Source organism: Lactuca saligna, chromosome 6 (genome assembly GCF_052625555.1).
Source record: "Lactuca saligna cultivar CGN05327 chromosome 6, ASM5262555v1, whole genome shotgun sequence".
Classification (NCBI taxonomy): Eukaryota; Viridiplantae; Streptophyta; class Magnoliopsida; order Asterales; family Asteraceae; genus Lactuca; species Lactuca saligna.
The window spans coordinates 24,595,125-24,739,303 of record NC_136422.1 but is presented as its reverse complement, the minus strand read 5'-3'; positions in this window follow the sequence as shown (position 1 = coordinate 24,739,303).

The following is a 144,179-nucleotide window of genomic DNA, read 5'->3' as shown; positions in this document are numbered from 1 at the left end:
ATTTCAACACTCACGATGGGTTCCTTGATTCATTGTTAATGATTGTTTTGTATTGAACTCATCTTTTATATATATATATATATATATATATATATATATCATTTGTATAAATTTAAGATCAGCCTTTGTGGTTGTTTGTATTTTCGATGTAATAAACCATTACATAACTGAAAGTATCCTTTTTGGTAAAGCAAATTCCATAAAGATGATATTTATATTTATGGTTAATACATAAACAACTTACTTTGATATAACAAACAACTAACCTTACTAAGAACATAGGTCAAGCTACTAAAAATCACTAATCCATCCAAAAACCATTTATTTTTACCGTCTTAAAACCCCAACCGACAAACAGTTAATCTCTTTCTAATATAATTTATAATTTATTTAAACCAGTTTGGATACAAATATAATTCACAGTAAAATCATTTACAACGTATTTCATAGCAAAAGTCGGTACGTCATTCATTGAAAATGTCTTCCAACTAGTTAAAATTAATTCCAAACGCTAACACGAAAAACTTGATGTGAAATCTAAGGTATTGGGGCAACAAATGCATGATAAGCTATGAGTCGTTGAAGACATGAAAAGGTGGATAGTAGACATGGAAAAAGTTCGAGCATTTCTGGATAAAGAGAGTCGATCGTGACTACGAGATTATACATTATGACTTCTGACAACTTCGTGAGAAAAAATGTATAAAATAAAAACATATGTTGATAAAGAGAAAAACAAAATTCCTGTATAAGTATCCGATATTTAAGTTCATAAAAAAGATATCGCTTCGATTTGTTGGTTTGTAACAACTTCTTTGCAAAAACATATAATGCATTAGAAAATGGCCCCCTTTACACTAGCAGGAATATCGAGTCACCAACTAAAGCAAAACTGTCCGAAAAAAACCTCGCATGCAGGTTGGTGTTGTAGCTTACCAAGAATATCAATACCAGTAGCAGGTATGCATGACATGGTAAGAGAAGCCTCAAACAGATTTTCGTGTTGGCTATTGAACCATCCAAGTTAGTTAATTTAAAAAATAAAGGATGGCAAGGCCATCGTTTTGGAGTTTTTTCCAAACTGTTATCCACATTCCTGATTGGAATGTTCTTTGCATTTCAGACTACAAGTCATTCCAGAGTAGTTGAAAGTTCGGATGAAGGCAATGGTCAAGACCCTATACAAGTTTCTATGTTATCAAAGTCTCACTATTGAAGAATAAATGATCCCTCTAATTCATTCATTATATCCATCTAATTGATCCACCCACCTAGTTATCCATGTAACTCATCATCCATTTATTCATCTATCTGTACGCCCAACCATCTCATTGTTTGATCCATCTATTTGACTTATCAAATTAATATGAGTCATCTGTTTGTCCTACCAATTCATATGATTCGTCTAATCCATCCATCTTATATAATCAATTGGCATATTAGATCAGTTCCAATCATTGATTTATCCAACAAATATCAATCAATCTATCCATATGATCCAACTAATTTCCTCCTTTCCCTTTCCATTTTCCTATTGAATTCCTTCGCACCACTCCGTATTTACTCCACCATTCCATTTTGCATACCTATGTCTCTACTCCACCATTCCATAAATTGGTCTTGACTTCGTGTTTGCTATGTATGAATTTTGCGATACTACCATTGTAGAAGCAAGTATTTAATGGAACAAAGCTATATGTTTATCATTGTTGAGACATGACAATAAAGAAATTATATTGATACTCTGGTCAAGGTTAAGTTTCCCTTAACTTGAAAGCCCCAAAAAAGAAAGATTAGTGTCAACAAAACATTTATTACATATCATGTACATGGAACAATAATCAAAATCATAATGAAACTTCAAGGGACCAAAACTATAAGGTAATTCCCTAATGCAATAAAACCCAAAAGAAATCAACTAAGCTAACAAAAATGTAATTTAATCAAAGTTTTAACTGTTTTAACATAATTTATGTAAAGTTATTTAGCCAAGTAGCATTTTCTTTTCGCTACTACCTATTTCATTGAGTTTTTTTCCTCCAACAAAAAACAGGAAAAAGTAGCCTCCCATTTATTCTTTCTTCTATTATATTTTCTATCAATTAAAACATATGTTATTACAAATTTGCAAGCGGTGGTTTCTGGTTTGAATAGAATATCTATAGGCTATAGGAAAATCCATCAATCTCTCTACCTACCATGGCCTCTCGATATATGGCAATTGCTTCGTGCATTGCACCTACCTCAGATAACAATTTGCTTCTCTTTCCAAATGGATGGGTAGAAAGGTAATCTCGCAATGATGAATCACCTGAAACTAAACCCAACTTCTCAAATGCCATTGGTGCGACCCACGGGTCATACCCAACTGAAGCCATCAAGAACAACGCTATGTAATCAACCTCAATCTTCATCCTATATCCAACATACAAATATTCAATCAACAACACATAATAATACAAATGTCTACCTCTAGATAACAAATGATTTCGACATGACTAATGACCATTTTACCCTTACATTCCTAAAAAAATTCACAAGATTTATTAGTTTTAACAATATTCAAGTCAATCCATCAAGTCACTATGCCCACATTAGGTCAAAAAGAAACAATCGTTTATAGTTGTCCAGTTTAATTGTTTAACTCATTAAGCTAATTAAGTAAAGAAAAAACAACTTTGATCTCATAAATTTAAAACACGTTACTAAGAACATTGTCCTAATACCTAAACCCACCATACAATAAGTATCACAAAAAGCACACAACTTGACAAGACAATCTCCAACTTGACAACGTCATTCTCTAAATTCGTGCACGAAGGCTACAACATATTGAAATTTTTCAATAATTCATGTATGATGTCTTTGGACTTTACGTATATGGGAGGATCAACCTATCTGATAAACCAGAAATATAATTGTTGAGAAAGAGAAAGAGAGAAATATATATATATATATATATATATATATATATATATATATATATATATGTGTGTGTGTGTGTGTGTGTGTGTGTGTGTGTGTGTTTTGTTGAGATACCGAAAAAATAGAGATCTTGATATTCAACCTCAGTCACATACTTTCATTTACCGCTATATCGCTCCTACACACCGGTGTGGCGGGAGACTTACAGTCATAGATGATTATTCAGCATCGTTCGTTCCTTTTTTTTTGCCGCCACCACCACCTCTACCACCACAAGGTCTTCTACCACTAATCGCCATAATCATATATGATCACCCAATCTATGAATAGACATATATTTATAATAATTTATGATTAAGCATATATGTGTAAACATGTTTAATTGCATATGGTTATACATCTCTCACATATAATCATTTACAACTAGGAATACCACGCTGATGCCGGTATGCTGGAGCATTAAAGATGCAAAAGAAAAATATATGGCTGATATTGGATCTCAAGATCTCTATTTTTAAGAATCTCAAGTCTAACAATCCTTATATATTATTAGTTTTAAATTTATAAACCTAATTAACTTATCCACTAATGCGCTTATAGGTAGTATAACTAATCAATTTATAGTATAGTAAATTAAGTTGGGTGTCAAATACGGGGAACAAAATTTAGCTATAAAGTAACTATTAAAATAAATCTAAGAACAACAATTAAAAAGGGGTTATTATGTGATTTTGCAAGTTCAGATTAACTTGACTACTAAAAACTAGCAAACAACTTAAGTAAAAAGGATTGTTACAAACATTACGAAGACACTTCCGTTCAATTTTGAATCCCCCTTTTTCTTCTGATTAGTTTCTAAAATTGGATTAATTGAGTTGGTTACCATTATAAATATTATTAGAATTCTTGATCCTATCTCCTAATGTTTTCACTAATTCATGAACTACTATGTAATGATCATACATATGTAAACATATAATTGATTATTAAAGATAATTGGGCTATGTGACATATATCTAAGATAACTATCTATGATCAAGACAAATAACCAAATATAATTATGATCAAAATATGTTCTCCAACACAAATAAAGTTATTACCTTTATTACCTAGTCTAAGATTTATCCAATCCTAGCTCTAACAATTTAAGGATCATAAATTATTAGGTAATCAAGTTCATGCAATCAAAATGGTCATTCCATTACATTTAACTTGAATCAAAGCAATAAAGATTAGAAATTTAACATGCTAGGTAGTGATAAATCAAACACAAACTAAGCCAACTTCATAAAATCCATGCAATGCAAGAAACTAACACATAGTATTAGGGTTTATCTACAACAAATGAAAGCCTAATGATTTAGCTACTACACATAAACACATAAGAAAGTAAACTAGACATGATCAATTTATTACAAACCAAATGTGCGATGAGAATTCTTGCTACAATATTCAATTTTCTAAGTCTCAAATCGTCTTCTCATTCCAAGGGTTGTTTTTCGTTGTTTTGTATCCCAAAAATCAACTTAGAACTCCAGAATAACTCTCTAACACCCATAAAGTCGATATAACTATCAATATTTATAGTTTGCTAAAAGTGCCCCTCATGTCGTGAACAATAGGGTATCACGACGTGAGTTCAGTATATGATCTTATTCAACAAGGAAACTTGCTTCTGCGTGTACTAATCTTTTGGAACATGTTTCTCACGATGTGAAGAGTAATAGCACACGTTGTGATCTTCTATTTTTCTTATATCATCGCTGTAACATCCGGACATCCAGGTATATTATTGTTATTTATTTATCTCTTGAGCTACTCGATGAGTCAGTGCCCCAACTCATCGAGTAGAGCCGTGATGTGCCACGTGGGTTTAATGGCCAACTCGACGAATATGAGGAGCCGACTCGCCGAGTAGGTGCTGGGATGAGAAACCCTAAATGCTCAGGATCGGGGCCTATTTAAAGGCACTTATAGCCTCATTTGCGGCTACACTTCATTGAGAGAAAACCCTAGACGACCTTTGAGCTTAGAGGGAGAGTGCTTTGCTAATTGTGAGTGTTTGATGCATATTGTGAAGAGAAGAAAAGGATTCCAAGCCATGGGACAAGAGGGTGCTGGTAGATCGGAGGTTGTTTCACTTCAAAGCTTCTGGGAAAGGTATAAAGCTTGCACCTTTCTCGTTATTTTGTATAGATCTCATGATTTTGTGAATCTAGGATTTTTCCACCCTAATATGAGGACCTTGAGTGTTTTATGTTCATTAAGAGGGTTGAAATTCAGATCTGGACCTTGTGAGGTCCCTAGTGTCTATAGAGTCCCTGCTTTATCCAACCATAATAGTGATCTTGATTGACAAACCCTTTTTGGGGGTTGTTTTGGCATTTAAGCACAAAATGCCACGCATGAACGTAAAGCCTGTGACTTTATGTGATTGATGAGCCTTAGGAGTGTAGATCTAGAGTTTGGGAAGGTTCTCTGTCTTAAAAAGACTGAATGAGATTTGAGTCTGAATGGACACGCCAAGTCAAGGAGCCGACTCGACAAGACGGATGGGGTTGTCCCGATGGTTTTGATCGCTCATCAACTTGGCGAGTTGATGGGTCAACTCGACGAGTTGCGCCAGACTTTTTATTGATTCTGTGGATGGCGATCAGACTCGTCGAGTCCTATAAGTGCACTCGACGAGTAGGGTCAACATGGACTATTGACTTGAGTTTGACTTCTGTTGACTTAGGGTTTGGTCAACCTTGTCTTTGGGAAACCATGGAGGGGTAAATTTGTCTTTTTCCCACTTCAACAGAGTGAGAAAGATAAGTTAGTAAAATGTGTAATTTAAAGAGTTAATTAGACATAATTATATTTTGTGATTCGGAGGAGGCTAGATTTGGTGATTCGTGTGCGAGAGTATTCATTCACTTAGCTTACTTACAAGGTGAGTCTTCTCACTATACTTACCAAGAGTAGTATCTTTATGTGATTGAGTTGTTTTATATGTTTATCTTTGTATTGTAAAATTTTGCATTATGTCTTGTGATTATTGCAGAATTTTGTTGCTATGAGTTCACTGAGTTAGGACCGGAGGGTTCCACCGAGACACATTGATCGGAGGGTCTTATTGAGTTATGGCCTAGAGTGGCTAATGAGCTGTGTATGTTATTTTGAGGAATCAACTATGCTTTGTGCTTACCATGTTATGTGTTATGTGTTTTAGGTACTTCTCAGGATCACGGGAAGGCGCCGACTTGATTGTACACACACCGGAGATTGTTTTGTGATTTAGACGATCCAGGAGTTTTTATATATTGTTTTCTTTTGAACATGAGTTTTGGTGAACTGACATTGTGGTAGTTTACAGTTATTTATTTAAAATCAATGTTTTTTGAAATTTAAAAATTTGGTTAAAATTTTATGTTGTTACAAGTTGGTATTAGAGCCTTGGTTAGAGGGATTCAGATACACCTCCTGGTGTGATTGGACTCAAACTGGGGATTTGAGAAGAATTTTCAAAAGAAAAGAATTTTTCCAAAACGAGAACGAGTTTTAAGAGAAACAAGTAAAGCGGTGTGTACAATCTGCCAGAGCCTGAACGATGATTCCCCAAAATACCTTTATTTTTGTATTACATGATATTTATGAGATATTTTACTAAAATTTCATGCTAGAGTGTAATCTAGGTAGTTCATATTCTAGGGCTAGAGTTGCCTGATCTACGACGCCTTAGCCTAGGGGATGCTTTGATTAGTGTTATCTGTTATTTTTTAGTATGTGCTAAGTTCTGAGTCGGGAAATGGTCTAGGAAGAGATACTTAGATGAGCTTAAAGGGGGTCTTCTGAGAAGGTAGTCTATGATTCGTGAGGTATAGAGTATGTGTGAATTAGAATCCGAGGAGGAGGACTTGGGATGACTACAGGTGGGGTGTGGAAGGTAGTATTAGGACCGTACTACTGGAATCACCCGATCTGCAGGCAACCCAAGTAAGATTACTTAGGATGATAAAGAGCAAGTAGGGATGAGTAGTCGAGTGTGAGTATGCTCGAGTGAGTTTCTGATTATTTTTTGTTGTGTTTCAGAGACATCATGGTAGGTACGCGCCACACCCGAGGGAGCAGTGGAGTTAGCAATGATGAGATTCACCGGATGATTCACCACGAGGTGGTCGCAACCATCCGAGAGGCTATTCCAGAGATGTTTAGGTCTATAAAGACCACATTGATCGAGAAATTTGATGAGCGATATGATGTTGTTTCCGAGGCGGCTGCTGTTGTAGCCACCGCAGCTGTCGCTGCTTCCAGACCGTAGGGGGGTGACTCGTTGTTGTACCGAGAGTTCAGCAACATGAAGCCACCGGAGTTTGATGGGACTAGGGATCCGATTGCTCAGATGAGGTGGACCTCTGATGTTGAGGGATGTTTCTACACTTGCTCATGCCCAGAGCATTTGAGGTTACAGTTCATGCTGAACCAACTTTGCTTAAGAGCGAAGGATTGGTGGAAGTTTGTGACGACTAGTTTCACCCCTGCATCGCATGCTGCGGTGATTTGGGAGATATTTTTTGAGATGTTCTGAGATTAGTATGTTCCCCCTGTGTAAAGGGAATGGTTGGGAAATGAGTTTTTGTCTCTTAGACAGAACACAGAGTCGGTGACTTGATGATGTGGATGTTTCACGAGATAGCGTTGTTTTTCCCTGAGCATGTCGCGACTGAGCATGCTCGCATGAGTCGATACTTGAGAATTCCGAGGAGGGATATTCAGGAGTTCGTGGTGAACTTGTCTTACCATACATTTGCTGATCTCTAGGAAAATACCAAGAGGTGGGAGATCGAGCTGGAGACTCAGACAATGGAGGATGCGAAGTCTCAGGGGAGAGACTGGTGGCCGATGCAGTTGCAGCTGGCAATCAAGCGAGCTAAGCCCACTGATCCGAGACTAGGAGGCCAGAAGGGCCGCACTTGTGGAAAGTATGGAAAGAGTCATCAGGGATCTTGCCGACCAGGGATTTTCTACAAATATGTCAAGGAGGGGCTTATGGAAAACGATTGCCCAAAGGGTTTGCAGTCTGTTTCCACTACAACTAGACCGGCCATCGGAAGGCCGATTTCCCTCAGCTTGTTCAGGGATCAGCCCAGGGTTCCACTCCTGCTGCATTGCGCGTTACTGATGTTAGGCTGGTGAAGGCCGAGGTTCCAAAGGCTCGTGGGAGAGCTTTCCAGATGATAGTGGAGGAGGTCCGCGTAGCACCTGATGTCGTGGCTGGTATGCATTTCTCTATTTATTCATTTATTTATTATGTGCTTCTCTTTATGATTATATTATGCTATATTTAGGTACATTTATTGTAAGTCATGTACCTTCTTTAGTGTTATTTGACTCAGGTGCAAGTCGATCCTTCGTATCCATAGCTTTTAGTCATCACATTGGCAACCAGTGTGAGACGTTGAGTCGACCTCTGAGGGTTTCTATCGCAAATGAGCATGCGGTTTTTGCTACCGAGGTATTCTGAGGATGCGTGCTGGAGATTTTTGGCGTCGAGTTTCTGATTGACCAGGTATCGATCGCGATGGGTAATGTATGTGTCATCATGGGGATGGATTGGTTGAGTCATTATGGAGCAGTGATCGATTGCGAGTGCCAGTTGGTGACTATACGAGACCCTAGTGGGGGAGTGCTTATGGTGTATGACGAGGGTACCAGATATGGGTCAGCTTTTTTCTTTGCCGTCAGGGCAAGGTAGAGTTTACAACAGGTTTGTATGGTTATCCTGTCGTATGTGATGGTTTCGTGGACTGTGTCAGAGAGGCCGAGTTTTGTATCCGAGGTTCCGATAGTATGCGAGTTCTCTGATGTTTTCCCCAAGGAGTTACCGGGTGTGCCTCCCGAGAGGCAAGTGGAGTTTCAGATTGATTTGGTTCTGGGGGCGGCGCCTATCGCCAAGGCACCTTATTGCCTTGCACCACCAGAGATGCAGGAGTTCTCCTCGCAGCTTTAGGGGCTACCGGGGAAGGGATTTAGTCGACCAAGTAGTTCTCCATGGGGAGCACCGATCCTTTTTGTCAAGAAAAAGGATGGTTCACACCGGATGTGCATTGAGTACCGAGAGTTGAACAAGTTAACGGTCAAGAACCGTTACCCACTTCCGAGGATTGACGATCTATTCGTTCAGCTGCAGGGGGCATCCTGGTTCTCCAATAATGATTTGAGTTTCGGATATCACCAGATGAGAGTGTGCGAGGAGGATATTCACAAGACGCCCTTTAGAACTCGTTATGGGCATTACAATTTCGTGGTTTTCTCTAGGCTTTTGTTGTAATAGGTTATTTTTAGGTCTGTATGCAGTTTGGTTGTTAGTTTATGGACCTGTTGTGAGTTTATGGCCATAAGCTGTTTACGGCCGTAAACCCAGAGTCGACCCAAGTGCAATAGATATAGAGGTTATGTACGTCATTTGTGGTTGTTGATGCCACTAGAGTTCAGGTCACAGAGCAAGTTGTACCAGACGTCTTTATTCAATATAAGCATATGCAAAGGTTGTTTCAACTTTGTTTTCTACTCTGTTTCTCATTCCATTGATTGTGTGATTGCTTGATCATTGGTAAAGATTCATTTTGAGGACCTAGCAAGTGGTATCAGAGCTGAACCGGTGTCAAAGCGTCATTCAATCGAAAGTTTTCAACTGTTTGAACTCATATTCGTTAGTGTTAGAGATTAGGGTTTGGTGTTTTCATAGCAAAGGGAGTCATATCTGCATCAAGCTTCCGTTTACTGCGATTTTTGGGAGTTTACTGCCAAAGGATTACGACCGTAAACCCTGTTTACGGTCGTAAACTCAAGTACATTTAATAGGCGTAAAGTGTGTTCTTGAACCATAATCAGTGCTTCTTAAATAACCGTAAACTCCCTAATCATAAACACCCCAACCGTAAACACTCGACCGTAAACACAATTTACGACCATAAATACATTGACCGTAAACTCAAAATTTTGATAGTTTTTATTTTTTCTAATTTTAATGTTTTTTTTTTAAAATCATAATAAATGGATTCTCAAAATCAAACACGTCATCATGAACTGGATTCTATTCTGGGCACCACTATACGCAATCCAAGATTACTGTCTACTAATGGTTTTCTTGAATGGAAATACCGGATAGAGAAGTACATTACAGTGAAGGACTTCAAGATTTGGAGAAGCATCATTAAGAATCCCGTCAGAATAACCACCACTGTTGCAGGACAAGTTACTGATAAAGCTATTGAGAACAACACAGATGAAGATTTTGAGAAGGTTGAGGAGCAGGAACAGGCTTTGGCCACTCTAACCATGGCCCTGTCTCCAGATATAGCTCAAGGTTTTAGGGAGTATACTTCAGCAAAGGCTTTGTGGGAAGCCCTAATTGAGGTATATGAAGGGAATGAAGACATGAAGGAGAGCCGCCATGATATGCTACGACAAAGGTTTAATATGTTCAACTACATTCCTAGAGAAACTCTGGAGACATAGATGCAGCGATTCACAGCTCTCACCACTGAGATGAATGTAGCTGGGATCTTCTTCACAAAGTCTGAAATAAATAAAAACCTAATGAATGATCTCCCAAAGTCATGGGACATGAATGTGGTTGTTATCAACAAGACCAAATATCTAAGTCACCTTACTCTTTCTGAAATGATGGCGATCATCAAGGCATGTGATATTGATGATAAACAGCGGGGGATAAATCATGTGAATTCGTGTTCAGCTGCAAACCTTGGGATCTCATCTAACAATGCTCTTTCATCTATCAACTTTCCCTTTACAGGTCAGTCTTTTGTTGCTCAACAAGCTCGGGCTCAATCCTTTTCCACTCCATTAGCTACTTCACTTCCTGCTGCATCATCCATGCCTTTTTCTCAAAACTAATAGTTTGTTGCTACTCAACTTGCCTCTTCCTCTAATGTGGATTTTTCCTCAAACGCAAAGGAGTGTGATGAAAATCTTGCTCTCGCTACAGGACTTGTTAACTGCTATAGTTCTCTTGTAGCTGGAGATCTTCCGCCACAATTGTCATTTGCTGGTCTGGATAAGATTCATCCTGGAGACGTGGAAGAAAAGGATATTACATGGCAAATTGCCATGGCAGTTTTCAGGGAAAAGCAGTTTGCGAAGAAGACAAGGAAGAATAACTGGGGGATGAGTGCTGATGAAAAGGTAGGGTTCAACAAAGGAAAGTTGCGTTGTTTCAATTGTCACGAGCCAGGTCATTTTTCTCATGAGTGCCCGAAGCCGGATAGAAGATTAAACAATAACTTGACAATGGTTGTAGTGGAAAATAATCGGTGAGGTGCTCAGGTCAACAATGAGAAGGCTATGGTTGTTCGGTCATTTGACTGGGAGGACCTGATTCAGGCCCTGATTATATCAAGACCTGACAATGCTCATTTGGCTCAAGTGGGTGATGAAGCTTCCGCAGAGAGTGTTGCAGCTGAAGATAAAGTGATGGAGCTGCAGCTTGCGCTGATTGTAACACCGTAAATTTCAAGACAAAATTTTCATTTAAAATAATCGTTTTATTCTTAGAAACACTTGTTTAAAATCTCATTCATAGTCGATTTACAAAACATGACTCAATTTTCACTTGCATAGAAAACCAGGATCCTCCAAAATATGACTCTTTCTTCGGTGTGTACAATCAAGCCGGTGCCGTCCCGTGATACTGAAAGAAACCTGAAAAACATCACACAAAACACTGTAAGCATGAAGCTTAGTGAGTTCCCCAAAATACCACACATACACATATTAGCCACTCGAGGCTATAACTCTATGGGTCCGTGCACCCAAACTCTGTGAACCCTCAGGTTCTACCTCTGGGAACCTTCCGGTTCCAACTCTATAAACATGCACAACATAAATCACATAGAAATAATGCAGTACAACACATCACGTACATATAGCATACAAATACTCTGATCACATAACTCTGGTTACCTACTCAAGGTAAAGTACAGTAAGAAGACTCACCTGGCAAGCAGAAAGCAGATATCCCCACACTTGAATCTCGAACTCGCCACCGCCTAACACGTAAGACAAATACTCTCATGAATATAACTCTCGAGACTAGAATAAATCCTCTCATAACACCCTCTTATGGGTAAAAGACTATTTTACCTCCCTCTTAGCCCAAAGGCCACATCGCTGACGAATACCTAAAAGTCAACGGCCAACCCTTGGTCGAAATCAAAGTCCTCAGTCTAAGTCGACCCCTGACTGACCCTACTCACTGAATCAACCCTGTGAATCGTCGAGTTCCCATAATCAGAACTTCACTCAATCTGCGACCTAACTCGCCGAGTCACCCCGAGACTCGCCGAGTCCAACAACTCTGAGTCCACTCGCACACGACTCACCGAGTCATCCCTCGACTCACCGATTCTCGACTCAACCAGAGAATATTTGGGACTCTTCGACAAGACTCGCCGAGTCCAAATGTAACACCGTAAATTTCAAGACAAAATTTTCATTTAAAATAATCATTTTATTCTTAGAAACACTTGTTTAAAATCTCATTCATAGTCGATTTACAAAACATGACTCCATTTTCACTTGCATAGAAAACCAGGATCCTCCAAAATATGACTCTTTCTCTGGTGTGTACAATCAAGCCGGTGCCGTCCCGTGATACTGAAAGAAACCTAGAAAACATCACACAAAACACAGTAAGCACGAAGCTTAGTGAGTTCCCCAAAATACCACACATAACACATATTAGCCACTCGAGGCTATAACTCTATGGGTTCGTGCACCCAAACTCTGTGAACCCTCAGGTTCTAACTCTGGGAGCCTTCCGGTTCCAACTCTATAAACATGCACAGCATAAATCACATAGAAATAATGCAGTACAACACATCATGTACATATAGCATACAATACTCTGATCACATAACTCTAGTTACCTACTCAAGGTAAAGTATAGTGAGAAGAATCACCTGGCAAGCAGAAAGCAGATATCCCCACACTTAAATCTCGAACTCGCCACCGCCTAACACGTAAGGCAAATACTCTCATGAATATAACTCTCGAGACTAGAATAAATCCTCTCATAACACCCTCTTATGGGTAAAAGACTATTTTATCTCTCTCTTGGCCCAAAGGCCACATCGCTGACCAAACCCTAAAAGTCAACAGCCAACCCTTGGTCGAAATCAAAGTCCTCAGTCTAAGTCAACCCCTGACTGACCCTACTCGCCGAGTCAACCCTGTGACTCATCGAGTTCCCATAATCAGAACTTCACTCAATCTGCGACCTAACTCGCCGAGTCACCCCGAGACTCGTTGAGTCCAACAACTCTGAGTCCACTCGCACACGACTCACAGAGTCATCCCTCGACTCACCGATTCTCGACTCAACCAGAGAATATTTGGGACCCTTCGACAAGACTCGCCGAGTCCAAATGGACTCGTCGAGTCCATGGCTATCTTCAACCTACTCGCCGAGTTGTTCTTCCAACTCATCGAGTTCCAGGCCTTCTTCAAGCAACTCGTCGAGTCGCCCTATGTGACTCGTCGAGTACCACCTGTCTGAATCCATACAGAAGCATCTCAGGCCATGCAATTGATCCAAAACATAGATCTAGTCTCCTACCACTCATCCATCACGTAAAGTGGCAAACTTTACGCGAATCCAAAGAGATCTAAGCCGTTTGCACATTAGGGCTAGGGTTTGGGACATGTAAGCTTCACTAAACACTCCAACACATGGACTTTCATGCTCTCTGATTCTTCTCCCTTCCAGATCTGAGGTAGCAACCTCAGATCTAACCTCTAGACTTCCCATTTCATCCATAGACAATTTCTCACAAACCCAAAATGAAGCAACAATATAACAACAGGTCAATAACGAGATATTACCTCTAAGTGATGCCCCAACTGCAATGCAATTCGAATCCATGCAAAGCCCCTTGCTCCAAGCCTTCAATCTTCCCAAAATTCCTTCAACCATTACTTCTCCAAGCTCCAATCCACTCAATAATGGTGCTTCTCCGTGATTTAGGGTTTTCTGGGGCTCAAGGGGTGATAAAGAGGTTGGGAGGAAAACATAGTGATCTTTAAATAAGGCTCAACCCTAAGAATTAGGGTTTTCTCCACTCAGCGCCTACTCGCCGAGTCCATTACACTGACTCGCCGAGTCGGCCACTTAACACGCAACCAAGTCGCGACTCTACTCGCCTAGTCCGCACATGGGCTCGTTGAGTCACTCATTCCCAATTAACTCTTTTAGCCCTTCAACTCTACTCTTGATATTTTGGGATGTTACAATTCTCCCCCACTTAAATTAGGCTTCGCCCTCGAAGCCTACAGCAACTCAACTCCAAAGATACTCCCACAACGTGCCACCTGGCCTTAATCGGACCAGATCTCACAAGGCATACCCATCGAAACTCGAACACACTTTTCCTTTCCTTACGGTGTCCTGACCACTGTCTCGAACCGGGCACCGGATGTACCCTCTGATAATCACACTCAACGATCCGAGAATTACCCATGAAACATCACTGACCCAAATCTGAATAATCACTCGACCAGTAAGGGTTAGAAGCCATGAACCATCGGATCCCCGATCCGAATCCCATTCTATCCAATCCGTGACGACAGAAAGGCCCACTCTTCAATCCCAGAGCAACTCTCATGAGTCCTCTTCTTGCAATCAAGCACCCAAGCCGCACCAACCTTCGCACTCTCGAGGTAGGAGAACCCGTCGCACTGATGACATCTCTAGCATCCCTAGGAGACACCACCACTACGCACACGGCCCTTGATCAGAATCAACCTGGGAGTCCCAGACTCCATCCCTACATCCATCCTGAGACTCTTGGCTCTACACCCGCGGAATCCCTTCCGCATCCTCAGCAAACATCCCATCATAATGTCATTCCATGCCACTGTCACAGACACAATGTTCGACCATCATACTCCAAATCATCCATTCTCACTACAACTTCCACTTCCGCGAATCGACACTTTCCTCAGCAAATGAGGGTCCGACACTTCCTCCCATACAACAACACAAAGGGTGGCATACCAATGCACTAATGATGGCTGTTGAAATAGGATAAACTCAACCATGGATAAATACATGCCGCAACACCCTCCGAAATCTAATACACATGCCCGAAGCATGTCTTTGAGCGTCTGAATCGTTCACTCCCTCTGAGGTGTCCTCAGACATCATCATGATAGGCTCTAGCTCATCTCATATCCTTCTTCGAGACTGGTCACCAGGTCAGCTTTTGACTCCACAGCTGAGCCTCCAAAGGTCACCCAAATCATGATCCAAATATCCCACTAACTTCCTCCCCGTGACCACTATCCCGGCCCCGTGACACGCAAGTCACAGAATTCTCTTTTCCTTATGCAAGAAAGTACAATCCAACCGAGGATCGTCTCCATTCTGATCTCTGGTTTCTGCTGCGCATATCCCTTGCGCATCTCACCACATTCCCCGACAGAGACGGGGACCCGAGTCTCGCCCCTGGTCCAACATCCAGGCTCCAAAAACTCAATACTAAGGCTACTCAAGCCCAAAACTCTTCCACATCATACACTGATCGGAGAACATTCCATCATCACACTCTCTTGCCATCTAGTGAGCACTACGGCTCCCCGCGGTATCACAACACCCTCTGACTAGTGAGTACTACGACTCCCCACAGTATCACAACACCCTCTGACTAGTGAGTACTACGGCTCCCCGCAGTATCACAACACCCTTTGACTAGTGAGTACTACGGCTCCCCGCAGTATCACAACACCCTTTGACTAGTGAGTACTACGGCTCCCCGCAGTATCATAACACCCTCTGACTAGTGAGTACTACGGCTCCCCGCAGTATCACAACACCCTCTGACTAGTGAGTACTACGGCTCCCCGCAGTATCACAACACCCTCTGACTAGTGAGTACTACGGCTCCCCGCAGTATCACAACACCCTCTGACTCCACTAGTTCGTGCTCCACAGACTATCATAGGCGGCTACCCATACTCGTCTCGAATATTCATCACAGACTCTGGAGGCAATCATCATAACAGATGCCCACCCTTGTGAAGATCCACTCTCCCAAGTAATCTCCCTGGATGCCCATACTCGAAGGCTCTCACTAGATCCATAGACACCTGATATACCACAAGTCGTGTCAACTCAAGATTCACGAATAACTTTTGAAATAAAGATATCAATACCCGTATACCTCGGAACACCCCTACCGAACATCACAAGATCCTGCCACAACCACAGATCTCCTGCTCCAAGCACCATATAGATGCAATAGTACATTCCTTCTGAACCCCATAAATAGATCTTTATTTTTCCCAAGTTGCAACTTCGGTGTATTCAACTTCTCAATTGCAATACGAAGAAACGCTAACGCTACGAAATACGCTGATAATTCTCCGAAACCCTTTTTTTCCCGCCGTTCAAAATCCAAACAAGGATACGCATACCGACCCGGGAGTTGGCTGCCCAATCATTCTTTATCTACTTGACCCAACACTGACTAATACCAGATTCCTGACTAATAAACACCTGTCGTGGAGACATTCATCCTTCTCAAACAAGTACTTCCCGCATTAACTCACTCTGACCCCTTTCCTCGATCACCGACATCTCTGGTCTCATGATTTCTTACCGCATATCTCTATACTCCACTTATAACTGCTCTTGACAAATCTTTTCTTTCTTACATATGGCACTCGGTTCTCCCCCACTTAGGGTTCGAACCATCACCAAATAGCACGCAACTAACCCATAACTATATTCTTCAGCAAAATCGCACCTGCCCCCGGAAAGTGCTACACAACGCCCGATAATCCCCCCTTAAGGAAATGAATCGACTTCCAATACTCTGAACCTCTGGTGAACTCCTCAATAACTTCTCGTCACGTCTGCCTCTAGTCGTTCCATATCTCATACCAATTTAGTACCAAACAACTCAACTGCTCGATAACATCCCTGGCTCATAGACTGAACCATAAAATCATCGTACCCCTCACCTCAACTCATTAACCAACGCTCCAACACCGGGATCATCCCAAGAACAGGAACCCACTCCCAAATTCAACATCCCATGGATAGAAAACTCTCGGCACCGCTGAACTCGACTGAACTCCCCGCTGATACCACTACCGTACACCCGACTAAACTCAATTAGGTATAGCGTGGCCCTCGACTATCCCAGTCTCAACTGACTATCTGCTCATGATAGATCACTGCCTCGCGGCACACATGCTACCTGATACTCTGGTGGGAAATCATCATCAATGATGACCTGCAGGGTTTACCCCTAAACTCAAAACCAAAACATCATGCTTCTCATATTTTTCACACGAGCATAATCAGTACCTCCCAGATCATAGGAGGTGACATCTCCTTTATCGACTGATCGTCCAACTCAGATCGAAATTCTCCCTTCTCACCGACTCCTTACTAAAATACTCTGAGGGGCTCTCGATCTCCCTCTCAAGGGACGCCTCTTCGAACTTACTTGTGACCGAATAACCGGAGAACCACAAACATCATTCACTACGAACCATGGTACTCATTCCATGACATCTCTTCTCAATATGCCCCGGTGTATGGTACCCTAACCATAACATCACTCCCCAATCCGCTCCGATGTACGGTACCCGGACCATAACATCACTCCTCAATCTGCTCTGATGTATGGTACCCGAACCATAACATCACTCCTCAATCTGCCCTGATGTATGGTACCCGAACCATAACATCACTCCTCAATCTGCCCTGATGTATGGTACCCGAACCATAACATCACTCCTCGATCCGCTCCGATGTATGGTATTCAAACCATAACATCACTCCTCGATCCGCTCCGATGTATGGTACTCAAACCATAACATCACTCCTCAATCTGTTCTGATGTATGGTACCCGAACCATAACATCACTCCTCAATCTGCCCTGATGTATGGTACCCGAACCATAACATCACTCCTCAATCTGCCCTGATGTATGGTACCCGAACCATAACATCACTCCTCGATCCGCTCTGATGTATGGTACTCAAACCATAACATCACTCCTCAATCTGCTCCTTAGAACCTTCAGAATACTCCCTGTATCAAGTATGGGTCCTCTGCTTTCAGTAGTACGGACCCATACTACCTGCCACATCTACCCATACTTTCCACACGGACCATCCCGGAGCTTCTAAATAGCTGCTCGACGTGCTCTTTCACCAATCCCATCGCACGTGCTCGCTCCCCAACGAAATTCTCTATTCTACAAGCGCACTCATCTGGATATGGTTACTCCCTAGGCTCTTCTGTTGTCCTCCCACGTCTTTGCTATCAGCTGCTGAAGAGCTCCTAATGATGCCAGCCATCTACCTCCTGAATATCGTCATATTCACTTGGTAGCTGACTCCCATCATCGAGAGTTCCACAAAGCACAAAGCAAGCAGCATTCGAGCATCGAAGAATACATAGGACTCCCTCTCTGTGATAACTCCACCTTCTCGGCTCATCCTTGAAAGTACCACCAAACTCTGTAACTCTACCCCTCATGGGTTCTAACTGGATACTCTCACTCATCACATACACAAAAGCATAACACCTATAACAACGAGTCCTAGGCTAAGGCATCACAAATCAGGCCACTCTAGTCCTAACATATGAAATACCTAGCCTGCCTCTAGCATGGAATAAGATCTCATAAAGTGCATCATACATATCTCATAACACAAAAAAAAAAAAATAAGGGTATTTTGGGAAATCACCGTTCGGGCTCTGGCTGATTGTACACACTGCTCCTTCTTTCTTTCTCTTTGAACTTTTATTCATTTTAAGAAAATTATTTCCTTAAAACTTTTCTTACTTCCTCAGTTTGAGTCCAGATTTACCCGAAGGCACATCCGAATCCCTCAAACCAAGGCTCTGATACCAACTTGTAACACCGTAAATTTCAAGACAAAATTTTCATTTAAAATAATCATTTTATTCTTAGAAACACTTGTTTAAAATCTCATTCATAGTCGATTAACAAAACATGACTCCATTTTCACTTGCATAGAAAACTAGGATCCTCCAAAATATGACTCTTTCTCTGGTGTGTACAATCAAGCCAGTGCCGTCCCGTGATACTAAAAGAAACCTGAAAAACAACACACAAAACACTGTAAGCACGAAGCTTAGTGAGTTCCCCAAAATACCACACATAACACATATTAGCCACTCGAGACTATAACTCTATGGGTCCGTGCACCCAAACTCTATGAACCCTCAGTTTCTAACTCTGGGAACCTTCCGGTTCCAACTCTATAAACATGCACACCATAAATCACATAGAAATAATGCAGTACAACACATCACGTACATATAGCATACAATACTCTGATCACATAACTCTGGTTACCTACTCAAGGTAAAGTATAGTGAGAAGACTCACCTGGCAAGTAGAAAGCAAATATCCCCACACTTGAATCTCGAACTCGCCACCGCCTAACACGTAAGGCAAATACTCTCATGAATATAACTCTCGAGACTAGAATAAATCCTCTCATAACACCCTCTTATGGGTAAAAGACTATTTTATCTCTCTCTTGGCCCAAAGGCCACATCGCTGACCAAACCCTAAAAGTCAACGGCCAACCCTTGGTCGAAATCAAAGTGCTCAGTCTAAGTCAACCCCTGACTGACCCTACTCGCCGAGTCAACCCTGTGACTCGTCGAGTTCCCATAATCAGAACTTCACTCAATCTGCGACGTAACTCGCCGAGTCACCCCGAGACTCGCCGAGTCCAACAACTCTGAGTCCACTCGCACACGACTCACCGAGTCATCCCTCGACTCACCAATTCTCGACTCAACCAGAGAATATTTAGGACCCTTCGACAAGACTCGTCGAGTCCAAATGGACTCGTCGAGTCCAAGGCTATCTTCAACCTACTCGCCGAGTTGTTCTTCCAACTCATCGAGTTCCAGGCCATCTTCAAGCAACTCGTCGAGTACCACCGGTCTGAATCCATACAGAAGCATCTCAGGCCATGCAATTGATCCAAAACATAGATCTAGTCTCCTACCACTCATCCATCACGTAAAGTGGCAAACTTTACGTGAATCCAAAGAGATCTAAGCCGTTTGCACATTGGGGCTAGGGTTTGGGACATGTAAGCTTCACTAAACACTCCAACACAGGGACTTTCATGCTCTCTGATTCTTCTCCCTTCTAGATCTGAGGTAGCAACCACACATGGACTCGCCGAGTCACTCTTTCCCAATTTACTCTTTTATCCCTTCAACTCTACTCTTGATATTTCGGGATGTTACACTGATGGTCTCTTCTGTTTCTGAACCGAAGAAAAATGAGGTAAGTCTGCCTTCCTGCTCTCAGGCTTGTGTTTATTATGTTAAGATTCTTCGTGATGAAACAGATTTTTTAAATAGAGAAGTAGAGGACCTTAAATATGAGGGCTATCAACTTAGAAAAGGACAAAAAACCTTAAAAGCCCAATTAAATACAAAAATAAAAGATTTTAGGAAGCTATAGGAGGACTACAGTAATAAATGAGAAAACTATGACTATATTAGGAGACAAAATGTTGAGTTACTTACTGAGCTCGATACATTAAAATCCAAGTTTGAAACTGTTGATTTTGATTTTAAGAAATTTGATGTGTCAAGCGAAGTAGTTGTAAACATGATAGATCATTGTTTACAATTCAAAAATAACTAGCAAAAAGGTCTAGGATATGATAAACTGCCCCTCCTTTTAATCATACATATCAGTATCAACCTTTGTCCAAGGAGGAGACTGCTAATGAACCATTCATGGTTTATGGCAAGCCTTCTGGTTTTGTTTCAGGAGGATTTATTAATGTTGAAAGTACTAACATTTCTACTTCCCCTGCAGATCAATCCCTAGATCAGTCAAAGCACGAAGTTGAAGGATCTATTTCTGATAACAAACTTGAGTCTGAATCTGAAGTTTTAGTTTCCAATAAAGATTTTTTTTTGTTTCTGATGTTCAAAAAGACAATGTTTTTCATGATACTTTTGCATTTGTTTCTTTTGATTTAAATTCTTTTGAAGTGTTTGATGAGTTGGTTGATGATTCTATTGTTTGTGATGTTTCTAATAAAAATATACCAACTCCACAAGTTATTTTATCTGTTGCACCCTCACTTATCTCACAACCTGCTTCTTGTTCATGTTCATGTGGGAAAAGTAAGGGTGTCAATAAAGAAAATAAAACTGAACAAAATTGTACAAATTCATATAATAACAAACATACTTGTTTTAATTGTGGTGTCGGTGGTCACATAGCTAGAAATTGTCCAAATAGGATCTTTGTACATTATATGTCACCAAGAGGAGAGAATGATTCTAGAGGAAGGTCTTTAATTAGAAAGTCCTCAAAAACTCGTTCTCAGAATGATGATTGGAAGGCTAATCGAAGTAGAAAAAGGGCAGGTTTTCAAAAGAATAAAAGGATTTTTCATGACAGAGTCACCAACTATTTGCCAAAATCGAACAAGGCTCCGCCAAGAACGGTTTTGTCAAAGAGTAGTCCTGGGTCTTCAACCGCTTCTGATAGAAAGCCCAGGTGCTCAATTCAAACAGATAAGAAACACATTTGAAAATCTACAGTGACTGTTAAGAAACCAAATAATCAATGGATGCCCAAAATAACTTTCTATTAATCATCAGTATCCTCGGAAAAGACTTCAAATATTGATAAATCTGAGAAAATGAAGGGTAAAGTAATGACCTGGGTTCCCAAAACTAATTAAACCCACTCATCTTACAGGGATAGTTGTAGAGGAATATCGTCAGACCTTGGTTCATCGACAGCGGATGCTCCCGGCATATGACAAGAGATATCTCTCAATTGAACAACATTCAATCTTTTAATGGGGGTATGTTTCCTTTGCAGGTGGAGAAGGTGGCAAGATCACTCAGAGAGGAACCGTTACAAATTGAGTGTAAAGTTTCCAGAATGTCAAATTTGCTCCCGAGTTAAAGCATAGTTTGTTGAGTGTGTCTCAAATATGTGACAAAGGCTATTCTAGACAGTTCACTGACAAGGAATGTATGATTCTCAAGCCAGACATTGTCATCCCGGAAGAATGGATTCTTGTCAAATCTAAGAGGGATGGAAATGGTCTCAGAACAAAATGCAATGCTGTGGCACCGAAGACTCGGTCATGCTAACGCCAAAAACATAAATTGTCTTGCGAAGAATGAGATGGTCTGTGGTTTGCCTGTCAAAGACTTTATAACTTTTGAAAAGTGTGTGTCATGTGCACAAGGAAAACATCATAGAAAACCACACCTGCCAAAACATGTTAACTCAATCAGTCAGGTACTCTAATTGATGCATATGGTTCTATTTGGACAAGTCAACATTCTCAACATTAACAGAAATTTGTACTGTTTGGTTATGATTGATGACTTCTCTTGTTTTACGTGGGTTTTGTTTCTATCCAACAAAGGTGGGGTTGCTGATCTAATAAAGATATTCATTGTGTTGATTGAGAACCAAACCAACAATCGGGTGAAGGCATTTCGTACAGACAACGGAACAGAGTTCAAGGATTCTATTCTATATCATTTTTGCGCAGAAAAGGGGATTATGCGTGAATACAACTCCGCTCACACACCTCAACAAAATGGTGTTCCTGAATGGAGAAATAGAACTTTAAAAGATGATGCAAGAACAATGCTGTGTGACTCCCAGTTACCATATTTCTTTTGGGCTGAGGCGATTAACTATGCTTGCTACGTTCAGAATCGTGTGTTGATCAACAAATCTCAGATGAAGACTCCGTATGAGATTCTATATGGTCACAAGCAATCATTCAGTCATTTATGTGTATTTGGCTGCCCTTGCACCCTTCTTCACCTAGAGACCAACCCAAACTTTAATGCCAAAGCCGATGATTGTTACTTCGTAAGGTATGCTTCACGCACCGCATATTGGGTCTACAATAAGAAGATGAAGCAGATTATGGAATATTATGATGTACACTGGTCGGAGGAGAATGAAACAGATGCTCGAGTGGGTCCAGATTGGTTATTTGATTACACATCACTTTTCAAGTCCATAAATGCGTCTTCGGATAGCTCATCTGGGTCTTTCTCTGGTTTGAAGAATGTTTTGAAGATGAAGTCAAAGAAGTTGTCTACAGGCCCCAAACGGTATCATCTTCACCATCTGAGGGGGAGCCCTCTACCTCACCTAAGGGGGAGTCATTTGTACCACCTGATAGTCCAAAATCTCCAGTTAAGAATGATTCTCTTGATGCTGAGGCTACACCGCTCACTCTTGTAGAAAGAGAGTTCATGTCTAGAGATGCTTCCACTATCACATCAACCTTTATGGAACTACTCTTTCCTAAAGACATTTCTAATGAGTTTGTAGCAGAGTCATCTGGTGTGGAACAATCAGCAAATGAAGGAGGTGTTAATATTCACAATCTTCCTGTCTCACTTAATGATATCAGTCATGAGATACCCTTAAGAATTTAATGTGATCATCTGATCGAGAAAATCATTGGTCAGCTGGGCGATGGGGTTAAAACCAGAAGTCAGAGTGGAGATGTCAATACATGTCTCTACTCTTGCTTTATCTCCCAGACAGAGCCTAAAAATGTTGAAATGGCTCTGAATGAGCCCAACTAGGTAGATGCTATGCATGAAGAGTTAAATTAGTTTGAAAAACTCGGGGTTTGGAAATTGGTTGAGTTACCAAAGGGCAAAAAGTCTCTTGACACACGTTGGGTCTATTGAAACAAGCAAGATGATTCAGGGGTTATAGTGCGAAATAAAGCTAGATTAGTGGTTCGCGGGTTTCGACAAGTTGAGGGTCTTGATTACACTGAGGTTTATGCTCTAGTAGCACGCTTGGGGGCTATTCGTATCTTCCTTGCATATGTCTCCTACATGAATTTCACATTTTATTAAATAGACGTCATGACAACTTTCTTGTATGACAAGGTGTATGAAGAAATCTACATTGATCAGCCCCTTGGGTTCATTGACTCGAAGTTTCTGAATCATGTCTACAAGTTGGACAAGGCATTGTATGGGTTACATCAAGCTCCTCGAGCGTGGTATGCGACTATTACAAAGCATTTGCTCGAGTATGGATACTCTGGTGGCACTATCGATCAAACTTTGTTTATCAAGCATGTTGGTAATGATCAGATTCTGGTTCAAATCTTCATTGAGGACATTATTTTCGGGTCGACCAGTTCGCAACTTTGCAAGGAGTTTGAAGGCGTCATGAAAAAGTGGTTTAAGATGAGTTTGTTGGTAGAAAACATCATGTTTCTGGGGCTTCAGGATAAACAAAATTCAACCGGAATCCTGCTCCATCAAGCTAAGTATGTGGAGGATATTCTTAAGAAGTTTGGGTTTCAAGACGCAAAACCTGCTTCAACACCGATGGTCGAAAGACCCCTGCTGACTCTAGATACAGAGGGCAAATCCGTAGATCAGACTCATTACAGATCAATGATCGGATCGTTGATGTATCTTAATACAAGGCATCCAGAAATCATGTTTGCAGTTTGTCAATGCGCACGTTATCAGACAAATCCTAAACTTTCACATCTTATTACTGTCAAAAGAATTTTTCGGTATATCAAAGGAAGTCCGAAATTGGGACTTTGGTATCCAAAGAATTCCGAATTTGATTTATATGCTTTTACTGACAACAATTATGGAGGCTGTGAGCTTGACAGGAAATCTACTTCAGGAGGGTGTTAATATCTTGGTGATAGGCTAGTGTCATGGCATTGCAAGAATCAACACACTGTCTCAACCTCAACAGCGGAAGCAGAATATGTTGTTGCATCTGCTTGTTGCTCCCAAGTTATCTGGATCCAACATCAGCTTTTCGATTACGGTTTGAATTATTTAGATACCCTTATTTATTGTAATAATGAGGCCGCGATTCAAATTGCTAAAAATCATGTCCAACATTCCAAAACGAAGCACATTGATATTGAAATTCATTTTATCAGAGATTGTTATGAGCGTTCACTCATCCGGCAGGAATAGGTTCCCACAGCTAATAACGTGGCGGATCTATTCACCAAGCCTTTTAACAAAGCTCGATTCGATGTGCTTGAGAGGTTTTTGAAAATGATTCGTTTGTGGATTAAGTTTTTTTTTTTACTTATTTTAAGTTTTTCATTTCATTTTCTTAATTTTTATTTTCTAGTTGGTTTTTGGCTAGGTCAGTTTAAATTTGTGCATTTGTATTTCATTTTTGTTTCATTCTCACCCATGCACAAACTTATGGGGAGAAATAATCAAAAATCCAAAAACATCCAAAAACAATAAAAAGTCCAGAAAATAAAAAAAAACAATATATGTTGCTAATAGTCTTGTTTGTAGGTGTTGTGAAGGGAAGTGATATTACCAAGAGATAAAGGGAAATCTAAATCTGTGTAACGTACCAGAGCTGAAGTGTCTACGGTATGGGTTCGATGCGATGGTAGGCGTGAAAATTTTAAATGGACTTGACTAGGTATATTTGAACTTAAGGAGATTTGATAAAATCAACCTAGTTTGATCCGTTTAGCCTGACAATACGACGCTCAGATAGGTTGAGCAGGGAGATATACATGAGAATCTACTGGTCACATTAAAAGAACCCGTATCTAGAAATGTGGATTAACTTTTCCTTGATGTGCGGATTTTATCCTTAATTCCGGTATTGATGGGGTGGCTGGGGAATGCTGATAAATTAGGTCAGTAGAAGATTATTTTCTTTCTCTCTGTCTGTTAGTCATATATCGCCTCCTCTGTGTGATCGAGAGATCCGACCTGGACTGTAACATATGCAACTCTATCTCTCTGTATCTTCTATCTATGCAATTCTTTCTATCTGTTAGCCATATACTGTCTCCTTTGCGTGACTTACAATCCGACCTAGTACACAGTATATGCATCATTCTACTTCTCAATCCCTCTAAAACTTCAGTTAGTCATATGTTTCATCCTCTACATGATTGGAAGAAATCCGACCTGGGTGTATAGCATATGCATTCTAAATCCATCTTCTCTCTTAATAATTGTCTGCTCACTCGGTGTAAGGAGTATTCTGGAAGTCCTTGATTGTTGGAGCATATAAGGAAGCGAGAAACATGTTCTAGTACAATTAAAATTGAACACATACAGATTGTCTGTAGATCTCGTTGCTCAATTTAGGTGGACAACAATATTCCTAGTTGTAATCAACTAAATGGCCCCTAGGAGATTTATTTAAGAATAAGGGCTAAAAATATCATGTCACTCTTAGATTGTCCAAATTTGTCACAAATGTTTCGTGTTTAAGTGGACCACAATACCGGCAATCGCTCAGACAAAGACATGAAAATAAAGGTACTGACAAGTGGATTAGGGTTGTCCAACAACTTTGATCCCATTGTCAAAAAATTATTTTCAGTAATTAGTGAAAATTTTAGGTTGCTTATTTTATTTTGTTTTTATTTTTTATTGTATTTTATTTTATTTATTTTTAATTGTCAAAATTTAATTGTTAATTTTAATTTTGGAAATTATTTTTTTACTTTTTTTTAATTTTTTTTTTAATTTTAATCCTCAAATATTATTTTTGAAAATTATTTGGGAGTTGGATTGTGCCTTATACTGTGTGGAAGACAGGTAAAAGTGTGGAGGTATAAAAACGCGAGTTTACCGCCGAAAAGGCACTTCTCTTCATTTTCTCTATTTCCGGCTGTCAACTCCCTTGTTTCTCTCTCATCCTTGAAATTTTTTCGTTGATTTTGTGAAATTGATCCGTTCATATCATAGGTAAGAGGATTCTGACCAAGGATATGCAGTCGCATCATGAAATCGATGAATTTTGTGGCAAAAATCGACGAAAAACGATCTGTCAGAGTTTACGGCCCAAGCTTACGGCCAAGAAGTTTGACCGTAAACTCTATGTTGACCGTAAACTTGACTTTGGTCAAAATAATTTATTCTTTTGGGCTAAATTTAAAATTGATTTAGTAAAATTAAAACATTAATTACTCAGATATCATTGCTTTCTTAATTGGCTTGTTTTACTGCAGATGAAATGGCAACTTTAAAATTTGCAGATATGCATAACTTGGCGATTGTCGTGGCAGATCCTCCTGCGGTACACAGAGAGTTCAGATCAATGATTTACAGGCTAAGGGAGTGCTGCTTAGCATCTACTATTACTGTCAATCCAGTGATTTATCAAAATATCCTTTGGCAGACCGCTAAATTGAGAAGTGATGACGATGGAGATATCATTGTCGATGCGGTAGTTAAGGGATGTAAGATTGTGATCAATGAACAGTTTGTTAGAGAATCATTGTTGATCGATGACCAGCCCAGCTATCCAACAAAAATTGGAATTGAGGACGCTTAGAAAGTGCTTGGAAAGATGGAATACGAAGGCACATTTCCTCCCACCGTGAAAAAGCTGCCGCCACCACACTGGAGGTTCTGGATCATGTATTTGTGAGCTGCATTTCTGGAAGAAGATCCAAGGCTGATGAGATCTCTTTAAGAAACAACGGAGCCATTGCTTCTCTTGCAGCTGGGATAAAATTCAATTTTTCAATATTCATTCTGGATGAGTTTGTGGTAAACATAAATGCTATAACCAGGGATACTTTCTTGATGCATCCCAGGTTCGTTTAGTTTTTCATCAATATTCAATTTCCAAACATGGTTAAAGAGGGAGATACATTAGACATGAAATCCTTGGGTCCTCATACCGTCAGGCTCATCAAGCAAAACCTCAAAGGCAAGGTTATCTTTCAAGCACTGCATCTGTAACGCCCGGGTTTTCAGGGCTAAGCATTTTTGTCAATGTAATAGTCTAGGTCAACTATGGTAACTCTTTTTGAAGTAATAAATATGAAATATTTCAGTATTATGTGAATTATGTGTGTTTATGTGTTTATTATTTAATTATAAATGTATAATTAATAAAAAATAAAAATGAGCATCAAAATTAAAGTGTGAGATAATCCCGATATCTCTACATAAAGTTGTAGAATATGTCTCAAGGTTTTCGTACATATAAAGAATGCCGAAATCCGAGCTATAACGAAGAAGTTATGGCCCGCCGAAGTTTTACGGCAAAACCCGCACGACACCGGGAGACGTAAATAGTGAATTTACGATAGAAGACTTTTTAGCCTTAGCAATCTAAACAAAAGTCGTAGAATATGTTAAACTAAGAACATAGATAAAAAGAACGCCGAAATCTGACTTCGTATGAAGAAGTTATGATTTTTCTAAGATTCGGCTTAGCAGTGCACGGCCTGAAACTCGAATTTTAGTTCGAGCGGTTTTTGGCTTACGCAACGTAAATGAGAGTTGAAGATCTCATTAATAGGAAATCAACAGTAAAAAGACAGACAAAAACAGAGTCTGTATGTAGAAGTTATTAATTTTACGCAGACGTTTAACAGTATAATCTCCTTGTACTGTTAAATTTAAGATCGGTCGAGAATTAGCTGACGGTGTCAAAATCAAAGTTGTAGATCTTATTATTACCTATGCGTGGATATAAAGAACGTCAAAAACGGAGGTCGTATGTGAAAGTTACGGATTTTAGAAGTCGGAAGTGTGCTATGCGAAAATGGGTGATGTGGCACAATCTTGGCCATTGCTTTCTCCCCAAGGCTTGCCACCAGATGGTGACATGTGGCACCAAGTTCAGCCACATTTCACCCTATAAATACCACCTCTCCCACCCTCATTTTCTTCACACCTTTCCCATTCTTTCTTCTCTTTACTCTCTCTCTCTCTCTAGAACCTCTCTCTAGCCCCGAAATCCCCCGAAAAGCCTAGGGAACCTCCCTAGCACGAGGTGGAAGCCCCGGAGTGCTTGAAGGCTTTGAGAAGAAGAGCTTTTCGGCTCGGGAACGCTGCTCTAAGCAAAGCTCGGTTTTCTATAAAACCCGCTGTAAGTGAGCTACGCCTACGCTATTTTTAATATAACTTTTATTTAATTATAGTAACGTTATTAGGAACTTATAATAAATACTTGGGCTATTATTCTGGGTTATATAAGTATTTTTTTTTGACGCTTATATAATAATAATAATAATAGCTAGACTATTAATTAGTCTCAACGAATAATAAACTAAACTCTAGTGGTAATAATACTAGGTTTCGTCGAAGAAAAAATTCTTTTTAAGAAGCGAAGCGCTGTCTGAGTTCGGAATCACCACCTTTTCCGGTGAGTGCATAGTTACTTTCAGCTTACACATAGATATGAAGTATTTTATATAAATTACGTGCTATGTGTGCATATTATCTGAATACTTGCTATCTACGTTAGATGAACGTTGTTATACATGTTTTCAATGATTTAAATTGTATATGTATTTTATATCTACGAAAATGTTGGGGTAAAACATGGGTAGATGTAATAGGTGATGTGTGATAAAATGATGAGAGGCCTCGATGTTGTTGTTGTTGATCCAGTCATCTAGCGGAGTATAGATGACGACCACGGACTCTTCTAGACAGTCCAGTGGAACACTAGCAGGCTCGCAACCTGTTGGTGTTGTGAACGATGTGTTCACCGGTGTACTCCATCCCCCACATGGTTGCCTATTAGAACATTTATTGCTGAGGAATCCCCTTAGCAGTAGTGTTCGTCCTGATGATGATCCTTAGGCTAGGTCCCTTATGATAGGTGTTTAGGGACGTAAAGTGAGGATAACGGGAACGGGTAATCGGGTTATTGTTGATTGATGAAATTAATAAACTTATTTATTGTGGGTTGAAAACCCTATGTGCTCACCAGGCTCCCAAGCCTGACCCACTCAGTTTTATGCATTACAGGTAGTGGCGCATGAGCATAGGTGTGATGTTTTGGACGAGGGATTACGGATATAGGCCTGTAGATATGAAATAATGTAGTAAGGCTTATATTGTACTGTTTATACTTTTGATCTGTACGAACATGACATCCCGAGTCTTTTAATGAAATACATTTCTATGGAAATGCTTTTGATAAATCTTTATCATATTATTGTTTTGGGACAAATTCCGCAACCCTTTTATTAAAAGATAACTCTGATTTTGAAATAAAGTATAAACAAAACCGGTCTTTTCTGGCTGTGATTTTGGGGATGTCACAGCATCCGCTGGTAAAGTTTGGGAAATTTGCTAAACTAAATGAATGTTCTGAATCTCATGGTTCATCAGACAAAGTATCGTCAGAGCCTGATTCTTCGGAAAGAGTGGTGTCTGAAGATGTTATCACAGTTTCAGACCAGGGAGAAGATGAAAAAGCAGTTGGTCAGAAAGTTTATGTTGTTGAGGAAAACGATCTTACATCTGTTCCAGTTCTGGGTGACTATAATGAAGGATCTTCGAAGAATGCAACTGAAACTGATGTGTTTGAAGATATTGATCTTACAGGGTTTGATAAGGATGAAATCCTTTTCAATTTTGGAATAAATGAAGATCTCTTGTCAAGTGACAATCTCAACACATTGTTAGACGATATCGATGATGTTGTTCCTCAAGCAACGGGGATACGGGCTTCTGATGACGTTCTTGAATCAAACGTTCCTACTTCCAAGCCAGTGGCTGAAGCTACAACTTCAATGGAGACAGTATTAGGGATTCCTCCATGTGATGTTGTTGCTCTTACAACCGAGCCATTTTCCAATGATCGAACAACAACCTCGACCTCTCAACCTCCATTGAAACGGAAAAGACGTTACCCGAGGCAGGGAACTCTTATTGCTGATCTGCTTCAAGACCTCATAGCTACATCAACTACAACTCCACCAATTATTTCAATAGAACCTTTTTCTATAGGCCCTTCTTCTACATTCGAAGCTGGTGATTATTCCGTTCCAGCAGGGTTCTCTCCTCCTAGGGCAGATCTTGATGCTGCCTCTATAAGGCTTGCTCTATATCTCGCTCAAAATGAAAGTGTAGATCCTTCTTCTTGCGCCAAAGGAATTTCTTTCAGAGAAGGTCACCAAGGAGTAGATAAACTGTCAGTTGATGAGCTTCAAAAGAAGATCAATGTCCTGGATAAGAGGAACATTGAACTTGATATTCAAGTCAATGATTTGTTGAATGAGAATGCCAAAGTGAAATCTCAAGTCTCTGATCTTCAGGATGATCGAGCGATAAGGACAAAGAAAATCTATGATCTTCAAGCCCATTTTAATCTCCTTACCTCCAGTTACTTTGATTTGAAGAAGAATCTTGAAGGAGATCTTGGTGACAAATACAAAACATCTGCAGATGAGTACAAGATCAATCTACATGTTCAAGCTCATCCTGTTGCCATGCCAACTGTTTAGACTTCACGGGTTGTAAATCATTTTGATGAGGAGTCCGCTCATGCTCCCTATGTTGCGGCAATTATACGTAATAGACAAGCTCAAGCTGATGAAAAGGGACAACTCTTGTTTAAGAGGAGTTCTGACAAAAATGCACCTGGGGATCAACCAACAATCACTTTGATAGATCTTGAAGCTGTACGCTTTAGAGATACGTATGGTGATAGGTCTGGGATCATTTTTAGGGGATTTCATGATACGTTGAACATGTGGATAGTACGAAGAAACAGTGCCAATACGAAGCTATACAAAGACTGTCATGATTTCAATTCATGGGCTAGGGTGGATCTCTCTGAGTTATCACAATCTCCTTTTGCAAATCCCTCGAATAACCGACAGGCAACTCAATTTAAACATTTCCAAGAAGACCAGATGAAACAAATCCATGTGCTTCAAAGTTATCCAGATGGATACCTAAGCTCCATGCTTTATTGGGTTTTCGACGAGACTACAGTGTCTGCTATTATCAAACTTAAAGATGGATGCATCTGTCTTTATGATCGAAGGATTTGTTCCAGTTCAGAAAGTGGGATATTCATCATCTGAGTCATCATCAAATAAAAGTTTCCGAGGAGATTTTTGAGCAAGCCGCGAAGGAGTACACATCCATGGTTGCCGAGATCATCGATAAACATATGTGGAACGGAGCAATGGGGCAGGCAGATGTGATGGTGGTCGACAAAGATTAAATCCAAGCTAGCACCAAACCAAGGGGGATATTTAAGGGTCTAGTTAGTGGTTTGGTCTAGGCTTTCGTCATAATAGGTTATTTTTGGGTCAGTATGCAGTTTTGGTAGTTTGGTTGGTAGTTTAGAACCCTGTTGTGAGTTTACGGCCATAAGTTGTTTACGGCCGTAAACCCAGAGTCGGCCCAGGTCCACTATATATAGAGGTTATGTAGTTCATTTGTGGTTGTTGATGCCACCAGAGTTCACAATCACAGAGAAAGTTGTACCAGACGTTTTTATTCAATATAATCGTGTGCAAAGCTTGTTTTAATTATGTTTTCTACTCTCTTTCTCATTACATTGATTGTGTGATTGATTGATCATTGGTAAAGATTCATTTTCAGGACCTAACAGTAGGATTATGTTGGACCGGTCAGTAATTGTGTTCATTGATGATATCTTAGTGTATTCGAGATCCAAGGAGCAGCACGAGGAGCATTTACAAGAGGTTCTTGGGGTTTTGAGGTCGGAGAGGCTGTATGCCAAATTTTCCAAGTGTGATTTCTGGCTACGAGAGGTCTAGTATCTGGGATATCTCGTTAATCAGGGCGGGACATTGGTCGATCTGGCCAAGATTGAGACAGTTATGCGATGAGAGGTGTCGAGATCCCCTTCCGAGATCCGGAGTTTTCTAGGATTGGCCGGTTACTATCGGAGATTTATCCGGGATTTCTCCAAGACTGCGGATCCTCTCACCATGTTGACCCAGGAGGGCGTTAGTTATGTTTGGGAGCCTGAGCAGTAGTCATCTTTCGAGACCCTTCGCTAGAGATTGTGCGAAGCTCCGGTGTTAGCCCTTCCGGAGGGAGTAGAGGACTTTATAGTGTGTTGTGATGCATCTATCTTAGGGATGGGTGCAGTGTCGATGTAGAGGGGTCACGTGATTGCATATGCATCAAGGCAGCTGAAGCTTCACGAGACTAGGTATCCCACACAAGATTTAGAGTTAGGGGCGGTGGTGTTTCCATTCAAGATTTGGTGCCACTATCTTTATGGTGTTAGGTGTACCATCTACACTGACCACAAGAGCCTGAAGTAAGTTATGGATCAGCCCAACCAAAACATGAGACAGAGGAGGTGGTTGGATGTGGTGAAATATTATGACTGCGAGATCTTGTACCATCCGGACACGGCTAATGTGGTAGCCGACATCCTGAGCCATAGAGTAGAGAGTGCTCTGATCCGAGATGTGTGCATGAGGATGATAGTGATGACTCTAGTTTTAGATACCATTCGAGAGGCCCAGGTGGAGGCCACGAGACCGGAGAATCGCAAGAGGGAGCGGGTGATTGTGGAAGTGTCCGAGTTTTTGCGTGATAGTCCAGGGCTTATGACTTTCCAGGGGTGGATTTGGGTGCCCTGCACTGGCAGAGCTCTCCGTATTTTGATGGAGGAGGCACATAGATCGAGATTCTCGATCCATCCAGGAGCCACTAAGATGTACTTGGAGCTGAAGAGAGATTATTGGTGGCCCTATATGAACAGGGACGTGGCTTGGGTAGTTGAGAGTTCCTTGACCTGTCGTCAGGTTAAGGCCGAGCACCAACATCCTCATGGTCCATTGCATCCTCTGGAGATTCCCCAGTGGAGGTGGGAATAGATCTCTGTGGACTTTATCACCAAGTTGTCGAGGACTGCACGTGGCATTGATGCAATTTGGGTGATTATAGATCGGCTGATGAAGAGCGCTCATTTCCTTGCCATTAGCGAGAGCTCTTCTGTAGGAAAATTGAACGAGATTTATGTCAAGCAAGTGGTAGATCGACAAGGAGTGCCGACCTTGATAGTGTCAGATCGATACGTGTGTTTCACTTCCAGATTCTAGAAGAAATTTCATGAGGAGTTGGGTACCCAGTTACACTTTCGTACCGCATACCATCCGCAGACAGACGGGAAGAGCAAGAGGATGATTCAGACGCTTAAAGACATGCTGCGTGTATGTGTCATGGATTCCGAGGGAAGTTGGGACACTCATCTCTTTGGCTGATTTTTCTTACAACAATAACTATCATTCGAGTATTGGTATGCCTCCCTTCGAGCTTCCTTTATAGGAGAAAGTATTGGACTCCCATTTGTTGGGGAGAGGTGGGGCTGCGAGTGATGGGTGGCACTGAGATAGTGCTGAAGATGACTGAGCAGATACAACAGGTCAGGCAGAGGTTACTGACGGCCCAGAGTCGCTAGAAGAGTTTTGTAGATAGGCGACAATCCGAGCTAGAGTTCCAGGTCAACGATTTTATACTCCTGAAGGTATCCCATTGGAAAAGGGTGATTCGATTTAGGAAACGGGGCAAGCTTGGGCCCCGATACATCGGTCCTTTCAAGTTGACCACCAGGGTGGGTAGGTTAGCGTACCGTTTGGAGCTACCTATGGAGTTGAGTCAGATTCATAACACCTTCCATATGTCTCAGCTGAGGAAGTGTGTAGCCAATGAGACGACAATGGTACCACTAGAGGACATTCAGTTGGATGTGAGCCTGAATTAAATTGAGCGACCGATTGTGTGACCTAGCCTAAGGATTATCATCGGGATTGACACTACTACTAAGGGGTTTCCTCAACAATAAATTTTCGTAAGGCAACCATGAGGGGAATAGAGTACACTAGTGAACACATCGCTTACAAACTCCTATAGGTTGCAGGCCTGCTAGTGTTCCACTTGACTATCTAGAATAATTTGTGGTCGTCATCTATACTCTACTAGATGACTGGATCAACAAGAACATCGAGGCCTGTCATCATTTTATCACACACCAACTATTTCATCTACCCATATTTTACCCCAAGATATTTGTAGATATAAAATACATATACAGTTTTAATCATTTAAAACATGTATAAAAGTTTTCATCTAACATAGAGAACAAGTATATAGACAATATGCACAAATAGCATGTAATTTATATAAAATACTTCATATCTATGCGTAAGATAAAAATAAATATGCACTCACTTTAGTAGCATGATTTGATAGAATCTAACTAGAAATGGTCGATGGTTCGTGATCTTCGGGCTGGGGAAGGGAAACGGTCTTCGAAAAACGAGAGAGAATGAAAGTAGAAGGTGTAAGGATTGAATGAGCCTTGATCGCTATTTATAGGGTGTTCTGGTACCATTCACGTCGTGAACATGATAGGTTCACGTTGTGAACTTCCATGAGTCATCCCGTAGCTTTAGCACATGCTCTAGCCCCAATTAGTGTCCCTGAAACGTTTCACGTCGTGACTTAAGGCGGCTATGGTTTCTTTCACATGTCATGCCCTTAGACAGTTGTATCTTCCGAAGGTCATAACTTTTACATACGAACTCCGTTTTTGACGTTCTTTAGATCCACGCGTAGGTGGAGATGTACTCTACAACTTTTGTTTAAACGTCTAAGGCTAAAAAGAAGTTTATCATAAACTTACTTTTTACGATTCCCGATGTCGTGCCTGTTTTGACGTGAACACTACTAGAAAAACAGCCTTTAAGGATGCGCAATGCATGTCGTAAAACGCTAAGATGACATGCAAATGTGTGTCAAGGAAGGCCCGCTCATAACCAGAATGAGAGACAACACACTTTTGCGTGTCGTCTATAGATGACGCGTAGTTATAACACGCATTTACGACGCTCATTTACGACACACAATGTGTATCAAGGAAGGCCTTGTCATAAACGAAGACGACACGCATTTGCATGTCGTCACCTTACGACGCACGTTTAGGACATGCATTGTGTATCATTAAAGCCCCTGTCATAAATGAAGATGACACACATTTTGCGTGTCATAAAGTTAAATGTTTAAAAGATTATATGTTTTGATAGATTTACTAATTTTCAAATTAAATAACACATTAAAAATCTCATAATACAAAATAAAATACCATAAATAACAATGATAATTCATTTCACTAATATGTCAAATACAAATAATTATTCCAATAGTGAGTAAATGTTATAAAAAAATGAACTCAAGAGAAGCAAAATTTATATAGAATTGCATTATCTAGCTTACTATGTGCCAACAACTCTCTGTGTGTTTGCTTTTGCTTGAGTCTCGTTTCCTCCAAAGCTTCTTGCCATGCCAAAGTATGATATCTTAGGGTTCATGTCAAAATCAAGTAAAACATTGCTAGCTTAAATTCATCAAGTCCTTGGCATGAAGTCTTAGATAGAAACTTAACTGCAATCTCCAATTCTCCTAGCAGACCCTAAAGATCAATATTGGCCATGTAGCAGGATCAACCTGCCAAATTTGGATAAGTTAAGAATATGCAACAAGATTGGTGAAAATACATAAATACCCTTACCTTCTATTCAACAATAGCAATTTTTTACAGAAAGCAGAAGTTGTTTTTCCTGCTATAAGAATAGTACAAATATTTCAATTTATAGTTTTATAATGTAGCTGAAACCGGGTCTTAGTGCATTTTCAAGCGACCCTAAAGGAGCTGCAGATTCCCTTCTGCCTCTTTTATAGAAAGCCGAAGTTGCTATTCCAGCAAATAAGCTCTAAAATACACTAGTTAATGTTGGGGTTAGTGGTTTGTATTTCTCTAGTAATACTTTTGTATTTTGTAAAATTATATGCTTATATTAATCTCTATTAGAATTTATGTTCATATAGGTGAAGGATTTTCTGAAAGTTAAGAGCAACCTAAAGTACAGTGATGATTAGGTAAATATTCTTGATGGAACTCAAGAAGGTGCTTCTCAATGGATAAGCGTCCTACTTCATACTTTTTACATTCTCCCAAATGGATGTATAATGTATTCTTACCATAATCTTTAAGCCTATTGCCTAATTATGTTTGATCGCGCATTCATAATCATACCTACAGGTGACTATAAATTATCTATTGAAAAGATTAGGTCATAAATATTCACACATTGCTGGGGTGGTTAATCTTGGTGGTGGATCAGTACAAATGGCATATGCTATTTTAGAGGCAGATGCTGCAAAGGCTCCGAGAATATTAAATGGAGAGGATGAATATGTAAAAGAAATGTTTCTCATGGGAACCAAATATTACCTTTATGTTCATAGGTTTACCTCATCCTTTTTCACACACATACATATAGAGAGAGTTTTTACTTAGTTTTCTTGTATCATCCTACAATTACTTGAAGCATGGATTATTAGCTGCTCGAGCTGAGATTCTTGGAGTAAATAAAAAGAAACGAAATCCCAGATGATAAAAGAAATAGATAATTTAGAATTTATATTATATCTTACTGGTGCTAAACCATCAACATCACCTAAGGAAATGATCCATAATGTTCAATAGGAAGAGTCTTCATGAACCCTACTAATGGATGCAGTGATGATCTCTCATAAGCAGTAGCTGAAATGAAAAAAATAGCATTATAAAATCGAAATCACTGAAAAAGTAAAAGAAATTGTGACAAGGAACACAAAGAATAATAAACTAGAGTTTGCTAGAATGAGTATTAAGTCAATTGTAGGGTTATGAGAAGCAACTGCAAGTACTAGTATTGCTCCAAAAGATTCCCCAAGAATATAAATCGACTTATTTAGGGACAAATTTTGTTCAATCTTTACACTTTCTTCCACAATTTTAATCAACCCATCATGCAAATATAAGGGTAAAATGGTCATTTACTCTCTCATTTGCTTCCTTGAAGTTTTAACATAATATAAATACAAGAGAAGATGATAACCTTCAAATGGTATTCGATCATTAGAAGGAATATGCAAGCATTGAACATGAAAAAACCCTGTCATTGTATAAAATTTAAGCAAACATTTACATACTCCTATTAAAGATTTTATAAAACAAAAGATTATAAGAAAGAATGTTCAAAGAGAAGATGAAGATCAAGTTCAACTCACTTTCCAATAGCTTTCTCATGTATAACAATGCCCGTTCTAGTTCCTTCCAACCCTACACAAAGTATCACATCCAATTAGGAAGTAAATATAAGCATATCTTGCAAGGGTAAAATGGTAAATTGTGTAATTTTATAACCAAAAACAAATTACCAGGCAAAGACATAAGAACAGGAGAATATTTTAGAGGCCTATTATAGGAAACAAGGCAAAACCATGCTGAGATCAAGTTTGGAGATGATATCATCAAATGAAGGCCTATTGTCCATGTCAACATCCCAACAGCTTTGTACTAGAGATAGTAATCTTGGTGGTGCACCTGATTCCGTCCCTGCAAAACCGGGTCTTAACCCTTTAAACCTAACAGCTGTTGTCAGTTGCTTGTCAGTGTAGTTCATTTCCAGCACAGTGTGAGCATGGCATCAAGGGATATTATATTATATTATATTATTATTTTATAACTTTTAAATATAATACACCAATATATGAAAATGACAGTACATAAATATTTCTTGTATTTAGCTCGATTAAAGCAAGAGAGCATGAATGTTCTTGTGGAACCTAAGGTTCACAATGTTTTTGCAAGAATACCAGGATTTGGGTTTGTACAAACTTTCTACAGTCAAGATACAAGTTATATATTGTAAGAAGTAGCATTTATTTGTGGGAAAGTTGTCAAATATGCTATTTTCAATTATGAGATTATGGCATGGAAGAAGAGAAAGAATTATATAGATTTTATTTTCAAGATTTTCTTTTCAGCCAACTATATAAAAGCACTCAGACATTATACACATAGACACACAGATCCCAAACATGAATAAAGTTGACTAATTGCACCATACCCAAAAGATTGATAACCTCAGATTGATTGATAGAAAAAATAGACAAGATCAAGAGAGGCACCTGATCATGAAGCAGGCAATATTGACTGAGTCATTCTGATTAATTCATTTTTGAAAGCACTTTAAGAGTACCATGATCATAACACTTCAAAATATGGAAAAAAAGGAAAAGTTTTCTAATATTTTGTTTCTATAATAAACTCAAACATAATCATACTGGCCAAGATTGTGAGGCTTGTAAACATAACATAATCTACAATTAAGCAATGATACATTTATAAAACTTCATCCATTAACGATCTTTTGTTTAATACAAAAACATCAACCATATTTTGACTTATTGCTTAGAAGAAAAACATCACGAACATGAGAAAAATGAACAAATTGAACTCTTTCTTTGATTGGCTTGAGGATTGTGATTAGTGAATATATCTAGATAAAATTCCCTTTATCCTATCTATATATCCAATGCCTCTCAGAACCAGAGTTTTACAAGTTTTGGGGAGTTATCGACCCAAATAAATTTGATGGAAAAATTAGGGTAAATTTATTAAAACTACATAATTGATGATTGTGGACCAAAGAGAAATGTCAAACGGAAATATATGAAAATTTTCATTCATTATAAAGAACCCATTCACTCTCATCATTACAAAATTAAAAAATTCCATGTACGAAGAAGAATACCTTATGGAAAACGATAAAAAAGGCAGAATCAAATAGACAAACCACCTAAAATCGCTGTATACAAAAATGTTTGGGGAAATGGAAATCTTATCCTGAATAAGAAGTCAAATGGATCATAAAAAATGAAATCAAAATCATACCTTGATTGCTGATTCGAGAATTTGAAAACGATTAATAGAGACAATTGAAAGTAATCATCAAGGAAAGAAAATTTTTATTATGTTACCTGACACAAAGGATCTCCAAGTCCCAAGATACGTTCACCATCTGTCACCACAATAAGCTTGAGTACTCCTCTTAGGCCAGTTCTTGAGTAAGTCAATAAATAAAAGAACCTGAAGCTCCTGTGGTGAAATAAGTTATGTAATTTTAATTTATAACCACCCAAATAGACTTGAACACAAAGATGCCCAAATCAAGGAAAAGCATCTCATAAATAAAGAGACAGAAAAACCTGAAGCCTTTTGGTTATGATTTCCAATTAGCTAACATGATAACTATTTCCAAAAAAACAAACAAGCAAATATTATTTAGAAATATTTGTTTTATCCTCCCCTGAACCTTAAATTCAAGGTTTTATCTTGTCTTATCCTCTCTTAAGACGTACCCAAATCTCCAATTAGCTAACATGATAACTGCTTCCAAAAAACATACAAATATTATATAGAAATATGGCTATAGTTTAATAAGATAAGTAGGTACATAAAATGAGAAAGTTTTACCAAAATCACATAACAAAAACACAAACTAAACTAATATTTGGAAGAGAAGAGATGAACTAATAGGTGCAACATCTGATTACAAAAACTTTCAAAATATAGAGTTAGAAATGAAATTAGGGTTCTAGCCCTTTACCTGGATCAATTCCAGATATGATGAAGAAAAGAGAATAAACATAGGGCTTCAACATATATTCAATTGAAGAGAATGCTAGAAGATGGATTACAGTGAAAAAGGTTGAAAAATTGAAAGTTAAATACGAAATACGACCAATATCTAAGCAGACCTCATGAACTGGATTCCAAATTGAAACTCTAATTTTTGTTGAAAAGAGGCAAGAATCAAATGAAGTGGAATGTACAATCTTCGTTCTTTTAAATCATGTAAAAGGAAAAGATAATAAAGATGAATCATACGGTGTTCAAGAGAAAACGAGAAACAAAACCTAGAACGGAAGCGAAGTCCAGAAGATGGTCGGACCAAGTAGTTGGTGGAAAGGCTAGAAGAAAAACCCACTTTGAAGTCTCATGTGGCGGTGGTTGGAGCTCTTGACAGAGAGTGACTCGCCAAAAGGAAGTAGAGGCTACAAGGCACATTTCATGGCTCTTAAAACCAAGCACAATTTATCAAGTAGTGTTGGGGAACCTCTTGGAAGTCTTGTTCTTATCGATTGAGACGACTACGAGAGAAGGTGTGGTCGTATAAGTTAAAAATGGCCACCACCAATCTTTCTATTGGACGAGGAAAAACCTCATTGACGTGGACCAAAATAGTTTTCTTGGACATATAGGTAACGAGAGAGAGAGAGAGAGAGAGAGAGAGAGAGAGAGAGAAGAACGATGGAAATAAGGTAGAGGATAACAATGGCGTCCTTTCAAACTTTTGGGATTTTCGATTCCCCCCAGCTGCAAAAGAAGAGAATGCGCCTTTCATTATAAAAATATAAAGCGACATTTCTAGACGACACCCATTTTTAAATAAGTGCCCTCCGTGTTTTTAATTTTTTTTGTTGGACATTAATTTTAGGGCAGACACAAAAGCGTATCCTCTATCCTTCAAACTTTAGAAGAGATGACATTATTTTTAGGGCACACGCTTTTTCGTATCGTAAATCACCACGTGTCATTGTTTGTGTGTCATTAAAGGGCTGTTTTGTAGTAGTGGAAACTTCGACAGGTCATCTTCTTCGTTATAACTCGGATTTCGGCGTTCTTTATATCTCCGGAATCCTTGTTTTTTATTCTTAAATTATTTTATCTTATAATTAAGTATAATGCATAGAAAATCACATAATATTCAAATAATTGCTATTTATTACTTCAAAGTAGGTTATAATTATTGACGCTAACTATTACACCATTATATTAACGCTTAACCATGGGAACACGGGCGTTACAATTTTCTCATCCTTAGGATGATTCTGTCCTGGAATCACGCTTCGAAAAACAGATGTGGGTAGCGATACATCATGTCACTCTCTGTTTCCTAGGTGAGGTTCGGCCCATTCGTATGGAATAAGAGTGCTCACTTACTCGTTATCAGTGAGAGCTTTTCTGCAGAGAGATTGGCTGAGATTTATATGAAAGAGGTGGTAGCTCGACATGGAGTTCCGACCTCAATAGTGTTAGATCGATACGTGCGCTTTACTTCCAGGTTCTAGAAGAAATTTCATGAGGAGTTGGCTACCTGGTTACATTTCAGTACCGCATTCCATCTGTAGAAAGATGGGCAGAGCGAGCGGACGATTCAAATGAATCAATACATGCTGTGTGCATGTGTTATGGACATCAGAGGAAGTTGGGAAACTTACGCTTGGCTGAGTTTTCTTACGAAAGAGGTACTGTTGAAGACGACCAAGGAGATTCAACAGGGTAGAAAGAGGTACTGATAGCCCAGAGTTGCCAAAAGATTTACGTGGATCGGTGACGATCTGAACTAACAACAACTCTTAGGCTAAGGCATCACAGATCAGGTCACTCTAGTCCTAAAATATGAAATATCAAGCCTATCTCTAGCATGCATAATATCTCATAACATATCTCATAACACAAACGTAAGGGTATTTTGGGAAATCTCCATTCGGACTATGGCTGAATGTACAGACTTCTCCTTCTCATTGTTCTCTTAGAAACTCTTTCTTGGTTTTAGAAAATCATTTCTTTTGAAATTTTTTCTAAAATTCTCAATTTAAGTCCAGATTTACCCGGAGGTGCATCTGAATCCCTCAAACCATGGCTTTGATACCAACTTGTAATGATGCAAATTTCAAAACAAAATTTTCATTTAAAATCATATAACTATCATATCACATTTCGTAAAACTCGTTTATTGGCTTACAAAACATAATCCCTTATTAATTACTCAATAATCCAGCATCCTCAAAATATAATTCTTTCTCTAGTGTGTACAATCAAGCTGATGCCGTCCCGAGATACTAAGAAAAGCTGAAACACATAACATATAACACGGTATGCACGAAGCTTAGTGAGTTCCCCAAAATACCACATACAACACATACGCCACTCGAGGCTATATCTCAGTAAGACCTTCCGGTCGATGTGTCTCAGTGAGACCCTCCAGTCCCGTAACTCGTTGGACCCTCCTGTCTGGTCTATATCGTTGGACCCTCCGGTCCGGTCTATATTGTTGGACCCTTCGGTCCGGTCTATAAACTCCGCATAGCATAAATCACAAAGACATAATGCATAGCATGTCACATACAACAGGATAACATAATACTTAATGTAAGCACATAAGACCTTCCAGTCACACATAACTATCACTCAAGGTAATGTATAGTGAGAAGACTCACCTCGGATGATGTCGGATATCCTCTCGTGCTCGATAACCCGACCTAGCCTCCCCTATCAAAATGATAACATCTCTAATCAATACTTTCTCTTGTCCTCATCTCTAAAGAATGGGTAGAAGACTATTCTACCCTACCCTGACCTCTCTTAAATCAGCTTGACGAAAACCCTTAGGTCAACTGAAGTCAACTCTAGTTAACGGTCAAATTTTGACCAGACTCATCGAGTGCCCTCGGGTGACTCGACGAGTCCATGCGTGTTCTCAGAATCCTCTTAAGGCCTCACTCGACTCGTCGAGCTAGCCTTTCACTCGACGAGTTACCACTGGACACGAATCGCGGGGAAACCCGACTCGACTCATCATGTTCCCATATTGACTCGACGAGTTTCCTCCATGGCAGCACTCAAATGACCTTCTGAGGTAAGATATGTTTCTCTAACTTATAGATCTAACCTTCTAACACCCAATAATCACGTAAAGGCTCAATCTTTGAGCTCATGCAATGCTCATATGTCCTTAAATGATGAAATAGCTCTTAAAATGGCAACCTAAATCCATAACCCCAAAGGGAGTGCATAAAGCTTGAAGGTTGGGACTCTCTGGACCTCTTAAGGTCTAGATCTAAGGCTTATTCCACATTGGGACCTCATATACTCCATATTCCTTTAAAGAAAAAGGTCAAGAAACCCTAAATTCATGCAATCAACACCATACAGAAGGAAAGGTCCGATTTTTTTACCTCTAAGTGAAGCTCCATGCTTCAAAGTCTCGGAACATCAACTTGCTAGAATTCTCCTTCTCGAGGGTGCAGGTAGCCACCACAAAAGGCAATATGGTCCTTTAAATTGGTCCCAAACCGAACAATTAGGGTTTTTCCTTAACAACGCTGACTCAGCGAGTCAGATACCCGACTCGTCGAGTCCGTTCATTAAACATGTCACCGAGTCATGATCCTACTCGACGAGTTGAGACATCAATTCGTCGAGTCACTTCTCATATATTAATAACAATTACACAAGTTGTCATGCTTGGAAATTCGGATGTACAAATTCTCCCCTACTTGAATTAGATTTCATCCTCGAAATCGCTCCTCATACCACATAGATAGAAACTAATCACCCAAAAAGCACCACTGAGAGGATCTCACACCAAAATGATATCTTCCTCCGTGGACACCTGGACCCACACAGAAATTCGCAATTCCAGAACTGAACCACCCATTTCTGCTGCTAATATACTCTTTCCCAAGATCTGGAAACTCTAGTAGCCTGGCCTGCTGCCGGACCGCCTACTCAAACGACTACCATGGTATTCACTCCTCGAATACCAAAACCTGATAACTCACTGCTCCTCTAGTTTTTACCAGACAAAATCCAACAATCGGTTACTGATCAATCATAGAAACGCACCAAACATTCTGAATCACGCCCCAAGGAACGAAAAGGATTGACATCCCCCTAGGGCTCGCCCACTGAGCTACTATTGAAACCCATTCAAACCATAAACTTTTTACACCCTACTCTTAGACACAAGAAAAATCATGCTCGATTAGGAGTCCCCCAACATCCAAAAATCGCAACCCCTTTTACTTTCTCCCAGATATCACTTTTAGCGTTACGCACCTGGTCCACTCTTGACCCCACAGTTGAACCTCCATAGGTTACCTCCAACGAATACTACAATTCCAACCGATAATCAGCTCAATCCCGACATTTTTTGTCTACTACTCGTTGATCCATACATATCGTGGTACCTCTCGTACCCAAGTACTGGCCTATACAGGTCCAAGACATCAGATGACAAACGATACCCTTCAACATAGAACCCTTCTCAAAATCCGGAATCTCATCTCGCCTATCCAATGAACCATCATTGCCAAACCCAACACGAGAGTTTAGTCCGACCCAGAGTTGGAACCACTCGTCCCAACGAAGCACTCAAATCATGAATCATTTCCCACAACCCATGCATACCTTACTTAGAATATAATGATTACCGATCATTGAGGACACCCCGGTCTCGCCCCTGGTTCGACCACCAGGCTCCCAAAGACTCATAAATTAGGGCCACCCCAAGCCTAAAAATCTTCTATGTCATGCCCAACAGGTACTTTATCATAACAACCTCTTGTTGACTAGTGACGACTATGGCTCCCTGTAGGATCACAACAAACTCCCGCTGACTAGTGAGCACTACGGCTCCCCGTAGCATCACAACTCCCTCTCTCTGACTAGTGAGTACTATAGCTCCCCGTATGATCACAACACCCTTTCTCTAACTAGTGAGTACTATGACTCCCCGTAGCATCACAACACCCTTTCTCTGACTAGTGAGTACTACGGCTCCCTGTAGCATCACAACACCCTTTCTCTGACTAGTGACTACTACGGCTCCCTGTAGTATCACAACAACCTTCCTCTGACTAGTGAGTACTACTGCTCCCCGTAGCATCACAACACCCTTTCTCTAGCTAGTGAGTACTACGGCTCCCCGTAGCATCACAACTACCTTCCTCTCTCATAACCCCACAATCTCATTGTGACATCAACACCACCCTACATCCACTAACTCATGCTCTGCGGACTAACACAAATAGGTACACACATTTGTCCTTATTCATGCATCACAGTTTCTAACAGCAACCGTCATGAAGAAACATCCTTCGCTGCTGGAATCTAGGGATGTTATTCGGGTCGGAACCGAACCAAACCGACCCAAACCATAATAAACCGAAAACCGAATAAGGGTAATTATATGAACCGAAAACTGAACCAAGTAAGCAATACGGGTTTGGTTTGATTCGGGTATTATTCGATTCAGTTCGGTTCTGGCCCGAATAACCTAAATAACATGTGGAAGATGATTAAGGAGCCGAATAACCCGAATAATCCAAATAACCCAAATAACATTTACAGTGTGATTATAAATATTGTATTTTGTATGACTTTTGTAGCTTATGATAAACACAAATAACACGGATTAAATATTCTTGATATATAAAATGTAAAATCCAACCACCACATTCTTAAGATATAGTTATTAAGCAACATATTAAAAACTAAAGATTAAACATCTAAAACACCCAAAAATCTATCTATAAGTATATAAGTTAAACATTAAACATTACGTGGGTATTTTGGGTAACGATCGATAGAACACAAGACCAAATAAGTAATCGTGCAAGTGGAAAAAATGTGATTTTTCATATTCGGTTCGGTCCTTTTAGACTGAATAAGACCTTATTCAAGTAACCCGGACTAAATAACCCAAAAACTGAATAAGCCTTATATAGATACCCAAAAACCGAATCGAATTTCTTATTCAAGTCTAATTCGGTTCGGTTCGGTTTGGTTTCGGTTTGGTTCGGGTTTTCAGGCCAAATTCTCATCCCTACTGGAATCTACATTCTTTGATAATCCCTCTAGATATCAATACCCGAAGGGCTTCAACTGGAACCGTAGGTACATGATACTCCATTTGCCATCTCAAACTCAAGACCTAAAATAATTCTGAATTCAGGGCATTATATTCGGATACCTCGGAACACCATCACAGAACATCATGATGTCCTGCCTCAACCACTGATCTCGTACTGATGGCATCATACATAGATACCTCAATGCATTCTCTCATATTCTCATAACTATCCTTCCTTCACACAACACCCACGCAACGTTAGAATATTCCAAATCTCAATTGAAACATAGAAGAATCGACAATGACTAGGAACATGCTGAAAACAATCCGAAACTCCCTCCTGTAATGCTCAAAACTCAAGCAAGCATACTCATAACAGCCCAGAATTAGTTGCGAAAATCAATTTCTACCCTTCCCCAACTGCATAGCAGCCCAAATGTTGAATCAGAATTCTTCCACCACCGAACTAACCCTACGAGCCAATCACCTCGAAGAATTTCTATCCATCACAAGGTTTCCGGCGGATCTTCACTTTTCTTGGAGACATTCATCTTTTACCGAACGTATACCACATGTATTAACTCGCTCTGTACCTCGCTTCAATCACCAACAACCCTGATCACATGAATCCGCACCATAGGTCTCTATATCCAGATCGCTAACCGATCTCGAACATATCTTTGATCCTCTAAAAAAATACCCGGTTCTCCCCCACTTAGGGTTCGAACAGTCACCAATTAGTGCACCAAATATTTATCTTCCAGACTATTTCTACCAGTAACATCACACCTACTCTTGGAAGGTGTTACGCAACGCTCGATAATCTCCCTGAAAGTGATCAAGCAACTCCGAATACCCCTAATCTCAGATGAAATCCTCAGAACTTTCCGTCATGACTGCCTCTTAGTCATTCAGAATCTCACACCATTCCATTATCGGACCTCCAAATTGTCCAGTACTAACCCTGACTCTTAGTCTGAAAAAAAAAATGAACTATCGTTCTCCTCATCCTTGACTCCTCAACCAACGCTCTATCATGTCACTTATCATATAAGCAGAACCCACATTTCCACTCTCGATACCCATCAAAGATAATAAGAGTCACCTCCCTGATATATTCTTTTTGATCGTCCAACACTGCAGCTAACACATGCCCTACTGTACTCAAATAAGGTGTATCCTGGTCCTTGACCATCTCAGTCCCCACTGACGACCTGTTCAAGCTATATTTTTACCTTGCGGAAAACTTATTGCCATATACTCTGATTGAAGATCACCATAGGGCTCACTCCCAAACTCAGAGAACGAAATCTCAACACCTCTTATGTCTCCCACAGGAAACGGAAATAGCACCTCTTATGTCTCCCACAGAGAACGAAATCTCAAAACCTCTTATCTCCTCTTAATCCATTACAAATCATGGTGCTCGAACCATGTTCTCTCTTCTCATTTTGCCTCAAATCATGGTACTCGAACCACGACATCACCTCCCGATATGCTACCAATCATGGTACTCGAACCATGACATCACCTATCCATCTTCGACCAATCATGGTACTCGAACCATGATATCACCTTTCGATCTGCTACCAATTAGGGTATTCAAACCATGATATCACCTCTCGATCTTCTACCAATCATGTTATTCGAACCATGATATCACCTCTCGACCTGCTACCAATCATGGTACTCGAACGATGACATCACCTCTCGATCTGCTACTTAGAACCTTTGGGATCCTCCCTGCATCAAGTATGGGTCCTTTGTTTTTAGTAGTACGGGCCCATACTACCTGCCACATCTACCCACACTCTCTACACGGACCTTCCCATATTCCCCTATGTAGTTGCTCAACCTTCTCAATAACCAATCTCACACGCGCTGCTCACTCCCCAGTGAAATGCTCTACTCTGTCAACATACACATCTGACTAAGTTCACTTCCTAAGCTCTTCCTAGGTTCTCACACTTCTCCGCCATCAGCTGCTGAGAAACTCCTTATGATGCCAGCCATTTACTTCCTAAATATTGGCACATCACTTGATAGCTTACTCCCATCATCGGGAATTCCACAAAATACGAAGCAAGCAGCATTTGGGCATCGAATAAACACGTATAGCCCACTCTAGGTGATAACTCCACTTGTACTACTCACACTCAAAAGGTATCTCCCAACTCTGCAACTTTACCCCTCGCGGGTATCTAGCTACTCTCCCAATAGGCTCCACAAATGCTCATCTAGGTATCTCTCCTAGATTACCCCTATACTAAAATCCATTTCTACAAGGATTCCTGTTGCATACTCTCACTTAGCACATACTCGAAAGTGCATCATAGATAACAGCAACTCCTAGGCTAAGGCATCACAGATCAGGCCACTCTAGTCCTAAAATATGAAATACTAAGCCTATATCTAGCATGCATAATAATTCATAACACAAAAGTAAGGGTATTTTGGGAAATCACCGTTCGGGCTCTTGCTGATTGTACACACCGTTCATTCTCGTTGTTCTCTTAGAAACTCTTACTCGTTTTCAAAAAATCATTTCTTTTGAAATTTTTTCTCAAATCCTCAGTTTGAGTCCAAATTTACCCGAAGGTGCATCCGAATCCCTCAAACCAAGGCTCTGATACCAAACTTGTAATGATGAAAATTTAAAAAACAAAATTTTCATTTAAAATCATATAACTATCATATCACATTTCGTAAAAATCATTTATTGGCTTACAAAACATAAGCCCTTATTAATTACTCAATAATCCAGGATCCTCGAAATATAATTCTTTCTCTGGTGTGTATAATCAATCCGGTGCCGTCCTGAGATACTGAGAAAACCTGAAACACATAACATATAGCATGGTAAGCACGAAGCTTAGTGAGTTCCCCAAAATACCACATACAACACATATGCCACTCGTGGCAATATCTCAGTACAACCTTCCGGTCGATGTGTCTTAGCGAAACCCTCTAGTCCCGTAACTCGTTGGACCCTCTGGTCCAGTCTATATCGTTGGACCCTCCGGTTCAGTCTATATCGTTGGACCCTTCGGTCCGGTCTATTAACTCTGGATAACATAAATCACAAAGACATAATGCATAGCATGTTACATACAACAGGATAACATAATACTCAATGTATGCACATAAAACCTTCCGGTCACACATAACTACCACTCAAGGTAACGTATAGTGAGAAGACTCACCTCGGATGATGTCGGATATTCTCTCGTGCTCGATAACCCGACCTAGCCTCCCCCTATCAAAATGATAACATCTTTAATCAATACTTTCTCTTGTCCTCATCTATTCTACCCTCCCCTAACCTCTCTTAAATCAGCTTGACCAAAACCCTTAGGTCAACTAAAGTCAACTCTAGTCAATGGTCAAACTTTGACCAGACTCATCGAGTACACTCGGTTGAATCCGCAAGTCCAATCGTGTCCTCAGAATCCTCTTAAGGCCTCACTTGAATCATCGAGCTAGCCTTTCACTCGACGGGTTACCACTGGACACGAATCGCGGGGCAACCTGACTCGACTCATCGAGTTCCCATATGGACTCGGCGAGTTTCCTCCATGGTAACACTCAAATGACCTTATGAGGTCAGATCTGCTTCTCTAACTTATAGATCTGACCTTCTAACACCCAATAATCACGTAAAGGCTTAATCTTTAAGCTCATGCAACGCTCATATGTCCTTAAATGATGAAATAGCTCTTAAAATGGCAACCTAAATCCATAACCCCAAAGGGACTGCATAAAGATGGAAGGTTGGGACTCTCTAGACCACTTAAGGTCTAGATCTAAGGCTTATTCCACATTGGGACCTCATATACTCCATATTCCTTTAAAGAAAAAGGTCAAGAAACCCTAGATTCATGCAATCAACACCATACAGAAGGAAAGGTCCTATTTTTTACGTCTAAGTGAAGCTCCATGCTTCAAAGTCTCATAACATCAACCCCTTCTGGTCCCTTTTGCTAGAACTCTCCTTCTCTTTTGAAATGTCACACCAAAAAAACTCAAGATGGCTATTCTTTACTCTCTAAGCTCTTTGGTTCGAAAGGAGTCTCCCAAGGGTGCAGGTGGCCACCACAGAAGGCCATAAGGTCCTTTAAATAGGTCCCAAACCCATACAATTAGGGTTTTTCCTTAACAACACTGACTCGGTGAGTTAGATAACCGACTCGTCGAGTCCCTTCATTAAACAGGTAACCGAGTCACGATCCTACTCGAGGAGTTGAGGCATCAACTCGTCGAGTCACTTCTCATATCTCAATAAGAATCACACAAATTGTCATGCCTGGAAATACGGATGTTACAATTTCGGTTTATCTAAATTCTGTTTTTTAGAATCTTGCATCGGTTTGGGGTAAGTGTATCTTTGGTTTATTTCTCTACTTATGTTTAGGTTATATCTTCAAGAGCTATTATATGCTATTTGCATGCCATGAATCATTAGGGATGTAGTGAAGGGTTGTTTCCCTTATAGTGGGTTCGGAGTGTTTAGTATTATCGTGGTTTGTAGTCCAAAATCGATTCAGGGGCTTTATGTGGAAGGTTTATCGTTAGAATCCAGTGGGTTACTTATCCGTTATTACCAGAATTCGGGAATTTTTTCATTTGTGCATGGAATGGCTTTCGAGGGTGCCAAGGGTAGTGGTCTGTTGCTGGGGTTTAGATTGGAGCATTATTCCGTAGGACTTCAAGATTTGAGTTTAATATCATTTTGAGCATCTAGGGTTATCAGTAATATTGAAATTTGGGAAGTGTTTAGTTGGTCTTCAAAAGTTGTTTGCTCTTCGGAAGTGTTAGAGGAGCCATATTTTCGTCTGGGCTGCAGTTAGTCAGAATCCAACAATTCTTTGGTAAGATCCGTCGGTTCAAGGAAACTGTTATAATCTTAGTCGCCAACGTGAGAGATCGGGAAGTTGGTACAGTATCATGGGAGGTGATCTGGATTATCAGGTCGGTTGAGATTTCAAGGGTATCCATTGGGGTTCAGGAATCAGGTGATCAATGAATTTGGCTATCAATGGAATGCTAGTATTGTTCAACGCAGGGTATGGACGGTTCATGCAAGTCGAGAAAGATGGATCGAGAAAATCCATAAGGATTAAAAGGTGGGAAACCTTAGTCAAATCAAAGTGGGGGAGAATCGTTCAGATATTCAGGACAGAAGTAGCTAAAACCAGGATGAGTTATGCGTCCCGATCGAGGAGGAAGGCAACTAAGTGGCTGTCTGGATTGAGGATCGTGTGAGTGGGAGTTCGGAAAACTTCCCAACATTGGGTTCACATATTTATGTTGTTTGATAGAAGGTTTTGGGGCCCCAGGTAAGGTTTCAAGTCATGACTCTGGTTCAACTCGAGTTTCGGGTCGAGTGTGTGCTCGAATCTAGATGTGTTCAAATTGATATGATTAACGGTAAGGCTTGAGCAACAGTTCTTGGAAATGGAAGTGTTGTAAGACTGCAAGGTGGCCTGTAGCATTCACTAGCGGTCAGTTAGTATGGGATGTGTTGTAAGACTGCCGGGTAGCATGTAGCATTTACTAGCGATCAATTAGTGTGGAAGTGTTGTAAAACTACGGGGTAGCCTGTAGCATTCACTAGCGGTCAGTTAGTGTGGGAAGTGTTGTAAGACTGCGGGGTGGCCAATAGCATTTACTGGTCTCGGTGTAGTGATGAGATTATGGCAAGGCTGTAAACTGCCCACATATTTCTTCTGATGGTTTAGACCAGGGTGGGTATATGCGCAATACTATGGAGGACCACAACATATTGGAATTAGAAATTGGTAGGTCGTGGGAGACTAGGTATGCGATAAGGCTACAGTTTATCCTGCAATGTTCAGTTTAGCGTTAGATGGGTGATGTGATGGTTCAGGTAATTATCTTCAATCGATGTTTTCTTTCAAAAGTTGTGTGGGAACGACTGTGTGAGTCTTTTGACTAGGCAACCGGGTAGGAATCTGATATTCCACATAGTTGCAGGAGAAGTTGTGACCAGGGAGGTCGCAATTATGTTTGGAAAACAGATGGGAGGTAGCGTGAAGCTCCGGGTCGAAGTAGTGATTTAAGGACTCATGGGTTTAGAGTAGATTGTGGATCGAAAGTGATAAGCCACTTCTAGTTTGGATTAAATAATCTGATAGTAATTGATTTGACCTTGTTGCATAGCTCTCGTTTGAGTGTAACCACTGCATGGATGAATCTTCTACTCAAAGGATTATATGAGCCTTCTGTCAAGTATAAGTGCGTTGCAGCTGTTTATTGCTAGTGGCTTTTTTTTCATAGGGTGCATCAAAATAATCAAGGTTGGATGTGTTATGTTTGATCTGTTATTTGATGAGGTTTTGCCATGGTAATGTTTCAGTGTAGGTGGTCTGTCGCGGAGTCAAATCATTATAGATTTCAGGTCTTAGAAAGGTAGAAGTGGTTTTCCATGGGCGAAAAGCTTTGTTTTCTTCGGGATGGAAGTCTTGGTTTGCGTTACGGTTGTCATGGGAAGGTTATTTTATGTATAGAATTTTTCGGTGCGTTCCTTAAGTGTTTGTTTTGGTATGAGTGTTAGTAAGGAGCGATTTCAGTGACGAAATCTAATTTAAGTGTAAATGATCTGCAGTTGTATATGATCAGTGATTTCGTTCCATTAAGTGTCAAGATAATCTCGGTTGGAAGTATTTTGTTCAATCTGGGTTTCTTATGGAATTGGTTTGATAATGAACCAGAGCGGGTGGTCTGTCAGGAAGTTAGGTCAATTTGAGATTCCGAGTTTCTGGAAAGGTAGAGGTGGTTTTCTGGAATGGTTTAAGGTTCTTTATTCTTCAGGTTGGTGAGTTTTACTAGGGTTGGTTTTAGTTGCCTTGGGTAAGCGATAGTTTTCTTCGGTTGTGGTAGCGCGAAGAATGGATTTCGAGGACGAAATCTAATTTAAGTGGGGGAGAGTTGTAAAATCCAAAATCTTGAAGAGAAATTGTTGAGATAACCCTATTTCAATGTGAACTCGGTGAGTTGGAGGAACCAACTCGACATGTTTAAGATGGAAGAATCGCAGGGATTAAATGAACTAACTTGGCGAGTTGGCAGCTCGGAAAGAAACCCTATTTTTTTGGGTTTTACACCATATTTAAAGGCCTTAAGTCCTCTTTCGGGTCTCCTTATCAGCCTCCATTGTCAAGTTTTTGAGCCTTCGAAGGAAGTTTGATGTCCATTTTGTGCATTGTGAAGGAGTTAGAAGATCTTCAAGTTTGTAGGTTGTAGAAGGAAGTCATGGATCCAGAATCATTGCATTTTTAATAGTTACTTTAAGGTATCAAGTTTATACCTTGATTTATAGATGATTAGATCTCCTCATTTTGGGTTTTGTTATGTTTTTGGCCTCTTTTTGGGGATGATGATGGAGTGAAGTCACTTAATGGGTTTGTTCTTTCATATATGAGTTGGTTTTGGTACCCTTGAGCTTAAAGGTGCAAACTTTATGAGGATTTTGGTTTCATACATGCATGAAGTCAATTATCAAGTCCATTTTAACCTTAAGAGCTTCATTTAGACATGCATGAACGTAAAGTTGGCAACTTTAATTGGTTTTCCAGTTCAAGGAAGTCAAATCTATGTTTTAGGACCATGTCCTTATGGATTAAGTGCTTAATGTATTAAGATGTGGGTTCCTGACGAACTTGGCGAGTTTATGGATAAACTTGGTGAGTTGGCTCAGCTTTTACCCGACTATACAGATTGATAGAGGAACACAACGAATTGATAGACGACTCGGCGAGTTGGGTCAACTCAGGCCGTTGACCTTGACTTTTGACCCAATCTTTGACCAAGTTGTTCTAAGGGGATACGTGAGGTAATCAGAATTATAATTAAGAAAATTATGGGCTTAGGATAAGATGCGTATGGGATTGGGCCTAATTTTCCATTAATGGGCCTTTGTGGATCTTTTGGATTTGGGTCTCCGTTTTCGTGCATGTTGGGTCAGGGGTAAAATGGTCATTTTACCCTAAGTAAGGATTATGGATTATATCTTGGAACCCAATTGTTAATTAGGTGTGTTGTTGGTATTGATAGTCCGGGAAGCCGGTAGGGCAACAGCTAGGGATTTCTTTTAGTGTGCTTCTTCATTCGAGATAAGTCTCCTCAGTGTTTAATGGGTCGAAAGCTCCAATGCCGGCCCATTTGATTTATGTATTATAGGAATACGTGGGGGTAACCCGTGGTAGTTTATATGAAAGACCAGTAGGCGGCTCCTGGAAAACTGTATGCAAGACCAGAGTGTAAACTCTGGCAGTTAATTAGTTAAGTAGTGTAGAATGTATGCTACTTGTCTTCCTAATGCTTGCATAGAAGACCCAGAGGTGGCTCGTGGCACTTGTCATTAAAACTTAGGGTTTTGGCCCTCGGCCTGGAAAGGAAGACCACGAGGTGGCTCATGGCATAATGGCTAGACTATGAATGATATGTAGCACTCTTATAGATTGTGATATATGTATGATATGTAAGGAACGATGTTATGAATGTTAGTTATGGTTCGATTGGTATGTATGTTATGTGGTATTTGGGGAAGTCACTAAGCTTTGTGTTTGCAGTTTTGTTTATGGTTTCAGGTATTTCTGATTCGCAAAGGAATGGTCTGGCTTGATCGCAGCACATCCACCCATATTTTCTGCAATATGTGATCTTTTGGAATGAACTCTCATAATTTTCTTATTTTTGAAATGCTTTAATATTTTTGTATAAAGTTACATTGGTGTTTTGATTATAATAAAAATGATTTTTTTTTACCCTTGATTTTTGGGATGTTCCAAGTTCATCTATAGCATCATCGATACATATATCATGTAATTGTAAGCTTTTACTAACATTGTTAATAGAAAAAAAAAAACATCATACCAAATAATCATTCCTAATAAAGATTTATAGTTTCCAAGTTCATATGTAGTCAAACATTTACGATCATTTTAAATTTTTGGATCTCCATAATTTTGGATAATTGTAAAAGTGCATTTCATAATTGTGGTGCTTGAAATCTAATTGCTTTTACACTTTCTATCCTACTTTCCCAATGTGTTTGCGATAATGATTTAAGTGTTATGTTTGATATATTATCTTGTAATATTTTCCACCTTTGAGTTGACAAAGAAAATATCAAATATATACGTTGTATAACTATAAAAAAATCACTAGATTTATCACACAAATTATCCATATCATAAATTACTAAATTTAAACTATGACAACTACAAGGAGTGTAGAATGCTCTAGGGTTAATATCTTACAATCGTTTATGTACACCTTGATGTTTTCCTTTCATATTTGATCCATTGTCATAACCTTGACCCCTAACAACATTTATATGTAGTCTTATATTTTAAATTTCATTAACTATAGCATCATAACCCGTTGTATTATTTACAATTAAAAATTCTAGAATGTACTCTTGAACTTCTATTGGAGTTCTTGAAAGATTTAAACATCATAAGATAATTGAAATTTGATCCTTATAACTTGTATAGGGAGTACAATCAATTATTATTGAAAAGTATTTAGTCTCTTTTACTATTTTAATAATTTTAGTTCTAACTTCTTCTCCTAATAAACAAATAAGTTCCTTTTGCATATTGTGTCCAAGATAATGATTATGAATTTCTTTGTCATTAATTCTCCAAATATGTTCTTGAATAATAAGATTAAATTCCGCAACCATTTCAATTATAGTTAAAAAAATTCCCATTATTTTGGTCATAAATCTTTTCATTTGTTCCACGAAATACTAATTTATTTTTTCCTAAATTTTTTACTACAACAATGATTCTTATTAACACATGTTTCCAATGTTCTTTTTCATTATCTAACTGTTCTTAGATTTGCTTCTCAATTGTTTTTATTCTTTGCTACTCTAGTTTCTAAGTCAACCCATGACCTCATATGAAGAATGTGTTTGTTACTTTCTTCATGTCTTTGGTATCCTAGAAATATTATTCCAATCATTGTTACCTTTATGTGCTAATTAACATGTAGATGTATTCACATTAAATAATTTACAACAAAAACAAAAAACTCTATCTACATCTATGGAATAAACCAACCATGTTTGTTTGTATTTTTTTCCATTTGGTACTTTTTGCATATAAAAAGATGTACTAAAGCTTCTTAAATACTGATCTTTTGGAAATATAAAATCATAAATCTTAATAGGATATTTTTCTACCATTAAATCTCTTAAGTTAGTACGAATATTATTCCATCAACTTGGATCGTATATGTTTAAAGGCATGTTATCCTTTTTAATATTAGTTTGTTTGTTATCATTTTCAATATTAGTTTGTTTGTTATCATTTTCACTATTAGTTTGTTCGTTATCAATATCAATATTAGTTTGTTCATTATCATTTTCACTATTAGTTTGGTCGTTACTTTCACTATTAGTATGTTCGTTATCAATATCAATATTAATTTGTTCATTATCATTCACATTATTAGTTTTTTCATGATCATTATTTTCAACATTAGTTTGTTCTTCTTCTTTATAAACATTAGTTTGTTCTTGTTCATTATCAACATTTAGTTTGATGTTAAAAATTTTAAAAGTGATTTTTATGATTCTATAAAAGTTACTTGTTGCATTTTCCTTTTTCTTTTTAAAGCCATTGATTCGTTTTTTCTCTTTCACATGATTATTAAGTATTTTATTAATAATAACAATGAGCAATCACCAAGAAAACTATTATAAGTATAGAAGATGTGGATTAGGATTATACCACCACTGAGATAATGAAAATCTCAAATATGGAAAACTGAAAACTCAAATTCATTCCAACCTAATTCATTGACTGTATATTCTGTAATCTGTTGTGATCAATGAATGATGGAATAAAAAAATTAGATAAACAAACAAGAAACTGAAATCATAAAAGGATTAACTAATAAGTAATAACTATTAACCCTAATCAACTTTAAGATTTGATATTATCCTTAATTAGATAATCATATAAAATCGTGAAAATGAAAAATAAAAACTGTATCTTTACAGAAAAATAAAAATTTGATCCTGATAGCATGAAAACAGTAGTTATTACTTATTAGTTAATACGTTTTCAGTGAAATTTGAAAACAATTCCATGGCATTTTGACTACAAGACTACAAGTATACAATCATATGACATGGAAAGAAGATTAGAAGAACATGTGGAATTTGGAAGAAGTCGTATATTACCGTTTATGGAGAACGCTTGAATGGAGAAGGAAGAAACAACTTCAATGGAAAAGGAAAAATCCGAACAACAGATGAAACTTGAAAGGGGCCTTGCGTCGTGAATCAAAAGAAGAAGAAGTATTTCAGTAGTGGTTCACACTTCACAAAATCTGTTTGCAGAACTGAAACGGAGAGGAAGAAGATCAAGCCTTTTTTTTTTTTTTTTTTTTTTTGCGATTCGTTTAGCGTCTTATCCGATTAGGGATAGGGATATATATATGGACTCCTTGGTTTGTGGAGCCCTCTAGATGTGGGGTTCCTAAGCCCTAACTTTGTTTCAATAAGCATAAGGTCGGTTATGTACATATCTTCTTAAAAATTTAGACCTTTTAAAACTTCAAATTTTAAAAATCCAGATACCACCAAACAGCTCCTAAGGCAAATGAGTTTATCACATCCTAAGATTTTATGTCGGAGATTCAAAATGATTAAGATGTTGATCCAGTCCCATAATCTTGGAGACTTAGTTTTTCTCCATGTTTTGCACATTGATTTCGATTGATTGCGTTTCGAAGACGTGTACCTAATAAACAAATAAAGAACAAACTTGAGGGTAAATGATTCCAGAATCTTGATCAGGATCTTGGCTTAGATCGAATCCTGATTCTAGTGATAAATTGAACCCAAAACAATATTAATGACTTGTTTTTAGCTTATTGGGAGGGTTTGAATACTTGTAATTATTTTCATGTGGCCTCCGGACATAAATTCTGCAATCAATGACAAGACCTTGATATACCTAAGGGAGAAAGTTACGAATGATTTGATGGTACATGGTTGGAAGGTATGAAAGATACAAGAGCCAATGAAATCCGCCATTATTATTACGGACAAAACCAATCTGGTAAGGGTCTTCAAAATTTATCCTACTAAATATGCCCATTATTCAAAGGACACTGCCCTTAAATGCATGGCAGTGATGGTTGTTGAATGGTTCTTTCAGAAGATAATATAGTCGAGAAGACGAAGATGATGGGTCAATATATTCAATGATACACGAGGCTATTGAACTGCAAGTAGTAGTTAAATGTAGGAATTGTCGCATTCAAAAAAAAGTTATTGGACCATAAACGTTTATTTATGTTGTGAACGAGTCATTATTTACAAAAATTTGTTAAAAGTACATTATACTCTTTTTTGTTTTTGGGGCAAAGACTTATTTAGAGTCAAACATAGCAGTGGCATCTTCTTATTTTTGCATGAAACGTAATTATTTACAAGAAAATTTAAAATAAAATATTATGCAAAAAGCTAATAGAAAATATTTCACGGGTTATGCATTAATTATAAAAAAAAAGCTCAATAAAAATCCATTATTAATCAAAAACCAAAAACCAGTCCAAAATATAAAATTTTATAGTGATTTACTCCAAAAAGGAAAAGTTATACACTTCTGTAATAAACTACATTAGACCAAAACTCAATTATTTTTTTAGCTCAATTATATTAGGTTATATGTTTTATAGGAAAAAAAAAACTCGAATAAAACATTGTCATAATTTTTTTTTCTATAGATATCTATATTGATATATAAAAAGTAAACTTTTATTACAAGTAAAATATTATTTTTTATATATTAATATTAATCTCTATAGAAAAACAAGTGATGGCATAAAAAATTTAAAAAAAAAAACATATGTTTTTTTGTTATAATCTGGAGTATCTATGTACAACGTACAAATCTACAAGAATCGATTTAGTCGTTGATGCTCATTAATGATTTGTTTTTGTTTCATTTTAATAATGGTTTTTTATGTAACCCGAGACTATAATCAAATAGTCGATGTAATACATTAGTTATCGAAAAACACATCACTTTCACTGAAGCATCTGATTGTTATTAATTATCTAAAGCTATTCCTTTTGTAGTGTTACTAACTTAGGTTTATTATTAGTAGAAACATGTAATTGCTATTAATTATCTAAAACACGTCACTTTCACTGTAACAAAATAGATGAATAAATACTAAATTAATTCTACTTTTGAAATTTATGTAAACCTTATGTCCTGATCAACACCTTATATAAAACTTGTAAGCTTGACTTATAGACGAAAGGTAAGTTTAGCTTAAAATGTGAACCATCTATCTACGAGGGACATATGATCAACATAAGAAATTTAATTTTTTTATGAATGATGCGGTACAGTTAGAATCATTTTATATTAAAAAGAGAATGATAATTATATAGAATGTAACCCGTTTAACTAAAACATAAAAATGACAAATGAATGAAGAATTAAAAAAAAAAAAAAAAAAAAAAAAAAAAAAACCTTAGAAATTTCAAATTAACAAAGGGATAATTATTGTTTCATTTTTAACTGACTATTTTAAAAATAGTAAATTGCACCTTCTGAAAGGCATAAATGAGAGGTCAATTACTCAACAATAACAATATTTTTGGTTGTTTTATGGTTCAAACACTACATATTGAATTTGTATGTCAACCACTACAGTGTAATCACGAGGACAACCATTTAAGGAAACTAGAAATTCCATTAAACTATGAAACTAAGGGGCACTTCAATTTTGCTTATATGGATATGTGCTACAAAATGCACACTAGCATTATTTTGTTTGATCATTGACATGATGAATTGCTGATCAACGTCACAATGGCCATTTTGGTGGTCCTAAATGGCTTTTGAGACTAAGCGGATTTTTATGCTACTATCTCAACTATTGATGGGTTAACGTTAATGATGGCTACCCTACAGTTCTTGGGTTCGCACCAACGGATTATAGTGTTATGCTAGTGATAGTTAGTATGCCCATTTTTATATGATGACGATATAATCTATCGAGGTTTAGCTGTTTTTTTTTTTTTTTTTTTTTTTTTTTTTTTCAAACTGCAGTATATTTAAAATAAAAGCTGCAAAATTAGCAAGTAGCTAGATTGTGGGCGAATACAAGGTGTTCAATAAGTAGAAGTTAACAGAAACTAGAAGGAGAAATATTCCATTCAAACCATCTACAACATTGTGAAGATCCACGATACTTATACCATGAATACGAGTGAGAGATGATATCATCCACGATCTTTGACGAAGTCATTTCCAATCTTTTGAACACCTTTTGATTTCTTGTCATCCAAATATTTCATATGATACAGTAAAAGATTAATGTAATAATCATTTGTTTTCTTGGGCAGTTTCCCCATGAAGCAGCAAATTCGATATATGCTTTAATGTTGGAGAACTATTTAATGGGAATAGCACACCAATTAAGGATCTGATTCCTGGTTTTCATTGCAACTTTGCATTTGTATCAGAACATGATCCACCGATTCTAATTAGACTCAGATAGAGCGCATAAATTGGATTGGACACTTGTAACAACGTAAATTTTCAACCAAAATTTTAATTTTAAAAATACACAAAATTAATATATTATCTTTCAAGAAAATCATAAGTGTCTTAATATAACATAAGATCTTAATATTAACACATAACATGGTAAACACGAAGCTCCATGTCATCCCGAACAGAAGATCTTAATCCCAGAATCCTCCATGTCATCCCGAACAGATGTGTACAATCACGTCAGTACTTTTCCGCGATCCTTTGGGATACCTGAAACACATAACACATAACACGGTAAACACGAAGCTCAGTGAGTTCCTCAAAATACCACATACAACATATTAGCCACTCGAGGCTATAACTCTGTAAGACCCTCCTGTCAATGTATCTCAGTGGAACCCTCCAGTCCCACAACTCTAATTGACCCTCAGGTCCTAACTCTATGAACCTTTCGGTCCTAACTCTGTAAACTCTGAATAATGCATAGCATAAACCACATAGAAATAATACAGTATATCATAGTACACAAATAACATATAAGATACTTTGTCACATAACTCTGATTACCACTCTAGGTTGTATAGTGAGAAGACTCACCTCGCAGCTAATGGGAAATAGACACACACTCAAGAATCCCGAACTAGTCTTCGCATAACACATTAGACAGCCATTTCAATCAATATCCCTATTTTCCTCATTTACACCTAAAGTCATCTTTCTCTTTCTATTCTCTTGGATGGATAAAAGACCATTTTACCCCTCCATGGTCTCAACGTTCCTAATTGACCTACTCTCAAGTCAACATAAGTCAATATAAGTCAACAACCAAGGTTGACCCGACTCGTCGAGTGCACTCAGGTGACTCGCCGAGTCCCCTCGTATCCTCTGAATTCTTCCAAGGTCTTATACAACTCCTCGAGTTAACCCCTAACTCGACGAGCTATCATTGGTTCACGAATCACTAGGGAGACCCGATCCGACTCGTCGAGTCATCTTATACACTCGGCGAGTTGACTCATCTGAGTGTCTCATATGGACGTCTGAGGTCAGATTTGTAGTTCCAACCTCTAGATCTAGCCTCCTAATACCCAAAAGTCACGTAAAGGTTTGATCTTAACGACCATGCATGACATAAATGCTTCATAATGCCATCACAAGCTCCAAGGAAGGTCAAATGCATGGGGACCTGCCTCTAACTCAATAAAGTTTGGAACTTTGGACCCTCAAGGTCCTCTATAGTCCAGATCTGGTGTTCTAACCTCAAACCATGCCCAAATAGCTCAAGAACACAATATGTTGAGAGAAAACCCTAAAATCTTCCCAAAAATTAGATCTAATGAACAAGAGGTCAAGATGATAACTTTTTACCTATGAATAGCAGCTAATGATAGAAGAATGCAAGATCCACATCCTTCTCTTGATTAGATCCACCAAACTCTTCCAATATTTCCTCCAAAAAGCTCAAGAATGCCATAAGGGCCTTTAAATAGGCCATAAGTCCGAGAAATTAGGGTTTCCTTCAACATCACTGACTCGGTGAGTCGGCTCACGAACTTGTCGATTCCGTTCATTAATTCACGTCACCAGTCGCGACTCTAATCGACGAGTAGAGGCACCAACTCGTCGAGTCACTCCACATATCTGAAAATAAATACTTAAAATATTATACCTGGAAATCCAGATGTTACAACACTTATGCCCCTACTCACCAAATTTAGTGCAACATGCAATCTTCCTAATGCAACCAACCATACGAAGCATCTGACTTTAAGAGGAATCACTTTCCCCGAATCAATAATCACTCCTGTATGAGAGGATGATGCAGAGTCTAGATATCTTCTCAATGTATTCACACTATATATTCCATTTGGATTGAGGTTGAAATAAAATCCCAAGGTCACAGGTGATAGCTAAATGTTTTTAATCAACGAACATAACTCCAAGAATTCCTCTAAAACATAGGATCCACGAAATATAGTCTTCCATCTCTATGTAAAGCTTGAGATAGAAATCCGTTAAGTAACATAACATTTTTTTTACCGATTCCAACTCATATAATAATGGGAATTTATCTTTGAATCGCACTGTACCACACCAACAATCCAACCAAAACAGGATTTTTGTATTTGAGCCTGGAATAAGTGAAAACATGTTTGGATTACTTACTTGTACCTCCTTGATAGCATTTAGAGATGTTGTACCAAATACGTCCAATTGTTTTTTTTTCTTTTTGCAATGCATGTAACCGGTTTCCTGTTGAGATTGTGAATACTAATGATGCAATTTCTCCATAAGCAATTATGGTCTATTGACACTCAGTTTTAACATCTTCAACCTCATATCTTTAAGCTAAACTATCAATGTTTAAAACTGCTATTGATGGCCTCATGATTGCCATTTTTTATAAAAATTTTCATTTGGATAGAAAGATAGGTAAACTGTCAAAATTAAAAAGGTCTTATTTAGAATGTGATTTTAGTTAGTAATCTGTCCAAATTTCCATTACTAACAAAAATTCAACATAAAAGGCACGTGTCTACTCTTTACGATGGATTACTGATAGACTTTAGGTTTCATTGGTGGAGTAGATGTCACATCCCCGAACCAGACGGCGGAAACGTCCGGCGGCTTGTGCATGACTTCATCCTTGTAGTATAATCACATAGTATATAATTACAACATAACATCATCATACTCATAGATGTAATATAACAACATACATTGTTTACATCGGTTATTGTGTTTAAATATTACATGCCAAAATAATTAAAGTGTGATGACTTTGTAATCTGCTTCACCGGTTTCCTGAGAATACAAGTTAATTTAAAAAGGTCAACATAAAAATGTTGTTGAGTTCATATGCATGTTTGAGAAAATGATTTGTATAACTTTGTAATCACAAGAAAATCTTGTATTTTCTTAAAATAGTATATTATGTTTGTGTCCGATCTTTTATTAATGCATGTGTGTTTTTGTCTAATAGAATTCCAAAAGTAAATGAAGAGAATGTAAGGAGAATGCCCCCAAACAACCCTATGTTACCTATAAAAGAGAATTTTGGTATATCAACCCCCAAGATTAAGTATCGGCGCGAGTATTTTCCTGAGTAATCTAAATAGAAAAGAGAATGATCTCTGGTAAATTTAATAATGTTAATTCCTCTAGTGATTCGTTATAACCATGCCAGATAATGACAATTTCATCTGTCTTGGCGTTTATGGATGCCAACGGAAAATAGAATAAGGTTTTCGTCACTCTAGACTAGTGTAGTCTAACTGTAGCGAACAACTCAGGTGTGGTGTGTCATCCCCGTATAGATCTATACACGAACCCCCGCTCTCCGTCTAATAGACTCTGGTTATAACTACATGCTACGATCGTACACTTAATAGGTGTCAACCAACATATCTCATTAGATCCTTAATCGAATTTACACGAAGAGAAACATATAAAACACATTCCAGACCCTAATCAACCATGTAAGTGAACAACTGTGGCTCACTAACATGTAAGTCATTTCCAGGCCCAAAAGGAATGAGATTATATAGCATGGGCCCAAAATATATGTAAGATAACAACTAATGCCCATTTCACATGTAAGGTATTTTCAAGCCCAAATAGCACGCAAAGAGTATCCAAGATCCGTCAAGCATGCTAATGGGTCAATTAGGCCCAATAAACATATAAAGAGTATTCAGGAGATATGAAGCATATAAATGGGCCACTAAGATTAACCCGTTTTTTACTATTTTGCTAGTAATAGCTCAATTATTTATTAAAATAGCATAAAATGGCCTTTTTTTTTGTAACAATGACATTCTTGGCCCATTAAGCCAAAAATTTGCAATTAAGGGCTAATTTTAGTAAAAATAGCATTTTAGGCCCCTATTTGGACAAAACTTGTATTTAAGGCTAGTTTTTGTAAAAATAATATTTTTAACTCACTTTTATCAAAAATATCATTTTTGGCTTATTTTTTTAGTAAAAATATATATACTCGGCCCATTATTGATATTTTCATCTTTTTGGCCCAAATTTTCATACTTTCACAACTTTAATCCTTTTTATCAAAAATTTACATTTTTGACACAACTTTCTTGAAAATGACAATTAAGCCCACAAAAGATCAAAAATTACAATTTTTGGGCCCAAAACCGTGAGAAGCTCGAATAAGGCCCATTTATGAAAATATTTACATTTTTGGTCCATATAAGGTATCAAATGTCGAGATTAGCCATGTTTAGCAAAAAATTCCTTTTGAACCCCTTACAAGTCATAAGTTGCATAAATAACCCATACTTTGTCATTTTGTCGATTTTACCCCTTTCATGAAGTTTTTCTTAGATTGAAGTAGCCTAAATGTATTTTAAACCTTTTTCTTGTAAGATAAGTTGAAATAAGTGTTATGTTATACCAATATCATCATATTTTAGTAGATCTTTATGTTCATGAATTTCACAACACATAAACACATATATAACTAACGAAAACACATACAATCATGCATACACACATAGATCTACACAAAATCACTTGTATTCTCCCCCAACACAAAGTAAAAATCAAAAATAGGGGTATGAACTCACTTTGCTTTGAAGTTTTCGGTTTTTGGTGAGGAAATGAGGAGATCTCGGCCCTAGATGTGTTCTTGAGAAGGTTTTAGAACTTAGGAGGTTATAGGAAACACGATTCACGAAAAACATGTGTGTAAGAGGAGTGATTGAGTTTAGAATGAAGTATATCAAATTGAGTTTGTATGATCTTACCATAATGTGAAGCTTGAAGTGAACCTTCTAAAGCACACACCAACTCATGACTTTTATGAGGAAAGATAAGGAACTTTCTTTGGCGACTTGAGGGGATAATGTGTTTGAAAATGAAGAAGGATGGTAGTGGTTTGGCTCTTATAGCCGTAAGTAGAAAGAGGGATGGGAGAAGAAGAGTGTATGTAGGGTTTGACCCTAGTGATGTGATCCTTATGGAGATATGTTGGCCCTTTTCTTCACTTAGTTCGAATTTATGAGGCCCAATATGAAGATTTTTCGGCCTATTGGGACCTTATGAGGGTTCACGGCCCAACGAAGCCCAAGAATATCATTTACGACCCATTAGGGATTATGAAACCATTTACGACCCATCATGGCCCATTAGAGATAAGATGAATTTTTCTAGGCCCACTTGACCCAAAATACTTTATTTTCATGGATGTAGGTCCAATTAGAGCCAAATAGGGTTCCTTGGCCCAAAATATCCAAATTCAAAGTTTATTGGTCCATTAGGCCTAATAAGAGGATCCTAGTCCATAATAAACTTGAACCGGGATTTTAGGGTTTTCAACCCATAGTTGAATATATGAGATTTATTGTATTAGGTTTTGAAGTTTAATCAGGAGTTTGGATTCAAATGGATGATTTCATTTTAGCATTGTAACAACGTGAATTTTCAAAACAAAATTTTCAATTCTTAAAACATGTTTTCCAAACAAAACAAGCCATAAAATCCAATGTTTCATAATCATAATACAAAACATGTCAAATCCAAAGATCATAAAATAAATCTTCCGTTAGTGGGTACAGATCACGCCGGCGCCTTCCCACGGTCCTCGCTAGTACCTGAAACACATAACACAACAACTGTAAGCATAAATGCTTAGTGAGTTCCCCAAAATACTACTTACACACATATGCCTTTCCAGGCCATGACCTTCCGGTCCATGTGTCTCAGGGGACTTCCGTCCCGACCCGGTAAACCTTCCGGTCTTACCCGCGTTGACCTTCCGGTCCACATCACAATGCCTTCCGGCCCATAACATAATGCCTTCCGGCGCATAACATAATGCCTTCCGGCCCATATCAAGCATAGCATACATAGCACATACAACGGTTAACTTACTCACATACAATGCATACAAATTATAACATATGTGACCTTCCGGTCACACATAGATACCCTTTCGGGTACAGTATAGTGAGAAGACTCACCTTATAGGAAGTCTAGAATCTCACGTGCTCGATATCTCCGAATCTCGAAATGACGACCCAACCCCGCCTAATCACAACGAAATATCATTCTAATTAATATAGGCTTCCAAGACTAAGCTACACCCTTTTCATTATCCTACAAAAGGGAAAAAGACCATTTCACCCCTCCTTGACTCAAAGTCCACATGTTGACCAAAACCCTAAAAGTCAATAAAAGTCAATAGTACGCGGGGCGTATCAGCTTCTGTAAGCGGGGCGTACGTCGATGAACTACAATCGGGGGTCTCAACCCCTTACGTTGCGCGTACTAAGAGTTATGCCCAGCGTAAGTTTCAGTTTCAGCCATACCATGGATTTTGGTCTTAAACGGTTAAGACACTCCTTCAATTTCCAGATCTGGCTCTCCTTAAGCCTCTTATCCAATAAACTCAGAACCTTTAAGCCTTGGCATGGCTGTAAAGGTCCCTTCACCCTCTAACACCTTTCCTTTCTCCTTCAAAGATCTAGATCTCATCCATGGCTTAATATTTACGTCCAAGATTACATTTTTATGAACATACAACTCAAATAGTCCTGGAATATGATAGATCTAGGCCAATGGAGGCTATTTTCTCATAAGTCTCCATCTTGGGACCAAAAACCCTAGAAATTGGTCCAAGAAGCATACCATAAGAACTACAAGGCAAGATCTGAACTTTTTACCTCAGGAAAAAGCTCCAACCTTTGTTGTCCTCGGATCTACACTTGTCCACCAACTTCTAGCCTCCACAATGGAATCCTCTTCTCTTTTGCTACCTTTAAATGACACCTTGAAGCTTAGAACACTCACACCCAAGCTAAAAACGAAGGAAATGCTCTCTTAGGGTTTCTTTCTGAAGGATGGTGGCTGAGGGACAAGGCCATCTCATTCCTTTTATAGCCCTCAAGCCATATTAGGGTTTTGGGTCTGGACCGGTTACGCCGGACATAACCTTAGGTACGCCCAGCGTACCCGGGTGACAACGCGGTTCAAGTAAGCGTGCGAGTACGCGCAGCGTACTCTTTGTACGCCCAGCGTACTCGCCCAACATAAAGGGCCAAAATGACAATTATGAAAAGATGAAGGGATAAATGGTTGTACCTGAATTTCGGGCTGTTACAATTCTCCCCCACTAGAACCAGACTTCGTCCCCAAAGTCTTATACCGAAAAAAGTTATGGATGCTGCTCCCGCATCTCCTACTCGGACTCCCATGTCAGCTCGGACCCCTTCCGATGCTGCCACTGAACTTGCACCACAGGCACTTCCTTGTGCCTCAGAACCTTAACCTTTCGATTCCTAATTGCCACTGATCTCTCAACATAGTTCAGGCCCGCATCCACCTGAATATCCTCTAATGGTACCACTATAGATTCGTCGGCAATACACTTCCTGAACTGCGACACATGAAAGGTGTCGTGAATCTGAACCAGCTCCGCAGGTAGATCTAAACGGTAGGCTACCCTGCCTACCCTCGCGATTACCCTAAAATGTCCAATATATCAAGGCCCTAACTTTCCCCTCTTCCTGAATTGAATCACTCCTTTCCAAGGAGAGACCTTTAAGAGTACGAGGTCACCAACCTAAAACTCGAGCTCCGACCGATGCTTGTCCGCATAACTCTTCTGGCGACTCTGAGCGGTCAACTATCTCTGCCTGACCTGCTGTAATCACTCTGTCGTCTGAAGCACGATCTCCGTACTACCCATTACACGTAGCCCCACCTCTCCCTAGTAGATGGGGGTCCAACACCATTCCCATACAACAACTCAAAGGGTGGCATACCAATGCTCGAATGATGGCTGTTGTTGTACAAAAACTCTGCCAATGGTAAATAGGTGTCCCAACTTCCTCCAAAATCCAAAACACACGCTCGGAGCATATCCTCAAGTGTCTAAATCGTCCGCTCACTCTGTCCATCCGTCTGTGGGTGGTATGCGGTAGTGAAATGTAGCCTCGTACCCAACTCATCGTGAAACTTCTTCCAAAATCTGGAAGTAAATCGTACGTCTCGATCTGAAACAATCGACATCGGAACCCCATGCCGGGATACCATCTCCCTCACATATAACTCTGCCAACCTCTCAGCATAAGAGCTCTCATTGATAGCAAGAAAATGAGCGCTCTTCGTCAACCTATCCACAATCACCCAAATTGCATCGACTCACCTCGCAGTCCATGGCAATTTGGTGATAAAATCCATGGTAATCTGTTCCCACTTCCACTCGGGAATCTCCAGCGGCTGCAGCTTACCATGCGGACGCTGGTGCTCGGCCTTAACCTGGCGATAAGTTAGGCACCTCTCGACGAACCATGCAACATCCCTCTTCATACAAGGCCACCAATACTCCTTCTTTAAGTCCAAATACATCTTAGTGGCCCCAGGATGGATCGAGAACTTCGATCGATGTGCCTCTTCCATCAAAATGGTATGCGTCCCGCCCACAAATGGTACCCAAATCCGACCCTGAAATGTCATAAGTCCCTGAATATCGGTAACGAACTCTGACACCTGCCCGACAACCTGCTCCCTCTTTCAGTTTTCTGGTCTCGCAACCTCAGCCTGGGCTCCTCGGATGGTGTCTAATACCGAAGTCATCACTGTCAACCTCATACATACATCTCGAATCGGGGCGCTCTCTGCCCTACGGCTCAAAGCATCGGCTACGATATTAGCCTTGCCCGGGTGGTACAGGATCTCACAATCATAATCCTTCACCACATCCAACCATCTCCTCTGGGGCATATTCAGGTTTGGCTGATCCATCAAGTACTTCAGACTCTTGTGGTCCGTGTATATGGTACATCGAACCCCATATAGGTATTGCCGCCAGATCTTGAGGGAAAACACCACAGCCCCTAGCTCCAGATCGTGGGTGGGATATCTCGACTCATGAGGCTTCAGCTGCCTCGATGCATACGCTATAACGTGCCCCCTTTGCATAAGCACTGCCCCTAACCCAGATATTGATGCATCATAATTTACCACAAAATCCTCCATCCCTTCCGGGAGTGCAAGCACTGGGGCTTCGCACAACTTCTGGCGAAGTGTCTAAAACGAGGATTGCTGCTCCGGACCCCATGAAGATGCAACACCTTTCCAGGTCATCTTGGTAAGTGGTACGACGATCTTGAAGAAATCCTTAATAAACCTTCGATAATAACCGGCCAATCCCAGAAAGCTCCTGATCTCAGTGGGTGATCTCGGTACCTCTCATCTCATCACCGCCTCGATCTTGGCCGGATCGACCAATATCCCTTTCTGGTTAACAAGATGCCCTAGGAACTGGACCTCTCGTAAACAGAAATCACACTTGGAGAATTTGGCATACAACCTCTCTGATCTCAGAACTCCAAGGATCTCCCTCAAATGCTCATCATGCTACTCTCTAGACCTCGAATATACCAAAATATCATCAATGAATACGATCACCAACCGATCCAGCATCGGCCTGCACACCCTGTTAATGAGATCCATGAACGCAGTTGAGGCATTGGTGAGCCCAAAAGACATCACCACAAACTCGTAATGTCCATAACGAGTTCTGAATGTAGTCTTCTGGATATCTTCATCCCCAGCCCTCATCAGATGATAACCAGACCTCAAGTTTATCTTGGAGAACCAAGATGCCCCCTGCAACTGATCGAACAGATCATTGATCCTAGGTAACGGATACCGGTTCTTGATCGTCAACTTGTTTAACTCCCGTAAATCAATACACATCCGGTGTGAACCATCCTTCTTCTTGACAAAAAGGATCGGCGCTCCCCAAGGCGAGCTACTCGGTCGAATAAACCCCTTCCCCAACAGCTCCTGAAGCTGCGAGGATAACTCCTGCATCTCTGGCGGCGCGAGGCGATAAGGCGCCTTAGCGATATGTGCTGCTCCCGCAACCAAATCAATACGAAACTCCACTTGTCTTTCCGGAGGCACGCCCGATAGTTCCTTGGGAAAAATATCCGGAAACTCGCACACTACCAGAACCTCGTCAACCGAACTTGGCTTCCCTGCGGCCACTCGTGTGTCCATCACATAGGCTATGAATCCACTGCAGCCCTGCTGCAAACTCTGTCTCGCCCTGGAATCCGAACAAAATACTAACCCACACCGGGTTCCTTCGCCATACACAGTAAGCACTCCCCCACTAGGGTATCGATGGTCACAAGCTGTCTCTCGTAGTCAATAACCGCTCCAAACTTACTCAAGCAGTCCATGCCCACGATGACACAGACATCTCCCATCGCGATAGGAAGTAGATCAATTGGGAACTTGACACCAAAAATCTCAAGCACACATCCTCGAATCACCTCGCTGACATATATCGCTTTCTCATCAGCTATGGAAACCTTCAGGGGTCGACTCATCACCTCCCGATCAATACCGATGTGCTGACTAAAAGATAAAGATACAAAAGACCGACTCGCACCCGAGTCAAATAATACCAAGGCAGGTACATAATTCACATGAAAAGTACCTACGCATATCATAATATAAGCATAATATCTCAACATGAAAGTAAATGCACGAAAGGATACATACCAGCCACGACATCGGGCGCTGCGTGGACCTCCTCCACAATCAACTTAAAAGCTCTCCCACGAGCCTTCGGAGCCTTGGCCTTCGCCGATCGAGTCTCGGTAACCCTAGCAGCAGGCGCAGATCCCTGTGCTGATCACTGGTGAAGCTGAGGACACTCGGCTTTCTGATGGTCGGTCTGGTTGCAATGGAAACAAACCATAAATCCCTTGGGGCAATCCCTGGCGATATGCCCCTCCTTGCCATATTTGTAGCAATCCCTTGGGACAAACCATAAATCCCTTGGGGCAATCCCTGGCGATATCCCTGATCGACAGCCCCCTCATGATCCTTTCCGCACTTTCCGCAAGTGCGGCCCTTCTGGCCTCCCATCCTCGAATCGGCGGACTTGGTCCCCTTGGCTGCCGGTTGAGATTGAGCCGGCCGCCGATCCATCCTCTGAGACTCGGCCTCCTCCCTGGCCTGAGTCTCCAACTCAATCTCCCTCTTCCGGGCATTTGCCTGGAGCTCAACAAATGTCCGATACGTCGAGTTCAATACGAACTCCTGAATGTCCCTCCTCAGAATACCCAAATATCGGCTCATCCGTGCCTGCTCAGTAGACACCTGCTCAGGGCAGAACATCGCCCTCTCATGAAACTTCCGGGTGACCATAGCAACTAAATCATTACCTTGCTTGAAGGTCAAGAACTCCTGAATCAACCATTCTGTCTCCACCGGGGGAACAGACTCGTCTCTGAACATGGTGGTGAACCTCTCCCAAGTCACTACTGAAATCTCTGCAAGAGTGAAGTTTGCCGTCACGAACTTCCACCAATCCTTCGCTCCTAGGCGGAGCTGGTTCAAAGCGAACTGTACCCTCAGATGCTCCAGACATGAACACATATAAAAGCATCCCTCAATGTCAGCAATCCATCTCATCGCAGCGATCGGGTCCTACATCCCATCAAACTCGGGTGGCTTCGTGTTGTTGAACTCCCGGAATAACAACGAGTCACCTCCTTGAGATCTGGCAGTAGCCATAGGTGCTGTAGCTGCAGCGGTTGCGGCTTTAGTCACTGTGGCATACCGCTCATCAAAAGTCTCCAATAGCATGGTCTTGATAGACCCAAACATCTCCAGAATCTCGACCCTGATTGCCGCATCCACCTCGTCATGGATCATCTGACGAAGCTCCTCGTCACTCACACCGCTCATCCCAGGTCTGTGGTGTGTCCCAACCATAATACCTCTTAAATACCACATAAAAATATCAGAGACTCGATCGAGCATACTCGCACTCGATAACGCAACCCTACCCGGCCTCCGATACCTAAAGGATTTTGGTCTTAATCGGTTAAGACACTCCTTCAACTTCCATATCTGGCTCTCCTTAAGCCTCTTATCCCATAAAGTCATAACCTTTAAGCCTTGGCATGGCTGTAAAGGTTCCTTCACCGTCTAACACCTTTCCTTTCTCCTCTAAAGATCTAGATCTCATGCATGGCTCAATATTTACATCCAAGATTACATTTTTATGAACATACAACTCAAATAGTCCTGGAATATGATAGATCTAGGCCAATGGAGGCTATTTGCTCATAGAGTCTCGATCTTGACCAAAAACCCTAGAAATTGGTCCAAGAAGCATACAATAAGAACTACAAGGCAAGATCTGAACTTTTTACCTCAGGAAGAAGCTCCAACCTTTGTTGTCCTCGGATCTACACTTGTCCACCAACTTCTAGCCTCCACAATGGACTCCTCTTCTCTTTTGCTACCTTGAAATGACACTTTGAAGCTTAGAACACTCACACCCAAGCTAAAAATGAAGGAAATGCTCTCTTAGGATTTCTTTCTGAAGGATGGTGGCTGAGGGACAAGGCCATCTCATTCCTTTTATAGCCCTCAAGCCATATTAGGGTTTTGGGTTTGGACCGGTTACGCCTGGCGTAACCTTAGGTACGCCTAGCGTACCGGGGTGACAACACATTTCAATTAAGCGTGCGAGTACGCGCAACATACTCTTTGTACGCCCAGCGTACTCGCCCAACACAAAGGGCCAAAATGACAATTATAAAAAGATGAAAGGCTAAATGGTTGTACCTGAATTTCGGGCTGTTACAAGCATATATCATGATATTCACTTAGAGTACAATTCTTACAATAGTTGATGTTTACATGAAAATAGAATTTCGTAGCTAACAATGCTAGTGATGTCATCCCCCCGTTAGAGGTAATTTCATCCCGAAATTATTTTCGGAGGTAGGATCATGAATGAGAGAATAAGTAAGGGTAATTTTACTTCATATGGTCTTCGCGTTCCCATGTGAATTCCAGTCCACGCTTGGCGTTCCATCGAACCTTCATAATCAGAATACGACTCTATTTTGTACGCTTCACTTCCCTATCTATTATCTCGACTGGTTCTTCGATGAACAGGAGATTCTCGTTTATTTCAATCTCTTCTAAAGTAATAACAAGCTTTTCATCTGAGAAGCACTTCTTCAAATTCGAGCCGTGGAACACGGGGTGTATGTTGTTGAGCTCCGAAGGTAGTTGCAGCTTATAAGTTGTCGGACCAATTCGAGCAAGAATCTCGAATGGTCCGATGTATCGTGGGTTTATTTTCCTTGTTTCCTGAAATGAATCAACCTTTTCCAGGGAGAGACTTCTAATAGCACTTGATCTCCATCTTGGAATTCTAGAGGTTTTCGGCGTTTGTCAGCGTAACTCTTTTGTCGGTCACGCGACGCTTGGATTCGGGTTTTGATTTGGATTATCTTTTCTGTAGTCTATCAAATGATTTCTGGTCATGTAAGGGTGCTGTCCTGTGATTGCCCTTTTGCCACCTGGGTGTCACCCACCCCAGCCCAGCAGAGAGGCGATCTGCATTTGCGACCATATAAGGCCTCAAAAGGAGCAACCTTTATGCTTGTATGATAGTTGTTGTTGTACGAGAATTTAATCAAGGGAAAATGGGTATCCCATGACTTGTCGAAATCAATCACACAAGCTCGGAGCATGTGTTCGAGTTTCTGGATGGTTTGTTCCCATAGCCTTCTGGAGTGACTACCAAAACCGTGAGGTAAATCTACTATCTCGATCCAAGATTATAGATACCACCATTCCGTCGAGTCTCACGATCTTATTGATATAGATTCATGTTAATCTTTCCATATTGTATGATTTTTTTATTGACAAGTAATGAGCGGATTTAGGTAACCTATCGGAAATTACCCAAATAACATCCAATATGTCTGTCATCTTAAGTAATTTGGTCACAAAGTCCATATTAATCCTTTCCCATTTCTACTCGGGTATTATTGGCTGGTGTAATTGTCCCGAGGGATTTTGGTACTCCACTTTCACCCTGGCGCAAGTGAGACACTTATCCATGTAAGTGGCGATCTCTACCTTCATACTCCGCCACCAATAATGGTGCTTAATGTCCAGATGCATCTTATCTGAACCCGGATGGATGGAATATCGCATCTTGTGGGATTCATTCATGACCATTTTTCTGAATCCCCCAAGTTTAGTGGCCTAGATTCTCTTCATGAAGTAGTAAGTTCCGTCATCCTTGGCTTCAAAGTTCAAATCCATCCCACGTAGTGTTTCGTTCGTGATGTTCTCCGGTTTCAATACATCTGATTGGGCTTCCTTGATCTGCGAGGTTAAGTGGGATTGGATGGTTATTGATAGGGTTTTTACCCGATGACCTGAGTATTCTTTTCTGCTTAGGGCATCGGCTACCACACAAGCCTTATTTGGGTGGTACTTGATCTTGCATTCATAATCATTTAGAAGCTCAACCCACCTTCACTGCCTCATGTATAGATCCTTTTGGTTTAGAATGTATTGGAGGCTTTTGTGATCGATGAAGATAGTGCACTTTGTACCGTAGAGGTAGTTCCTCCAAATCTTTAGGGTGAAAACCACAGCTCCCAGTTCGAGATCATGGATGGTGTAATTTACTTCATGCATCTTTAGTTGCCCACATGCGTAAGTTATCACCTTTCCACGATGCATAAGGACATAGCCTAACCCTTGATTCGTACCATCATAGTAGACCATGAAGTCTTCGGTTCCCTGTAGTAAGGATCGCACTAGTGCACTATAGAGGGTTCGGTTCAAGGTTTGGAAGGCAATTTCTTGATTTTTCATTCAGTTTAATAACACACCTTTTTGCGTCAATGTGGTGAGGGGTTTAGCTATCTTGGAAAAAATTCTAGATACACCTTCGGTAGTAGCCTGCAAGACCCAAAAATTAACGGATTTCTATTGGTGTTTTCGGGATTGCCCAACCTTTAATGGCCTAAATCTTGGAAGGATCTACATGAATCCCTTCCTTGCTGATTATATGACCCAAAAAGTTTACACTGCAGATCCAGAATTCGCATTGGAGAGCTTTATATATAATATTTCAGCTTTTAGGGATTTCAAGATTTGATGGAGGTGTTGACCATGATCTTCTTTATTTTGAGAGTATATAAGAATGTTGTCGATGAAGAATATCAAGAAATTATCAAGGAATGGGCGGTAGAATCGACTCATGAGGTCCATAAATGCAGCAGGGAAATTTGCTAGACTGAAGGGCATCACAACAAATTCGTAATGACTGTATCGAGTTTAAAAGGCAGTTTTTGGAATGTCCTTTTCTCGGACTCGAAGTTGATGATAAATTGATCATAGGTCTATTTTGGAGAAGTAACTCGCTCCTCGAATCTAGTCAAATAGATCGTGAATCCGAGGAAGTGGGTATCGGTTTTTGACAGTGAGCTTGTTTAATTCCCTATAATCGATGTACATTCTAAATGATTCGTCCTTTTTCTTGACAAACAAGAGCGGAGCTCCCCAGGGTGAGACCCTTGGTCGGATGAATCCTTTGCTCAACAACTCGCTTAATTGGCTAGATATATCCTACATTTCGGTAGGAGCTAACTTGTTGGGTGATTTGGCAATTGATGTGGCTCCTGGTATTAGGTCGATTTGGAATTCGACTTGCCTTTCTAGGTGTATCCCCGAAAGGTCTTCTAGAAATACATATGGGAAGTCACATCTACTGGGATGTCTTTAATGTTTTCTTCTTCTTTGGTTATATCCACAACATGAGCGAGGAAAGCATAATTTTTCTTGTGCAGGCACTTTTGTGCCTTGGTGCACTAGATACAATGAAGATTGGCTCCATGTTTATAACCATGGATTATTAGGGTTTCGTGGTTGGGAAGGTGAAGGAAAATGGCCTTCTCGTGAAACATAATATCAGCATGATGGGGGTTTAACCAATCCATGTTGATTATCACATCAAAATTCGTAATATTTACCGGCATCAAATCTATTTGAAAAGAGTGATTGTTTAGTGTTAATGTGCACCCTACATAGACATCTTTGGTTGTTTCGGTTTTCCCATTAGCCATTTTCACCGTGAAGGCTTCATGGAGATTCTCGGGTTGTTGATTTAGTAAGTGTTTAAACTTGTTACTAACAAAGCTTCGCTCTGCTTTCCTATCGAATAAAATGCATGCATAAGTGCTGTTAAGTAGAAACGTACGGGTAACAACTGTTGGGTCCTAAACTGCTTCACCATGGCCCATTGTCAATACCGTTCCTTACACTACTACCCCCTGGTTGATGGCTTTGGGGCAATCGTGCTTGAATCGACTAGTTTCTCCACACCCATAACAAGTGGAACTAGCCTCGATATTGTTATTGCTGTTGTGATTGTTGTTGTTGTTGTTGTTGTTGTTATTGTTTAACTGTTGGTTCTGTTGAGGCTGATTGTTAAAATTGCATTTGCTACACTTGGGTATGGGCCCTAAGTATTGTTTGGGAGCAGTTAGTGTGGATGAGGCTGGAACATGTGGTGTTGAGGTGACCTGAGAAATAGCAACATGGACTGCTACTGTTTGTTGCTCCTTCGATGACTCTGAGTTTTGTCGCTATTTTCGCTTGTTGTTGTTGCCTTTCTTGTTATCACCTTCCTTTTTAACTTCAACTTCTCCTACTTTGACACCCTTCTTGTTTCCATGGTCGTATAACTTATTGGCTAGCCTTTTAGCACTGTCAAACGTTCCAAGGTTTACTATTGTAAGGTCCTAAAAACGGATCTTTACCAATGATCAAGAAATCACACAATCAAATACAATAAGAAATAAAGTAGTAATAGAATTGAAACAAGCTTGCACACACTTATATTACATAAAATGTCTGGTACAACTTGCACTCTATGACCGTGAATACTTGTGGCACCAACAACAACTAAAGACCTAACTAACCCCTATATATATTGGGCTTGAGGACTTGGGCTGGATACTGGGTTTACGGCCGTAAACTCTCTACTAGGCTGTAAACTCTAAACAGCCTACCAAAAACTAGATAATGACTCAAGGGAACTTATTACACTGTAAGCCTAGACCAAACCACTAAATAGATCCTTCAATCTCCCTCTTGGTTTGGTGCTAGCTTGAGCTCAATCTTTGTCAACCACCAACACATCTGACTTCCCCATTGCTCCATTCCACATCTGTTTATTAATGATCTCCCCAACCATAGTTGTATACTCTTTGGAAGCTGGCTCAAAGATGTCTTCTGTAACTTTAATCTGATGAAGACTCAACTGATGTATATCCCACTTTCCAAATTGAAGCAAGTCTCTTTTTTTCATACAAGCGGATGCATCCCTTCTCAAGTTTGATGACGGCAGATGCAGTAGTTTCATCAAACATCCATTACTGCATGGTTCGCAGAGATCCATCTGGATGATTTTGAAGAATAGGAATCTACTTAACTTGATCGGTAGCAGGCCACATCACAGATCTAAGAGGTTGATTGGTCTTGGGATCAATTACACTTGGGTATATCTTAATGATTGACTCTGCAATCTTCATTGAGGGAAAACCCTTGAGTACTTGATCATCCATGAAATGCTTGAACTGTGTGGATGTGGGATTCTGAGATGGATTTGCAAACTGAGCCTACGACAACTCTGAAAGATCAACTCTGGTCCAAGAGTGGAAATCATGAGCATCTTTGTACAACTCAGTGTTTCCACTTTTTCGTCTCACAATCCACATGTTTAGCATGTCGTAAAATCCCCATGAAATGATCTTGGACCTATCACCATATACATTCTTGAAGCGATTCTCTCTAACATCTATAACGGTGATCTTGGTTTGATCCCCATGAGCATTCTGATCCGAGCTCCTTTTAAACAGAAGTTGGCCCTTCACAGTTGTTTTATCCAATTTTGCATGTTTGTGGGCCACAATACTCAAAGCTTCAACATGCTCTTCTTCAAATCTATCAACAACACGTGATGTTTGAGCAAATGTCACAATGGGGTGAGCTTCATTATGGAGACTGACCCCAGGCTCATCAGTGGATGTCTTGAATTTGTCACCAAATTTCTCTTCAATCTTTTTCTTCAAGTCAAAGTAACTTGAAGTAAAGAGATTAAAATGATCTTGGAGGTCAGTAATCTGCTTAGTCTTCAAAGATTTGTCTTTTTCAAGACCAGAAACTTGAATCTTCAGCTGCACATTTTCGCTCAAAAGCTCATTAACTTGGATACTGAGCTCGATGTTCCTTTTATCAAGCACATTACCTCTCTTCTGAAGCTCTTCAACGGCTGGATTATCTTCCCCTAAATGACCTTCTCTAAACAAAACTCCTTTAGATTTGGGAAAAGGCATAGAGCTTTGTTCCTGGGCTAGATGCAACGTGAGCTGTATAGAGGCATCATCATGATTTGGCCGGGGAGGAGAAAATCTTGCCTGAGTAGAAGATCCACCAGCCTCAAAAGTGGTGCTAGGGCCTTCACTGAAAGTTTCTGTTGAGACAATAGCAGGAGTGGTTGTTTGTGTAATTAGTGTAGCTAAGAGGGCTTGAGATAAACCAGAATCCAGAAGTCCTTGTCGAGGATCACACATTCTTCTTTTTTAAGGAGGTTGTGGATCTGGATTGTTGCATCATCACCTTGAAGTGGTTCTGTGGTAGGTGAAACAATATCAAGGGGAGGAATCCCTGATGTTGTCACCATGGGAGTTGTTGTATCAACCATTTGTTCTGTAGTAGGAGGTGTTGACTTGAGAACATGATCGAAGTTCCTTATCTCAGTTTCTAGATCATCAACATCACTGATATTGTCAAGTAGCGTGCTGAGATTGACATTCGACAAAAAAATCATCATTACTTCCAAAGTTTATCGGGATTTCATCTTTATCAAAACCCGTAAGATCAAAATCTTCATATAGATCAGTCTCAGTCAAATTCTTTGAAGACCCCTCATTATAGTCACTTTCGACTTGAGCTGATGCCAGATCATCCTCCTTTGCTACAACAATATTTGGAACAACTATCTCTTCTCCTTCTCCTTCGTCTGACATACTGATCACATCCTCTTCTGGGATCACCTTTTTTGAGGAAGTAGGTTTAGACGAAATCTTATCAGAGGATCCATGAGACTCCGATGCCTCATTTGGCTCAGCAAATCTCCTGGATTTTACAAGTGGATACAATCCTTTGAAGACGACTTTTCCCTTGAGATTTTGCTTGGTGAGCCCAACAGTGTGAGGACCTAAGGACTTCATATCAAGGGTCTCTCCCTCCTTGACCATCTCAGGAAATTGTTTGCTGATGAATAATTGAATGAACCTGGGATACATCAAGAAAGTATCCCTGGTTATAGCGTTGATGTTGAACACAAACTCGTCCAGGATAAATCTCGAAAAGTTGAAGCCTATCCTTGCAGCAAGAGAAATGATGGCTCCAGTGTTTCTCAATGAGATTTCATCCACACCACACCTCCTGCCAAAGATGCAGCTCAAGAAAACATGAGCCAGGAACCTCTAGTATGGTGGCAAAAGCTTCTTCATAGTAGGAGGAGAGACGCCTTCGTACCCCATCTTCTCAGAATCTTCTCGGCATCCTCTATCCCGATCTCAGTGGGAAAGCTAGGTAAATCATTGATCAGCAACGTTTCTCTAATGAACTGCTCAGTGATCACAACTTTGCATCTCTTAACGATCGCATCCACAATGACTGCTCCATCGTCATCTCTTCTCATCTTAGCAGTCTGCCAGAATTCCCTTATGATGTTCCGATAGACCACAGTGTTCATGGTGATGGCAGAGGCCAGGCAACATTCTCTCAGACCGTGAATCATTGACCTGAATTCTCCATGTACAACTGGAGGATCTGCTAGAACAATCGCCAAGTTGTGCATATCTGCGAATTTTAAGTTTGCCATTTGATCTTCACTAAAACAGGCCAAGTAAGAAAATAAAGACATTTGAGCAAATAATATTTCAATCGATTTAAATTTAGCCCAAAAGAAAATTAATTATTTTATCCAAACTTGAGTTCACAGTCAACCAAGAGTTTTGCGGTCAAACTGGATGTTACAGCCGTAAACCCGTGGCCGTTAGCTCACGGTCGCAAACGGAGTTTACGGTTGTAAGCTCCCCTTGGCCGTAAGCTCCGATAGACAATTTTTTTTGTCAATTTTAGGCTCAAAACTCAACGATTTCGTGAAACAAATACGTATCCATGGTCGGAATCTTACTACCTTTGAGATGAAACGAGTAATTTTTCACAGAAAAACGAAATTTTTTTCGAAGTTGAGAGAGAAGGAGAGAGTGTTTGCGGCCGGAAGCTGAAAAGTGAAGAATAAAGAGGGTTTTCGGCTGTAAACTCTCTTTTATACCCCTGACAATTTTACCTGCTGTCCACATAGTGTAAGACACAGTCTAAATCCCAAATATTTTCAAAAACAAAACTTTTGAGTATTTAAAAATTAAAATTAAAGTTAAAATAAACTAAAAATAAAATAAAATAATTTCGAAAATTTAAAAAATTAAAGTTCGACAATTTTAAAAAAAAATAAAGCAAAAATAAAAAAATAAAAAATAAAATAGTTTCTAAAATTTTAAAAATTTTAAATTTTGATAATTCTAAAATAAAATTAAAATGAAATAAAAATAAAAATAAAATAAAATAGACTAAACTTATCTAAACAAACACTGAATTTAATTTTGTGGTATAGGGATCAAAGTTGTTAGACAACCTTATTCTACTTGTCAATACCTTTAACTTCATGTCTATGTCTGATCGATCGCTGATATTGTGGTCCATTTAAACACGAAATAATTGTGATAAGATTTGGAAAAGCTAATAAAGACAAGACACTTTTGATTATATATTCTTAAATAAATTTCCTAAGGACTATTTATCTGACGACGACCAAGGATATTGTTGTCCACCTAAATTGAGCAGCAAGATCTACAAACAATCTGTCAGTGTTCAATTTTAATTGTACTAGAACATGTTTCCCGCTTCTTGATATGCTCCAGTAATCAAGGAATTCCAGATTACTCCTTACACCGGGTGAGCAGACAATTATTAAGAGAGAAGATAGATTTAGAATGCATGTGCTATACACCCATGTCGAATTTCTTCCAGTCACGCAGAGGGTGAAACATATGACTAACTGAAGTTTTAGAGAGATTGAGAAGAAGAATGATGCATATACGGTGTACTAGTTCGGATTGTAAATCACGCAAAGGAGACAGTATATGGCTAACAGATAGAAATAATTGCATAGATAGAAGATGCAGAGAGATAGAGTTGCATATGTTGCAGTCCAGGTCGGATCTTTTGATCATGCCGAGGAGGCAACATATGACTAACAGACGGAAAGAAAGAAAATAACTTTCTACAGACCTAACTTATCAGAATTCCCCAGTCACCCCATCAATACCAAAATTAAGGATAGAATCTGCACATCGAGGAAAAGTTAATCCACAGTTCTATATGTGGGTTCTTTTAATGTGACCAGTAGATTCCCATATATATCTCCCTGCTCAACCTATCCGAGCGTCGTATTGCCAGGCTAAACAGATCTAACTAGTTCAAAATTTGTTAAGTGCTTGAATTCCCTAAGTTTAAATCTTCCTAGTCAAGTCCATTTGAAGTCTTTCGTGCCTACCGGCGCATCGAACATAGAGCGTAGACAATTTAATTTTGGTATGTTACGCAGATTCATATTGCCTATTATCACTTGATAATATCACTTCCCAACACAAAACTATCAGCAACATATTTTTGATTTTCTGATTTTTTTTTAATGTTTTTGGACTTTTGAAAATTTTGAATTTTTATTTTGTTTTCTTTATTTCTCCCCCTAAATTTGTGCATGGGTAAGAATGAAATCACAAAAATATGTAAATTTAAACTAATTCAACCAAATATAAAATAGAAGACATGAAACAAAAAATTAAAAAAATAAAAGATAAATAAGTAAATGAAAAAATAAAAATAAAATTAATCCTCAAAACGAATCATTTTCAAAAATCCACAAGCACATCGAATCGAGCTTTGTTAAATGGCTTGGTGAACAGATTCGCCACATTATTAGCAGTGGGAACCTGTTCCATCCGGATGAGTGAACGTTCATAACAGTATCTGATAAAATGAATTTTGATATCAATGTGCTTGGTTTTGGAATGTTGGAAAGGATTTTTAGCAATTTGAACCGCAACCTCATTATCACAGTAAATAAGGGTTTCTAGATAATTCAAACCGTAATCCAACAGCTGATGTTGGATCCAGATAACTTGAGAGCAACAGGCAGATGCAGCAACGTATTCCACTTCAGCTCTTGAAGTTGAAACGGTGTTTTGCTTCTTGCACTGCCATAACACCAGATATTGACACCTTCTTGAAGTGGATTTCCTGTCAAGCTCACAGCTTCCATAATTACTGCCAGCAAAAGCATATAAATCAAATTTGGAATTTTTCGGATACCAAAGACCCAATTTTGGGCTGCCTTTGATATACCGAAAAACTCTTTTGACAGCAATAAGATGTGAAAGTTTAGGATTAGCCTAATAATGTGCACATTGACAAACTGCAAACATGATGTCTGCACGGCTTGCAGTAAGATACATCAACGATCTGATCATCGATCTATAGTGTGTTTGATCTACGAATTCGCCATCATTATTTGGAGTTCGTAGAGGTCTTTTGGCCATCGGCGTCGATGCAGGTTTAGCATCTTGAAACCCGAACTTCTCAAGAATATCCTCCACATACTTAGCTTGATGTAGTAAAATTCCTATTGAACTTTGTTTGACCTGAAGTCCCAAAAACATGGTCATTTCAACCAATGAACGCATCTCAAACCTCTTTTTCATAACACCTTCAAACTCTTTGCATAGCTGCGGACTGGTAGAGCCAAAGATAATGTCGTCAACGTAGATCTGGACTAGAATCTGATCATTACCAACATGCTTGATGAATAAAGTTTGAGCGATAGTACCACGAGAGTATCCATTCTCGAGCAAGTTCTTTCTAAGGGTTACATACCACGTTCGAGGAGCTTGATGTAACCCATACAATGCCATGTCCAACTTGTAGACATGATTAGGAAACTCCGAGTTAACGAACCCATGGGGCTGATCAACGTAGATTTCTCCCTTCACCTTGCCATACAAGAAGGTTGTCTTGATGTCCATTTAATAAACCGTGAATTTCATGTAGGAAGCATATTCAAGGAAGATACAAATAGCCTCCAAGCGAGCTACTGGAGCATAAACCTCAGTATAATCAAGACCCTCGACTTGTCGAAACCCGCAAACCACCAATCTAGATTTATTTCGCACTATAACTCAAGAATCATCCAGCTTGGTTCGATAGAACCAATGTGTGTCAATACACTTTTTGCCCTTTGATAACTCAACCAATTTCCAAAACCCGAGCTTTTCAAACTGATTCAGCTCTTCATGCATAGCATCTACCTAGCTGGGTTCATTCAGAGCCATTTCAACATTCTTGGGCTTTATTCGAGAGATAAAGATGGAATAGAGACATGTATTGACATCTCCACTCTGACTTCTTATTTTAACTCCATCACCCAACTGACCCATGATGTTCTCGATCGGATGATCACATTAAATTCTTGAAGGTATCTCCTGGCTGATATCATTAAGTGACACGGGAAGATTGTGAGTATTGAAACCTCCATTATTTGTTGAGTGTTCCACATTAGATGAATCAGCTACAAACTCATTATAAATGTCTTCAAGAAAGATTAGTTCCATAAAAGTTGAAGTGACAGCGGATGCATCTCTAGACATGAACTCTCTTTTAATAGGAGTAAGAGGTGTAGCATCAACATTAGGTGTATCATTTTGGACTATCAGGTGATACAGATGACTCCCCCTCAGTTAAAGTAGAGGAATCCCCCTCAGATGGTGAAGAGGATATTGTTGGGGGTCTGTAGACAACGTCTGCATTTCGTTATTCAGAAACATTCTTCGAACGAGAGGAAAACCAAAATTAACTATCCGAAGACACATTTATAGACTTGAAAAGTGATGTGTAATCAAATAACCAATCCGGACCCACTTGAGCATCCTTTTCATTTTCCTCCAACCAGCACACATCATAGGACTCCACAATTTGCTTTTTCTTCTTATTGTAGACCCTATAGGCGATGCGTGCAACATACCCTACGAAGTAACAATCATCGGCTTTGGCATTATACTTTGGGTTGGACTCTAGGTGAAGAAGGGTTCAAGGGCAGCCAAATACACAAAAATGACTGACTGATGGGTTGTGACCATATAAAATCTCATACGGTGTCTTCATCTGAGCTTTGTTGATCAACACATGATTCTAAACGTATCAAGCAGTGTTAATCACCTCATCCCAAAAGAAGACATGTAACATGGAGTCACACAGCATCGTCCTTGCAGCGTCGTTTACAGTTATATTTCTCCTTTCAACAACACCATTTTGTTGAGGTGTGTGAGCGGAGCTGTATTGATGCATAATCCCTTTTTCTGCGCAAAAATGATCTAGAATTGAATTCTTGAACTCTGTTCCGTTGTTGGTACGAAGCATCTTCACCCGATTATTGGTTTAGTTCTCAATCAACACTAAGAACTTCTTTATTAGATATGCAACTCCAACTTTTTTGGATAAGAAGAAAACCCATGTAAAATGAGATAAATCATCAATCACAACCAAAGAGTACGGACTTCTGTTGATGCTTAGGATATTGACTGGACCGAACAAGTCCATATATTTAATAATTGAAGCACCTGACTCATTGAGTTAACATGCTTTGGCAGGTGTGGTCTTCTATGATGTTTACCCTGGGCTCATGACACACACTTCTCAAAAGTAAAAAAATCTCTAACAGGTAAACCACGGACCATCTCATTCTTTGCAAGTTGATTTAGGTTTTTGGCGTTAGCATGACCGAGTCTTTGGTGCCACAACATTACGTTTTGTTTTGACACCTTCGAAAAGAGGCAAGTGACTTGCTCAAGAATGTTGCTATTAATATCAATAATGTAAGCATTTCCATCCCGCTTAGATTTGATGAGAATCCACTCCCAAAATGACAATGCCTGGTTTGAGAATCATACACTCCTTGTCAGTGAAATATGTAGAATAACCTTTGTCTCATATGTGAGGCACACTCAAAAAATTATGCTTTAACTCGGGAGCAAAGTTGGCATTCTCGAAACTTAACACTCCATTTGAAACGGTTCCTCTCTGAGTGATCTTGCCACATTCTCCACCCGCAAAGGAAAGATATCCCCCATTAAAAGATTGAATGTTGTTCAATTGGGAGATATCTCCTATCATATGCCGGGAGTAGCCCCTGTCGACGAACCAAGGTCTGACGACATTCCACCGCAACCGTCCCTGCAAAATGTGAGGGATCATTTAGATTTTTCCTGGGTTGACCCTTCACTTTTTCAAATTTATCATTATTGACTAACTGTTTCAGAGGATGCTGATGATGGATTGGAATTTATTTTGGGCATCCACTAGTAATTAGGTTTCCTAATAGTCACCGATGGTTTTGAAATAGGTTTCTTATTAGTTTAAATTGAGAACTTGGGTTTTCTACCAGAAGTGGTTGAAGACCCAGAGCTAGTCCTTGAGGAAACCGATCTTGGGGGAGCAGTGTTCGGTTTTGGCAAACTGCTTGGGACTTTGTTTTGAAAAACCTTTTTGTTATTTTTAAAAACTACTATTTTTCTACTAGATCATGCTTCCAATCATCATTCCGAGATCGAACTCTAGAGGACTTTATAGTAAAAGACCTTCCTCTAAATTCGCTCTCTCCTCTTTGTGACGTATAATGTACAAACATTCTATTTGGACAATTCCTAGCTATCTGACCACCAATACCACAATTAAAACAAATCCGTTTGTTATTATTAAAACATGTACTGCCTTTTTTAGATTTATTTTCCATACCAACACCCTTACTTTCAATCACAATTATCAGTATCACCCTGTCTCTGATGAGGAGATTGCCAATGAATCTTTCATGGCTTATGGCAAACCAGTAGGTTTTGTTTCATGAGGAGTTATTAATGTTGAAAATACTAACGTTTCTACTTGCCCTGCAGATCAATCCTTAAATTAGTTAAAGCATGAAATTGAAGGATCTGTTTCTGATAATAAAACTGAGTCTGAACCTGAAGTTTTAGTTTCCAATAAAGAATTTATTTTTTCCAGATGTTAAAAGTGACAATATTTTTTGTGATTTTTCTGCACCTGTTGATACTGGTTTGAATTGTTTTAAAGTGTTTGATGAGATGTTTGATAATTCTGATGCTTGTAATGATACAAATAAAAACTAATCGTTTCCACAAGTCACTCCATCTAATACACCCTCACTTATCCAAAACCCTTTTTCTAGTTTTGTTTAAACTGTAGGCAATGGTCAATCATCTTGGCAACTACCTCGCTTGATACATCATATTTTTTAAAATCAAAGTTTGCAGTATCAATTTTTTTAATGTATCAATCTTAGCAATTAACTCAACATTTTGTCTCTTGACATAATTATAGTTTTCACATTTATTACTGTAGTCTTCCTAAAGTCTCCAAAAGTCCTTTATTTTTGTCTCTAACTAGGCTTTTCAGGTTTTTGACCTTTTCTAAGTTGATAGCCCTCATATCTAAGGTCCTCTACTTCTTTACGTAATGCTTCTATTTCCTCACGAAGAATTTTACCGTAATCAATACAAGCTTGAGAACAAGAAGGAAAACTTACCTTATTTTTCTTCGGTTTAGAAGTAGAAGATACCATCAACACAAACTGAAGCTCCATCGTCTTTCTTTTTTCTGCAACAACACTCTCCACAAAAACTTCATCCTTAACTTGGGCCAAGTGAGCATTTTCAGGTTTTGAAATGTTCAGGGCTTGAATCTGGTCCTCCCAGTCAAATGACTGAGCAACCATAGCTTTCTCACTGTTGACCTACGCACCTCCCCGATTGTTTCCCACTGCAACCATCATCCAGTCGGTGTTTAATCATTTATCCGACTTCAAGCACTCACTAGAAAAATGACCTGGCTCATGATAGTTGTAACAACGCAGCTTCCCCTTGCTAAACCCCACCTTTTTATAAGTGTTCATTCCCCAATTATTCTTCCCTGTCTTCTTAGCAAACTGCTTCATCCTGAATACTGCCATGGCAATTTTCCATTTAATATCCATTTCTTCCACATCTTCTTGATGAATCTGATCCAGTTTAGCAAACAACAGTTGTGGTGGAAGATATCCAGCTATAAAAGCATTGTAGCAGTTAACAAGTCCTGTGGTGAGATCAATATTTTCATTACTTTCTTTAGAATTTGAAGAAGAAGCCACATTTGAGGATGGAGAAACTTGAGGAGCAACATACGATTGGTTCTGAGGAAAAGGCGTATAATTTCCTCTCCCTTAATTATAGCAAAACTACTTTTTCAACCCTTGCAACCTTACGAATTGAAACTTTTGTTTTCTATAATTAACATTGCTAACTTGCAATACTTATCATAATTATCATGCTCCGACTAACATGATGATTATTAGCATAACACTTATGCTCCCACTATCTTTGACATGTACTCAAAAATCAGCTATTGACTTTTTTTACTAATGTTCAAATTTCTGATACTAGATTGCTTTGATAAGACTTTATCAAAATCATACACCTTATCTTAGATAGCTCACAGGTGTGTCTAAACAATTTTAGAACTATGAAAAGGGATTCCGTAATCATAGTCTTAATTGTTTAGACCTTTTCTATTTCTCATAAGTCCATGTTAGTGTGCCTACTAACAACTTTGAGAATGCAAAGATTACTATCTACTTACAAATCTACTTAGTCTAAGTGTTTCCTCACCATTATTTTCATGAATCGGAGAGAAACCTTATGACACTTAGATTTTTATGGTGTATGAGTTCCTACCCATATGAATTTGTCAAAACCTCAGTCACAAGACACGGATAATGAAAAATCCAAACACATATGGACTGAACTTGTGCAATCTTAAGTTCTTGCCATTTGGCAGTACAGGGCCTGCCATTGCTTCCAAGTTGTTATGCAACCAATTTAGAACTCTAAGAACTCTTATGCAAAGCCAACTTTCACTGGAATGGGTACAGAAATGTCAACACGATAGGTTATACACCTCAAGTCGTGTGCTAGTGAATAATTCCAGGTTTTATTAGACCTTGAGTTTTTCAAGACCTTTAAGACTCCCACTGTCCTCTTGAAATATAAGACTCTCTTGTCACATATCAAGACAACAACTTCACACAATTGGTCTAAGTCGGTCTCTGTTTTATCCAAAACATCACAACTTACCAATTTCAAATGTACAAGAGTAAATAACCTTTTACTCTTACATTTGACTAGTGTTAATAAACCTTCTTTAAGATATGTCACTCAAGTTAAAATCTTGGAGTATGACTCTAAGAATTGTTTTGGAACGAAGTATGACTTATCTTGTTGATTTGAAAACTTCAACAATTCATAGCTCCTCTTCTTAGCTATCAGAATGCACTTAGAGGATGAACTATGATAAGGTCTCTTAATCATTAAGATGATCATATAATATGATACAAAAGTACTCTCCCATCTTTTCAGATTTGAGAAACTTTTATCCTTCTGTCTAATTTGATTCTTCTCATTCGTTCTGCCATAGATCAAAATTTTCCAATGTATCAGAATTACACTTAAGCCTATAAGTATAACCATATTTACTAAACCTTAGTAAATCATGACGAATAGTCTTATCCATATTTTGTGGTGGACTTTTACAAGTGCACATGAATGTGTACTCGATCCTTTAGTCCTTTAGTTGACTCACACATCCATGTGAACAAGTAATTAGTCTTAATTTTCCAATGCTTGAAAGTTCTCATTCATCATACTATACAACTTGCATGATTCCAAGTTTTGGTCAAATTGAAACTTGGGTGATGAAAATCTTTCCTTATTTGGTAAATTTAGACATTACCACAAATGAAAGAATCAATTTCATAATTCCAGTCTTGCTATTAAAAGAATCTTATAAGCAACAAAAAATTTCACAGATGCCATTGTAAGGATATTTTAAAATAAATAAAATCAGAAATTTTCCTTTTATTTTAAAAACTTTGTGGAAAAACTAATCCTTACAATCCATATGAAAACTTGTTCTTATCTATTCGTAAGCAATATCTCATAACTCCTACGAAGTAGCTCAAGAATCCGATCTTCAAACTATGCGATAGAAATCCATCTACGCGATTAGATTTAGCATATTTTTTCTCTAAGTTTCTTCTGTTCTCTTTGATTCTTAAAACATCAACATGTGACACAGTCACATCATGTAACAGGAATCTCAGAGTAGAAACTTAACAGAGTTAGACAATGGAATTTACCTGAAATAAAGTCAAACCCATTGACTTTACCATACTTAGGTAAGTTTGGCAGCTTCGTAACCAATGTCCCTTCCTTTGGCAATTTAACATATGGGCTCTTTGATAATGGTACATGGGACTATCACAGACTTAGCATTCCTCTTTACCGTTTGGTCAACCAAGTTGACTATGGCCGATCCCCTTTCCATTGCGAAGAGAATGTTTTTTTTAGATTTCCAGTGTCACCATTGTCAATGTCCATAAAGTTTTGGGAAGTTGATCTCCTAATCACATTTGCTTTACTAGCCTTCCAAATCATTGTTGATTCAATAGTACCAAGCAAATAGATAAGATTATTAAGGGTCGTGTAATAGTCTGTTTTATAGGAGTCCCAAAGGAACTCACTATGTGACTTAGAAAGTGATTGAACTACAAACTTTCTCAAGACTTTGACACCCAACTCTCCCGTCTTGTCAATATGTGACTTCATCTCCAAGATGTGATCACACCTAGACCTTGCCTTGCTAATAGGGCTTGAGTGACCTTGAACTTGTGGGTTAGGGAGAATAATTGGAGGAGGTGGAGGAAGTGAAGTTCCAAGAGATTTGGGAAGATCATAGATGTCTGAACTAGACATCTTTTTGGGAGATATTCAATTTTAGTTGATTTAAAAGTCCTTAATAAAACAACCAATATGAAATATTAAGGCTAGGACCCAACAACCTATTTATAACTGGAATAGGGATATCGTAATCTAAGTTATAAAATAGTTGAAGGTAGGTAAATGACGATTTACCAATTTCCACCATGAAAAACAAAATATAATTAAGTTTTAATTGGATTTGAAACTCCTAGATCTTTTGAGATTCATTGAACTTTTCAATGGCATGTTTCAATCTCGAGTGTGCCCTTCAGGTTTTGTGACTGGGATGCCAAGGATCACAAAACAAGGTGTGAAATAACCATGCAAATTACTTGGTACTCTTAAATGTTTATCACCCAACCGATGTGCCGGTAAACCACACACGCTCCACCGGCCTATGATAAACTTTAAGAAACTCTTTGCTTACCATGTTAAATCAAGCCAGTGTGCCGGTAAACCACACACGCTCCACCAACCAACTTAAGCAAAGTACCGAGTGTAATTTCATGGGTTAGCACCTTTATTCACATTTTCCTAAATAACTAAGATTGGGAATTTATAGAAGGTTTAGTTACTTAGTATTTATCATTAATACTTTTAATGAAGGGAGAACTTATAGTTTTTGTCCTACCCGTTCGGATAACAACCCTCCACCATTCAAGGAAGCGGTGGGTGAGAGTGGACACCCATTAAACTTCCATTTTATAGGCAGTAACCTTATACCCCCCTTATACACCGACTTCGAGATTGAGGCTTACTAACGGTAAGACTGACTTTCACTCTTATATATATATATATATATATATATATATATATATATATATATATATATATATATATATATATATATATATATATATATATATATATATATATATATACTAGCCGTTTACCCGCGCAAAGTGGCGGGCGACAAATAGTTTGTTTCGACAATTAATTTCTTTTCGATGGAGAATGATTATTTTCCATTCAATTATTAGTTTCTTTTAGCAAACATGTCATATTAAAAATAAAGAAAATTTATGAAATGACCAAATTATAGGGTGTTGAGTATTTATTTGGATGAAAAAAGATCTGGTCAAAACCTTGGAAGAGAAAATTTATAGGAGTTTGTTTAAATTTTAATATTATTTTATTAATGATTAGTTGTACAATTAGCTTAATGATTTGGACATCTTAAAAACTATTATTATTTTATTCAATCTATTTTTAGAAATAGTGGGATTTGTTTTATAAGATAGTAATATATATATATATATATATATATATATATATATATATATATATATATATATATATATATATATATATATATATATTATTGACTTATAATATTATAAAGTATAAGGATTGAATTTTAACTTTAAAATTCCTAAGGGCTTAACTTGGAATTAAAGTATTCATAAGAGAAAACTTTTTCAAATTCCAAAATTTGAGGGCAAGTTTTGAAATTATTCAAAACTAATTAATTCCGTAACTTATGAGTTTAAAGTAGTTTTAATTAAAAACTCTTCAAGTTTCATGACTTGAGGACAAGTTATGGAAGACTTTAAACTAAATAAAAAAAAATAACTTTTTTTTATATTGTAAATTATTGAACTAATTAAGGTTACATTTTTTTTCCTTTTTTTTATTTATTTATTTAATGAAGAGACTCTTGAACCTCCATAACTTGAGGACAAGTTATGGAGTCATAAAACCATTTAATTAGAACTAGACTCTTTATTTTGTAACCTTTGCCAACTATTATGAGTTTTATGATTCTTAAATGCGACTTTTCATATAACTTGAGGACAAGTTACAAAAACACACTTTGGAATCAACTCTTAGATTAAAATGGATTGAAATTAACTATTTCACACTTTTCTATTAATCTAAGAACAAGATAATTTAAATCATCAATATTCAAGAAATTAGCATGAACATACAAACTAATACAAATCTTGAAATTATGATAATTATCTTAGAAATTGGATTAGCATGAACATTACCACATCAAAAACATGTTTATAAGTTCAAAACATCATAGGGTAATGTTCCTAGTCCAATTCCAACCAAAACAATCGAATATATGTTGTCAGGGGGTCCAACTCGTCGATTGCACGAATCAACTCGGCGATTTGGATGCATTTTGCCTTGGACTCGGCGAGTCTGCTGGGCAGACATCATCAAAACTCGATTTTTCAGCTACTTTTGCAAGTATAACAAGAAAACAAGCCCAGGCTTTGATACCACTGTTTGGTTTTGAGCATTCTAACACTCCTTAGTGTACATGCAAACCTAAATACCTTGGATCTATGTTTTCTCTATTATACATGCAAATATGAACATCCAAGGTATTATCCTAATCTAGTATACGAAACAATGAATATAACAAGATAGATTACATACCTCTTTGACGTAGAATGTTCTTAAGAAACTTGAGTGCCTAGTGCCCCAAGTGTGACACCTCAAATGGCTCACACAACACCAAATACACTTGGAATAACTTGAGAGAAACTTGAACACTTCTAAAATCGGCTATCCCTTCTCTTCCTTAACTTAGTGGCCGATTTTGTCAAAGAATATGATCTTATATAGTTGTTACAATTAGGGTAAACCCTAATTGTCATGGTTTTCCATTTCCTTGGATCCATGGTTCAAATACACCATGGAGCATCCATAGGGCATCATATGGGTTTTAGCCCAACTTGATAATCCATGGACCATTAGCCCACTATACAATTATGGATGATTTACACAATCTACCCATATATTTAATTAGTCTTCTTTTGATCACTTAATTAATTCTAGATTAATTCTTGATCAATACTAATTACATAATCTTATTCATATATTATAACTTATAATATATTAACAGACCTTAAGTGTTATTTATCTCATTATAGTCTATTCAAATGCATGATGCCATGCAACCCAAATGGACCATGTCGGGTCAGGTCAAGTCTTACCAATTGTAGTTATGGACATAGACATTGATCCAATAAGGTTTGGTATACTCAGTTCACTATAAACAATAGCTATGATACCAATCTATCACACCCCCAAACCGGAACGGCAGAAACGTTCGGGGGTGGATGACATCATTCACTGTTTCACAACATTTGCATCATAATAATCAAAGTAAAAAAAATCATTAGATTGAAAATATAGATATTAACATCGGTTTGATTCATATTTTGTATACATCAAAAGTATAACAAAATATAAAGACGTAACACTATATGCTCCATCTTCTCAAAAGCCTGCGGGAGTACCTGTTTACTAATTTTCTGAGAATACAAGCAATTTTGAAAGAGTATCAACATAAAGCTAGTGTGTTCATAAGAATGTTTTTGTAATGAAACCCTGTCATTGAATCTGAAAAAAATGTTTGTATGCTTTCCATGAAAATCCAATATTTTCTAACGTATATGTTTGTTACTGTTTTCTGTAGTAGTGTATACTGTATTAGTTTGTATGCCTAGTTACAACCAGTTGTATTGTATATCGTTGTTTTGAATGAAAACTCTTTGTATCAAAACACTGGCTATCACCAATAATGTGCAGAATGTTCTATTTTAAAACCTTGGTTATCACCAGTAATGTATAGAATGTTCTGTTGGAAAACTATGGTTACCACCAGTATGTATACCGGTTTCATTAATTAAAATAAAATCCATGTGTTATATCCCCTAGAATCCTTTAGTAGTGGATAATAGTTTTATCAATTAATATAAAACTAAATGAAGAATGAAATCCTGTAAACAAAGGTTATTTTATACTATTATGAGTCATATAAGCATACTTGATATGACCTAGTGACCTTTATGATGTTCTTCAAGTGTCGGATATATGACATTTGTCACCCCAGGCATGTATGCCTAACTGTTGCTAGCAATTTAGGTGTAGGATTGTCAGTCCTGAGTAGATCTAGTCACAAATCCCATGCTCTCCCTCCTGGAGACTCTGGTAACACTGAATGATAGGATTTGACCTGTACCCCAAAGTGTACAATTGAAGGGATGTCTCTCAATACTATATTAACTAGTTTACATGCAGTTCTGTATTGTTTTCTTGTAGTTGAATCCGTTTGTATACTTGTATTGTAGCAATAATTATACTTAAATAATTATTTAATGTTGTACTCTTGAAATCCGAAAGTAGTAATGTGTATCATAAACTAAGTGTCTCATAGTTTATATGCATGTTAATGTGTAAGCTCTGAATTTGTAAACAATGTATTGAAATCCCAAACTATACCTATAATAGTTTGCATGTATGTTATGTACTTGGTTCGTTTATTGATCTGAAATCTATGCAATTATGGTTGTAAGTTGAAAACGTCCCTAATGCTAAGCATGTTACAAAAGAGATAAAATATCTACATATTCTATAAAATGTGGAAATCATATAGCTGCTTCAATTGCATCAGTTTTAAATGTCATGAAATCCTTTTGTATAAATTTACAAAATCATTTGTGTTTTGCTTGTATACCACCCCCCCTGAAAACGTTAAAATAGTAAAAGCAAAGGGGTATGAACTCACAGTTGGTTGCATGAAATGTTAAACGATGAAAAAGGAAATAAAGACCCTCAGATTGATGTATGTGGCACTTAACCGGGTCATAATAACTATTAAATACATATATGTAATTTTATGAAGCCCATTTTTATAGTTTTGGAAAAACACTTGTTTTTGGTTTAGGAATGTTACCCGGACTTCATTGAATTGTGGAAAGTGGGTTTTTAGTCAAGTTCACCACTTAGGGAGGGTTTGCGGCTGCGAAGCAGTTTACAGCCATGAACTTTTCTCGGTTGTGAACAAACCCTTGAAGGGTTTACGGCCGTGAACGGTGTTCTTGAAGGAAATATGAATTTTTGAAGGGTTCACAACCATGAACAGTTTGCAGCCCTTTAAGGTTTAAAGATATGAAGGGTATACGGCCATGAACTGAAAAACAGCGATGCTTGATCCAACGAAAAATGTGTTTTATATGCTCCAGAATGATGCCCAAAGGTGATTCTTGATTATTTTTCGGAAGAAAATAAGGTATTTCGGTGTTTGTGGTTGAGAGGATTGAGAGAAACTGGGGGATTTTTCGGCTAGAAAAGTGTAAATGAGGGTAGGAATCACGTATATATAAGGGGTTCATGGTTGGTGGCAGGGCACACCAGTCATGAACTAGTTTACGGCCATGATCGGGTTTATGGCCGTGAACAGGTTCACCAGTTTGGTCGGAAACTGTTGATTTTTCGAAGGAAACTCGGGTTTCGCACGATTTTGGGTTCGACTCATATATATATATATATATATATATATATATATATATATATATATATATATTAAAGGATTTTCCAGACCATAGGAATTTAACGGAACAAATAAAATGTGAAATTTACTTAACAAAAAATGGCTAACTTTAACGGAGAAAGGTTCGGGTTGTCACATAATGATTTGAAGGACGAAATCTAATTTAAGTGGAGGAGAGTTGTAACGCCCTGTTCCGAATCGATTTCCTAATTCGAGACTGTGGCCTGAGGATAGATTATCATACGGTTTGTGACCCTTGGAAGAGAGAGATACAAACCATTTTTTCATATAGAAAATGTAAATGAGGTGATCTGGGAGTTGGATCTTGTCTTGAAGCCAAAGGGTTATATCGGTAAAGTGGTAGTTCGAGCCCTTTATAGGTGTTGGTTTTAGTGGGAAAGCTATGAGGCTTGGGTGTGTTGATAGGGGCGTAAGGCTTCTCGCCACCTTTTTGTGGAATAAGGTTCGTCGGAAACAGACCTAGAATGAGGGAGTTATGATAGTTTGAAGGCTTTGGTAGTTTTGGTCCCTAGGTAGGAAAAGCTTGCATTTCAGCATGTATGCAAAGATGACAAACAATGAGTACTCTCAGCGTAAGCTGGGAACGCCCGACGTAGTGTTGGATATGTGAAATGTGAGTGCGAAGATGTACACCCAGCGTACGTGCAACATCTCTAACACCCTAATTTTTAGGGTTGGCTCACTATTTAAAGCACCTTAAGTCCTGGGGTGTGCCCCTTTTTCATTCTCAAAGCCTTAAACCGTAAACTCCAGTGGTAGTGTCATTCAAGAGTGATGTGAGCTTTGTGGGTACATTTTGGGTGGCTTTGGGTGCATTTCAAGAAGTGGAAGCTCAATACAAGGTGGTTATTTAAGGGAGGGCTTGTAGATAGTGACTTATTGCTACATTTTCAGCTCACAGAAGGTAAAAGTTCTGAAATTGATCACTAGATGTTGTTGTTTTTTAATATGTCGGTTTTCGGTCCCTTTTTGGCCTTATGAGAAATTAGGGCTAGGACACAACACAATTATTTACAATTCAGAAGAGGGATGCCGTAATCTAATTAAAAATAATTTGAAGGCGGTTAAATGATGATTTACCAATTTCCACCATGAAAAACAAAAAAGAAAATTATGTTTTAAATGTAATGAATCTCCTAGATCTCTTGAGATTCATTGAACTTTTCCATGGCATGTTTAAATCTCGATATGTCGTTCAAGTTTGTGACTGGGATACCGAGGATCACAAACAATGTGTGAATAACTATGCAAATGTACTTGGTGTTCTCCATGTCATTTACCACCTAATCAACGTGCTGGTTAACCACTCACGCTCCATTGATATATAATAAACATCGTGCCACCCTTTTCCACCATTACTATTCTAAATTAGTGTGACAGCTATCCACGCACGCTCCACCAACGACTTGGCATGGTGCAAAGTGTAATTTCATGGAATAGCATCATTTGACGTTTTTCCAAAACTAACTATGATTGGGAATTTTTATAAAAACATTATTTACTTTTATTAATCAATATACTTTTAATGAGGAATTAGTTTCCCTAACCTACCTGTTAGACTAATGACCCTCCACCAATCAAGGAAGCGGTGAGTGAGAGTAGCCACCCATTAAACTACTATTTTAGAGGTAGCAACGTTATACCCCCCTTATAGATCAGCTTCGTGAATGAGGTCTACTATCGGTAAGACTAGCTTAATCTTATATATATATATATATATATATATATATATATATATATATATATATATATATATATATATATATATATATAATTATTAATCTTATAATATTATAATAGTATAAGGGTTGAATTTTAAACTTGTAAAATTCTAGGGTTTGGAATTTAAATATTTCAAAATTAAAATTTTAAATTCTAAAACTTGAGGGAAAGTTTTGAAACTTTTCAAAACATCTTTTAGCTAAAATTTAAAAAATAATTAATCAATTATATTATTAATATTTATCACATAATTTGACATAATCGTTTTCTTAACAAGATAATTCAAATAAAAATACAAATAATTAATCTTTATCATATAAAACAAGTAATTATTTTATTTATGACAATTATCTTTGAATTGCACTAGGATAATCTATACCTTATAGAAAAAATTGGATTTTAAAAGCCAAAAATGTTTTGGTAATTATCCTAATTCAATTTCAGTCAAAATCTCGAAAATCAGCCACCAGACTGCCCGACTCGTCGAGTTACCTTGACTCCTCTAGTTCATCAGGTGACTCGATGAGTTCATCATGCAGAAGCATGATTTTACGATTTTCAGCTTTGAATAATTTTAACAATGCATGAAATACAAAAGAAAAATTGACCAAAGCTCTGATACCACTTTTGGGTTATGAGCAAAACATTAATCCTATCGTGCACATGCAAACCCTAAAGTTTTGGATCTAGGTTTTTATATTTGTGCATGCAATAATCATCCAAAGCACTCAACCCCTAGATCTAGAATATTTAAATCAAAATCAATACAAATAAACTAGTAAGAATGTTACCTTTGATTGTTGCTTAAAGATGTTGAGCTTTTCATAAACTTAGCACCACAAATGTGATTCGTCTAATGAATCACAATCATAAAAAGCAAGTGGATGATTTTGGAGAGAGGGGAAGGAGGCTCAAAACTAGCTCTATGATCTCTAGGGTTCAGGTGTCCAGTTTTGTAAAGCCAAAAGGATCTATATATAGCTGAAGAATTAGGGTTTCAGTTAAAGTCCTCATTCGGTTCCATATGCACGAAGCAGCCCACAAGAACCTTCCGGAACTTGGCCCCTTGGACGAAATCCTTATGGGCACCCATAAGATTTCACCCAACCCCTTTCCAAGGTTTTCTCATCCCATTTGGAAATTATCTTATAATTACAAGTTCATTCCCTATAATACAATTAACTTCTTTTGACACAAAATTAATTCTAAATTAATTCTTGACCAATGTTAACTAATTAATATGATTTCTCCTTTAATATATTATTCAAATAATATATTAATAAACAATAATAACCTTTTTCTCCATTATTCATCAAGTCAATTTGCTTTGGTGAAGGCAACCCAAAAGGACCATGCTACAACTATGGTAAGTACATACCAAATATAGTTATGGGCTTAAACACCTAATCCAATAGTACATACTTCACGCATTTATGTCAGCGTGTCTGATATGCGGGCAGACGTCCACATTGGTGTCACTTCATCACAGGGATCATTTCCTACTTCTCCTTCTCGTGGGGAAGAAGAAATCCTATTTGGAGATGATTAGGAGCCGATCTCCGACTTCGTTTTTAGCCTCTTCACCATAAACCTAAATAGCGATGATGATGATGCCCCAGTGACCAAAATACAGTTTAAAAAGCTTAATGAGAAATTGGATTCTCTTTTAGAGTCTTCCAAATCATGATCTTCATCTAATTGCGAGTACATGTTGAAATCCCACAGGGCCACCCTCGAGATGCTGAAAAAAGTGAGCGCAAAAGTCCTTGAAGAATCTACCAAGGCAATTAAAGCTTTTGAAAAGACCCTTTCGGATATGACCGCAAAAGTCGAAAAACAACAACAATAGGTCACTACTTTATGGCTGAATTCAGAATGACATTTTACTCCAATACCAAATCCATGAACAAAGTCATTGAAGGATTTCGCACCTCATTGAAAGCTAAGAGGGAGGATCTATATGTTAGTCGTTCAAACATTAAAGTTGATAATTTTGAACTCTCCTCTTCTATTGTTTCAAAGGTTTAATAGTTGCAGGCGGACTTGGAAGCAGAAAACAAGATCATGGACGAGTTGGCTGAGAAAACTCAAAAAGCTAAGGTCGTTCTGTCAAACAGAAGAATGCTACCAATCATATTAATAATCTTGAGAACGAGAAGACTATTGTCAAAAAATGTGTTTGTAAAATAAATCAATATTTGCTAAGGCTTGTGGAGACTTGTTACTCTTTGTTCACAGTCTCAGTTTGACAACACCTCTCAGACTAACATCAACAAATCTTTATGACGCTCAACCAAATTAAAGATGCTTTGGGAATCAGAGCTCTTCTGAAACAAGGGGAGACAAAGAGCCTCAGCCAAATAAAGAGCCTTAGCCAAAGCAAAAGATTGAAGAACAGAAGCCGAAGACTCAAACTGATCAGAAGAGTAATGAAGCTTCTCTATCAAATAAAGGAAAAGAGAAAACGGTTGATGATGATGAGGAAGAAGAAGAGATTTCTAAGTTTGAGAAGCTAGTGTGAAAGAAGCATGACAAAGAACTTGATGATCTTCTTAATCTTTGAAAGTATTTAGAAGCACAAGAAGCGGAGGCTAAGAATGAAAAGATTATTATTGAAACTCAGAAGTCACTCTTTCCTCCATGGTCGATGGAACAAATTCAAAAAGAGGCCATTGATGAACCGAACATCTATTGGCTTGATCCTTCAATCTTATTTGATCTAGATAATGATACGGAATCTCAACATTATTTTCCCATCACACCCAAGGCCTTTTCCGTTTCATTGCTTTGAGAAAACTAAAAAGTCTCAGATCTCAGATAGTGTTGTTAATCAAAAGCTATTCTCTTTCTATCTGAAGTATGCCAAGCCTCAGTACAAGACTTGGTGTTTGAAGAAAATATGGGCTTTAAGAGTTAAGTCACCTGTTCAGATTGAAAACTTTCTGAACATTCAGTTGAAGGGGTTTAAGGGAGCTAATCAAATCATGGACGAGTTTACTCTGGTAGACTTTCCATTCATGAATCCATACGATTGGATCTCCTTGTTCTTCATTGTGATGAAAGATGAACAAAAATACGAGCCTATTGTTGCATATCTGAAGAGAATGATCATTGGCTACATTCACGAAATAGTAAAGATGGATGTAGAGATTGCTTTAGTTCTAAAGAAAAAGCCCAATTTTGAAGCTAGAAGAGGAACCAAAGAACCTTAATAAGCTAAAGGTTGGAAAAATCAAAAAGGAGCATTGGAGCGTAGTTTATAACTAAAAGGAAGGTGAAACAGTTCAGAAGAGCATGTTCTTTTTGCGAGACAAACATTTGTACTCTTCCGCTGGTCTAGAGACTATACTCGCAATAGCTAAAGCTTGCAAGGAAAACTCTGTTGTTAATCTGAAGTGCTTTTTAGAGATGATCAAATGGTACATCTGTAACATCCCAAAACTCGAGACCATAAAATTTTGTTTTAATTATATCGCTTATAAAATTTATTTAAGGAAAACATTACTGATATCATATAAATTCTTAAACCATAATTACATGTCTCAAAAACCATATCGTCAAATAGTCATAATGTCAGAGTACAATCCCAAAAATCTCAAATGCAAAATCATGTGTGTACGATGTGCTGCTACCCTGCCGGCTCCTTTCCCTTCGACAAAGAGGTAACTGAAACCAAAAGTGAAAAATGTAAGCACAAAGCATAGTGACTTCCCCTATCATACCACATACCATACAATCATACATACTGTCGGAAAATTCTCGAGTGCCCGACCTACCCATGTCAATCCATTATGGGGTGCCGACCAACCCATGTCAAGCCATTCTAGAGTGTTGAACTACCCGTGTCAGGCCATTCTGGAGTGCCTGCCTTCCCTCTGATCTATCTCAACCGGCCATAGGGACAGTATCACCACCTACCATTATCACATAATAACATATCATAATCATGTTGTCACACATATATGGGGTGTCTGACCTACCCTTCAATCCTAATGACCGAATCGGGGGACTATTCCCCTCCTACTACCACTATCGCATATAACATATCATACTGACACATAAGACACATCAGGTAGTAGCAAACATAGACAATTATTACAAAGACAATCATCTAAATACAACTCCTGCTGGTGGGCCGACATTATGGCCATAGACCCACCTCTACTGTAAGGTAAGTCACCTCAATACCGTGTAGTGTATGCATTGTCCTCTGTATGGAAATCAAATCTTCTCAACTCCTCAATCCCTACACAACAACCTTTCCAAATTACCATTTCATACACATAACCCTCACAAGGGTCAACTTAAGTCCATGTCAAAGTCAAGGTCAAAACCCTGGTCAAAGTCAAATTTTGTCAAAGTCATTATCTGGTTGAATAGACTCGCCGAGTTGGAACACCAACTCGTCGAGTCCCCACATCCTCAAAATGCTACAACCCCGTGCCTACTCGTTGAGTCTAGAAAGATCTCGATGAGTTCTCCTTCAACAAAACATCGGGACCTTCTTCAACTGACTCGCCGAGTTCCTCCTTGAACTCGTCGAGTTCATCTTCATCTGTATGAAGGTGTTTAGTCTATGACTCGCCGAGTTCTCCTTGAACTCATCGAGTCCGTCTTTATGTGGTTGGGACATTACCTTGCACTCGTTGAGTTCCTCCTTGAACTCATCGACTCCTTCGATCTTCAAGTCCATAACAAACCCCAATAGGCTGAGTTTTCCTTTAACTCAACCAAAGACCATTTCCAGAAGAAGTTTGGGGGAAATTACGACCTGACTCACCGAGTCACCTAAGTGACTCACCGAGTCCCTCTTTGTCCAAAACTATACAGTCAATTTTAACTGGTCTTAATGCCTCCAAATCAAAGATCTGGCTTCCTTGGGTCTACAAGATGCATGGGGTGCTTATGGCAATAAAGTTGGCACCTTTATGCCATAAGAACCCCCAATGGTCCCAGATCCAAAGTTATACCCTCAATGAACCACAAAATTTCGAGTATGGCACCTCTAAGGCTTAGAAAAGGTAGAAATTAACCCTATTTAGAGATCTAAGAGATAGATGGTCAAGGTTTCATCTTTATACCTCAAATAAGCTAGAAATGGGGCATAACCTCTGGATCTACTAGCTTCCACTCAAAATTCCAAGATCCTTCTTCCTTCTCAAGCTTCACAATCACCACAAGCACACACAAATGGCTCAAGAACAGTCAAACAAGGTTAGGGTTTCGATTTAGGGTTTCTCTAAGTTAGGAGGGACGATGGGGGCTATGTTGAGGTAGGATAAGTTTTTAAAATAAGATGCAAAGCCTAAATATTATGGCTTCATCTAGATAGCCCTACTCATCGAGACGGTCTCTCGACTCGTCGAGTAGGTCACTAAACCTCGCAGTCAACTCGACGAGTTAGGCCTCCCTCATTTCTTCCTCCGTCTCCCAATTCCATTCTGAGCACTTGCGGTGCTGCCATTGTACCTTCACCAACTCCACCCTCTTTTTCCTCAGATCCCTCGACTTCTTGTCGAGGATAGCTATTGACCGCTCGATGTAGTTCAGGCTTTCATCCACCTGAATATCCTCTAATGGATCCACTGATGAAGCATCTACCATACACTTCTACAGCTAGGAGACGTGAAAAGTATTGTGAATCTTGCTGAGTTCGACTGGCAGGTCCAACCTATATGCCACCTTGCCCACCCGGGATACAACCCTGAAGGATACAATGTACCTGGGGTCCAACTTTCCCCACTTCATGAACCGAATGATACATTTTCAAGGCGTCAACTTTAGGAGCACCATATTCCCGACCTAGAACTCCAGGTCCGAACGTCGCTTGTCGGCATAACTCTTTTGCCGACTCTGAGTAGTCTGAAGCCTACTCCAAACTTGCTAGATCCTCTCTTTAGTCTTGAGTACCACTTCGGTACTCCCTATGAACTTCTGTCCAACCTCACCCCCAGCATATCAGTGTCTTGCACTTCCTCCCGTACAACATCTCGAAGGGAGGATGATCGATACTCACATGATAGCTATTATTGTAGGAAAACTCTGCCAATGGAAGGTAAGTATCCCAACTACCTCCAAAGTCTAAGACACATGCCCGCAGTACATCCTCCAAGGTATGGATGGTCCGCTCACTCTGACCATCCGTTTGCAGGTGAAAAGCGGTGCTAAAGTGCAAACAAGTACCCAACTCGTTGTGAAACTTCTTCCAGAATCTGGAAGTGAACCGCACATATCTGTTAGGAACCAACGAAACTGGCTGCCCGTGCCAAACCACTACCTCTCTGATGTAGATTTTAGCCAACCTTTTGACCAAAATGCTCTCCTAAATCAGAATGAAATGGGAGCTCTTGGTTAACCGATCCACGATGACTGAAATCGAATCCACTCCCCATGCGGTCTTGGGAAGCTTCGTGATGAAATCCATAGTGATATCTTCCAATTTCCACATCGGGATATCCAATGGTTGGATCTTGCCATGAGGCCTCTGGTGTCAGCTTTGACCTTCCTACAGGTTAGGAATCTCTCAACATACCAAACTACATGCTGCTTCATGCACGGTCACCAATAATCAGGACAAAGATCCGTGTATATCTTCATCGCCCAGGGATGGATGGAAAACCTATATTTGTACGCCTCCTCCATCAATACCTGTTGCACACCACCACGATATGGGACCCACACCCTATGGTGTAGTGTCAACAATCCACATCTGTCATGATCGATAGAGGAAACCTGACCCATAATACGCTCACTCTTACGATGTTCCTCCTTCCTAACCTCCTGATGGGCCTCTTGAATCCCATCCAACAGCACAGTTACCACGGTCATCCTCAAGCAAATATCTTTGATCGGTGCTGCCTTGTGGCTAAGCATATCGGCCACGACATTGGCCTTCCCCAGGTGGTAGAGGATCTCACAATCGTAATCCTTCACCACATATATCCATCGATGCTGCCTCATATTCTGATTTGGCTGATCCATGAGGTACCTCAAACTCTTATGGTCCCTATAAATGGTACAATAGACCCCATAGAGGTAATGACGCCAAATATTGAGGGCGAAAACAATTGTCCCTAACTTTAAGTCATGTGTTAGATAGTTTGCCTTATGTGGCTTCAGCTGCCTTGAATCATAGGTGATAACATGCCCCCTTTGCATCAATATCACTCCCAAACTCAGGATGGACGAATTACAATACACTACAAAATCCTCTACGCCCTCTGGCAGGGCCAAGATTGGCACCTCACACAATCTCTATCTTAGTGTCTCAAACACTGCCTATTGCTCAGGCCCCGAATGAAGGACCACAACTTTCCATGTCAACCGGGTAAAGGGCACGGCTATCTTGGAGATGTCTTGAATGAATCTCCAATAATAACCTACCAATCCTAGGAAGCTCTGAATCTCAAATGGAGATATCAGAACCTCCCACCTCATCACGGCCTCCACTTTGGCCGAGTCGATCAAAATCTCGTTCTGGTTGACAAGGTCCCCAAGAAACTGCACCTCGCATAACAAGAATTCACACTTAGAAAACTTGTCATACAAGCTCTCCCTCCTCAGAGTATCCAACACCTCTCGCAAGTGCTCCTCATGCTGCTCCTGCATCTTGGAATAAACCAATATTTCATCAATGAAAACTATCACAGACGGATCCAACATCAATATGCACATGCGGTTCTGAGATCCATGAACGCGGCATGAGCATTGGTGAGCCCGAAAGGCATCACCACGAACTCATAGTGACTATATCGCTTCCGAAAAGCAGTCTTATGTATATCCTCCTCTTTGACACTCATCTGATGATAACTTGAATGCAGATCAATCTTGGAGAACTAAGATGATCCCTAAAGCTAGTCAAAGAGATCATCAATCATCAGGAGTGGGTAACGGTTCTTCACCGTTACCTTATTCAGCTCCTGGTAATCTATATACATCTGATGTGACCCGTCCTTCTTCTTCACAAATAGAATCGAGGCTCCCCAGGGTGAATTGCTTGGTCGGATGAATCCCTTGTCTAACAGCTCCTGCAGCTGTGTAGACAACACCTACATCTTAGGAGGAGCCAACCGATACGGTGCCTCGGCTATCGGCTATCTTGGAGATGTCAACTGGGTAAAGGGCACGGCTATCTTGGAGATGTCTTGAATGAATCTCCAATAATAACTTTCCATGTCAATCGGGTAAAGGGCACGGCTATCTTGGAGATGTCTTGAATGAATCTCCAATAATAACCTACCAATCCTAGGAAGCTCTGAATCTCAAATGGAGATATCAGAACCTCCCACCTCATCACGGCCTCCACTTTGGCCGGGTCGATCGAAATCTCATTCTGGTTGACAAGGTGCCCAAGAAACTGCACCTCGTTCTAGTTGACAAGGTCCCCAGGGTGAATTGCTTGGTCGGATGAATCCCTTGTCTAACAGCTCCTGCAGCTGTGTAGACAACACCTACATCTCAGGAGGAGCCAACTGATACGGTGCCTCGGCTATCGGAGCCACACCAAGGACTAGATCAATCCTGAACTCTACCTGCCTCTCTAGAGGTATCCCAGGCAGCTCTACTGGGAATACATCTCCGTACTCTCGTACCACCGGTACGTCACTCACTTTCGCATTACCCACCTCCTAGGTATCCAAGACATAGACGACATACCCTGCGCACCCCAACTAGAGTTAGCGCCTAGCTCTCGCTGCTGAACATAAAGCTGGTCCATGCTGTGACCTATTTCCCTAAATCACCAGTTCTCCCCCACTTGGGGTCCTGAACTATACCAACTGCTGTGAGCAGTCGATGACTGCCCCATTAGGGATCAACCAATCCATGCCTATAATAACCTTGTTCCCGCGTAATGGTATGGGAACCAAGTCTACCAAGTAGCGCTCCTTGAACACCCTCGAAACACAATCCATGAAAACCTCTAATTCTCGCATTGATCGGTCGTCCGCAATCCTGACCTCTAGAGGGCAATCCAACATGCCCAAAGAGTCAGGGAACCTCTTGCTAAGCATAAGAGAGATAAATGAAAGGGTAGCACCCGAATCAAACAACACCTGAACTGGGATACCGTTCACATGGAACGATCCTAAACAAAACATATAACAAGTCACATCAATATCATAAGCGACATAAAATAAAAGTTAGAGAGAAGAAACCATACCCGTCACCACATCAGGTGCGGCGTGTGCCTCTTCGGCTGTCAACTTGAAAGCTCGGCTCTTCACCACTCGAGCCTCTGACTTGACCTTCCGGCCATGCGTAACCTGTGTAGTCACTGGAGTTGGCGCCACCATTAGCACTGTTGTTGCTGTCCACCTAGGGCAGTTAGCCTTTTATGGCCCCTCTGATTGCAATGAAAGCAAATCGGGTAGATATCTGAAAAGTGGGGGCAGGGGCAATACAATCCCTACCAAAATGCCCCATCTTGCCTCACTTGTAGCAGCTCGATGACCCCGCTCTACAAGCTCCCTCATGCGGCCTGCCGCATTTCCTACAGTAGCTTTGGCTCGGCTGGCCCTTCGACCTAGTGTCGGATCCTTTGGGTTTCTTCCCCGAAACCCTAGTAACCTGCTCCACCTCTGCCTTCCTCTTCCTGAGGTACTCTAAATCAATGTCCCTCTCTCTCGCCCTGGCAATCATGGACTCCAGGTTCGGGCAGGTTGAGTAGCTAACATGCTCCCGAATATCAGCCCTCAATATGTCATGATAGTGGGTCTACCACATTTACTCATCCCCTATATACTGAGGTATCAACAAGACCCTCTCTGGGAAGTTTTCGGTGATCTCCGCCATTGTCTCAGTAGTCTATCCCATATCAACAAACTCCCTGGCTAGCTACTGACGCTCCACAACTAGCACAAACTCTACTCTAAACCTGGTCACAAGGTGCGACCAAGTCATGGCCTTGATGGCTGGGACTCCCCGTGAGTTACTAACTGACTCCCACCAATCCCTATCTTTGTCCCTCAAACAACCTGCATTAAAGCAGACCTTTGACCCTTCTAGGTAGAAGCCCGTCAACTGTGCAGACTCGATGTCTGCGATCCAGTTACTGGCAGCAATGGGGTCTTTCACGCCGCGAAAGCCTGGCGCACCACTCCTCCTAAAGTCCTTGAAGGACAGTGTGTGCTTCCCTGACTGGCTGGACACCAAGTTACTCCTGAATATTCAGAGGCGATCATCCATCATCTCAATAATCCCCTCCTTGATCAATTAAAAAATGACCGGGGTCGTCTTAAAGATACCTCTCATGATCTCAGACTTGATGAACTCGCATAGCCCGTCATCAACCTTCTTGGATCCCACACCCGAGCCTGATCATGATCCTGATCCGGACCCTGAACCTCCTGCTCCATGACGCGTAATCACCATTCTGCAATAAAACACATAAATTTCAGGGTCATAATACTCTCGAGAGGTCTCACACCCTCTCCAAGTTCCATCATTCTTTCTTAGTCCTCCTTCGTTCGAGTATGAATCCTCTGCATTCAGTAGTATGGCCCCATACTACCTTCCACATCTATTCATACTTTCCTCAAGGATTCTACGACTTCACCAAGTCCTTTATACTTTTACTTCTTTCCAAGCTAATATCATCCTAGGCTTGTCCTAGGGTACTCTCCGACCTACTCTCCGTCATCAGGTGCGCAAGGAGTGCCTACCACCCTTCCCTAACTAGATTGTGAATACTATTACATATTCGCTTACTAGTTAGCTAAAGCTAGGTGGAACCCCCTATAAGCACAAAAAAAGCAGCATTTGTGCATCGAGTAACCACAACCAAGCATAACCTAATTAGGTTATTATACTGCAAACTAACCAGCCTTTGCATATAGCTCAATAAGTTCGTACAATAGGCATATAAGGAATCCTCCCTAGATCCTTAGCCTTAATCTAGCATTGAATTCTAATAATCATATCATATAACATAATATATCAAGTGTGGATATCTTAGGGAAACCTTACTCGAGCTCGGCTAGTCGCACGCATCACACACCGTGTTCTTTCTCAAAATCCTTATTTTTAAATTTTAGAAACTATTTTCTTGTAAAAATCTTTCAAGCCCTCGATTTAAGTCCAGACACCCCCGAAGGTGTGCCCGAATCCCTTAAACCAAGGCTCTGATATCAACTTGTAATATCCCAAAAATCGAGACCAAAATTTTTTGTGTTAATAATATCTCTTATAAAATTTGTTCGATGAAAACATTACTGATATCATATAAATTCATAAACCATAGTTACATGTCTCAAAAACCATATTGCCAAATAGTAATAATGTCATAGTACAATCCTAAAAATCTCAAATGCAGAATCATGTGTGTGTGATGCGTTACTACCCTGCCGACTCCTTCCCCTTCAAAGAAGAGGTACCTAAAACCAAAACTGAAAATCGTAAGCACAAAGCTTAGTGAGTTCCCCCATCATACCACATACCATACAATCATACATACTACTAGGCAAATTCTGGGGTGCCTGACCTACCCATGTCAAGCCATTTTGGGGTGCCGACCTACCCATGTCAAGCCATTCTGGGGTGCTGACCTACCCGTGTCAGGCCATTATGGGGTGCCTGCCTACCCTCCGGTCTATTTCAACCCGCCATGGGAACTATTTCACCCCTACCACTATCACATAATAACATATCATAATCATGCTGTCAGACATAAATGGGTGTCCGACCTACCCTTCGGTCCTAACGACCAAATCGGGGGACTATCCACTATCGCATATAACATATCATACTGGCACATAAGACACATCAGGTAGTAGCAAACCTAGAAAATTATCATAAATACAATCATCTAAAGACAACTCCTGCTGGTGGGCCAGCATTGTGGTCGTAGACCCACATCTACTGGAAGGTAACTCACCTCAATGTCGTGTAGTGTTTGTACTGTCCTCGATATGGTAATCAACTCTTCTCAACTCCTCAATCCCTATACAAAAACCATTCTAAATTACCATTTCATACTCATAACCCTCACAAGGGTAAACTCAAGTCCATGTCAAAGTCAAGGTCAAAAACATGGTCAAAGTCAACTTTGGTCAAATTCAACATCTGGTGGACTAGACTCGTCGAGTTGGAACACCAACTTGTCGAGTCCCTATGTCCTCAAAATTATACAACCCCGTCCCTACTCATCGAGCCTAGCAAGAGCTCAACGAGTTCTCCTTTAACAAAACATCACGACCTTCTTCAATTGACTCGCCGAGTTCATCCGTGAACTCGTCGAGTTCATATTGATTCGTATGAAGGTGTTTAGTCTATGACTCGTCGAGTTCTTCTTGAACTCTTCAAGTTCGTCTTCATGTGGTTGGTACATTACCTTGAACTCGCCGAGTTCCTCCTTGAACTCATCGGGTCCTTCGATCTTCAAGTCCATAACAAACCTCAACAGGCTGAGTTTTCCTTCAACTCAACCAAAGACCATTTCCAGAAAACATTTAGGGGTAACTACAACCTGACTCGCCAAGTCCCTCTTTGTCCAAAACTATATAGTCGATGTTAATCTGTCCTAATGCATCCAAATCATAGATTTGACCTCCTAGGGTCCATATTATTCGTAAAGTTCCAATCCTGACATCCATACATGAGGTATTTTGTCTAAATGGCTATAGAATGAAGTCTACAAGATGCATGGGGTGCTTATGGCAATAAAGTTGGCACCTTTATGCCATAAGAACCCCTAATGGTTCTATATGCAAAGCTATACCCTCAATAAACCACAAAATTATGAGTATGGCACCTCTAAGGCTTAGAAAAAGTAGAAATGAACCCTAACTAGAGATCTAAGAGATAGATGGTCAAGGTTTCATCTTTATACCTCAATTAAGTTGGAAATGGGGCACAACCTCTGAATCTACTAGCTTCCACTCGAACTTCCAAGCTTCTTCTTCCTTCTCAAGCTTCACATTCATCACAAGCACACAAAAATGGCTTAAGTACACTCAAACAAGGTTAGGGTTTCGATTTAGGGTTTCTTTGAGTGGGTAGGGACGATGTGGGCTGGGTTAAGGTAATGTAAGTTGTTTAAATAGGGTGCAAACCCTAAATATTAGGGTTTCATCCATACAACCTTACTCATCGAGTCAGTCTCCCGACTAGTCGAGTAGGTCACTAAACCTCCCGGTCAAAATCGAGTATACTTGACGAGTTGGGCCTCCAACTCGCCGAGTTCGAGAGCAAAACATGAAATTAATTGAATTTAAATATGTACCAGGAAACGGGTGTTACAACCTGGTTGTCCGAAACACAATTCTGAACTTGATGCCAAAATTATTCAGCATGGAGAGAAGACGACAATGAAGATACACCTTTTGAATTTGACACAAAGGGGAGATTGTTGGCTCTAATAGTATTGAGTTGGATGTATGCATATTATAGTTTATTTTATTCTAGTTTGGGTTTTTCCATTCTTGGCTTAGCTCTCCAGTCAAACCTATATATATTGCATGCATGTATCATTAGGATTAACGTTTTTGGTCGCCCTACCTAGCTCTCACAAATAAGTTATTTTATTTTGAACTCTTATAAAGCTATTTTAATCAAAGTATTTGGCACCCTTTAGATCTTTGTTTTCTTGTCATTTAAGTCGCGTTTTCATAATATAATCTACTGATCTTAATTATTATTCTCACAGAAACTTCAAGCCAAACTCTCATATACAATTCTATAAGACCACTTATCACATAAAATTGGAAACTTTACACACCTGAATGGTTTAATGGGGCTCAAGAGCTCAAAAAGAACTTTAAAAAGGTCTTAACACATGCATGGTTCAAGATACAACATAAATCTTACATTGTTCTGAACTAGGGGACCAAAAGAATCCTAAATCTAACACCAATACTTCTGGAGTGAGTCAAGAAGCTCATCAATTACTCCAAGGACTCAAAATGCATAAATTAATAACACAACTAGATCTAGCATCATGGATCATCAGTATGTGAGTTTTTACCTTAAAAATCTTGCAAATGATGAGCTATCCCTAGATCTTTAAGCTCAATACACCTCTCTAAATGGTCCTCTTCTTCTTCTCCTTAACAAACCACCAATAAACACTCTTTAAGGCTTAAAACTCACAAAAACACCCTATTGTTTTGGTTTCAGGACAAAGGAAGGTGGAGGATAGCTAAACATGACGAAATGAGGCTATCATAAGGTTTAAATATGGTGAAACCCCAAAAATATAAGGTTTCAATCAAGCTCACATATACGGATGGGATCCGCGATCAAGACCTCGGGCTAGTTCGCAAACTACACCATCTATTGTGCCCATTATACTAGCTTAAGGACCAAAAGGCAAAGTCTTTGCTAGATAGGATTAAATGAAAAACTTACCAAACTTGATTGTTACACTTTAGCCTGGTTCTAATCGATTTCTTGTGTGTTTTAGTGTGGTGGTTATCTGAGGTTCGGGCTCCAGTGACCCTGAGAGGCCGAGCGCCAGTGATGATGAGATACTTAAGATCATTTCCTCCAAAGTGGACGCGGTGATCAGAGAGGCCATACCAAGGATATTTGGGTCTATTAAGACCTTGTTGATCAAGACGTTCGAGGTGTGCTATGTCATCATCACTGACGTTGTTATTGCCGCAACCATTGCTTCTGTGAGACCATGGGGGTGATTCGTTGTGGTAACAAGAGTTCAACAACACAAAGTTGCCATAGTTTGAAGAGACCAAGGATCTTATTGTTAGGATGGCATGGATTTCTAATGTTAAGGGTTGATTTTACACTTTCTCTTGTCTAGAGAATCCAAAGGTTCAGATAGTTGTCCAGCGGAGTATTCCATAATAAATTAGGAGAGATTTACTAAGCTATTTAGGGATGAGTCTATGTCATTGGCTGAGAGGTAGCGGTTAGCGTAGTAGTTTATGTCTCTCAAGCAGAAGAAAGAGACGTTGATCATGATCACAAGGATCTTTCATGAGAGGTCCCTATTTTGCCCTAAACACATGTCATCAGAGAAGTACGTGTGAGGTGGTATCTGAGTATCCTGACAAAGGATATCCATGGTTTTGTGGTGAACACTTCCTATCGGATATTAGTTGATCTATAGACCAATTCCATAAGGAAAGAGATTGAGTTAGAGACCCATGAGAGAGAGGAGAGGGAGGCTCAGAGGAGAGGTAAGAGGCCAGTACAGTTGTAGCCAACTACTAACTGTTTCAAGCCCACTGATTCGAGAGATGGAGACCAGAAGTGCCGCACTAGCATCAAGTGAGGCATTGTTCACGAGGGACCCTTTAAATCAAGGACTATTTGCTAAATGTATGGCAAGCAAGGGCGTATGTCGAAGGATTACCCCAAGGGGTTTTGGATTTGCTACAGTTACAACCAGACAGGTTACATGAGGTCAGAGTGTCCTCATCTTACATTGAGGATGGTTCAGGATCTTGCTTCTACTATATTGTGTATTACTGATGGCCGGAAAGGGAAGGCCAAGGCTCTAAGAGCTCAAGGGAGAGCATTCCAGGTGATAATAGAGGAGGCTAGAGGTGCATTGGACGTCGTGGCTGATATGTGTTTCTTTATTATTTCTTTCGATTTTATTTATGTTTCCGTATGATATTTCTATTGTTAGCTACTTTTCTTGTAATATTTATACATGTTATAGTGTTGTTTAACTCGAGTGCGAGCCGGTTTTTTGGTCATCATCTTTTAATCGTGGTTTTAGCATTGCATGTAAGGCCTTGGGTAGGCCATTGAGGATATCTATAGATGATGATCGTGTAGTCTCCGCTATTGACATTTATCAGGATTGTGTACAGGATTTGGCAATAGATATCTAATCGACATTATTCCTATTGTGATGGGAGACCTCTTTGTTATGGTGGGTATAGGTTGGTTGAACCAGTTTGGCACTCTGATTGACTTTAAGCGACAGTTGGTGATGGTTTGAGACCCAAGTGGAGGAGTGCTTACTATCTACGACAAAGGTACTAGGGTTGGATGGGATTTCTGCTCGGCCACCAGGGCGAGATATTATCTACAACATAAGTGCATAGATTATCTGGAATATGTGTTGGATACTCAGGTTGATGAGAAGAGATCGGTTTCTGTCACTGATGTTCCGATCGTGCATGGATTTTTTGATGTTTTTTTTTGATGAGTTGTTGGGTCTGACTCCCTTGAGGCAAGTGCGGTTTGGTATCGGTCTGATCCCGGGTGTAGTACCGACTACTAAGGCACCATATCTCCTTATGCCACCCGAGATGTAGTAGTTATCCTTTCAACTTTAGGAGCTATTAAGAAAGGATTTTATTCGGTCAAGAAGTTTACAGTGGGGAGCACCTATCATTTTTGTCAAGAAAAAGGATAGTTTGCACCGAATGTGTATTGACTATCAAGAATTGAACAAGTTAATGGTGAAGAACCGTTATCTATTGCCAATGATTGATGATCTTTTCCATCAGTTATAGGGGCATCTTCATTTTCCAAGATAGATCTGAGGTCTGGTTACCATCAGATGAGGGTGCTAGATGAGGACATTCAGAAGATGATCTTCTAAAATCATTATAGGAATTACAAGTTCATGGTTATGAATTTTTTACCGCTCAATAATTGTCTTCAGTGATATTATCATGGTCTATTAGAAGACAAGGGAACAACATGAGCAAAATCTGCTTGGGATTCATGTAATTCTTAAGAGGGAGGGGCTATATGCCAAGTTCTCAAAATACGATTAATGGTTGTGCGAGCTCTAGTTTTTTGGGCAGCTCATCAATCAAGACGGTATCTTGGTTGACCCAGCTAAGATAGAGGAGGTTATGTGATGGGAGGTTCTGAATTCGATTGCTTATTTTATTTCCTTATGTTTATTAGTTTAATTTAGTATTTAAGCTCTTTTTATTAGTATTGCATTATATTCTTTATTTTCTTTATCATTGATCATGTCGGGTACTTTCTATTTTGCATGAGATATTTTGCGGGGTTTTGGAGCTAATTGTGGTTGTGGTTTGACTGGAATTAGGCTTAATGGGCTTTCGAGGCAATATTGGGCTTTGCAGATCCATAAAAGGAGATTTGGGCTTAAAAAGCTAAAGACTTGGATGAAGTGGGCTTGTGAAGTTGGGTCATGGATTGTTATTTTGGGCTTGGAGCATCCATATTTGAAACGAAAAGATGATTGGTTAATTTAAATCATGTGGGATATGGAGGAGACCAAGGGAATCTTGGGTAGTGGAATGGTGTAGTGGAGGGAAAACGAGTCAATAGCATTCCAGTAATATTTGCTGCGGGTGGGTTCTCACGTGCGCGGGTGCCCGCACAACTGCCTAGTTTTGGGCATTTTGGTCATTTGGCTTACCATTTACCTTGGGGCGGGATCTTTCAGGAATTACTTTGATTTTCCACCAAGTTTTAGGTATTTTGGTGATTTGGCTTACTATATACCTTGGGGTGGGATCTTTCAGCAATTACTTCGATTTTCCACCATAAGAGAGGAGGCGATTTTGGAGCTTGGATACACATTCTTCTTATCTTCCAAAGTAATTGTTAGATTCTTGATGCAATTAGACTTTTTTATTATTATTCTATTTCCATGAGTGGCTAATTTCTCTATTTTGGTCAACCTTGGCTAAAACATTTGAATATTTGGGGGTTTTTTAATGGTTCGTTCTTATTTATCATTTATCTCATGTCTATGATTCAAGTTCATATTATATTGCTTGTTTAATGCTTTGATCATGAGTTTGGTACTTGAATAAGCAATTGTTGTTTTATTTCTTTGGTTTAGCATTGAATCATTGAATTTACTTAGAACAAAGGCTTTATGATGGTACAAATCATCTCTAGCTTATGAATCATAACTCCCTTATGGATGTGTAAGCATTGACATCCTCTAGGAATTGGAGATTCCTTCATTCTTAAGTCTAATCAACTTCTTGGGTTCAATTACTTCAATTGGATCTTTGATTTTGATTAAGAAGGTGTGTTGTGGGCTTCCCCAACCTCCATACAACCTATGAGGAATCTTGGCATATCATGCTTCATGATTTCTATAACCAATTTGGGATGAATGATAAGCTTCATATTGAATCCTAATGATAAACAAACAAATGTTCATTGTGTTGAATTGTCTTGGTTAACCAATTCTCTCGATTTTAAGCGTCTCATCACCTTGCTTAATTGCAAGTTTTTCTAGTTATTTAAGTCTTTTAGTTTTCAAGCAAGCATAACACCCATCCCCCCCCCCCTTTTTTTAGTTTAATTGTAGTTAGTTAGTTTTGTTTACACTAGTTCTATTGCATTGTATTGGTGATTGGACACAACCATTTCCCTAATGATCGATACCCTCTTACCATTATATTACGTTTTATTTGCAAACAAAGGGTGTAATTTGCTTGGTGGACTTGACATCCCACCAAGTTTGGCTCCGTTGCCAAGGAAATTAGTTATTGTTACTTGATTGTTTATGCCTAGGTCTACAAGAACCGGCGAACTACTCTACAATATGGACATTGAAAAAGAAGCAAAAAGGTTGAAAAAGTTAGCTAAACAAGCAAAGCAACAACAACTCGTTCAAGCTTCTTCGTCTTCTCTACTAATCAACATAAAAGACCAAGTTTGTACTTCAAGTGAAACCGACACTGAACTGAGTTCTCCAATTGTTGGTCATTCCTTTGAAGACATTCCATTTGAAAACTACATAGCCATGAATCACACTCTACCTCACAATCCTATTCCAAACCTAAACAATCAAGATGCCAATACCCCTCCCCAACAACCAAGACAACAACAAAACCAAGAACCTCTCATAGATACGCCACCTTGGAATCAACCCAATTATCAGCAACTACAACCACAAAACCAAACCTTCCATCAAAACAACCAAACTCAAAACAGTATTTCATTCATGACTTCTCCAATATTTCACTTCCTCACAATAAGTTAACGAGGAAGTTTTTTTTGTTTAGATGGGGATTTCAGCAGTACGCCTCATTTGAGATTCCTCAGCAGAGACTTTTTGCAGTATCGGTACTTGCCCTCCCTGAGAGAGTTGAGCATTTTGTGGTCAATTTCATTGCATCCATTTCGAGATTAGGTGTTGTCTTGATGCTAAGAGATCATGTGATTGCACACGCTTCAAGGTAGATGAAGACTCATGAGGTGATGTATCCCACCCATGATCTTGATTTTGGGGCAGTGGTTTTCGCCCTCAAGATTTTGCGCCACTATATATACGGGATTTAGTTTACGATCTACACCGCCCATACGAGTTTGCGATACCTTATGAATCAGCCTAATCAAAACATCAGGCAGAGAAGGTGACTTGATCTAGTAAAAGATTATGATTGCAAATTCCGTATCACCCGGGCAAGGCTAATGTGGTGGTCGATACCTTGAGTCGGAGGGCTGTTAGTGTCCCATATCGGTAAGTGTTTTTTAGTATAACCGTGATGACTCTAGTATCGGAGATGATTAGAGATGCATAGAAAAATGCCATCAATGAGGAGAATCGGAAGGCTGAGCATGTAGTTGGTTAGGTTTCAGCCTTTGATAATGACAACAAGGGGTTATTGGTGTAACACCCATAAAATTCGAGAAAATTTAAAACTTTTTAAATACTTTGAAACCATTCAATTATTACAATTTGTTTTCAAAAATAGTTTATACATCAGAGTTCCCAGAAATCATAATTGTCAATCGAGGAAGTGTATGGTCATGCCTTCGCCTACCCGTGGCCATCCACTGAACCTAAAACAATAAACTGGAACTGTAAGCCCGAGAGCTTAGTGAGTTACCCCCAAAATATCAACCTCATATAACCATAATCAAAATCATACCATATCAACAAATATAGAACAACATCCATAATGAGCCTTCAGCTTGACTGGACCGCTCCCGAGCCTTCAGCAGACTGGACCGCCTTGCAAGGCCTACAGCCTATCCGGACCGCTCACAGTGTATGTTGGCCTACAGTAAAATGTTGGATAAGGTGTCTAAGTCCATGACTATTTGTGGTATGTACTTGACCTGGTTTAGCATGGTCCATTTAGGTTGCATGGCATCATGCATTTGGATAGACTAAAATGAGATAAATAACACTTATGGTTTATTAATATATTATAAGTTATAATATATTAATAATATTATTATTTAATTAGTATTGATCGATAATTAAACTAGAATTAATTAAGTGATCAAAAGATGACAAATTAAATATATGGATTGATTCTGTAAATCACTCATACTTCTATAGTGGGCTAATGCTCCATGGGTTATAAGTTAGGCTAAGGCTCATAGGATGCTCCATGTTGTTTATAGGACCCATGGGTTATGGAAATGAAAGGTCATGACAATTAGGGTTTACATGGTGTAACCCTAATTGTAACACACTATATAAGGATGCTTATGCTCACCAAAATCAGACACTAGAAGATACAAGAGAGGGCTAGCCAATTTTAGAAGTGTGACATTTGTCTCAAAGTTTATTCCAAGTTCATTTGGTGTTGTGTGAGACATTAGAGGCATCACACTTGGGGTGCTAGGCTCACAAGGTTTTCAAGGAATCTAAATCACTATAAGCTATGTATTTCTAGCTATCTTTGATGTTCAATGTTCCTGATGTATACTAGATAGGATTAAGAACCTTGGAAATCAAATTTTGCATGTATTTTTGACAAACATAGATCCAAGGTTTCTAGGGTTGCATGTACATCTTAGGAGTGTTAGAATGCTCAAAACCTTACACACAAAGCAGGACCGTCTCAACCCAACCCCCAACAAAACAAACATGTGCACATAAGTATCATACTCTAGCTCATATCATATAATAGTCAAACCGATCTAACATATCACTAATCATAGCAACATCCCAACAACTAGGGTACATACCTTACCGGCCACTATCATAGCATCATCCTAATAGACAATCATGTGCACATATATATCATATAACACTGACATGTATATATAATATTCAGAATGATCTAACAGATCACCAAGCATAACAATAATCCCAACCAGGATACCGACCTAACCGATCACTAACATAGCATCATCCTATATACTAGGATACCTACCTAAACCAGGTCACTAACATAATACCGTCATAATTTACTAGGACTCCAATCTAACAGATCAATAAGCATATCAAACAAATACAAATATACAATCTGAGAAAAGGGTCGGCCTTGGTTCCTTAGACCCTATTGATATAGTGAGGATAACTCACCTTTTAATACCGAAGTGAACCACGAAATCATGATCCCGAAACACTGACCCAAACTCCAACACCTATAACCATCAAAGATCCAATTCATAAATACCCGCTTACCAATTATCCTCGATAGTCAAAATGGTCAACCCTTGCTCAAAGTCAAAGTCAACTATCAAGGTCAACAGTCAATGTTAACCTCAACTCGTCGCTACCTTCAACTACTCGCCGAATTCCTTGCATAACTTGCTAACTCGTCGAGTCACCATGCAACTCGTCGAGCCTAAAGCAATATTCATTGGACTCTCCAAGTTGTTCATCCAACTCGTCGAGTTCATGACCATCTTCATGTGACTCATCCAGCCCAGAATGCGACTCGCCGACTCCCTTCTATCATTAATCCATACACATGCTTTTTAAGCCATGCTAAGGCTCCATACTATAGATCCAACTTCCCAAGGCATGCTTATCATGTAAAGTTGCAAACTTTATGTGCATTCAAGGCTCTAATGACTCAAAATGCCAAAACCAAGCTTGAAATGGGGTTTTACACTTAAGGAGGGGTTCATACTTGTCCAAGCTAATAGCTTTATGGACATACAAATCAAAGAGAGTTCACATCTAAAGTTACAACTTCAGATATGAGCTCATACCCAAGAATAGCTTCACAATCGAGCTAAGAAGCCCTAACTTCATCCAAAGAGATCTAGAAAGGAATGAGGTCAAGATCATGAATTGATACCCCAAATGAAGCTAGCTGAGATAGACTTCAGACCCACAAACGTTCTTGCCTTCAACTTGTTGATCTTCAGGTTTCTTGCATCAAGGTCTTCTTTCTAATCTTGCAATTTACTCTAATATGGAGCACACACACGAATTAGGGTTTCTGGACTCTCAAGAGGCTGCAAAGGAACTAAGGGAGGCTAATGATACCTTAAATAGGGTGCCAAACCCCAGAAATTAGGGTTTCACTCTGCAGCTCCAACTCGTCGAGTCACTCTTCCGACTCGGCGAGTTGGTCACTTAAACATGTGGCCCAAACTTGCTGTTGCTCGACGAGTCAAGCAACCAACTCATCGAGTAAATCTTGAATTCATGAGAATTTATAACCATAAATTGGTATTCGAGAATCAGGGCATTACAATTCTCCCCCACTTGAACTAGACTTCGTCCTCGAAGTATGTTGTGGTGAACATCCTCGGATCATGCTCCCGCCCTCTGCCTCCGGTTCCCATTCCCACTCGGACCCTCTTTGGTGCTCCCAATGTACCGTTACCAAACGTACCTCCTTGACACGCAGAACCTTCACCCCTCTCTCCAGAATGGCCACAGGCCTCTCCACATAATCCAGGCGCTGACCAACCTGAATGCCATCCAACGGTACTACCGCCTCCTAATCCATGACACACTTTTGCAAGTGTGAAATTGAGAAAGGTGGTGTGAATCCCAATCGAACCTTTTCATAAGGTCTACCCTTCATGCCACTCTACTAATCTTGACAAAATCCTGATGATCCAAAGCATCAGAAACCCAACTTTTCCTTTTTCCTAGAGCGAACCCTCTTTGCTGCCATGATAATGCATTTCTCAACTCTCAAAATATCATACATAATCAATCCACTAATGAATACGAACACTCATGCCTGGCCCAAACTGCGGCGGGTTGGAATACCAGGCAAACCTACGACGACTCCAATCATCCCTAGGAGGGAATACCCTCGTATCCCTCACATGTTTGGCCTAAACAACCCCCGAGGTGGAATACCAAACATATCAAATCCATTCCATCATAGGGTCCGGTCATCCTAAGGACGGAATACCCTATATTGGAAAACCTCCAAGAACATAAGTCGGGCCTACTCATGACCGGAGATCCAAGGATCTATCCTTGTGTCTCATCCACCATCCTTAGATTCGTCACAACCGAGTGCAACTCCCCCAGATCTTCAACAATACATCCAACCCGAATGCGCTCCTACAACATACATAACCAACACAATCTTTATGCCCACAGCCTATAACTGGAACACCCTTATGTGGTCCTCAGCATAGGTCTGGATTGCCTCTGAGGCCACATCATGAGTCTAGTATGCCCTCCCCGGCCCTCAGCTCATGAATGGAATGCTCCCGATGACCGATCGACACTACAGTCGTCACTTAAGTTACCCAACACTTCGACCCTACATATATTCACTTCCTCCGCCATTCAAAGTGCCTAATCGACGCTCCTCTCATCGACGAACAACATAACGATACAAAAACTACTACCACACATGAATCTCAAGTCATAAACCCACTTCAACACTTCTTGCTACCATATGACGTTTCACAAGCGAATTCGAAACCTCATTGGTACCAACTTTTCTTCCCACAACCCAAACATCGGACACCTCACTGATTACTGAACCAAAACACACACACAAACAATAGTCCCATGCGTCTTTCCGAAAAGAAACCGACTTGCTGGAACTGCTTCTACGCCCTGCCACCAACTCCTGCCAACATAATGAACATTACATGACCCATGTCAGCCTTACATCCTACCTAGTCTTTAGTGACCCATATTCTCCTTACTTCAAACATGTTATAGATCTATCACAGATGAAACCAACCCAAGACATATCACAATAACTCAAACAATCATCAACATACCTACCACAACCAGTCAATCGGAACGACACTTATATCTAACCCATATTACCTCTTCTGGTTGGAATACCAATCATGTCTAATCAATTCAACTATCGAGCTGAAATTCTCAGGGTTTGTTGGCCTACCGCCTGAACCCTACCGCTCCCTTTGAGCCTCCGTGCCTCCGACTTATAGTCGGCCCGTACAGGATATCTTGGCCTACTGCATAGAGCAGGACCGCCTCAACCCTATCCAAGTGCCATAGATGATCATGAGAAAGATCTAACCCGGTTCCCAAAACCTGAATGACAGGATATTCTCATCCCAAATCTTCCCAAATTTGCCGAATACCCATACAGATCTACTCTCAGTCCCCACTGGAGTATTACCCGATCCTAGAAGATGAAAGCTCGTTGACACTCTGAAATGATAAGATCACCATGACCCTTTTGAGCTCCGTCCGACCATTAATAACAACTTCCGGTCAACCAAAAATACATCGGAGTCTTCAGCTTACTCCAACAACATGTTCAATACTTAGGAACATACCTTCTGATTGATATAATATAACAGCCAACTCAATACCTGAACATAGATCTAAGAACATATAAAGAGTCTTCAGCATGACTGGACCGCACTACCAGGCCTTCAGTCTGTCTGGACCGTTCTTCAAGCCTTCAGTCTGACTAGTACGCCCCACTGGCCTTCAGTCTATCCGGACCGCTCTAAACCATTGAGTATCTTCCTGGACCCCCTCCTCATGCTCTCTTTTATTCATCATGTTCTCACCCACTTGGGGCTTCGAACTCTGGATCTACTCTATGGACTATATTCGCAGTCTAACCCTAGGCCTCATCGCGATCATCCACCCTCTCGGAAATCCGTGGTCTGTTCCATGACCCGTGTGTCTACCACATACGCTAAATAACCCGCACTCCCAAGCTGAATACACTATTGAGCCTTGACAGCTAACAAAACCATCAATCTATCAGTATGAAACCCTCAGAGTCGAGCACGCCCTATATCGAATAATGGAATTGAACTCAACTCTTGACTAGAACTCCCACATGGTTCCCCAACTTCTACTATCAAGCACCCAGAAGGCGTGCTTCTTATGTTGGGGAGCTTTACCGAACCCCCAATCAACACAATCCTCAAACCAAGCAGCCACTAGGGCATCCATTCTCCCTATCGGGCTGTGAAACTTATCCCCGTTTCAAAACCTCTCCCACTTATCCCATAATACATGAAAATTAGAGGATTCTCAATCTTTCTCACGTCTTAACGACCGATCCGATGACAACCAACTCTTTCCCACTAGTGCTCCATTACTAGCCCATCCCGATTGATCACACACTTCCAAGAACTAGATGAAAACTTGTTGAACCCTAGAGAAACCGTCAGCCGCTAATGCTTGAGCGGCCCCACACTCATGTCCTGAAGACCACAAGGTAAATGCTCCAACTAATACCCCGACAACGAACCACTTCCCTTGGCATTTTCTTCTGTCAATCACGAGCGGTTGCTAAGACCACTGAGTCATGACAATGTTGAATAACCATCTTGTGAAACCCTGTCCACAGACTTCCCATGTATTACCCTTTTTTCCAAAGGTGTTCCAATAAACTTCCTGCTCTCGGGCACTAGAATTAGTCTCTTCAGGGTTCACACCCTGACTCACTTACCAGTTCAAACATCCACAACTGAACTGCAGCAGCTGAAACAACCCCTGCCCTAATCCGGGCTACAACTACTCCCAAAACATAATCTACAACTCCAAAAGTGCAATAGATCGTACAATGAATCCTTACCATCTGATGCAATATATCTAAGGAAAACCGGACTCCACACTTACTTATGTCACGTCGACCCACCTGCACTCACCGGCACTGAAATAATGATGCCAATCTTTGCAACCAACTGACCCCAAGCTGGAAGACAACCTGCCCCCGGGTCACAAGCCTGCTCACTCCTTCGAGTTCGAAAAACTAAGAGCGCACAATCCTTGCCCTACAAAATGGCAATCTAATCCATCAACTAACCATTCCACTTCCATCTTCAAATCCATATCTGAACATCATCATCGCTCCTTTTCGGTTTCCCTGCATCGCACATTCCAGGCTCGAGCAAAACCCTAAGCCTCAAATCTAGATACCCACATGCTAGCCTCTCCCGCTCAACCCGCGGAAATATAACGAGTACAGGTCATCCTTCTAATCCTAGATAACTTCAGCCCTCTACTCATTATAATATGAACCAATAACAAATCCTGGTACTAGAAAGCTTGACCAGCTCCTCTCCCTTACCGTCGTTACAGTTGTTAAAACTGCCGCGACAACCGTCTCGGCAATGGCTGCAAAACATTTGTCGAAATACTCAACCATGGCGGTCTTAATAGACCCGAAATCTTCGGAAACTGCCCCCAGACAATCCTGATCACCTACTCCCGGATGATCTCACTAACACGATCCCTTGAAAAATGTTTTCCTATCATGGCTGCCCACTACTGATCCTAAACTGGATCCGTTCTCAAGACGTCTCGAATATTCCATACCATAACTGGGAACCGACTCCCCAACCCAACCCTAAGGGTTGTGAGTTCCTTGATACGCGTATGGTTCATGTGCTTTCAGTAGTACGGGCCCATACTACCTTCCACACCAACCCATATTTGTTTCAAGTATCACCACAACACCCTACCATATACATATACATAGCGAGCGATAAATCCTCACTCCTAGATGAATGCTAAATATCTCATAACTAGCCTCTCGACCTCCCACTTCCCACCCATCCATGAAACTTCCACCAACCCCTGCAGCACTAGTGTATGCTAGCCATACATAACGTTGGACCCTATAGACTTTAAATATCCAATCCTAGCCTAAGCCCTAACCAATATGAACAGAACATAAGGACAAATCAAACATTCTCATGCAATAAGATCTTAATTATATACAGTTGTGATAGATACACAAGTAACTACAGTAATGATGTCAAACTCATATAATGGAAAACCTAGGATAGCAGGCATCATGTACATTGGCAATTCTATCATGCAATTCATGAAGATCCCTAGCCTAGTACTAGCATGCTGTTCTAGCATATCACAATATCAAATAACTGTATGGTATTTTGGGGTCTACTTACTGGCTCCGGCTAATCATACACTTCGCATCCTCGTTTACTTATTTTGAAAACCATTTAAAATCATTTTGAAAATATTTCCTTGATTTGAGACTAGATTCACATGAGTGTTCCTCCAATTCACTCAACCCACGGCTCTGATACCAGCTTGTAACACCCATAAAATTCGAGCAAATTTAAAAATTTTTAAATCATTTGAAACCATGCAATTATTACAATTTCTTTTCAAAAATAGTTTATACATTAGAGTTCCAAGAAATCAAAACCATCAATCGAAGAAGTATACGGTCACCCCTTCACCTACCCGCGACCATCCGCTGAACCTAAATCAATAAACTAAAACTGTAAGCCCAAAGTTTAGTAAGTTACCCCCAAAATATCAACCTCATATAACCATAATCATAATCATACCATATCAACAAATATAGAACAACATGCATAATGAGCCTTCAACCTGACTAGACCGCTCCCGAGCCTTTGGCATGACTGGACCGCCTCTCAAGGCCTCAAACCTATCTGGACCGCTCACCGGGTATGTGGGCCTACATCATAAAGCAGTACTGCCTCAACCCAACCCCCAACCAAACAAAAATGTGCACATAAGTATCATACTCTAGCTCATATCATATAACTGTCAAACCGATCTAACAGATCACTAATCATAGCAACATCCTAATAACCGGGGTACACACCTAACCGGTTACTATCATAGCATCATCCTAACCAGGACAATCATGTGCATATAGATATCATATAACACTAGCATGTATATATATATATATATATATATATATATATATATATATATATATATATAACAGTCAAACAGATCTAACAGGTCACCAAGTATAGCAAAAATCCTTACCAAGATACCAACCTAACCAATCACTAACATAGCATCATCCTATATACCAGGATACCTACCTAAACCAGGTTACTAACATAATACCGTCATAATTTACCACGATGCCGATCTAACAGATCAATAACCATATCAAACAAATACAAGTATACAATCCGAAAAAAGGGTCCACCTTGGTGCCTTAGAACCTGTTGATATAGTTAGGATAACTTACCTTGCTAAGGCCTGTTGATAAAGTTAGGATAACTTACCTTGCAATGCCGGACTGAACCACAAAATCATGCTCCCGAAACACTGCCCCAAACTCCAACACCTATAACCATCAAAGATCCAATTCATAAATACCCACTAACCAATTATCCTCAAAAGTCAAAACGGTTAACCCTTGGTCAAATTCAAAGTCAACTATCAAGGTCAACAGTCCGTGTTGACCTCAACTCGTCGAGTACCCTCAACTACTCGCCGAGTTCCTTGCATAACTTGCCAACTCGTCGAGTCACCATGCCACTCGTCGAGTCCAAGGCAATCTTCATCGGACTCGTCGAGTTGTTCATCCAACTCGTCGAGTTCATGACCATCTTTATGTGACTCGTCAATTCTACCATGCGACTCGCTGAGTCCCTTCAGTCCTTCATCCATACAGATGGTTTTTAAGCCATGCTAAGGCTCCATACTACAGATCCAACTTCCCAAGGAATTCTTATCAGGTAAAGTTGCAAAATTTACGTGCATGCAAGGCTCTAATGACTCAAAATGCCAAAACCAAGCTTGAAATAGGGTTTTACACATAAGGAGGGGTTTACACTTGTCTAAACTGATAGCTTTATGGACTTACAAATCAAAGAGAGTCCAGATCTGAAGTTACAGCTTCATATCTGAGCTCATACCCAAGAATAGCTTCACAACCAAGCCAAGATCATCTGACTTCATCCAAAGAGATCTAGAAAGGATTGAGGCCATGATAATGAATTGATACCTCAAATGAAGCTAGCTGAGATAGACTTCAGACCCACAAATGTTCTTGCCTCCAACTTGTTGATCTTCAAGTTTCTTGCATCAAGGTCTTCTTTCCAATCTTTCATTTTACTCTAATATGCAGCACACACACGAATTAGGGTTTCTGGAATCTCAAGAGGCTGCAAAGGAACTAAGGGAGGCTAGTGATCCCTTAAATAGGGTGCCAAACCCCGAAAATTAGGGTTTCACCCTCCAGCTCCAACTCGTCGAGTCACTCTTCCAACTTGGCGAGTTGGTCACTTAAACACGTGGCCTAAACTCGCTGCTACTCGACGAGTCAGGCAATCAACTCGTCGAGTAGATCTTGAATTCATGAGAATTTATAACCATAAGTTGGTATTCGAGAATCGAGGCGTTACAATTGGCTCTACATGTTTGGTTTTATGTATCGTATACTGGTGGGGATCAATGAGTTTTGATGGATGAGGCCCATAAATTAAGATTTTCCATTCATCAGGGGGCTAGAAAGATTTATCTTAACCCGAAATGTAGCTATTGGTGGCCATGTATGAAGAGGGATGTGACATTGTTCGTGGAGCGGTGCTTAACCTACCATAAGCTCAAGGCCAAACATTAGCACCCTCAAGGAAAGTTGTAGCCCTTAGAGGTTCCACTATGAAAGTGGGAGCAGATCATTGTGGATTTCATTACAAAATTGTCAAAGATTGCCAATGCTTTGATATTATCTAGGTGATAGTTGATCATTTGCTGAAGAGTGCTCACTTCTTAGCCATAAGTGAGAGCTCTTTTGCTGAGAAATTGGTTGAGACCTATATCCAGGAGGTAGTGGCTTGCCATGAGGTGCCAACTTCCGTTTTGTCGGACCGGGATGTTCATTTCACTTCAAGATTTTGGAAAACGTTTCATGAGCAGCTTGGTACCCCGATTGCATTTCAATATCACTTACCATCCACAGTCGGACGAGCAGAGCGAGTAGACTATTCACACGCACAAGGATATGTTAAGTGCGTGCATCATTGATTTTGGTGGAAGCTAGGAATCCTACCTTCTGTTGGCTGAGTTTTCTTACAACAACTATCGTGTCAGTATCAACATGACTTCCTTTGAGCTCATGTATGGGAGTAAGTGTCAGACTTCTATTTGTTTGGGTGAGGTCATGCAAAGAGTCATGGAGAACACTAAGATAGTGTACTGAGAGAAGAACTTATCGATAAAGATATTACGATGTCGAACTATAAGTTAATCTCATGGCTCTTCATAACTCTCAACAATAATATATTGCAGAATTTAAGTAGCAAATATAACAACGAAATACATCAGTAAATATAAACAAGTTGAACAGATATTTGTTTAGTCATAACAACGTTTGCAATCAAACACAAGTCATTGAGTAAACAACACCAAAGTATGAACAATATATATATATATATATATATATATATATATATATATATATATATATATATATATATATAAAGTAATAAGTATATTAGTATTTCACTTTGAACAAATTCAAGGTAGAAGGAAATTAGAGAAACATTTCAACGATACAAGACTGTATATTTATAGAAGGAAATAATACAATATCTCAAAATCAATCTTGATTAATACATCCATGCTTCCCATGTTTGGAATCACAATATCAACTCAGCACACAACGTCAGAAAGATGGTCATCACTTTATTGATATTGCGGTATAAAAAAGACAAATAACTTTAAGTTCTTCGTATCTTCCATCTTTGGTATCCAACTCTTTAAGGAATAAATACTAATATTATGAATTTGGTTCTTGTAATATAGAAATGGCAATTCGCGTATTTGTGTAATGAAAACGTGTCAGCCATAAATTTGACACGATATGATTACATAATAAAAAATAAGTTTTATCTTAATTTTCAACATGTATTCGTGTCGTGTCCTATTTCTTACAGATTCCTATATTCGTATCTGAAATTGTATCTAAAGATAAATTGGTTATTTAAAAACTATTTATAGAAAAAAAAAAAAAAGTTAAATTTAACGACCACATGACAAAATCCATAATGAAATTAAACCACACAGACTGACACGCTGTAAAAGAAAAAAAGTTGGACCAAAAGTTCCTGCTTCCCTATAGTAGAAGGACAATTTATGTAATTTAATCTACAATTTTTAATAATCAAAGTTGATAATTAAAAAGAAATGTACATAGTAAATATGGTGTGGCATTAGAACTTTTCCTTTTAAAATAGAAAACATTGTATAGAAAAGAAGACCATGTGGGTACACACGACACGCTGTGTTGGAGGGAACAAACGAAAATGACACAGTTGATTGCGATTGTCGGCATTCCAATATGCTGACACGTGCTGGTTTTTTATTTGTGAAGGATAAATATAACTTTAAATTACCTCTTTTGGCAACATATCTCAATTGATCTTCTGGGCCCTCACAAAATCATGTCTACTTCATTAGCGTAATTCCAATTTAATTCGAAAAAGGTAAGTCATATCTCAAACTATGGACTTATTAAAGTTTATTTTAATTCTAAAAATGGATTAGCCTTTTCTTATGTTTTCTTACTTTTGTTATTCATTTCTTTTATATTGAGATTTGTTTTATATTTTCATAATGATATATTTTAAGGTGTTAATCCGTACAAAATAATTTTTCTCCATATAATAATTGACACTTATAACGTTTTCTAGTATATATTTAGCATAAAGATATAAATTAATTTAGACAAAATATGTTCTTACAAAATTATCATCGTAATCATTAAATAAGACCAATATTAAAGATGACATATATTTTACCTTTTATACGCATTTATAATTCTGATATTTATAGAATGAAACACATAACCCTACATGAGAAAAAACTTTTTTATATAATTTTTTATTTGTACCATTACACTTTTTTTTAACGGCAAATCTACTTTATTCTACTATTATAATTCTCCTAAATCTCCACCTATGTTTTTCATGAGACTTGAACTTCAACCTCAAAGAAGGAGTGCAACACCGGATACCATTGGGCTAGAAGCCCTTTGATACATTTGCACGTAATAACACATTTTTTTCTATAAACAAGCAATTAATAAAAATTATGAGAAAAAAAAACCTTTATGGAAAATATATACTCTTAAAGACTCAAGAAAAATAAAATAAAATATTTAGTGATGACTCTTGTTTAAAAGTTTATAGCATTGCCACATTTTTATTTATTAGGGCACGTCATTAGCACAAGAAATCATTACATTTATAAACCTACATCCAAATAAATATAAATCTTTTAAAGGTTTACAGATAAATCTCATCATTTATTTACTATATTAAGACACATGTTATTGGTGATGCTACTTTTATCAACATATTTTGGTGTAAATAATATTAATAATGAAATAGGCCGAACTTCATTTACTAACCGAGTATGGAGGTGCGTGGTGCACGCTCGAAGTGATAAATGTGAACTCCGGAATATAGAGGTCTAAGGGCAGCACCCCTAGGTCCATGCAATTTCCGGCCAAAATTCACTTGATGACATCTTGATGATACAAACGTTAGTTATGTCTCATAAGTATCAGTTTGCTGCTAAATCTTAAGGCAACTACCATAACCACTTTTCCCTATGGTATAAGAGCATTCTTCATGTTCCAGAAAATGGGTTACAAACCATATACTCTCAAAATCTAATTTTAAGATTTGTTTTATCTCATAAGAACACATTAACCGGTATTATGTGTTGCACAATCTAAATTACGCCTGTAATTCTGATTGTTTCATTCTAGGATTATCTCACTTCTGAATTCGTCTACCGCAGACAAAATTTACGAATTAAAGATTTCAGAAAGTGTTTGATAAACATGATCTTTGTATCCATCCAAGTTTATTTATATATTGTTGTTATTTTGTCCCCCTTACTTTCTAACATTTGAAATCTATAATTTTATGTGAAAGAGTAACAATGGAAAAAGCTATTAAAGAAATAACTTCCAAATTCAGGAGGTTGGATAAGTTTGAAGGCACTGATTTTCATCATTAGCAGAAGAAGATGCATTTCCTTTATACTACCCTAAAAATTGTTCACGTTTTAAGCATTCCTACATCAGCACCAAAGACGGATAAAACCCTTGAACATACCAAAAGAAGATGCAAATGAGAAAATGATGATTACAGCTGTCATGGGCACATTCTAAATGGTATGTTTGACTCTCTCTTTGACATTTATCAAAATCAAGAATCTACAAAGGATTTATGGGGCTTATAGGCTGAAGCTGTGTCTACAGTCGGCTTCACTCAAAACCGAAGCATCATTAATCGAAATCTCAACATGACATCGTATGAAGCCACGAATGGTCGCAAGCCGAGTATCTTGTTCCAACATGTTTTCAGTTGCAGATGCTTTATAAAAAACAACCATGATCAATTCACTATGTTTGAAGCAATCTTTCTAAGATACTCGACAAAATTCAAAGCCTAGAGAGTTTTTAATCATCGCACTCATGTAATGGAAGAAAGCTTTGATGTCACTTTTGATGACAACTTTATTCGGAACTCTGGTCCAACTCATGTCACAACTCACATCATGCAGTTCAATGCTACATCACCAGAATCTCCGAATTCCCAAATCATTATTGAAGTTGACATCGAAAGCCTATTTGGACCATTAGAAATTTCTCTTGACTCAAAATCTCGATCAAGACAGTCCTCATCAACTACAACTCCAAGTTCTAAAAATGTTTCTGGTCTGACCCCTACCTGTAACGCCCGTAGATCCGGGCTAGTCACTTTAGAGACAATGAGCGTCAAAAATGAATTTTTGATAGAACATTATTTAGAATAAATAATCTTAACCATGTTATAGTATATGTCACAAAGGTTCTGTACATATAAAGAACGCCGAAATCTGAGTTATAACGAAGAAGTTATGATCCGTTGAAGTTTTACGGCAAAACCGATGCGACACTGGGAATCGTAAAAAAGTGAATTTACGAAAAAAATACTTTCTAGCCTTAGAGATTTAGAAGAAAGTCATAGTATATGTTAAATTAAGAGCGTGCATAAAAAGAACGTCCAAATCTGACTTCATATGAGGAAGTTATGATTTTTCTAAGATTTAGCATAGCAGTGCACAACCCGAAATTTGAATTTTAGATCGGTTGATTTTCAGCCAAAATAATCTAAACAAGAAATGAATATATCATTAATAGGAGTTAAACGATAAAAAGACAGATGAAAACGGAGCTCGTGTGCGAAAGATATGGATGAAGCTTAATCTCTATTCTTCGAGCGCGGCGAATTCGATACAGCTTTGCAATTCCGAGATAGAATGAGAATTACCCTACGGTGTCTAAATGAAAGTTGTAGTACTCATAAATACCAACATTGTATATAAATAATGTCGAAAACGAAGCTCGTATGCAAAAGATATGGACAAAGCTTAGTCTCTACTTTTCGAGCGCGACGAACTCGAATACAGTTTTGTAAATCTGAGATACAATGAGAATTAGCCGACAGGGTCTAAATGAAAGTTTTAGTACTCGTAAATATCAACGCATGGATATAAATAACATAGAAAACATAGCTCGTACGCGGAAGATACGGACGAAGCTTAGAGACTACTCTACGATAAAATCTCTATATATAAAGGATGAATCCTTCATATTTTCTACACACCATAACCTCTCTTTCTCTCTATAACTTCTCTCTAGACTCCTTAAACCCCTCCCAAGTATAGGGAACCTCCCCAACACGAGAACGCAGCCCTGAAGTGCCCGACGGCTCCGAGAAGAAAAGTTTTCGGCTCGGAAACGCTGCTCTAGCAAAGCCTGTTTTTTTTTTTTAATAAAAACCCGTTGTAAGTGAGTTACGTCTACACTATTTCTAATATAACTTTTATTTAAATATAGTAATGTTATTAGGACCTTATAATAATAATAATAATAAAATTCTAAGATTAATAATTAGTCACGATAAATATTAGATTAAAATCTAGTGGTAATAATACTAGGTTTCGTCGAAGGAAATTATATTGTTAAGAAGCGAAGCGCTGTCCGAGTTTGGAATCATCAATTTAACAAGTGAGTGCATAGTTACTTTCATCTTACACACAGATATGAAGTATTTTATGTAAATTACGTGCCATGTGTGCATATTATCTGGATACTTGTTGTCTATGTTGGATGAATGATTTTATACATGTTTTAAATGATTTAAACTATAAATTTATTTCATATCTACAAATATGTTGGGATAAAACATGGGTAGATGAAATAGTTGTTGGATTAGTGTCTAAGGCTGTAACTATATTTGGTAAGTACTTGACCCGATTATGCATGGTCCTTTTGGGTTGTCTTCACCATAGCAACTTGACAGGGTGATTTATATAGAGAGAAGAAATATTATTGTTAATATATTATGAGAATAATATATTAAAGGAATCATAATATTAATTTGATTAATATAAGTCATAAATTAATTAGGAATTAATTTGGTGATTTAAAGAGATTAATTGAAGAAAGGGGTATAAACTGTCAAATGTGTGATAGTTGTATTTTGAGCTAAGAATCCTTATGGATAATGGGTTGGACGATTTTAGGGATGTGGATCACCTAGAACTCGTCCAAGGCTTATCTTGGAAGGATATTGGATTGCATTGAGGCTAAGTTATCCAATTAGGTTTTAGGGTGAAACCCTAGGAGCTCACAGTGTAAATAGACCATTGGGGTGGTGAAATCGTGACCTTGTTATTGGAGTAACCCTAGGGCCGATTTCTCTCTTCCTTACCTCTCTCAAATCATCTTCTTGCTAGTTGGTGTTTGTAAGACGTTAGAGGAGTGACAATTGTGACTCTAAGCTCCAAGAAGAAGAAGGATCAAACAAGCAAATCAAGGTATTCTTCTAGATCTGTTTTCATATGCTATGAATTGATTATTTACACTAGATCTATGTATGAATGTCTTGGATACATGCATGTTCAATTAGAGAAACCTAGATCCAAGCAATTAGGGTTTGCATGTGCACATAGGAAAGTTCTTATGGCTCAAACCCATCAGTGGTATCAGAGCTTTGATTGATTTCTATTGAATTGATGCATTGGTTAATTGCTTGTTGCTTGGAAAATTCGATTTTTACTCATCTGCCTACTGAACTCGGCGAGTTCCACTGGGGACTCGGCGAGTAGCCTCAACTCGGCGAGTCCAAAGCTTGACTCGGCGAGTTCCAGCGTCAGACAGAGGGAAATTCGGGATTTTGTAGCTGTTTTTGTCTTAGATTGATCCCTAAATCGTTTTATTAAGTATAAATCCAAATTTTAACCTAATTAAATGATTATCCTTGACATAATAATAGATAATTTCATATGTTATGAATATCAACTATTTATATGATAAATATGGACTATTTAAGATTATTTGGTAATTATCTAATAACTAAAATTGGATTAGGACAAATATAGATAATTATGAAATTAATTGTTTACTTTGAATTATTTGTTATTTGATCCATATTGTTTTGAAAGGTTCAATATTTATCCCGATAGTTTTGAAATTTGAATTTGGTAATTAATAGTTTAATTTAGAAGAATTTAAATTTCAACCCCTAGAATTTTACAAGTTTAAAATTCAACCCTATACTATTATATTATTAAGAGCTTAATAAATATATAAGTAAAATTAAAATGCTAGTCTTACCTTTAGTAGGCCTCATTCACGAAGCTGGTCTATAAGGTGGGTATAAGGTTGCTGCCTATAAAATGACGCTTAATGGGTGTACACTCACACCCACCGCTTGCTTGATTGGTAGAGGGTCGTTAGCTGAACGGGTAGGATAGGGAAACTCTCTCTCCTCATTAATAAGTATAATGAATCAATAAAGTAACTAAACTATTTTATAAAATTCCCAATCTTAACTACTTTAGGAAAAGTGAATTGATGCAATCACATGAAATTACACTTTGCACCCTTGCTAAGAAGTTAGTGGAGCGTGTGTGGTTTACTGGCACACTAATTGGTTCTAAGCAAATGTGACAAAGGGTTATTCATTGTTTATCATAGTTCGATGGTGCGTGTGTGGTTTACCGGCACATCGAATAGGTGATTGTAACAATGAAGGCACCATGTAGATTTGCATGGTTATTCACACCCACTTTGTGATCCTCGGCATCCCAGTCACAAACTAGAGGGGCATATCGAGATTTAAACATGCCATTGAAAAGTTCAACGAATCTCAAAAATCTAGGAATTCTCAATAAAACTTAAGGTTGAAGAGAATTGTTATCGAGATTATGAAAGCAATTATGATTTGAGTGATTGAAAAGTAAGAACACGAAGAGTAAATATTAATCAGATCTTATACTGATAAAGACTGATTACAAGAATAAGCAGAAAGGATATTTGAGTTCCAAAGTTATCCTCTACTTCTATCCTCAGTCTCTATTTATAGGGAACCTGAGTGTACAAAAAGTATATAAAGTCTATTACAATACACTTCGCATAAAACTGACTTAGTAAAGTAACTAAAAATGCAAAACAAAACAAACACACATTTCGACTTTTACAATTTAACCTCTACAATCTCCCCCTTTGTAAACAGTCGAAGCTATTCAATCCATAAGCCTTTAAATAGCTGAGTAAATTGCCTTTCACACTTCTCCATACCATGAAATCACCTTCTTGAGCTCCTTCTTGTATCCTTCATTATTCTTCTTGCAATTGTTCATACGAACAATAAAGTGCGTATATTGCGAAGAAATATATCTTTCAATCTCTGAGACCTTAAACAAAAATTTCTTGGGATTTCCCTTCGTATCTCTTCCCGAAAACACCATGTCGAAAGGTTTCAGGCATATTTCCCCAACAACATAATTTGATAATGTTGACTGGGTTAAGGTTTCTTCCTAAGGGACGTTCATTTCCCTTCTCAAAGTAGTTGCCAATTCTACATCAGTTAGAGTCAAACAATCGAAGTAATTGACGATATACATCTTGACATGTGCGAACCCGATCTTAAACACTTCAGTCTCAGATCCTTTGAGCTTATTCTCTTCTATATGTTTCAAAATGAGATCCACTTTAATCAAATCATTGCAATTCATCAGAGGGAAGTCAGCTATTGTGAAGTCATACTGATGATTATCAGCTCGAATAACAAAGTAACAAAAATTCTGAAGCATGTCTTCAAACTTCGTATCTTTCTTGATCGTTAACACCTTTTTGATCTTCATTAAAGACCATACTTCATCTGGATTCTTCCCCAATACAACATGAAATCTGATTTTCATGTGTACGTAGTCATCAGGATTATCAAACTTCTCACTAATCTTGAATTGAGCTGTAATGAAGAGCATTTCGTTAATCGGAAAATATAACTGACAATTGTCTGAATTCGCAATATCATAACTTCTCTTTCACTTCTTCTCGAATTCATACGTTTCCCTTCCCACAATTTTTGACTCTATAGTTTCATAAGAGTACAGCTTCGCAGGATCTCCTTTGTTCATTGTAGGAGGATCACTTGCCCTTTGCCTCATAATACTTTGGACTTGTCTCATTCTTTCCAACTCAGCCTCTACTTCAGCTTTCTTCTCCTCCTTTGATTTTTCTTACAAAATTCCTTTTCCTCTTCCCACAATATCAGATTGAGGTTTCGTACTCGAACTTCCTTCTTTTGCCCCAATCGATATTCCTTTGGCAATTAGTCTTGTGGTTATTGTTGTTGAGGAAATTGGCCTCGTAAGTATTGGAAGAGTAGATTTGAGCTGAGTAGATATTTCTTTTCCCATGGTCTTCGCATCATCCTCTTTACTTAAATTTTTCTCTCTCCTTTGCACCCCTGTGAAAGCAGGTGGGGCACTCTTTGGTAGTAAAGAGGTGAAGTTCGCAATCGGAGCTAGTGCCTTCTGAATTGCTTGTTCCAAAGTATTTACTTTGAGAGTCAAGAATTTAGGAGTAAGAATAGAAGAAGATGAGGATTGCGAAATCAAGGCCTTCAACTCAGTCACCATTTGAATCAATTGATCAAACTTCGCCATATCTTCTTTATGATTCACATCAATGATAGGAGCAACAATAATTTTGTTGACGTCTGAGACAACTGCATCAACCCTCTTCTGAACTTCAATCTGTTGAGAATGAATATCTTGAAGCTCCTTCGCAAGTTCGATCTTTAACTCTTCAAGCTTAAAGTTTACATCCTCCCGAACTCTCTTTACATCCTTCACAAACAGAACATGGCGTTCTTTTACAACAGACTGTAAATCTTTTACGACTCCATTGAATGAACTTCCTTGAGCTGTAATGCGAAGATCATTATTTTTGTCTGTCTGATCAACTTTATCCAATATTTGCTTCTCAGCATCCTTAAGCATAACATCAACCTCCATTACTGAGATAGATGATATTCTGCCAGAATCAGCTTGTGACTAAATAATGGCATTCAACTTATGATTCAGGATTTTGAACTGCTTTCCTGTCATAAGCATCTGATCAGGTATATCCACATCATATGAATCAAAGTGAATATCTTCAAATACTCCTCTAAAAGCTCCTCCTTCGGTTTCATTATCAGACATGGGTTGCGAAGGTTGAGGAGTTCCAGGTGATTGTGAAGGAAATAGGGTTGTAAATGGGTTTTGTAGAGGATGATCAAAAATGGATGAGGTTGTGGATAGTGTAGTAGTTGAAAATGATACAAGTGGTAAAGAACTGGGTAAGGTGACTGGTAGGATAATTGGCAAAGTGGTTTCAACACTTGTGATAGGTCCCTCCGTATCAGATACACTGACAACCATATTGAAAATAGGTACCTCGATTTGAAATTAAAGCGGGATACATTTAATGTTATCCGACGTGGCACCTTGAAAATTGGACCATTACTGCAAAAGTTAGCCATGTGTGAAAAAGCAACTGTCACATCTCCTTGAAACCCAGACCAAATACCATTCGTCATGTATACACAGCCTGTCAATATTCCTTTGTTGAATTGTAACCGTTAGAACCCTTCGCATGGAGGCAAGTAGGGGTGTAAGTGAGCCGAGCTACTCGTGAGCTACTCGGTATCGACTCGTTAAAATCTCGACTCGAGATCGAATTAAACGAGCCTGAGCCAAGCTCGAGCCAAAATATGAGGCTCGTTTACTAAACGAGCTCGAGCCGAGCTTCAATTAGTGGGCTCGCGAGCCTAAACGAGCTTAAACGAGCCTAATATATATATATATATATATATATATATACACACACATACACACACTAAAACACACACACACAGACACACACACACACACACACATATATATATATATATATACATGGAGGCTCGTTTAGGCTCGATTAGGCTCGCGAGCCCACTGAATTGTTCACGAGCCGAGCTCGAGCTTCATTTTAAGGCTCGAATCGAGCTCGAGCTTCCTCAAAATTAAATGAGCCGAGCTCGAGCTTGGTCAAGCTCGGGCTTGGCTCGGCTCGTTTACACCCCTAGAGACAAGGCTCTTTCACTTTTCAGATGTAAAGTGAAGTCATATGCCAGATTTGCGAAATCATCAGCCTGAGTTGGTATTACTCAGAACCTCAAGGATTTCGTGTGTGCATTGTTCCAAAAAAAACATAAGATGAGAAACAATTAAAAAAAAATTTAGAATTCTGTGATGTCAAAAATTCAATTTGACACGAATGTAATTAAACCCCAGGCATATGTTGCTTCGTTAATCATCAAGAGAGATGATCAACAGCTTGCGCAGTTTCCCGTGAATTTCAATCAAATACTTTTTGATAAGTATCAAAGGACTTCTTTTAAAAGATATTTTTGGGTTGATTTCAAATTTCATTACATATCAACCTTAACATAAGGTGAGAAATTGTAAATGAAATTACTTGTATGACCATTGTAATCAGTGACAAGTTGGCTTTTGAAAATATTTATCATGACTAGGATTTACGAATAAAACTCACACAGAAATCATATTAAAAAAAATTGTACTGGATCTTGTTGGGTAACAAACATCGTGAGTTGCAAATGTTTGATCAAGACCACACATGCGAAATGAATATGATTTGGAGTTTCGAAATTTTGGTACTGAAACAAAAGTTTCGTTAAAATCTTGAACTATGTTCCCCGTTAATTCCTCAAGGTTTATGATGTTTGGGTTTCACTTCCATCACGGACTCATGATGTCAGATCATAAACACGGAAACTTTTTATATTTAAGTCTCGATGGGTTGGATCAGAGACCTCTGGGACATACGTTTTTGTGTGTGATTTGTGTGAAGAAATTTTTTGAGATGAAGAAGATTGGTTATTAGATCGAATGTACCTCTGTTATATGTGGACCAAACAGAAAACTCTTAACTCATTTGAGAAGAGTAAGGTAGCTCTTTTGACTAATGCGAATATAAGCCTTATTGAGAAGAAATTTTCATGTGATAATTTTATTAAGGCTTTCCTTTCGTACACATAAAGTCATATGAGGCTTGAGACAACATGCTGCAGCATGCTTCTAGGGACTTCCTAACTAATACGAAGTTGAAAGAAATAGTACCTTCCCATAGAAACATACAAGCATGACCTCTTCGCATTAAGCACTAGACTAACTAAAAACACACAATCCTTAAAGAACAAGGTTAACAAAACAAAAAAAAAATTGTTATTTTTGAATTTTTCAACTTTAAAAACATAACAAAATAAAATCTTTTTGGATTTTTGATTTTTCAAAAACAAAAAATGAATAAACATAAAATCTTTTTGGATTTTTAATTATTCAAAAACAAAAACTACAAAATGAATCGTAAACCTACCCTTAGTTGTTATGATCGCAAATGCGAAGAAATGTGGATGCGAAGCCATGCGAAGCCTTTGTATGAACAGTAACATCTGAACAATTTTGACTCATAACTGCTGAATGACACTTTCATGCTTGATATTTTGGAATTGAATTCGCATCAATCATCCCCAAACCTGCTAAAATTCTTACAAATGATTTTTCATCAAGAGGTTTAGTAAAAATATCAGCAAGTTGTTCAGTTGTTTTAACAAAATGAATTTCAATATTCCCATCTTCCACATGATCTTTGATAAAATGATATCGAAGAGCAATGTGTTTTGTCTTTGAATGTTGTACTGGATTATGACAAATGCGAATTGCACTTTGCGAATCACAATACAAGGGAATCTTTTTCATGTTTATTGCATAGTCACGAAGTTGACTCTGAATCCAAATAATTTGTGAAGTACAAGCAGCAACAGCAATGTATTCAGCCTCAGCAGTTGATATAGCCACACAAGTTTGCTTCTTCGATTGCCAACTTACAAACTTCCCATCCAATAGTTGACATTCACCACTCGTACTTTTCCTATCCAAAGTACATCCTCCCAGATCAGAATCTGAAAAAACCTGAATGAAAAATCCCGTTTTCAAAGGATACCAAAGTCCTAACGAAACTGTTCCCTTAAGATAGCGAAAAATATTTTTCACTGCATTCAAATGAGGTTCTCTGGGATTAACTTGATATCTAGCACAATTACATACCGAAAACATAATATCAGGTCTACTTGCAGTTAAGTACAATAAGGACCCTATCATGCTTCGATAAAGAGTTAAATCCACAGCAGGAGTATCTAATGAAGGAGTTAGTCTTATTCCCACTGTGATTGGTACTCGCAACTTTGTGCTGTTGGTCATTCCAAACTTTTCAAGCAAGTTCTTTGTGTATTTTTCTTGATTGATTAAACTTCCATCCCTGTTCTGCCTTATATTCAAACCAAGAAAATTATTGATTTTTCCCATCATACTCATTTCAAATTGACTTTTCATTAGATTTTCAAATTCAAGTGACAATGTTGGGTCAGTTGAGCCAAAAATAATATCATCAACATAAATTTGAACAAGCATGAGATGATTCCCAACTTTCTTGCGAAATAATGTGGGGTCAACTGATCCTTGTTTAGATTTAGATTGTTTCAAGAAATTTGTAAGTGTTGCATACCAGGCTCTTGGTGCTTGTTTTAACCAATAAACTGCTTTGTCAAGAATGTAGACATGATCAGGATGTTCCTCATTTCTAAATCTAGGTGGTTGTTCAACATACACTGTTTCTTCAAGTTCTCCATTTAAGAATGCACATTTAACATCCATTTGAAAAACGTCAAAGTCTTTGTGAGCTGCATAAGCTAAAAATATGCGAACTGCTTCGAGTCTTGTGACAGGAGCAAAAGTTTCTTCATAGTCTATTCCTTCTTGTTGCGAATATCCTTTAACCACTAGTCTAGCTTTATTTCGAATAATATTGCCATCTTTGTCGGTTTTATATTTAAAGATCCATTTTAATCCGACAATTGAAACATCAGAAGGTTTAGGAATTAATCTCCAAACCTTGTTTCGTTCAAATTCAGCCAGTTCAGATTGCATAGCAACAACCCAATCTGAGTGTTCTATGGAATTCTTTACTGTCTTTGGCTCTATTTTCGAAATAAAAACATTAAACATACACAATTCTTGGTTCGCATTTAGTACCTCATTTTTCGCACGAATTTGAGCTCTTGTCAACACACCATCTTGTGGATTTCCAATTACCTGCTCTTTTGGATGATTTCTTGTCCATTTCTCAAGTGGTGGATAATCTGGATTTAATTCCAATGGTGCATCTTCATAAATATATTCATTTTCAGATCATGCAACAGAAAAATTATCATTTAGTTCATGAAACTCATCATTTTCATCAAGATTAATTGTCTCTGTTTCATCATGATCCCCCTCAACATGATGTTCATCTTCATGCTCCCCCTCAAAATGATGTTCCTATTGATTTTGCGAATGCTCCCCCTCAACTTGATGATTCATATTTTCATTCTCCCCCTCGAAAGTTTGCTCTACCACATTAACTCCAAGCACACTTTCGCAAGTTATCGACGTTGTAGTGATTGTTGAATCATCATTATGTTTTGAGGATTCTGATCTTTGATTATCAGGAGTATTCATTTCTGCATCAATTGCCCTGTCAGGAGTTCCAAAAATTAAGTCATAATCAAAATCATTTATTTCTGAATTATCAATGTTAGTATCTAAATTAACAAGAATTGATTTATGTTCAAATTTACTATCCGTTTGTTTAAGATAGTAGTCATCAAAAGTTAAGTTGAAAGTTTCTTCAACTTTTCTTGTTCGCTTGTTTAGCACCCTGTATGCTACTGAATTTTGCGAATATCCTAAGAATATGCCTTCGTCAGCTTTAGCTTGGAACTTTGTCAAATTATCTTTGAGATTCATTATGAAGCACCTACAACCAAAAACATGAAAAAATTTTAACATTAGGTTTTCGATTGTTGATGATTTCATATGGAGTGACATTGAATCTGCGATGAATAAATGATCTATTCTGAGTAAAGCATGCAGTTGAAACTACTTCAGCCCAAAGATATTGAGGTAGATTCGCATATGTTAACATTGTTATGGCTGCTTCGTATAGAGATCGATTTCTTCTTTCACCAACACCGTTTTGTTGAGGAGTATATGGTGATGAGAAATTATGCAAAATGCCTTTGCTTATGAGAAAAGAATCAAGACTTTGATTTTTAAACTCAGAACCATTATCACTTTTAATTTTGCGAACACTCTTTTTCAGACTAAGCTCAATATTTTTGATAAAGTCAATCATTGTTTGAGCAACTTCAGATTTTAACATGAGAAAAAAATACCCATGTGAATCGAGAAAAATCATCAACAATAACTAAAATGTACCGCTTTTTATTGATTGTAGTAACAGTCGACGGTTCACATAAGTCAATGTGAAGAAGTTCCAATGGTTCCACAATTTTTGAATCTATCACAATTGGATGACCTTTTTGATGTTGTTTTCCTTGTTCGCAAGCTGCACATAGAGAATCATTGTCAAATTTTAGTACAGGTAAACCTCGAACTAAATCTTCAGTGACAAGTTTGTTAATATTGCGAAAATTCAAGTGTGACAATCTTTTATGCCAAAGCCAGCTGTCATCATTAGATGCCTTTGATAGTAAACACACAACAGGTTTTCCCACGATTGGTTTGTTGTCTAGTGTAAACATATCACCATATCTTTTGGATTTGAGCAGTACTTCATTTGTCTTCGCATTTGAAATGATACTTCCTTCTTCATTAAATACAACCTGGTTTCCAGTACCCACAACAAGTTGTGACACACTAATTAATTTATGTTGTAGTCCTTCAACATAAGCAACCTTGTTAACAGTGAATTGTCCATTTGTGACTTTCCCATAGCCTTTCACTTGACACCTGTGATTATTCCCAAATTTGACTACTCCTGCATTTTCTAAGCTTCTATAATCTCGCAAGTTTTCCTTTCTTCCAGTCATATGACGAGAGCAACCACTATCAATATACCATTTCGCATCATATTGCTCGTCACATATCACCTACATTTATTGAAAAAATTTAGGAACCCAAGACTTGTTGGGTCCATCATTAGTAGAATGTAACAAATTCTTTGAATTTAAAAACCATATTTTCACTTTGTTTGTGACAGAATCCATTATATCAACATCATCAGATCTAGATATTGAAATATAGTCATTCAATAGTTTTGGATTTCCATTGATTGTAATCTCATCCTCCACAACATTCGCAGCTTTGATAACTGGTTTCCATTTTTGAACCGAAACTTGCGAATTATGAGATGGTGAACTAGCAGTTGAAGAGTTATTTGAGAACTTGTCAAATGCATTCTTTATTTGTTGCTCTGAAAATTTCCCACTTTGATATTGTCTTCCTTTCCCTTCAAGCCAACGATTGATCGCACTTACATCAGATTTTCCTTTTGTATACGAAACTTTAGTCGGTTTTGAGACTGAAGGATTTGGAAAATTTGGTTGTTTTGGTGAAAATTTCACTTTTGCTTGAATTGAATTTTTCAAAGTTGATGAAGTATTCGTGAATTTGCCAACATTTTGAAACTTTTGATTATTTACAAATTTTTGCGAAGTCTCAAATTTTCGATTGTTGTCATATTTGCGAACATATGGAATTTTGTCAACAGAATTTATTTGTTTGTGAAAACTTGTATCTATTTGTTTATTTTTGCTTTGAAATTTTGATGATGTGGTTTTTGATATTTGTTCTTTTTCAACTTTTGTTTTATCATTAGACACAACCTGCCAAAAGATTGCTTTTCTTGCTTTTCTTTTTGAAACATTATTTTCTGTTGAATAATTTCCAACCATCAATTTGAATTCATGAGAATTTCATTTCACTTCAGCCTTTGGTTTTTCAACTTTTTCAAAAACTATGTTTGCTTTTTCACCTTTAACCACCCATTTTTGTGATGATTTTTGTTTTTGAAACACATAAGGATTTTGAGTTAAATTGTTTTCTTCTGTGTTTTGATTTGCGAAAAAACCTTCAGTAGTTGATCTTTGATTATCTTTTTCAATCATTTTGTTGAATTCAGGATGAATTTTCTCAATATTCCCAGTTGTGACAAAAACTTGATTTGGAAAAATGGTTTTATCAGTGCATACAAAATTTGGATATACCACAGTGTTGGTTTCCAAATAATGTGCGCCTTTATCATTTAAAATTTTATCAAATTCTTTTGTATTTTCAAACACGTGATCAACCATAACTCGTGGAGGTATTTCAT